This window comes from Anoplopoma fimbria, chromosome 2, assembly GCF_027596085.1.
Source record: "Anoplopoma fimbria isolate UVic2021 breed Golden Eagle Sablefish chromosome 2, Afim_UVic_2022, whole genome shotgun sequence".
NCBI lineage: Eukaryota > Metazoa > Chordata > Actinopteri > Perciformes > Anoplopomatidae > Anoplopoma > Anoplopoma fimbria.
In genome coordinates, this window is record NC_072450.1 from 19,499,766 (window position 1) to 19,620,472 (window position 120,707).

The 120,707-nt window shown below is 38.8% G+C and overlaps 3 protein-coding genes across 3 annotated transcripts; 2 read left to right on the forward strand and 1 right to left on the reverse strand.

Moving 5' to 3' along the window:
* Positions 1–15,695: 15,695 nt before the first annotated feature.
* On the forward strand, positions 15,696–40,451 carry lmo1 (LIM domain only 1). The gene is made up of 4 exons (XM_054615126.1): positions 15,696–16,025; positions 30,676–30,889; positions 38,291–38,416; positions 39,941–40,451. The coding sequence occupies exons 1-4, from the start codon at positions 16,004–16,006 to the stop codon at positions 40,044–40,046; spliced, it is 468 nt and encodes a 155-aa protein (XP_054471101.1). The 5' UTR covers positions 15,696–16,003; the 3' UTR covers positions 40,047–40,451.
* Positions 40,452–68,733: 28,282 nt separating this feature from the next.
* Positions 68,734–74,542, forward strand: ric3a (RIC3 acetylcholine receptor chaperone a). Its single transcript, XM_054617256.1, has 7 exons — positions 68,734–68,851; positions 70,707–70,949; positions 71,615–71,711; positions 72,247–72,404; positions 72,589–73,065; positions 73,141–73,203; positions 74,445–74,542. The coding sequence occupies exons 1-7, from the start codon at positions 68,734–68,736 to the stop codon at positions 74,540–74,542; spliced, it is 1,254 nt and encodes a 417-aa protein (XP_054473231.1).
* Positions 74,543–77,434: 2,892 nt separating this feature from the next.
* tub (TUB bipartite transcription factor) lies at positions 77,435–97,102 on the reverse strand. The gene is made up of 12 exons (XM_054619187.1): positions 97,065–97,102; positions 89,473–89,524; positions 87,570–87,732; positions 86,390–86,527; positions 84,354–84,509; positions 82,959–83,080; positions 81,304–81,495; positions 80,640–80,752; positions 78,513–78,627; positions 78,089–78,187; positions 77,794–77,965; positions 77,435–77,568 (listed from the first exon to the last, which is right to left on the reverse strand). Exons 1-12 carry the CDS (start codon positions 97,100–97,102, stop codon positions 77,435–77,437), a joined length of 1,494 nt encoding a protein of 497 aa, XP_054475162.1.
* Positions 97,103–120,707: the final 23,605 nt, after the last annotated feature.

A 120,707-nucleotide genomic window follows, 5' to 3' on the forward strand; every position in this document is an offset into this window, starting at 1 on the left:
GCCTCTCCAGACACCAGGCGACAAAGTCTAAGGGGATACAGCGTCCCAGAGATGGCATTGGAAGCTCCCACATAAATTAGTCTTTATTCCCCAATCTCTCCACCCTCTCTTCTCCCACTGCTGCTCCTCCCCTCTCCCCCTTATTTGTCCCATGGCTTCATCACATCACAGTTCATGCAAAGGAGAGAGTGAAATCCAACTTTTTCCCCATCTAATTACAATCTGTATTTACTTTCCTGGGGCTGCTGTGTGAGCGAGCATATCGGCTTTTTAAGTCTGGGAACCAATGTTTAATTCAGTATTAAACATATCCTTTAGAATAATACAACAACTGTGTAAAATAAAGTTCATGCCAAATCCAAACCCACAAAGATGTATTCCATACTTTATATTGGACAAAATGTATCATGTGTATAGAGTATACAATGAACTCTAAACGTATTTTCCATCAACCCTATTTCTCAATATTGTTGATTGGTTACATCCAAGCTGGCAGAGTTGTTGTGAACTTCCTTGCTCCGGTAACACAGTTATTCTTGTCTAACCAGATATCCCAACTTTGTTATAGGACCATTAGATGGGTGCACCCCCCCTAGCTGCATGTTGACAGCATACCTACAGAGGGATGACAAATTAAAAATAATAATAAATAAATAAATGAGTGGAACACCATTCACTAACACAAATATTCTATGCAGGACACAGGGTTACAGGGTTACTGAATGATTAAAAAAATTGTTGTGAATCATATCCTATAGCCTTTACAGGGATCGAACATCTATGAGAGATTTTGGACTGAAGAGTGGCACAGAGCTCTCCACCAGCATCATCAAAACACACAATGAGGAGTTCAGAGAGACGGCTCATGGTGGCCCAACTTCTTACTAAGGCTGTGGTTAAACTTGGTTTTTCAATTTGACTTTCGTCAAGGACACATTTACTGTCAAGGGTGTACGTTCTACAAACTGTTCTTGCCGCATTGCGATCCGATCAGCCAGATCAAATGCCAAGCTGGCCTGGCTGGCATTGAGTTTGGATCTTAAACGTGTCATCGAATTAGTGGAGCTTTGTAAGCACCTGTTCTCCAATAAAACAAACAGAAAGGCAGAGTAAGCAGCAAAAATAATGAAGAACTTATAGAAAATGAATGTGTTTTTCCCTTTCCCCATTGACCACTAAATACATATGATTACCAACCGATCAGGAAGGTCACACACAAGTGAGAACTGTGGACAAACATATATGGACACAGCTGAGTTCTGATCCCGCGCATCTGGTCACAAAAGTTACAAGTGTTACCACGGCGTAAGCCAATTTATGTTGGGTTTTCCCTTACATTTTTTACCCTGTATTTGTATGCTCAACATACCAAGCTAGCATCTTTTACAATAGTTGTATTATTTTATTAGAAGCTAGTAAGGTGCTGACAGTTGAGAGTCTTTAGAGCAGAGAGCGCTCCCTCCAATCTGTCCATCTAATGGGAAATGGGGAAGACAGAAGACCACTGTGGTGTTGACTCTTTCAAATGCCACCCCCACCCAATCCTTGCCTTTCCAGACCGTCACATTCTGCGTGGCACATCATTTGCTATTGCCGCAAAAGCGATCATTAATTTGCTATCCCCAGTGAAACTTCATATACCCATGACACATTTTTTTTCTTTGTCTAATTAAATCTAATTTTGAAGCTCTTTAAATCCAACTTCATCCAAACGCACAATCTAATTTTTCATTTGCTTTTGTACATGATATAAGACATCAAGTCAATAATTTATTAAATTACTTTTCCCATTCATTTTCTTCTATCTATAATTGATCTCTCCAGTTGAAATTCTGTTGTTCCTCTTACTCAGCCAGTCTACGGAGAGGCTTCGTGACATCACTGTGAACAGGGGCTTGTACTTACCCATAGCCCCACTGGAAGACACACACACACACACACACACACACACACACACACACACACACACACACACACACACACACACACACACACACACACACACACACACACACACACACACACACACACACACACACACACACACACACACACACACACACACACACATACACATACACACACGCACACACACGTTCCTTTCGGAGCTGCTTGGGACATTTTACAGTGTACATATACCGCAACACTTTCTAAACTATGTATTGTTGATTTATTTACATATTTAAAGCTGGTATCTGAAAACATGTTTATTAATTGAACTTATTATATGAGTACTGTAAAACACAATTAGCTATGATGGAAATGGTCTCCATACTTGTTTGACCATGCCTTTTGCACTTGTTTTCTGTCTACAGAGCCAACAGCAATAGTACAGAGCAGATGTGGTAAACTGGAAGCACATGTAGCCCAGTAGTATCATAATTTGCTAGTTGAAGCAGTTTCCAAGTTTTGCATTTTCTGCTATCCTTTAGATAGACACCACTGCAAGGCCACAAACAAATGAGAATATAGACATTGATGTGAATACTTTGATTGTTTGCATGCAATTTCTGGTAATTGTTGTTGACTTGGAAGCGACCTTTAATTGACAATAACAGTTAGATATTTTTCATTATACGCATAAATCAATCAAACATTTACAAATACACGCTGTTTTTTATTCCAAACAATGATTTTGTCATTTCTCTCTTCCACGTCCACCATTGTAATAGATGAAATGCAACGTCATGGGGTTGAAACATTTCCAGTAAACTTCTGGAAAAATTTCCAAGGGAAATTAAACTCTGGAACTTTTTAATTTTTGCACAATTTCAATTTATACCGCATACCTTTTATTAATTTATTTAGGGGGGGAAACACATAAAAAGCAAAACAAGATCTTCTGACATGTTATGGTTAAAAGCATGCCCATATTATTGAAATGCAACCATGCACCACATTAAGCACAGCCTGGTCTCCTGAAAATTGCATTCCTATTCAACAAAACTGCATTATGATGGTTTAGTTTAAATTGTTTAAAACTGCATAATCCGAATAAAATACGCATTCCAATTCTATTTACTTTCTGCTTCATTCTGATAGGATCTCCTCCCTTCTAGGGAGTCCACCTTGTTGTACCGCCATGTTGTCTACTGTAGCTTAGAGCAGACAAACCAAACACTGGCTCTAGAGAGGGTCTTTCATGTTTTTTACGTTACCCGAAGGCCCATGTAGTTCTCCAATGTTTGGTTTAGGGAGGAGTGAGTGGAAGGGTATTCGGTTGGATGCAATCTGCAACCTCACCACTAGATGCCACTAATTCCTACACACTGCTATTTTGATGAACTTGGTATTCCTAGCTAACCTGTCATTGGCAGTTAGCAAGAAACATTTACATAATTTCCAGTATTTATGTAGTTAAACATACAATTTTGAATATAAAAACATTAAAAAAAAGACTTTAGTGGTGTCAAAACAAAGTACTAAAAACACTTTTATAGTGGTCTGAAAAAAAAGGAACTTTGGCCTCAGTAAGATGAAAGGGGTCCTTCAACTAAATAAAGATGTGCATGGAATTGCCCGATTTAAAATTACGTTATCATGTCACACAGGAGGACATGGTTTTCAATGACAACATTTTATCAAGATCCAATGCTTTAAGAAATATATAATTTTTTAGCTTTTTCTTTTTACTTTATCTGATTTGAAATAACTTGAACCATGCTTTTGATAGTCACACCATAAGACACTTTTGAGATTTGGCCCAAATTTTTTTATGAATTCTAATAAAAAAGTAGTTTTTATCACAACAGGTCCATGTAAAACAAAGACATTTGAACCATTTACAGCATTTTAACTACTGATAATACTAATTATATAGTAATATATAATTGTAATTCCCACAAAAACAGGGCACAAACCCATTCTGGATTTCTATTCATTGAATGCTTGCAGAGCAGCTATGCTGCTACTAAAGCTGGCTCAGCCAGGTGGTTAACCACTATAGACTTGAAAGATGTTTATCTTTATGTTGCAGTGGTGCCTTGAGATGAAAAGTTCCTCTGTGTAGCTCTCAGGGAGAGCTTACATATACAGCTTTTCAGTTACTTTCTGGGTACCAAGGTTTCTGCCAAGGTACTAGAGTCTTCTTCTAACTAAACGACCTTAAGATTATTTTTGGCCTGGTCTCTAGAGTCAGCTATGTTCTACACAGTGCTGTTGTTGCTGCAACTCACCAGGTAAGGGAAAGCAGGAGAGCTCCCACTAGCCAATCAAGCAGATGCTTTATTTAGGAGTGGAACCGACTTCGGCCACACTTAATGCCAGACCCCCTTATATCCAGATGCACAACAATGACAGCTTTGATTCTCATGCATCTTTTAGGTTTACTGGCACCAGCTAACACAGCGATTCTCTTGGGTCTCCTGTATGTGAGGTGCATGCAGATATGTTTTGAGCATCACAGCCTAACCATTCCCCCAGCAGTGAGCCAAGTCTGGTCCACTGGAGAGATCCTTTGTTTTGGGGGAGTGCCACCTATGCATCTGTGTTCACAGACAGACTCCTGATGGAAAGGGATTGGGCTTGCATGACAGTTCTTCCATTTAGAGCAAAGTCTTTGAACACTCCGAAACCAAGGCTACAACTGATGGTACAGATCCAATGAAAGCTGCAACACAGCTTTGTGTTTTGATTCAGCATCAAACACCTTTGGCTGGCACATTCTGTGATGCATTAGTGGATTAGGGAAAGTTGTAATAATCCAAACTTTGCTGTGCAGAAATGTACACACTGCCTTGCAAATATTTGAAAGTGTCCAAGTTGTTATTAACAAGTCTCGGTCAGTCCAAGTCAGTGAAGCAGCCTATGAAGGCGGGTGGGCTCTCGTATGAGATCAAGCCTATATTGTTTGTGTGACCCTGCATGAGTGATGTTCCTCTGACTTGCTAAGTCATGCACTGTGTGAGTCAGCGGTGACTTGCAGGGTTAGCCTTTGCCTCTGAGTACTTGTTTGTGCTGTGATCATTTTGGTTCCTGGACTGGGATTCTTCCCTAGGTTCCCTGGTTAGGGTCAATCAAGCTTGGAGCATTGTATTTTGTCTTCCCATCCTCATGGATCGAAAAGGCACCTGCTCCTATGTAATCAGTTCATGTTGATTTCATGTCAAGGTGGTGTCACAGCAAAAGGAAGGTGTCAGTGTCATGTTTTCCCCTCTTAAGCCTATGAGCGAACCTGTTCATTGGAAATGTAGCTCTATGATGACAGGCAGGGTGTTTGCCTTTTCATATTGCCACTTCACAAATTGCTGATTCGGAGGGTGCCCAGTGGGGTCACACTACCCCTGATATCGGGTTAATAATAGGTGTGTCTATAATATAGGTGGGAAAAAACTTGATGTAGCAAGCAAGGGCTTGTACAGCCCTTGCTTGCTACCTATATTTTTCCCACATATATTAGGAGAGGTACTTTTACTTTTCTTCTACACAGCAGTAGTTGTGGACGAATCTACAGCAGGCTGAAAGAAGGACTGCTCTTTCAGTTGGCAAAAGCGGGTATAGTTTCTAAATGACCTTTTAATAAAACAAAGGGTTGCTTCAGAAAAATAAGAATTAAGAAAAATAAGAATAAAATATCATATTTAAGTGTTTTTCAGTGATCAGTCATCAAGTCAAAGGCAGAGTGAGATATATGAGATAATTATCCTGGTTGTGACAAAAATAATTGTCACACGTTTTTACTTGAACCCTTCAATAGCTCCGGTGACGAGAAAAGAGCAAGGGTCTGACAACAAGGACAGACAAGGAACAGTCTTGGAAGATTGGTCTATAATTAAATGTTTACATAATTCGATGGTTCATTTTGGTTCATTTTAAAATTCAAGTGCTTCCCTGAGACAATTTCCTCTCCCTAATTACAATTTCCGTCTAGACTGACATTTACAATGCAATCTTCTGATCTTTGAAAATGTGTTTTTGATTTATTTTTTCTGCTTTCATCAGAGTAGTTAGTGACAAGAAATGAGTTTATAAAATAAGAGCTCAAATTATCAGGGCCTTTGACTTTTACAGCTGACTCATTACCGTATGTCAAAGAGAAGCTGAACACTTTTGACAACCATGTACAGTGCGAGAAGATCAGAGGAAGAACTAGGTTGTTTCAATTTTCTCAAAATGCTTTTCTGCTATTGAAATGAACTGCAGGGACATCAAACATTCTTGGCTGCGTAGCTTTCAGAGGGAAGACAGACAAAATTATTTGATGCCATCTGAGGCTCACCAGTGCTGAGGATCACAATACAGCTAGTTGACACACTGGTGATTATTCATGGCACTCACGCTTATAATGCTGGAGAGACAGAACAACGGTTTTCTGTTGTGGGAAGTGAACAGTTAGAAGTTCTAACCTCTGCCAGAACAAGCGCCCTATGCATTTCTCTCAGCAGTGAAACAACGGAGGGCTGGAGGGATGCACACATCTCTGTCTCCCTTGGGTGTAATCTGACTTAGATAAATATTTGCCATGCAGTCTGAACATCACACAAAACCTTTGTGATGCTCTTGTGAAGCTTGCTGTGATTGCTTTACTCCACCGCAGGGATGGATTCCAGCCTGGAAGTGACTTTCGTGGCTTAAATATCTACAACCAGGCATGATATGCAGCTGAAAGTGGAACAAAGATCAATTTAAAAATCAATAAGAAACAAAGGAAAAACATCTAGAAAACATATAGAGGAATAAAGATAATTATTCTTGACAAGAAAAACTGTTTGACTCCAAAGTAATATGTAGAGGATTTTTTACTTTGTATGTTAGAGCCAACATAAGGCAGCAAACAGGTGGGTTGAGTATTGGCAGTGACACAAATGATATTGCTTTGTCTTTGAAGAGCTCCGGTAAAGCTATTCTCTGAATTTCTGCCCTCCCCTACAGCACGCTGGCCCATGTAGCTCGTGTTTTACCATCACACACATCCATCACTGAGTCAAGAATCATATCAATACTTGCCCATTTCCCCATTTGGAGTGAGCTGAGTAGATCAATTCATTTAAAAGGAACCACAGCCAGACATCCGTTTTAGAGATTAGAGCATATATTGGCTAGTCATCTGATGGAGGGTTTAAGGTTCATTAAGTCAATGGAATCCTTAATCAATAGGCTAACTTTAAGTCCAGGCTTTTATGGCAGAATTTCTACTGCATATCTGGATACACTGGTAGAGCACAAATGCTTAATAGCATTATTTTGAGAATGTTTAAATTGTATTACTTAACGTGTATTTTGTCTTATGTACAGCTAGCATGACAAAGTAGCTAACTAATTCTTAACAGGGAAATTCAAAAGGCTTCTGTTGTTTTTATAAAATTGTGAAATGCAGTCTCTGAGAAAAACAAATCTGTGTCATGACCTTGGTGTTGTGATGCGGCTATAAGGCAATACAAATGGGGAAAAACTGGTGAGAAATAAAGTCTCGTTCCATTCTCAAAGTCAAACAACTGGAATCTTATATAGTCAAAGACAAAGGATAACGACACATGTCAAGCATAAAATGCATGCTGCCATATCCTTACAGCGTTGTCCAAATGACAGGGTGGGTCCTCAATCACTTGGTTTATGTAAATCTCGCAACTCAAGTTTCTGTCTATAGTCCAGCGTATCCCTCTCCAGCTAAATCATGGGGCATACTCCGGCCGTGATTCTTAAGTGTCACTCGTGTCCACCTGAATTATTGTTTGTGTGTAATGCAGGGGAAGAACCAGCATGCAATGAGAAGTGGTTGTGCCCTCTGATTGATTGTTAAGTGTTGTCCAGGAGCCCATTGCCAGACTCCACTTAACAGCCTGCACAGCAGAAAGCAATCAGTGGCTGTTACTAAGGGTCTCGTGGGGACGGGTCCGGTCATGATTGATCTTCAGTGGATCTCTGAAGATGTCTCAGAGAACTGGGTTTCACCAGAGTCGCGTTCAGGTCAGAGAGAGTGCCCTCGGACCTGAATGTGTAGCATCATCTGAGAACTTTGGTTAGCGTAAAAACAAATAAAGCGGAAACACTTTTTTACTGATTTAACATTCCTTGTTTGGAGAACATGAGATGTGTTGGTGTGTCTAATCATAAGTCGACTTGCCCTGTGAGGCATTTTAATTGGCATGACAAATGGCGTGTTTTGCATACATCATTCATACGGTATGTTAACTGCAAATTACGCCATGAAGCAGTGCATTATAGCCAAATAGTTAATCCCAGTGGATATATTACATGTCTCCAGGCAATATTGTACCTGAGGAAGCACACGCACAAGCACACACACACACAGTCGCCTATGGTACCAGGCAGTAGAGCTGTCGGCTCTCCAGTGGTGTGTCAATGTGTTCAGTGACCACAACGCCTGGTGTTATTCTCATTACAGAGGGATCAAAGGGACATGAGCTTCATAGCAGCGGGGACTCTCTTCAGCCCCCTGAGAAGCAACTCCTCCTCTGATCTCAAAGGTCACATTTAGTCATTCAAATATAAAACAGCATCACATCTCTTGCACCCATGTGACCTGCTGGAGTCTTCTCCAGAGCAGAGTTTTCAGACGAAACTGATAAAAAAACGTATCCCATTAAAAAAAAATTGCCATATAAAATGGAAAAATGTAACATGTAAAACAAACAAGCAGTTTATCCTAGAGCCATAATTAGCCTCAAAGGTTCCCAAAATCACGGTGATGACCCTGCTGATATTTAATCTAGACTGGTAAGTAATGTTAATTAAATATTCAATTAATATTCTGCTGCCCCGAACCACACACAAACAATAATCCTCATTAAGAAGCTGAATGAGGGTTTGTCCTTGCAGTGTCATAATGACTGAAAATAACGGCCATGACTTGTGCAAACACTACATTCTGTGCCGTCTATTTCAACAAAGCTATAATGTCAGGGGTTAGGTGAGGGCATGGGATGTAAGTTTAAGATGAAACCTAACCTTTCTATTTCTTTTCATACATTTTCATGCTCACCTCCAAATAACATGTTAAATGTTATAGAGTACTAGCTACCGCAGAAAAAGGTACAAACACTGCAACATATACACAATGTTTACAATTAAAATCACACCAGTGATTTCTGTCATGGAATTTAGTTTTCATTCTTTAAATGACACAGTGAGTGGACAGTGATGGTGGCAGCTAATAACATTGCAGTGCCAACAGCAGTTCCTCGGGATCTGAGCAGCTGTTCTGCAGTCTATATTGGCCTGCTCTTAAAGTGGAGAAAAAAAAGAGCAACCTAGATGAGAATTTTGTGCTTCAGTGACTATTGAAAGATGAGGCAATAAACGGCTAAACTTGAGTAATCACACACTCCCTGAGGAATTTCTCAAATGGGGATGGTCAAAAACCTTGAAATTTGAGCCTGTCGCACGCGACCCAGGCTTTAACATTTGATGAGATTCATTATTGTAGGGAGCTGAATACAAGTGTCTTCTGATTACAGGGCGCACCATTAAGAGTTCCCACCAGTGTGCATTTCCATGGTGGAACGTCAATGGGATTAAAATCTCAATTCACTCTAGTCAATTCTCCAGTAACAAGATTTCATTAAAAGCAGGCAGGGAGGAAAATGGACTCAAACGCACTGAAACAGCTGGACTATAAATTATAAAAATGTGCTTTCTGCTAACTGAACACACCTTCAGCTTGCAGATGCATTATTATTTAATGTTCAGAGGAGCTGGTTTTATGTAAATTGGAGTCTTCTATTCTCTTCAGCCCCCTTCTCAATGCCAGGTACTTCCAAACCAAGCAATGGGAGAGATTATGCAAACCAATTAACATATGAAAATAACGTATTAATATACTGTCTCTGAACTGTATCCAATCAGTTCCTTTTCACTGGCGTGTGTACAAAACAATTAAAATTAAATTTATACTGCTCTTCCTTAACATATTCCGCAGCAAATGGAATCAGTGAGCAAATGCTGACAAAAGTTTTACAGGCCTGTGTTTTTCCTTAAAGGCACACTGACTTTAAGAATATTTATAAGAAGCCATGCTAATAAATTCCACTCTTTGTTTCTCCCTAATGATGTGTGCATCTGAGACAAAGCAGCGAAATCCATAGCGGTAGCCAGGTGCTAATGAATGGCTTACATTATGCTGTCCACTAATTACTACCGCACCATAAATAAAACACAAGACAATCAATTAGTGGTAGACGTGTGTTTGTTAGTCATGGGCAGCAAGTTCCTCCAGGCCAGGGCTTTGCAACAGACCTGCCTCTTCAGGGTGTAATTTCAAAATGGATAGGATGAGTTCAAATAAATCACATTTTCAATATTACCGTATGCACTTCAGGCATTCTATTTCTACGCTCGGAGATTACAAGTAAATTAATATCTCCACAGTTTCAACTGAGCGGTGAGTAAAATGTTAAAATGCACATGGAGCAGAAAGTCCTTTCCACTGAATTAGACAAAAGAAATCCAACAGGCGGCTATCATCTCTCTGCCTTTTAATGGAGCTTTGCAAAAAGGCTTTCTCCTCCACTTCATACAAAGCTCCTCCAGTTTCCCAGACACCAACTGGCTGACGTATCGCACTTGATTTGAACCAGAGCAGGGGAAATCAGAGTGCATTAACACTGCATGTAGAAGGCACTAACTGAATGATCCTAGCATTATGCGGCCTCTGGCCTGGCCTATCTGCGTAGTTTGATGCATAATTTGAGCATTAATGTAATTTACATTTTAACACAGTCCCAAAAGTAAACTGATTAGTTGATAGTTATCTGCTAATGTGCCAAGAGGACGCACATGTCACTAGGATGCAGGCAGAGGGACAGGATTACACATGACGAGGTTGGCCTTGCAGGAGCTGAGACAAAGAGACAATGCCTGCCAAAAGGACAGACACCAGAGAAAAGCAACACACACACACACAAACACACACTCAAAGTCTAACAAAAAATCTTGTGAGGTAAATGGTTGTCGTTCAGGTTTGCTAGTGTAGCATTTCTGTCGAACAGGATCTATCTTTCTTCTTTATTTTCAAGGACCTTTAAACAGATCATACCAAAAAGGAGGGAGAATCATGACAATAAATCTGGAGGATACAACAAAAGGTTCTCAGTTGTGTTTGCAGTCTTTAGGCCACTCGGTGACATCTACAAACGTGTGTTTGTGCAAAGTTTCAAGGGCAGTTCACTTACCAGGCATCGTATTAATCAATCTAAAATTCAAATTTGAAAACTTATTAAAAGTCTTTCTGGGCCATCAAATGTCTTTTATCTCCGTCCCGGCAGAGTTCCTTCTCTTTCATGGGACAAATTAGTGCCCCTGTAGATGACAGAGGCGCTTTAAGAAAGTGTAACAGAGTTGCAGTCCCATGATGCAAAGCTCCTTGTGGTTACATCTGCTCCATTCTTTCATCTTTCTCCATTGTTAGGTGGGAGCTGTCACATTAGGAGGAGAATCGTGGCTCCTTCCCACCCCCAAGTACCCCCTTTTTTCCCATTCCAGCAGTTGGCAGGGTGGCAGGCCCCATACAAAGGAGCGTGCACCAGGAGCGCAGAGGGGAGCACCGTTAGAGGAAAAACTGTTTGGGAATTAAGGTCATTAATTTTCCACTTTAAAGGGCTGCCACACAGACGGAGATAAAGTCAGCATAAATATTCCGCCGAAGTTTCTCCTGTTTTTCTCCTCTCCCCATTTTCATCGGCAGCCCATTTATCTCCATGCTGTCAATTAGAGGCAAAAGCAAAGAACTAATTAGGAACTGTGCAATTTTAATTAGCTGTTTTGATAATTAAACTAATTGGTTCCCTTGTGTTTCTGCAATGTGTGCTGAGAACTTTTTTGATATCTGGGCAGCAGATTTCCCATCCGCTGGTTAATTAGTCACTTTTGCATTAAAAAGGAGCCTTCCTTAATAGCCTTAATTTGCAGTTGAAAAGAGAATCTACCATCAATAATTTGTGTAATTGGTAACCGTTTGATTGTAATTTAGAGGCACGGCCGGACAGCTCGGCATGTCTAATTCCTAATGACTAGGATTAAAGTTGGATTAACTGTTTGGGAAAGGGATTCACTCTGGTCTCTTTCCTACCCACCAAATGACACCTTGTCTTCATTTGATTGGTCATGAAATTCAAATTGACTATGTGAACAGCAGGGCTTATACTATTCCTATTACCATCTATATGGTGAGCCTGTCAGGTTACATCAAAATTATTCCAATAGCTCCCTTTTTTCCCACATATCGGCTCAGATGCTCCAAGAGGAAGATAATAAAAAAGATGTTATAATTTATTATGTTATGTGTTTAACCTCTGCCATCAAACCCATTTGTGTACAAGGGGAAAACATGGCAGAGATCAGCCACTAGGAGGAGCAGAACCTTAAATCTCAGAGTAACAAAGTATAGTACATCTCACTGTTAAATAAGACTTCATTCAAGTAGTAGGCAATGCTTTTCTCTCTGAACATAACACTGCATATTAAACACTTTGTACATTCACAAATTGCAAATTAATGTCTGCCTATAGGTTACAGGCCTAAACTCAATGCAAAGATGGTGAAATAACATTAAATCATTTTGCACAAGTACTTACCAAACTGGTGTTTGCTACAATAGCAGAAATGTCAGGGGAAATAACACTGATGTTTACAGGTGTCAGCTTAATGCAGGGATGCATTTGAATATTGCTAGAAGCTGGGAAACCAGGACTAAAAGCATATCATTCAACATCTTAACTATCGGGCACCATCTCTATACTTTTACAACACAGAGCCCCGTCAGTAGTCTGATTAAAAAGCACCATTCATCCCACTTAGCCAGAATACAATTAAGGGACATGGCTTTAAAAGCCCAGCCCTGAAGCCTCTCCCCATCCCACATAAAAGGAGCACTCTCCACTGAGCCTTGCCTGTAAATATCATGTTTGATATGAGGTTTTAATCTGCTTAGCCATTCTGGACTATAGAACGGGCTCATCCTCTCTCTGAAACCTCTGTCCAATGGCTGTGTGCCTAAGGACGAATAGGAACACAACACTAGTGCGCTATCTGATTAGGTGGGGTTAATTACAGAGCACTGTTTTGTAGTGGCTGCATTTGAGAGCTGCCCATAAATAGATGGGCATGGCTAATGCATGCTCAGAAATGAATTTTAATTAACTGTGTATCAGAGAGGCCCACTCAGGGGCTTGTTTGTAGTATGTACTGACCTCGCTGTTGGATGTGGAGTGGGAAAGGATCTGCACCCAAGACACTGGGAGAGGGGCTGAAGAGTGCACCATGGCCTACATGAGCCACGTATCATAGACGCACAAAATGTTGTGTCTTTACCCAAAGGTGATGTGGGTAATTTTATTGATGAGAACTTTGATTGAGAGCCTCTCTGCAACCTGTCCATGCATTCACATTAGGAATATCTCAGTTGGACAGAGACACATGGTCTCTGCAGCTACTCCACTTGTCCATATGAGGATCAAATACCAGTGACGCTTAAATATACATGAAACTTCCTCACCTACATGATTTCTTACAACTTGTAGACTCCAAAACCTGAGGTACTGAGTGAGGTAATTGTGGTAAATTCACAGCTCCATCCGTTATTACCCACCCCACCATTTTCTCTTTTTCTCTCTCTCCCGTTCTCTCTCTCTCTCTGAACGGTCTTTATATTGAGTTTTTTTTCCACATTCAAATGTCAAATGGTTATTTGAAGTCAAGGCCCGATGATACTGAACCATTCTTTCCCATTTCATTTCCAGTTTTCTGTGTGATTGGATTAATTATGTGCCACTCACTTTGCTAGAGGTCAGCAAACATACATTCTCGGTCATAAGTCATCAATCTATGTGACCGTGGAGATGAAAAGTCAAGCATGTCAGCCAGGAAGCCGGACAGAGAGGGATCAGGCCATTGATTTCAGGGCCAACCCAATCTCACCACAGCCGGCTGCCCTGAGAACTGAAATTATCCCTATGGGCTATGTACAGTGAGCTTTATACCTTATATTGGTGGTGCATGCTCACATTAGTGGGGTCTATAGTAGTTCAAATGTGGGGCGGGATAATTATCAAATGGGAAAGCATGTGTAGTCCATATATTGTACTCCGATAACTGAATCTGTAAAAACAGTGCAACTTAGTTAAACTCAAAATTGATGCACTTTTATGTGGATGTGATTCTTTTCAGTTTTGTGTATATATTTTATTTATATTTGTATTATTTACCACCACCCCAGTTTATACAGATATTACTCTTGTCTTCACAGATGAGGTTTCACTGCACAAATCTTACTAACATGTGGTCGAATGCAGATCTTAAAGATGCTCTTCATCTGAAATAGTTTGAGAGTAATTATTACTACAATCATTTATTATTATTTTTATTATTTGATAATGTGCAGTGTTGGTGCAAAATGTAACAGAAGGCAAGGACAGACCGAGCAAGCTCACACCACAGACAGCCTGCTGGCTGCTGACGAACCAGCATTATTGTAGCTATACTCCACTCCACTCTCCTAAATGGCTAATCTTTGTTGGATCTCACCCTTAATTGGTTAACAGTCTCCGCAGGGCAAGTCAAAGTGGTGCTATTTAAGGCTCCACCATGAAACAGCAACACTTTCATCTTGGCAATAACAGGCAACAATTATATTACCAGATTCGAAACTGAACCTTCTATCTACCCACTAATCAAAAACGGAGCCCATCTGTTGTGCCGTCTCTTTTGAAACGACTGTTTATCTGCCTGTATGATAACTGTGTCTGGACACTAATTAACTGCTAAATAGACCACAATTACATGTTATTTCTATTAAATTCTGCAGGGAAAAATAGTAAAGGAAAGAAAAACAATAAGCGCATTTTGTGTTTACTCCAACTGTACCAGGCACCAATGGAGCAGCATCTCTCTCTGCCTCTCTCTCTCCCTCCCTCTCTCTCTCTCCCTCTCCCTCTCTCTCTCTCTGACACACGCGCACCCGCGTCCGTGCACACGTGCATCAATACAACCTGACGTGCATGCGCGCTCTCTCCTGCTTTATCGCGCACATTCAGACAGGCAGGCAGATCCGATGCGCGCGCGTGCGTACACACACACACTTACACACACACACACACACACACACACACACACACACACACACACACACACACACACACACACACACACACACACACACGGACACACACTTTCCCTTAGCTGTGCTTTTGTGTTTTGTCAGAATTAATGAGAAAAGTTCCCTTGCCCTAGGGGTAATTAGTGTCCTTGGAGTTAAATAAGCTAATACTTAGACACCTCTGGCACAAGCAATTATGTTTGTGTATTGAATAATTGATTCAAAGAGGGGGGAAGGGCTGCTAATCAGATCTGAGCATAATGAATTGATTTAATTAACAGGGGAATCCGAGGGTCTCTGGAAACTGCGCGCATTTATTCAGCAGCAGCCGAGGCGAGCGCGGCACATAAACTGGGAGAGAGGCGGCGTGAGTTTGCTTTTAGCAGTTGTCAGATTTGCAATTGGATTTGTTTGAATATAGTTGCCGTCTCGGAGCAAATGAGAACGACAAAGAGAGAATATTAACAGCGAGGCAGAGCTCAGCCGCTTCAGTCTGAGCGTCTGATCCGTCCGTGTGTGTGTGTGGTGTGTGTTCACACAGTTACAGAGAGGCGACACTAGATTTACATCGCTTTTCATTGTTTTTCCCCATTTTTTTTTTTTTTTTTTTTTTTTTTTATTCGCATGGAATTTATCAAGAGCAACCAACGCTGTTTGATCGCTGCTTATTTGCATTACAGTTCAGTCCGGATAGGGGGATCTCGCCGCGTATCTCGCCGTACTCCGCGTATGAATTATTATTGATAGGAGGAGGAGAGAGAAAAAAATATATATAACGTGCAGACGGGCAATTCATCTTTCCAGGGTTTTCGGTCCATCGAGGCGTAGTCTAGTCAACCGCGCGTTTCAAAGCCATTTCCATCCAGGAGAAGCTTTTTGAAGCGGACCGAGCGCTGCAGCCTGCTGGAGCCGAGGACGGATCGCCCGGGGAAGGACTCCTCGTTCCTCAGGACGATGGTGTTGGACAAGGAAGAGGGTGAGTAACCTCTCCGGCCGCAGGATGCTGGAACCTGGGGAGTAACACGGCCAAACTCCGGGGACAATGTTTTACACCTTAAGTGTTTTTTTCCCGCAGCCCTCCGCTTTATATTAGCTTTTTCAACCCCATTTAGTCACGACAGGCTCCGTGGTTTTTTATTTTTTTTATGGTTTTTTTTTTTTTTTTTGGGGGGTGGGGGGGGGGCGAAGAAAACCTGAATACTGTGGCTGCTTTCTGTACCACGAAGTTAAGGTTGCACTTACGCAAATAGCCAAACTGCAGTGTAGTTTTGAGAGAGTTGCATGTTTATTTAGAGCAGATTGTGTGTGTGTGTGTGTGTGTGTGTGTGTGTGTGTGTGTGTGTGTGTGCGTGGCGGCGTTTTGACGTGTAAGCCAGAGTTTGAGGATACTCCACAGACGCTGCAGTGCATGTGGCTCCTCTTTTCCTTTCCTCCTCTAAGTGCTTTTTGCGTCTGTGAAGTTAGCGAGGCAGCCTTTGACATCACCACGGGATGGGAGATGACAGCAGAGTGCTTTTAACTTGATTGCAAATTATGGATAGCACCGCGCAGCGTTCACTCACTTTCCATCCAAATAGGCCTGCTTGCATTACTTATCTATTTCAATGTATTTAGGTTAATGGGTGAGGCAATCTAATTAATTTAAATTTAAATCAAACTCCCCTCTAATGGTGTCCCATTTTGGATTAAGCTGATGTGCGGTGCATTTATCACGTTCAGGTCTAAACGGCTCAGTGTGTATGTATTTACATGTGTGTATACAACATGATAATATTTCATAATCAGCAGTGAAGGCTTCCTGTGGTCTGAAACAAAGTTATTTTCTGATATTTGTCTTTTTTTTTTTTTTAAAGAGTATTATGAGGGTTGCTTTGTTGACCACCTGCTGACATGCACAATGACAACATCCACTAACCTTATATTTGTGCGTTATCTCAAAGTACAGTAGCCCTTTGCACATATGAGTTTATCCAGGGCTCCTCCTCCTCCAAAACTAATGGATGCATTTGTAACCCATTATTTATATTTGAAAATGGATATTTCATATCTCTTAGCAGAGCATCCTTTCACTTACACATCTAAAAACCAATAAAAGGATTGCGGCAGAGACATAAATTGGTCTGTCTGGCTGAATCCATGTTGTGCGGCAAATGTACCCAAATTAACTCAACTGTAAATTGTCTCCTTTGGATGTCTGTCTAGCTAAGAGTTCCCTATATGATTCATGATTCAGATTGCTTTTAACAGTTATTGGCTAAGCAATATGGTAAATGTACAAGGTGATGCAAATGGCATTAGTGGGAAAGGATGCACAGGAGCATGTAATGCAGTCAATACTACATTAACTACTGATGCCCAATTACAGAACCAGGGAGAGTGGCTTTTAGGAGCATTAGGACTTGCAGAAAAGCTGAGATCACCTGCTGCTCATTGCCTAAAAGCTTCACCCTTTACTTGCTGGTCCTGACCAGCAGCTCCAGCATTTTGGCCAGGTTGTCAACAGAGCCGCTTGGATCTGGTCTCTTTCATTGTGGTGCCTCTTAGCGTTTATTGGCTCTAAAGTTATAGGCTTGTCAATTCAACCTTCTTGTCTAATGTACCCACTTAGTGCCTGCAAAAATAAATGTGTGCGTATGTGGAGCGGGAGGTGTGGGTCGGTGTTTGGGGTGGCCACATGGGTGTATGTGTAAGATTACTGCCTGTTTCTCTTGACTGAGTCACTATTATGCCTGTGTGTGTTTGTGCGTGCTGTTAAGTGTTCATATTTTAGTCCTTACGTGGCACATAAAACAAATCTTGTGTTTAAAGCCTGCCATCCTGGTTGGCAACACAGCTATGCTGCTGAGTGTTTTTGAACTCTGACTTCCTTCTGAAAAGTCTGCCACAATGTCTGCAACAAAAGCATTGACCAGAAGTGAACATAGGCTACGTGACCCCTTATATTAGCTCCAATGAGACAATCTGCCTAAACCATTTACCACTGCATCTATTAAGAGTCGAAAGTTTAACATTACATTTTAGACAGACAGCCGTTAATTGATTTAAATATTTCCTATTTTAGCTTTATGTTGCAAGTAGTTGTCCATATTATCGGTTGTGTCCATCACAAGTTACATGCACATTGTAAACTTATCACCCTACTCTCAGATGATGCAATCATTAACTTATAATATACACTTTCTGGCAAGGAACTGAGCCAGAAAGCACGGAGAAGGACTGTAAATGTAATACAGACACTGCACTGTGAAATAACCTAATATGCAGGGCATAGTTAGTAATGAATAGCAACACATGTACATATTCTATGTCAACATTATATTTCACCCTGTGATTTGAAGGTTGCAATTTGCGTCTAATTTGAGAGGAAAAAGCAACTCAGCCGTTTTTCTCCCCTTCTTCGTACAGTAGCAACTGCAGGAGAAGCAAGTGGGTCCACACTGAAGGCATACTTTTGCTGAACATTAACACAACAACAGTATACTCTCTGCAGACCTGAGCAGAAGAAAAATCCTCCAGCTACTGATGCATTTCTGGTAACCTTTGCTTGTTAATTTATGATCCTGTTATCATCCCGTCCAGTGAAATTTGTACATTCATAAAGCATGTGATAGAAAAGCAACGCTTCAGATGAATACAGACTGGTGATCTGTCGGCTGCTGTAATAAAACTTGGGCTTCGGGCTCCAATTTTTATTTTGAAATAATAAGAATTGCTTCATTCTTTACCAGTGTTACCATGGTAATACTGTCTCGTAGCGATGTTATATTGATTTAGAAAGTGGACAGTAATATTTCTTTTCTGTTATTTGGTTTCTGAGGGTTGATTTCTAATTTCCAGCTGGAGATTACTTTTATGTGTTCCTTAAGTCTTTTCACTTTTCCAAAGGAATGCAATTTGCTCCCCTGTATTTGCTATTTTCTCAGCTTATTGGTTTGCTCTTACTTCAAAATTAAACTTGCCCAATTCAAATATTGAAATAACGTCTGGGTTTTTTCGCTCTGGGCACCGAACAATATTACAAACACATTGCTTCGTTTGATATTTCTTAAGTCGCGACAGTTTCTTTTAAAAAGCTTTATTACAGGCACCTGCAATGCCTTTGCAGTACTTTTCCAATTTTGTCAGGGACATAGATTGTCAAAGGAGGCAGTTGTGGATTTTAAACAGTAACAACCTGTGCACAAATGAGCGCAGGAAAATATCCTTTTTTATTAGCAAACCCATAACAAAACACACCCAATGACACTGTACCTGATACAGATGTGATAACATTATCTATAGTACCCTGAATTGACATGCAACATGGTTTGCACCGTCAGTGTGTCTTGCTATAGCTATTCTCATTAATTACCACACAATCCCATTGATACCATTTTTAGCTGTGAGTGTTTAATAACATCTAATCTGTTTCTGATATTATAAATGCAGAATTCTTCACCAGAGATAATTTCTACTGTCACCACTAAACCTCTAGATCCGTATCTCCCCTGATCATTTCACATCTACGAGTGCGCGAGTTGTCTATCATTTTCTATAATCTTAGTGGAATACAAAGGTACTGAATTGAGACTTAAGAGACACGTGTTAGCGAGCGCGCCCACCTGCCTTTGATGTAAATGGCTGCACTCATCAGTGTGGCACACAAACTCAATTATGCACTTTTGAGCTGTAAGAGCATCCCTTTTAATATTGCCAGAGAGCCACAGCCATGTTATTACTCAAATAAGCAGACCAAGATCTGCATCACATGCATCACAGGGATCGGACAATCTCTGTTGTGTTGTCCGAAGTCGGACCCTTTTATTCGCCCCGATGTATTTCAATGTCATGAAGAATTTCTGGTGTATTGTAGAGTTGGGAGAACAGTAAAGGTTGCATAGATAGAGATGCCACATTGAACATTATATGAACAAATAAGAAACTCAGAGCGACAAGGGCATACACACATCAGTCCAAATGTTACAATGAAACCTTTTACAAAAGCCACGATTGTGCTGACAAGTTGAGATGAATCGTTACTTTAAACCACCTTTGAAACCACCTTGGAGAAACCCAGTGTCTTATCGCAAGCTCTGAGACAAATGCAGACATTCACAGAAGTAATGTTGATGTTGAACAGGTGCAAAGCTATTTTTGTGTGCAAAAAAAAGAATACCCCAATAACCTCTTGCATAGTTGAGTTGATGGATAAAGCTGTATTTATTAAGAAATATATAATCCAGCTTTAGTGAATATGATCCACCATACACATGTATATATATATTGTAAGTTATTCATCCGTTAGAACCTGTTGGGAGTTGGTGTTACAGCGCTTGTCACTGCAAAGCTAACTCTCTCAAGCTTTTGACTAAGCTTGTGTTGATGTGAGGGAAAAAACATTCATTGATGCCTAAAACAACACACTCTCTTTCCCACATAAAGTTACTTATTCACCTGTTTACCTATTACGGGCTCTCTGTTCTGACTTTGTTTTGGCATGCTGATGCACTCTGTAAAGCTTACTCTTTGCGCCCTGGAAAATAATTTCTCCTTTATTCTGTCACCAAAGGCTTGTTAAGAAGACAGGAAAGATGGGTAAGGGGAATGACATGAAGCAAAAGTTCTCGAGATGAGCAGATGTCAAAACTACAATGTCACCAGCTATATTTATTTGGCAGCTGAGTTAAGGTGTCAAAATAACCAGAAAATGTTACTGAAGAGCATCTTTTATATTCTACCCGCAGTGTTAAAATAACATATCAGCTGTAACACTCTAAGACAATGTAAGCACTTTGTACAGTTAAGCCTCACGGGAAATCAAACACATATGACATAAATGACTATTATAATATTTGAATGGATTTTAGACCCAGAAGAAACCTAAATGTTTCATTACTATGGCGCATTATTCATGTGTGAACTGGATCTCAAATCAGAAGTCTAGTTTAATCCCTCCTGAAACTGTCCGCTTTAAAGCCGATACCAATATCGATATTTGGGGAGTTTTAAAAATCAGATATATATATATATATATATATATATATATATATATATATATATATATATATATATATATATTCATATACACACAATTACATATATATATGGAATATATATATTCCATATTTTACAGATGACAAATACACTTGTCAAAACTTTTTGGTGAACAAACTACTGTATGTAATGAAGACACGGTGTCTATTTTTGATAGTTCTTGTTACGTATTATTGATATATTTGTAATGAGCGGTTAAGCAATTGTATAGGTCTAGCTGTAGTGTGTATGTGAGTGTTTGTTCTGATGGGAATAGGAAGCTGTAAACTGTGCTGTACTTTGGGGTGTGGACATGTGTAAAATGTGTTATGGTTATAATTATGGTGTTTCATCAGCTTTTCCTGGAATTTCCCAATTAAAGGCAAACATGTGGAGTGGTCAGAGTTGACAATTTTCACATTCAATCATGTGTTTGAGTTGATATATATTAAACAGGTGTTGATTGGATTGCACAGGTCCATGTACAATGTGGGGAGACACTTGCAGAAATACAATACAGTATTATTGTAAAGATATAGTTTAAGAGTTCAGCTATATGAACTAACCTGTGTTCTCTCTATAGTGCACACATCACAACGCCAGCAGGAATTCTTGCCGATTCAATATTTCCTATTTGACATAGCTCTGATCGTTGTTGCTGAGTATTTTTCATTAGTTTTGGCCCTGCCTGTGCGACTGTGTGGCTCTGAGGATGACAGCGTTGATTGGTCAGTAAAACACTTTGTTCTTGTAGGTGTAAGGAGCAGTACAGCCTCTAGGGGCTGCTAGTGGGGCTTTTACACTTTCAGTCTTGTTTCACTGTAAATATCTTTCACACACCAACCTTAGATTCTAATGCAGAAATCCGTTTTTGTCAAAAAGTAGCTTTGGTTAGAGCTGTCTGATATTTGTTGCATCTCAGACGGAGTTTTTTTTCCTCATTTCTGATCCATTTTCCTTTTTTACGTATTACAGGTTTCCAGTCATTGGATAAAAATGCCGTTTGTTGCAATGATATGTGAACTTTACAGCAGTTAAACCATAAGTTGTTTTAATGTTATTGGACAAGTGGTATTTAGTTGGCCTATTACTTGCAGTGCTTCTGTTTTCCTGCACTTTCACATACAATATGTAGTTCTAATCCAACTTAAAATGACCTTTAGTTGGATATTATTTTTGCAAAAACAAAATACCACATGCATTTATAAATGCCTCCTGGGAGCTTCCTTTTAGTATAAGATTCCAGAAAAATAAAGCAGGACAAAGGCTTCACACCTTAAGATATTACAGCTATTTTGTTGGTAAATAGAAATGCCTTGGGTGCCTTCTCTTAAATAAGAGCCAACTTGCTGAGAGCTAATCTCTTATTGGATGACCTTCAGTAAATAAAATCTTAAACAGCTAATTAAAGTCTGTGATTAAAGGGGGTAGTTCTTTCTCTCTTAAAGCTAGTAGATTAGGTTTTGGATATTGAGGTTGCTGATTTAATCAGTGCTTAACTACACTGATTGCAGCTACAAATACAGAGGCAATTGACAGCAGCCATCCAAAAACATTTCCACTGAACCCAACATTCATTGAAACTTGTTTCTTAGACCTTGGATCACATCTTTCCAATCACACCTCTATAATTTGATATCATTAGGCCAGTCGTCTTTAGTTGAATTACCATTTGATTTTAGCAAGTAACAAGAATTACTCCCTTAGGAGTAAGGCCTGGTTTTTATATTATGAGGTAATATGAAAGTGTTAAAAGGAATTCATTAAAAGCAAGCCGTCTTCATAATGAAACATCAAACGTCATCTACAATATTCCTCTCTTGGGAGATTTAGGCTGTGATACATAAGACATTTAGCTTACAATCCACCCAATCTTTATGAACTTCTCGCCCCCACCTGCAGCCTACCAACATCCCTCATTACTTACCCCATCAGGTGTGGGAGTAGGTGCTTGAATGACATTAGAGGCCAGTGCTGCCAAATAACTGCCCCCTGTGGGGAATTTGCATTATTCAAGATTAAAGAGCCTCACACAGCGCACCACAGTATGGTGTTCCTTCTTCCCTTCCATTTTCGACACACTGAGGACCCTGAATGGCACACCTGTCTCCTGGCATATCCTTTGAAATAATAAGTGTGCAGTAATTGCTGGGGAGTGGGGAGGATTTTGTACATCACTTCCTGACCTCATGAGTGACACAAACTTTAGAGGGCTACATTTATTCCTCCACAAATGCATTTTTAATGTGGACTAAAAGTGTTTGTGCATTATTCTGTTCCGGATGGCGGAAGGTGGCAGTGACAGGTCTAACGATTTGATTTTTCTTGTTTATTTTTTGTCAGGAATCACAAAGTGGCAGACAAGATTGCCTCTTGTATCAAAGTTTCAAGTATGTAGTTTGAGAATAGATGGTTTTTATTTTATTCAATCTCAGACTATTGGGGGGAAAAAAAGTAAGTTGATCTTGCTCCTACTGTATGAGGATTGAAAATGAAGATGCATTCCCCTTCTCAAATATTGACAGCTTGTACTTGAATGAAAAATGGTAAAATGGCAGGTTTGAAGAACTAAACACCTCGGAGCAACAGCCGACAACCCAAACACTACGCCAAAATTTTATTGGCTAGATCCAATACCAAATGTTCTCCTTGTTGTGTCAACACTCAGACAGTCCTCCCTCTTTAAGGGCTCTCATGGGTTTATTTGGGGTAACCCTGCATGATAAAAACCCTGTCTTTTCTCCTCCTCCTCATTCATCTTACTCCCTCGCTCTCATTTTCTAGCCCCATCGCTCCCTCTCTCACTCTGTCTCTGCTGTTGACAGCTTACCTTGCAGAGCTCTAATCTCACCCTACTACTGAGCAACCAAGTGTTGGAACAAGTCGCCTTCTGTAATAATTTGGAAACTCTGCCAGTTTCATGTCTTTAAAAAAAAAAAAAAGCTGCAATGAATTTAATTAGAAAGCTGTTGCATATCTCTGTGATACATTTCTTTTAATTAACCCCATGTGAATAAATTAAAAATAATAGGGGGCTGAAGAGTGTGGAAAAACACCCTAATGAAGTTTTCCGTTAATTGGGATGGAGTCTGGTGCCAAACCACAGTGAGTAGTGAGCACCAGGAGCTAACAATGCCTTCTGTAAGCCTCAGAAAAGAGCCCAGGGCCTTCGTGCTGACTTCAAGTGTAAGAAATGCACCTCTGACGTGATGGAAATGACCGTGGGCTGGGAGAAAAGGCAGTCCTGTTCCAGGCTGCTCTGCTGAGACTCCCCATGCCGCGCTTGAAGCTGGGCCAGTGTTATTGCAGCCCTAATGCGGCTGACTCATTTGGAGCGGATCAGGAGTAATTATGGTAGGGAAAGTGGCTGCCGACCGTGGGGGTCAGGACACTTGTAACATGTGAAAAGAGCAATTATTCCAGGAGACAAAACCCTCCCTTATCCTGGGCAGTGCCAGGGTCAATGCAAGGGACGGCTGGGCTCCGTTTCACCAGGGCTTATTAGCCACAGCAAGCTGCAAAGTTTGAGAGAGTGCATCTTGTTAATGAACAGTCCCCTCCTCATCCGCACCAGCCGTGTCTGCTCTCTCTCCCACTTACTGTGGGTGTTAATTATGTCATAATCATAGCATGCATACAGTCCCAGAAATCACCTCACAGACCCCAGCATTCATACACAACCATCTGGTAATGTAGCATGCCGTACAGTAACATAGAAGGCTCTTACAGCAAACTATGAGTAACAGACACAGTCGGTGTGAAATGTAATATTGACTTGGGCCTTGTAAGAAACTACCTAATTTGAGAGAAAGAGTGTGCCTCTCTCTGTGTGTGCATGTTCATGCATATCTTTTTTTTTTTTCTTCCTGCGTATGCTTCAAACTAAGGATAGATACATGGTTCACTCAATGAATCACTGATGTTTATTTTGTTAATCTTTTAGAATACACTCAGTCTGCTTTCAACTGGCATGTGTATTCCAGATGTACCATTAGCAGATGTCTTGTGTTTTGTCTTGGCAATAGGGAAACGTGTCTATGGGCTCAATTACGGCGATGACAGGAGCTGAATGAAAGAGGTCGATTCATACACACAATGGCACGATATCTGCACACGATCCCCATTAACCTTAGTGGCAGACGCCTTGGCCTATGGACAATTTTTATTTGGGATTGCCATGGTCAAGGCATTTACTGTGGTGGGTGAAAAGTAAAAGATTGAGGTTTGAATCAGCCCCTGCAGCTTCTGAACTGCAGATTTGCCAATCATTTTAAAAATACTGTGCCAACATAGTATTTTTGATTTTTCCACAGTCCTTTATTGCTCTTCCTGTAATTATTAATACAATTTAATTTAATTTAGATTCTAAGATGTATTAAGATGATTCATACAGTCATGCAGTGTTGACATTCAGTGGTTTGGTAACTCCTGTAGATTCATCAGAGGCCATTAATGTCTAGTTGTGCAGGAGTGCTTTGAATAAGTGATGATGATGATAATAATGATGATAATAACACTTGTTTCAGCTAAATGCATTAAATAAAAGTTATTATGATTTGGTAAGGTAGTATCTAATTTCCCTGAGCTTCCCAGTCTGTGTATGCACCATGCTGGTGGCTTATTCGCTGCAGCTGGGATTTGGAATTATAGGGGCCCCTGAGAGGAGGCCCACCCAGGGCCAGCTCCCACCTCCTTGAAAGAGCACCTCCCTCCCCATGTGTCAGGAAGGCTGAGTGTTTCTCATCAAGATCCTTTACCTCCCCATGAACCAGCAAAGTCTGCATCACACCATGGCATCGGTGCTTTAATTGATCGAAAGACATAACAAAACAAAGAATCAACTGTCCCTCAGCCATTAAGGATGAGTGCCTGTAAGAGCAGCTGTTTCACTGGGATCATGTGGTGTAGTTAAGGAGAACATAAATGTGAGTCAATTTTCTTATAATTTGAAGCATGCACTTGAAAGTTAACATACAAATCATTTGGCAAAGTAATTAATCAGTTCTTAAATTATTTTCTCAGTTTCATATACTTGTAAATTTAATATCTTTCGGTTTTGACTGTTGGTCAGACAAAACAAGCGATCCGAAGACGACACCTTACGTTGTTTGATATAATTTGACAGACCAGACCGGTGTACCACATTTTGCCACTGTCGTACTTGACTCAGCAGCCGCTACTGAGTTGAACATATTAAGACTGAGAGAGCCTATGAATGAGAGTATGGTGTCTCCAGTCAACATTACAGGATATTTTCACTTGTTTCCAAAGCAAATAATCAATGAACCCAGAAGATAATTGGCAGATTAATCAATAATTAAATAATTGCCAGTTGCAGCCCTACATACTGTAAAACAATGTAATAGGGGAGAGAGCAGAAATACAGAGACTGTAAGATCAGGGGACTGCTATTAGAGTTTTTTTGTACGAACTGAGATTCAGAAAGATGGGGCAAGACCATGTTGTGATTCAAAAGTAATGAGTTAATCCTGAAGTTAACTGGAATGCAGGGAGTCTAAAATGGGGGTTACGTGATCTATTTGGTTTGATCCAGTTATCATTGTGGCTGCAGGATTTTGTATACCTGAAAGAGTGAATATTTTTTACTGTTAAGAGTGAATTACAATAGTCAATTCTTCCAAACAGGCGCATGAATAACTCCCTCCAAGTCAGAGAAATTATCTAATATTTGAAACTCTTATAAATTGATCAAATCAGGCTTATTATTAACGTAATATTTCTTGGTTTCCGCAGTTGATGCAATAGTTGAAGGCAATAACCAATCTTCTTTTAGATGGCATGACACTACAGAATGGCTGGTGGCTCAGGGATTCATACATGTATACATTAATGTATGCAGCATGATCTGCAAGCATCAACTCACTTGTTAGCCACCAAACATTTAAGTAATGATGGAAGAAAAAGTGGGCAATCATCTTTCTTTTCACCTACTCTTGTCCAGTCTGAGGGCATGTGGTAATTTAATTTGTATAATTTCAAACATTTCCTTGGGTGCTCTAAACAACTTACTTTCTCTTAAATCTTTAAATATACATCAAAAAGGTTTGCGGACTGGGGCGATTCTTTGATAGCTGTAAAGACGGAAGTCTAAATGGGGTAACATAGAAATCGGATGTTATCTTTATAATAGAAAATACATGCTCTGACAGACTGCTTGGGATGAGAAAAACTAACTGTACATATCCTTGAAAGATACGATCTTAAAGAAAGTGGATGGTGGAAGGGAAAGATGACAGGCCTTTACACACAGTACTAATGGCAAATTAAATTCGCTCTCAGGAAGAATATTTGGCAGGGCAAGTGCTGTCTCTCCACTTTGAGGGGTAAAATGCATCCCTTGTTGGAGAATGAATTGTGATGTGGAGAGGCATGCTTTTGGTGACATCAAATGACACTGGAAGGTCAGTGGCACTTGTATCTGTTAAATGGATTGGATTAAGTGGAGGCTGCCTCCTAGTCTGCTGCTTCCTTTCATAATGCAGCTTTTCTTTCTGGGAGGTGGCGAGCATGGGAGGCTCTGTTCTTCTCCACAGTTTCACATGGCGCGGTGAGTGGTGACAGGTGCAAGAAAATGTCTCGTGGCATTAAGGGAATTGAAAAGACATTTACTTCACAAACTCAGTTTTTTTTTTCTGTCACTGCTCTTTGTTTAGAAGATTTGAGCTAGTGCTTGCTACACTACTATAAAAGCTGTTTTTCCAGAGGCATCTTTGGTGGAAGACATCAAACTTATGTTTCTTCCGTGCAATGGTTTCAAGAAAGACCAATTCTTGAATTCTTGAGTTGAATGTACATACTGATTTTCCCGGCAGACATTAGGCATTCCTCCATTGAGACATCTCTCTTACAGGCAGAAGGACTGAAGGACCAGGACGCATGCATGAAGATGTGAGAGTCAGACTCACTGCAAACAATGTTGTCACTTTGACGATACTGAGCAGGGTTTTAGACAAAGTGCGCATCCAATAGAGGGGGGTGAGCAGCATGCAGTAATTCCAGGATAGGTTAAGCTTTGGCCTTTTCAAACGTGATGTAAAACACACACGTGATATGTTTAAGGGATGTGTGGTGGGTGGTGGTCTCAACCAATTAGGAGTAGTTCTCTGGAGGTGGAGGAACGACCTTTTTGTATAATTAGTTCTCTTATTTAAAGCAAAGATTTTGAGTAGAATAACTAATTAGGTGTCATAAAAGGCAAATTAAAGAATTTTGTGATCCCCGAGAGAATTGCAGCAACTCCTTTCTTTATCTTTACACAAGCTCTGCACACACACACACACACACACACACACACACACACACACACACACACACACACACACACACACACACACACACACACACACACACACACACACACACACACACACACACACACACACACACACACACACACACACACACACACACACACATTTTCTCTCTCCTCATTAAGACTGTTTTTTTTGTTCTGTAGAAGTCTGTCAGGCATACCTGCAGAGAGCTCCCCTAACAAGCCATGAAATGCAGGTAGAAGAGTCCACTGTTAACCAGTGTGGCTTGAATTCGAAGCTTTTTAGCTTCATTTACACTGAACATTGGTATTTATAGCAGGTTTTGTGATCCTAATGCGCTGGCTTCAAGGGGTCTGTTTTGGAGAGGGAGGGAGGTGAGGTAGCTGGAGGGCAGGTAGAACACTAATTGATGGCTCCCATCACCAGCACCGGACCAATTAGCCTCTGCTTTCCACTTCTGATAAAGAAATAAGACAGCTCAACACCACCAGAGCACTTACTGACGTATAAACCAAAGCCATAAATTTGACTAACAAGCTCTCCTATTTCTTTCACCTAATTATATTACATTCATAGCATTATTGATGTGTGGATGGCCAAAGATTGCAGAGCAAATCTGGATCCAATAAGGTACTTTGTGAGTCCCTTTAAGTGTGCAGATGTGTGTGTGTGTGTGTGTGTGTGTGTGTGTGTGTGTGTGTGTGTGTGTGTGTGTGTGTGTGTGTGTGTGTGTGTGTGTGTGAGAGAGTGTGAGTCACAGAGAGAGAGACAGAAAGAGAGAGACAGAAAGAGAGAGAAAAAATATGCTTTCTATTCCAAAGAAGTCTTAAAAAGTGGTATACGATTTTTGTGAAAGAGAACCAACTTGACAGGTTCAGGAGAGAAAGACATAGCTGAGAGTGAAGCAGTCCCTTGTTACCAGATGAGGATGGTTCATCACTGAGCAAACCGCAGAAGTTACTGTAAAATGGCAACTCTAACTACAGAATGACCCCCATTCATACTTAACAACACTGTCGCAATTGTGCATACTTTCCTGCAAATCAAAAGAAAAAAAAAATCAAAATCTACCTGTGCAACAGTAAATCAGTGACATTTTATATAAAACCCAGTATAACATGTCTTTTAAAATGGGCCTTTATAGATACCCACACATACAAAAAGCTGGCCTAACCCCCTGTGATGCAGAGTGTCTGGTCTTTTTTTCTCAGAGAGAGAGAGAAATGTGTTTTGAAAGTAGAGTGGCAAGTGGCGTCCACTGTGTGTTCTTTTAGATGGATCAATAGCTCAGTGTGTGAGAGAGTGTCTTAAGAGCTGTTGTCTTGTGCTTTCAGCTGTGGCAGACCTGTTAGTGCTACAGAGGGGAGCTGCGAGCCCCTGACTCTGTACCAGCAGTGGCCTGAGGGGGGCTTTTAGTCCAAACACAAATGTCAACCACACATAGACTATTAGTGTTTAGTGCTGTTATTAAATGGACTTTATTTGTCCTTTAGGAGGCTAAAAGGCGCGCTTAAAGGGGACCTGCGTGACAGCAGGGCAATTTGCGAGTTTGGTAACTTAGGCTCGCTCGTTGCAGACACATGAGTACAGATAAGTGTAAAAGGAGGTAAGGCTGTAATGCTCTGAGTAGGGAACATTGAGTGTGTGTGTGTGTGTGTGTGTGTGTGTGTGTGTGTGTGTGTGTGTGTGTGTGTGTGTGTGTGTGTGTGTGTGTTGTGTGTGTGTGTGTTTGTGGTTTGTGTGTGCAAACGTTTGTGTGTGTATGTATGAAACACCGAGAGTGAGTGTATGCTAAAAGGCACTTAGGCCATAACATATCTCACTGGGGTCTGGTAGCAGCGTTTTTGTGGTCAGAGGCTTTTTAAAAGGTTAATGTTAATCTATACCAAACAAAGCCCATGAGGAGCTTTTACAGCTGTAGACAGTTGAGTGAAATGGGCTTTGATGAAATGGCAGGTAACTAACGTACTGCACAGCTCCCTGTAAATACCACAGTAAGCAAAATAAACATTGTGTCTCTTCAGAAGATATGCCCCTTCCTCCGAAACGAGTGACCGTGTAACTTTTGTAGTACAGCATGTTCTTGGTGGAACGAGTAAGTCAGGGCTTTGTAGTCCAATGTGACCTGTGCGCCTATCTACATGGAAGAATGTTTTCTTTAATGCATATGAAGCAGGTAGGCCGTGTGCTGTGGCCACGCGTAAGGCCAGGCTTAGACGCCTCGAGGAGCAGCCAGCTTATCAAATAGAGAACATGAAAAGTCACTCGTGTTCCCGGGCCGTAAATCACACATGGCTGTTTGTCTCCTTATCACTACAGGTGTGCCGATGCTCTCCGTCCAGCCCAAAGGGAAACAGAAGGGGTGTGCTGGCTGCAATCGCAAGATTAAAGACCGCTACCTGCTCAAGGCCCTGGACAAATACTGGCATGAGGACTGTCTCAAATGTGCCTGCTGTGACTGCCGCCTGGGGGAGGTGGGCTCCACCCTCTATACGAAAGCCAACCTCATCCTCTGTCGCAGGGACTACCTGAGGCAAGCAAGACACACAATCACCTCTCTCCACTCACAACAAACACAACTGCCATGCCATTCCAAGAGCTCTGTGACATGAAAGAATCACAAAGGGGGTTTATTTTTTGCCTCCTGGTACCGTTTGCTTTTGGTTTCTCAGTGTGTGTCCTTTGGCTTCCATTCACAGAAACACAGCTAAAATCTAAACCATGCAAAGATTCCTCGATGTTAAAACCACACCACAGCAAAACTTCAAATGTAGAGACTTTGTTGGAATTTTATTTTACAGCATGCATATGGCAGAGAGTAATGTTGTTTTCGGATGCTCCGGCGCAAGCATTATCCACAAACAAACATCGGGGCCATTTTAGGAGCTGTGCGTCACCTTTTTTTTTTTCAAACAAAATTCTAAATACTGTACAACTTTAAACAATTATTGTGCAACCATCATAGGATGAGTCGTGCTGCCATGACATTTCTGTATCATTGCATCCAGAATAACAAAATAATATAAAGTGAGCTGTGGCTTACACTTGGGTGACATTTACAATAGTTTGTTCTCATAGCATACTTATTTAACATCTGGAAATATCTGTTCTTGATGAATTTTGAAGACATGAGGAGCCACTGTGAAAAGGGGGATCAATTTACCTCATCAACAACATGTACAAAAAAGGGTTGAAATTCAGTCAAATTCTTATTTAATAACAACTGCACTATACATTCAAACCCAGTCAAACAGTCTCACTGCTACTGACAACATATGTCCATTTAGCTAAGTTAAGTTCATACCACAGCATGTTTGCTTTTTACTGTTTTTCATATTATCATCGTACATTTTTTCATCAACACTACTGTCATGCAGTAGACTTGCTGGCTCTTGTACCAGAGCTGTAGGCTGTGAGAATCCTGCAGGCTTGTTGCTTCATCAGTGTCATTGGCTCCGTATACCCCCCTTCAGATGCCCCTGCCATCTGCTTGTTAAATTAAACATGACCATTTCCTGGGCGTTAAGTCACATTCCCAATGAGATCTTACCATTTATCGGAGAGGGAATCCCCCAGGGGCCGACTTAGGGATGCCGGTGCCGTAGCCCCCCGCCCCCCCCTGTTAAAACTCCCTGTCCTGCGCTGCCCTCCCCCTTTCCCCATTTCCCTTTTCTTTCTGCTTACTTATCTTCTCACTCCCTCACTGATATCTCCAGTTTATTGCTACCCACAAGGTTTGTATCGGCCTATTATAGTAATTTACAAACATCCAAAACAACAGCTATCATCTTGTGTCAAATCCAAACCAAAGAGACCCTTAATCAACTTGGTTTTCTCCCTACCTCACTCATGGATCTCCATGACATTTTACTTACATCTCAGCTCCTCCTCTGACCCGGACGAAGCCCGCAGCCCACTTGAGAGGTGCTTAGGGACGTTACGTTGAGATAGGCCATTACCATCCATCAGTTCCCACCCACACTTAATGCTTTTAAGATGCAGTGAGAGGTCCACTCAGACCTGATGTTGCCCCCAGAAGGGGCAGATGGTGCAGATGAGGTAATAATAAATGGGCAAATGACCAAGAGAAGGCAAAAATGATGAAGCTCAGAGTTTCACTTGGTGGAATACATCTGCTGAAAGGACAGCAACCCCAACCCCCAAGCAATAAGTGCCTAACTGGCACTGTGAAGGGAGAAGGAAAAGCTTTCTCGCACATTAGAAGCAGCAAGATGTGGAGGTCAGAGACGGGGAGAAAAACTGAGAACGACATATGAAATCAAGAGTTAGGAATACTAAAATAAGAATAAAAAAGAAAGATGAGGAGAGAGCTTTCTGTGCTCCTCTGTTGCCCCGGATTGCCTAATGAAATCCATCCCACTCGCCTGCTCTTCAGCCTGCGACAAATGCAGAGCACTTAATGGCTAGAGATGCTTGAGATGAATTCTATTATGGAACAAATTAAAAACCTTGCCTTGCGTACAGAGAACAGGCAGTTTGAGAGACCAGAGTATTTGAAAGTAGGTGATGCAGTCTTCATCCGGCACTAGTTTCCTTTTCATTCCTTCTTTTCTGTGTAGTAAGACGAAGGCTCCACTCACCTGCTGTAATGAAGTTAAATCTGTGCACTGAATTAGCCTCCTGCACTTCATTAAAGACAAGCGGGTGGATCAAACACACTTTGGTTATTTCCCCGGGTTTGGATCCCTGCCATGCTCACATTAATTATTATAGGAGCTCCATCTGTGATTGTCCTTCAGTGGCATTAGCAGCTTATTGAATGCACTCACGCTTTCCTGAATCTTACACTTCAACACACACAAACCCTAAAATATATACATACCTTAAATGGTGTCCTCCCCTGCCCTCCAAACCACTGCACCAAAAAAAAAAAAGTTCAGTTTCTAATATCCCTGACTTTCACTTCCCGGTATCAAGAGTTTTTTTTTTATCAACTTGGCTACACTCTTTCATTATAAATGAGAATAATAGATTAATTAGGCGTTTCCTTTATGTCTAGGGCCCGGGATCGCACGACTTCACCAGAGGGTTGACAATCTAGTCATGGTGTGATCATCAGGACTTGAAGCCTGAAATCATTTAATCCTCTATTTCATATATTAGAGAGGACATAATAGTCATCCACTTATCAAAATGGGGTATAATTAACTGTAAGAGGAAAACGTTTTCAAGATAATGAACATTATAAGTTATCCACAAACCGGTGAAATAGCAGGGAGACGATGATAGCTCCATCTGGATGTGACTGTTTTTCAAATCTGTCCTCTCCTTACTACTATAGTATGTAAAACAATTGCTCTCCTCCCTTAACAGTTGCTCTTCCTCTCTGAGCAACAGATTTGAACAGAAAGGTTTACACGTTCAAAAAGACGCAACTGTTGGCGAAGGTCAGGACATGCGATGCATGCATTAACAGATTTCTCTTTTATGAAATCTGACTAACTGTGCAGGTTGGGAAGTCTCAAAGAGCTCAGTGAAGAGGTAGAAAACTTTAAGAGCCACAGCCCAATCTGAAGGAAGCAATACATAAAGGCAGATGATGCACTGTAGGAGCTTTAAGGGTTTGAAGTTGGCAAAGCAGCAAGTTGAAAGAACCTAAGACGGCCCTCTTTTCTCTATAGAGTGATTGTAATGACTCAATAACAGAAGCTTCTTTACATTCCTGCCATCCAACTCTGCTCCCAACAACCCACATCAGCACACAGAGACACATTTTTAAGCTGCTAAATAGTAGCTCCTTTAAGGAGTACAGAGTTTTGCAGTTCCACTGTGCTGTAGACTGTATGAAGCAGGGATTAGGAAGCGATACATGTTGTCATATGAATACAAAATGAATGATTTCTATTTTGTTTAGTTGGTAAGAACTTCATTATAAAAATGAAATGCAATTACAATGCACAACAAGACACTATGGATATAAAAAGATATAAGCTACAATAATGATGACTATGGTTCCCATTATTAAAGCCTGTAATCTAAAAGGGACTTTGTAATTCAAATTTGAATATATTATTAATTATTTCAATCATATCATTTTAAAACAGCTGTTATTATGATAATCAATGTCATTTTACAAGCTTTACTTATGTCATGTATGGTGGTAAACTGAATATCATGGACTGTTGGCCGATAAGACAAGACAACAGAAGTTGTCACCGGGGCTCTCTCATATTTTTTAACTATTCAACTAAAGTTACCATGTTGCCGCAAAGATGTTGATGTTTTAAAAGTTCCTTAAAATAAATAGTCAGCCTGCTTTCACTTTCACTTTTCATGCCGTTCAGAAATCCTTGCCAGAATGTCTTTTTGTGCTTCAAACTGTTGCAATGCGGATGATTGATCGATAAAACCCGATGGGCTCAGTGTATCATGAGAAGCACTGAACAATACTCTCGTATTTTCCAGAAACTCACCATTCATGCTCAGTTTAAATAGAAATCCTGAAAATTGATGTCAAATTCTTTTTTTCCCTTTCCTTTTGAGAATATTGATTTATTTAATCCAAATGACCAGGGAAATTGAAGTGCATGAGCCACTGCACTCCTACAATACAGGACATGTGTCGGAGAAATACGTGAGGATTCTACAGAAAATAGTCTATTCAAACAAAATAAAAACCATTGTTAATGAAATGAATGAATGTTTTTCAAAGGTAATCCTCAATTTATGAAGGCACTGTTTCAGTGCTGAGGAGCATATCTTGTTAAAATAGAAGAAAAATGGTTCTTGAGTGTATATTGTACTGTACCTACTGTACTGTATATGGTTTGTATAGATGACGCCATCTCCATGGATGCTTTAATCATTCTCGTATCTGACGGTTAATACCTTGTCCTTAACATTTTCATCTCAATCATGTTTTGGTATGAAACATTCATTGCTTGCTAAACCCAGCTCCACTTCAGCTGTTACTCATGAGACTGCTGCAGCAGTGGTTCAACTCCGGTTGCTTTTAGCTTCACAGGAGCATAAAGAGAAGAGCGTAATGTGTTTGAACAGTTCTCTCAGGCTGTAATCTCCTCTTACCACAAGGAGTCCAATTAAGCCATACGTTGATACAACGCTATAACCCAGAAACATCCATTGCTGGCTGAAGAACTCTGTGAATGGGACACTTTCTTACCCTCCAACTCTTCATGTTATGGTGAAGATGGAAGTGGTGCCAAATTTCTACTTGTGATTGTAAATAACAAAACAGATAAGGTCGTCGGGTTAGCATGGAAGAGGTTTATCAAAAGTACGACGGACTATTTATAAAGAGAACAGCCTCAGCACCAATTAAGGGCCAGATCTAATAAGAAATGGTGAGGAGTATGTAGAGGACAAGGTGGTGTTGATATGGATGTTAATACTGAGGTAGATAGTCTTAACAAAACAAATAAGTTTAGTTGCAGTTGGAAGTTATTTTACAGTTCATTGATGGTTCATTGAAGTTCACATTCAAGTTTGATGAACACAGACCACTATTCATTTGTGTTTCTAGTAATCAGGTTTTAGTCATACAAGCCTATATTTGATAAACGTTCGTTTCCACTTCGAGCTTCCTTGTGGCTCGTGAAAATTCCATCTGCGCTTTGTTTATGCCTCGCTATGGGGTGAACTACTTAGCGTGATGATGTCATCACTGTTCAAAGTATGCGTAGATTTAGAAAAAAATGGGTATTTACCAGCAAGGGGAAGGGGGAGGCTCTTTGTTATACATTTTCTCAGACTGCTCTCAAAAGCCATTTGTATATTTGGTAGATCGCCCCTTTAAAATGTTGCTACTTTTTTTTCAAAATCAAGGGAGGCTATGCAACTAATCAGATCTGTTTCTTCCTGCTGAAAGCCTTTAGTATATCTGCAGTCATTTCTCTCAATGGAAAAATATTATTTCTAGTATTTTAGTAGTAGTGTTTGTGTGACAGCAACATACAATACGTTTTTGTATTAAGTCAATCAAGATATCCAGTATTTTTGCGAGACTAGTAAAGTTAAAATGCAACATATCTACAGTGGCTGGGGCTGCATATGTAAACAGCAAACAATCCTTGCGTGTCATGATAAATGGGAAGAGAGGTTATACACACAGGATGTGGATCATTGGTTTGTAGAGACTATAAATGTGGCTGAAAGGTAAAAACTAGCCTCAGGTGTCGCACACTACTTTGACTGAAGGTAGAACTTAGTGTCGGCAGCAAGCTGGGCTACCCCACCAGGCATATTCACAACCTGTATGTATCATGTCTGCAGCCCAGCGGGGTGTGTAAGAGAAGGGTTAGAATAATCCTACGAGCTTTTACAGGTGTGTGCATGTCAGACTCTGTAAGTGGCCGAGGCTTTCTGGGCTCTTTTATAGCCTTGGTTCCCTGAGGGAGAGGAAAAAGACATCCCTGTGTGACCCCTTCAGTATAAAGTATAAAGCTCAGGTGTGGTGTGAAACCTGGAGCAGACCCTCTTGACTGTCATGATAACACAGGAGGTGTGAGGCAGTGGGTTATATATCTAATGGGGACAACTTTTTAAAGTGAACAACAGGGAAAAGAATTATCCTTAATTGTATTGTGTTGCAAAACCAAAGAAATCAAGGCTGCCAGAAAAACCTACATAGTGAAACAGAAACAAGGAGCACTGTAGCACTACAGATATTTGACCAATTTTGGGATCAATACTGAATGTGTTGGAATCTTCTAGACCTTTATGTCACTGTGGAAAAAAACGACTTTGTTTTGCAGAGTGCCCCGTAGGTGGCAGACTGTATAACATGCAGTGTTTTACTGAAACAGTAACCAGTTGTAACAATGTCTCTGTTTAACACCGTGTGAATCTCTCTCATGGAACATAACAGCCTTTCTCCCTCTGTTTCTGTCTCTCCTGCTCCTCCGGGGCAGTGGCCCCTAATTAGAAGCAGGGCTGCTGGATAGACGTTTCCTTTAACAAGGTGAAAGCAACTGAATGGGACTAGCGTAAACAAGGCAGAATATCAACACTGTGACTCCTCTATCTGAGCCCTACAAGTTTGGGGAAAAAGTGTTTAACATACTGTTGGAATGGCAATCTGCTGTTGGCTTATCCCCTCTTGCAAAGCTGCGAAACGGTTCTTCTCTTCCTGCAGAATATATAAATCTATCTGTGCTTCAGAATCTCCAAATTAAACATAGGGGCAGGCGCTTGGAAAATGAAAATGTAAATCAGACTGGGAAAAAGCATTTGAGGTTCCTTTGCTTTGAGGAGAAAAGAGATCTACACCAGTGCCTTTTTGCTCTGTTTTTGACCTTTATCATTTGGCTCCTATAAGCCTAAACAAGCAGCAGCGAGCTTTGAGCAACGAGTCTGTTCACTGTGAAACATTTAGTTAACTCTTCAAGGTTACATCTCCCATCACTTTTGCATGCTCCTCTCTGAATGAAAGAGGGAGATGGAGAAAGAGATTGAGCCTAAATCCTTGAAACAGAAATCTTTTGAACTTATGACTACATTATAGAACGTAGCCTCTTGTGAAAAACTCCAGCTGGCTTTGGTTGGAGAAAGGCCTCATTAGGTATTTTAGTTATGAAAGAAGACAACTTTCAACAATTCAAATGGTTTGCTTCAGACTTGTTTTCATGCTTATTGTAATGTGCAGGGGGGAGCGGGGGGAGTTTGGGGGAGTTCTTTGAAGAAGGAGATTAAAACCATGTGATCATTTTAATTAGATCATTAGCCAAGAATTAAGATCTATGTTTGTAACTCTCATTAACAAAAATACCAAGTGGGTGCCAAGAAAAGATTTGTGCATTACATTCGACGTATTTCGATTTTGCCCTCTTTTCCTTTCCTTTGCAGCATTTTTTCCCCTATTGTTCTTGCTGTCAGTAGGTTTTTGTTTACTCCTTTATTGCATCAAGGTAAGGGGAAGGTGGGTTAATCGCTGTCTGTGCTCTCTGTCTTTCAGGCTCTTTGGTACAACGGGGAACTGTGCAGCCTGCAGTAAACTGATCCCAGCTTTTGAAATGGTGATGAGAGCCAGAGATAATGTTTACCATTTGGACTGTTTTGCCTGTCAGCTTTGTAACCAGAGGTAAGAATAACTGCACAACATTGCCTTTAAAAAAAAACATGAACGGAGTGTTTAAATTGCCAAAGCTTTAATATTAGCTGTTAAAAAGCTTTTTGTCTTATTATTTTATTACAGATCACCTCACAAGTCTAGGGAATAAAACAAGTTGTTGATTGCTTCCTTTGTTGTAAAAATAAAGGTTGCTGCATTGCATTTGTAATGCCCTGCTAATTATTTCCGATTGTGACACACTGCCAGTAGTTTGTCCTTGTTTGTGGCTAAATCTGTAAATCTTTTAAGCCAGAGGGATGCAAAATTAGCTTTGGTCTTAAGTGTGCAAGGATGTATATGAGCTACAAAAATAAAGTCCTCCAGAGGTGTGTTGCTGCATAAGGGAGCTCGGACCTATACAGGTGTGAAATGGTGTTTCCTTGGCGATTTGATCTATTACGAAATTGGTGTGCGCACAAAGCCCATGGTATGATACACATAGAATATGACATACCCAAATATTGCTTTTTCCCATTAATATACTGTCGGTAATGGCACCACTCTGGGAGCAGAACGTCCTTTGCATGCTTGTCAGGGGTGCTGTGACCCTGTTCCTCCACACAGCACAAGCCCATTAACCTTCTGCAGGCCAGATTCAGTTACCATAGTGAACACCTGCTATAAGGGAATTATGACTGCAGTCTCTCTTCTCAGCTGGCAGACATGAAGCCAGGTCTCATCTGGCATCGTATTGCCACGGCCGTGACTGTTTTACCAGCCTGGCTCATTACTGAAGCTAAGCTATGCTTGGCTATATTCTTATCTTCACTCCCCTTCAGTCACATTATGGAGCTGTCTCCACCGTGTGTCACACAAACAAACGGCGGCACAGAAAAGAACATCACTAGGGCAGGCTGCTATGTGTTATTTTTCCGCCTCAATTGACTCTGAGACTTCAGAGGAAAAAACATTTTCAAGCACTGGAACCAAACTGGTGTGTGAAAAAGCTAACCCTATGGCAGAGGAAAGCTTGGAAACTCCCGTGGTGCCAGCGCCTTTTTTGCCAGGCCACGGAGAGTTGACCTGCCTTTTATCGGGTGCCAGTCCTCGTGTCTGCTTGCTTTGAAATGATAGGGTTTTAATCAACTTTTATTTGAAGCCACACATTTATGCTGACCATCAAAACGGGCTTTGAATCTGACGAGGCACAGTGTCGGGGTGCGTCAGGCAAAACAACCCGGACCAAATGTGTGCAAACAAACAGAATCATCATTACCTGCTGATCTTAAATGCAGCATTTTCACTGCCAGAGCAGAGTCAGCCTGTCAAAACACACACACACACACACACACACACACACACACACACACACACACACACACACACACACACACACACACACACACACACACACACACACACACACACACACACACACACACACACACACACACACACACACACACACACACCCTTCGTCATAATGCCAACAGTAAGCATCTTTGTGTTTTAACAACAGTTCTGCCTTTGTTTGTTTTTTTTCTCTGCCAACAGGTTTTGCGTGGGGGACAAGTTTTTCCTAAAAAACAACATGATTTTGTGTCAAATGGACTATGAGGAGGGCCAGCTGAATGGAAGCTTTGAGACACAGGTTCAATAGTTGGAACCTCGTGGCAGCAACAATCGGCTCCACACTTTACACACACAAGATGGATGTTCTGCTGCACTTGGAAAAAGACAAGCGTATGTCTGCTTGCCTGCAATACTTTTTAAGACCCCTTTATCAGTCCCTAAGGACTCTATTGTAAATGTTCAACTTTTCGCCCTTCCCACACCCCAACACTGAGCAGTTACAAATTTTGATGTACAGTTGTGCCTGCTTAGCTGAGCACTGTATTGCTTGTATGTTTTGTGAAATTTGTTTCCGGTTGGTTTCATTTTCCTTTTAGAAATGGTTCATTGGAGGGTATGTACAGTCTGTTTTCTCTGTATATATAAACTGGAACATTTATTTTATGAAATGTAATGCAATTTTATTACTAGTGTGAATTAAAGATTCTTAAATGTTCATAGTGAGTTTTTTTCTCTTGTACCAAAACCAAAGTTGTCGGAGGAAGTTGACCCATGTGTTGATATGTAATCATGTCTCCTAAATCGGCAATGCTAAAAAAAAAAAAAAAGCTTTGTGAGAGAAAATTTAGTTGAAGTATTTCTTTAAAACATGATGCAACAAAACAAGTTTTATTACATTTTACAGAGTTCTGAGAGAATTAGAAATGCTGTTTAAAATGGACTACATAAGATTTTATTTGGAATAAAAGAATGCTTCTCCAAACTGTGTTGTTGTGAGCGTGCAGGTGTCATGAAAGGGAGTGAGTTAAGCCGAGCTGCTCTCCGTGATTCATGCTTCATTAATTGCCATCTGATTATCAGGGTGAATTGGCCAGGAAATGAAATGCAACAGCAAATAAATTAGAGAGAAAATAAATGCTCATTAAGTTTGAGCTCATTCAAACTCGGCTGTATTAAAAAAGTACTTTCCCCAGAGGACTCTTGTTATTGGAGCTGTGTGACACTTTCTGTTTAATTGATGAGGTTATTTTGGATATACACACCAAAAGTCAACGATATACCAAGTCTTTTGGAGCTGTCAGATATTCAGCTGATCGTTCAAGTGATAATTTATGTCAATGACTTTGCTAATTACGTGTAGTTGTATGAATAAACACCTCAACTTGATCTCTAAATTATAAAAAAATAAAAATACTGGGTAAGAGAAGTTTGAAAATGATTTGCTGCAAATAAAACAATGAAGGTGATACCTATAATTTCTTCCAGAAATATCACACTATTTAAGATCTGATTAACTTAAATAGACTAAAATAATGCAAGAAAGGTTTATGACCACAGGGTGACAAAGTGTGCTGCATTCTTTATGAGACCAGTTTTGATTTGAATTATTCAGCTTATAATTTATATTGTAGTTTATTTTTGCATTGGGTGAAAAGAAGCCAAGCCATGTATACAATTAGTTTATAATGAGGCTGAAACTAACAGTTATTTATTTAATTATTGATCAATCTCCTGATTATATACTTAATTCCTCGATTTATTGTTTAGTGAACAAAATGTGAAAAAGTAAAAATAATTTCATGGAATAGTTGGAACCACTGACTGTTTGTCACTGTTTGAAAATATACATTTTCTGTTGACCAACTACACAATTAATACATTTTTCTGCTTCAGCTTATTAAATTAAGCTATTTCTACAGCCACTTTGGGTTGATTTGAATTAATTCTGCTACACTCAAATCTTCATACCATTATGTTATGTTATGTATAAGCAGAACTTTCAACTGCCAGGTTTCTTACATGGTGAGACAATGACATCTAATTAGAGATAACAAACATAATTTTTTATATAGAGAGAAAATAACCTAAGCAGACAGCAAGTGGGCACGGCTTGGAAAATAAACAGCTGTTAGATCATAACATCCATTCTATTTAAGTTAAAGTTTAGTAACAGGCAATATGCCATACATCAGTCTGGACGGAGGTCTATAGCCTTTAATTTCACTCATTAACATTTGACGTCAAATGCTACCAGACCTTACACGTTTGACCCTGAAATCCAAATCTTACATCCATATTTTTAGTTCAATGTGATGTTGTAAAGTGACCAGAAAACTGTATGACCCCCTATACCTATGCACCGTGTGTAATGCAGGCCTCAAAGATGAAATCACTTGTGGGGGTTCAGATCAAACCTGTGCTTAAAAAACACCCAGGTTGCACATCATGTCTACCTGTGTAAATGCTAATAAATAATACAGACTTGGAATGTATAGCATACTGAATGTGGGTCAGCTCAGGGGTATGAAAAAGTTATGTCATTATTCACCGTAGTATTCTTCATTTTGGTGAAAGCGGGCAAACTTCGGATTTCACCAGTAGGACACAGAACAGCAATATAATTTGCTAACACATAAATCAAATGCGCAAAAAACATTAATTAGAAATTCATTAAAAATTCAGACTCACCGGCAGGTGTGCAAATAAAGGATTAGGTAGACATCAATTATACTACATAAGAGAGCATTTTAATTGCAATTCCTGGATTGATTTACAGAGGGAAACAATCAGGCTCCGTGCAATGTGGCTGATTGCTCATTTTCCGGAAAAATAATGATGAAAACACCTAACCGGGTAACACTGTCCTCAGCAGTAAATCCATACACACATACAGATTCAGAGGCGTGCGTGTTTTGTGGTGCACAGATGCATGTAGCCTTATATATATGATTGTGCATGCCCACAAACACATTTTTAATACTAACCATATAATATAACACATGCCATAAAGAATAAGGTAGAAACAAAGAGACCTGCGCACACAGAATTATAAAACATGACACACACACACACACAGGGATCCACACACACATATACACATTCACTGCAGCTTGTCATTCCCATCTGCTTGTGTTAGTGGAGAAGTTCTTAAGCACCAAATGTTGTGCTGTTATGACTCAAGTTTGTGAATTCTCCAACCTCCTCTGTGTTCCTGATTACTGCATTATGGCATCTGCTTAATTAGCTTGGCTTGTGTCATATGTTGCACACGAGGGGGTGTTAAAAAGTGCCCTTCCCTCTTGCTCATTATCTGCCTCGATTCATGTGATGTATAATCTCTCTTGACAGACATTCATATTGACATAGGGACAGCTGTCAGCAGAGCATGGTCATAAAGGGTACACATAGAATAAAAACAACACAAGGAAGGCAGATAAGTGGAAAGGATGCCAAATTTTGTAAGTGAAAGTACTGATTTTGTGTTTCTCACTGGCTCCATCAACACTGCAACAGTTCTAATTATACAGAATGTAATTTTATGGATGAGTTTTTTGGGAGAAGGGACTGAAAGAAGGCCTTGCATTTTGATTACTACAGGTAATAAAGTTACCTCCTGCCGTTGTATTTTCTAAATTGGACTGGTGTCCAACTCTTGGCAAGGAATCAACCTCATTATTGCCATGTGGGAAATTCAAATCATTATCTGCATAACAGCTCTGGACAATCATTTCCATCCCACAATATGTAACTTTTTTGACGGGACAGAGTTTGTAGATTAGAAATGTTCCTTCTTTAGATGTCAAGTTCAAATCAGATCAATCAACTTGCATGCAAAGGTCCACCGGCTTCCACCTTCTGTTCCTCTCTCTGTCTCAAACTCACACAGCATCTCTGTAATTATCTAAGCCCCTAGTCCAAAAGGCAAAAAGTTATTGTAAAAAAAATTATAGATGTAATGATTTCCAAAATTTCCAATAATGTTTTTATCTAACAAAATGTTTTTATCTCAAATGTTTTTATCTAACTCAATCCATACTTGCTGGCATTTAGCGTTTCAAAGACAGCTATTTCACTGCGGTCAAAAACTGTTCACTATCCTGCACGCACCTGTATAAAGGGGAAGTCTAGAAGCAATGTAGCAGCGCCATAAATTACATTTATACAACAACAATAACACAAAATATGACATATGATAGTATTTTGTTTTTGTGATACACTAATGCAGTGATACTTAGAGAAAGCAAGCGAAAGAGAGAGACTGAATGTAGCGCAAAATTCATAACAGGCATTGCAACTGAATAACAATATGTTATCATGGAAATGTAAGGACCACTATCTTGGCCAACCAATACCGTGATAAACAATAAACTTGTCATATCACCAAAGCCTAGCCATTATACAACCCTATTGCCGGACAAATTTATAATTTTTTTAAGTGGATGTCCAATAAGTATGGATGGTAATGCAGTTGATTGAAATAATACATTCTTTAGTGCATTGCTACGCTGTATGGGGGTGTTGTGGGTAGCACTGTGGGGCAGCTGCAGCGGGGATGATATCGCTGGCGGGGACCCTCCAGAACCTAAGCTGCACCTACTGGTGCTGCCTTGGCTCTAAACCCAACAGGTAAATAATTATTCCACTGCAATGAATGTCAGCGTGGGCAGTTTTTGCTGGATGACTTCCCCAACCCAGAGAGTGTGTGTTACTATGCATGAAATTATCAAATGGACAGAGATGTGCTGGAGACCTTCCTTGGAGAGTGTATATGACCACCTTATGCTTTTGCAAGCTGTTATGTTGAAAATCAAGACCTGCATATTTGTTCAAACATATTACCTAGGATACTAGCAGCACAACAATATAAGGACCCATCAAGTTTCCTTTATTTTCAGGAAATAGGAATCAGTAAAAAATCAGTAACTAGACTAAAAGTCTACAGCCATGCTAGCTCTGGGATGCTGTACTTGAACCAAATGCTCATATTAGCATGCTACCATGCTTACAATGACAATGCTAGCATGCTGATGCTTAGCAGATATAGTCTTTACCGTGTTCACCACGTTGGTTAAGCATGTTAGTAAGCTAACATTGTCTTATTGTAAATCTGTATTAGTATTGTGCAAGATGAGAAGCCAGGAGATTAAAGTAATTTCAATTAATCCCATGGGGACCATGAATGTGGGCACCAAATTTCACAGCAAATGATCCCATACTCCAATAAAAAGGCATCATGGTGGCGCTAGTGGGAAAATCAAAGGATCACTTAAGTCAGTATGATAAATCCTGAAAACCATGAATAAATTGTTTTGTGCCAATACATCAAGTGGTTGTTGAAAGCTATCATAGCACAAGTGAGAACTTTAAACTGCCGGTGGCACGAGAAGAATTGTTGATGGATCCCCCCAATTGTTAGAATGTATCATAAAAGGTCAGATTAAATCAAGGAGAGTAGTATTCATCCTCTGGAGAACTTGAATGTCTATGTAACATTTCAAAGCAAAGGTATCTGGCTAATAATTGTTGAGATAATTCAGCCTATTGAATTTCTTTGTTCTTGAGGCTTATTTGTCCTTTGCCACTGAATAGAAAACAACTAGGGGAAATGTAATTTCTTCAGGACAGTTTTAGATATATTGCCATCATTAATTTGGTAGACATGGGATTTGGCCTTTTACTGTTTAAAAATGACTAAAATCAGATGGTCATCTAAAAAATAAGTCATGATGATGCCAATGTGGTTGGTTAATGTTCTTTTGTGTCGAATGTTTTCTAATCTATATTCTCTACACATGAAAAATTGTTGTCCTTCAAACAAACAGCTGTGACCTTGACAGAGACAAAGATACAGCATGTGTTTTTAAAATGTGCAGAATAGATTTATCTTAAATAAATGAAAATGTGAGCAAAGATGCTTACTGTGGTCAAGTGACTATTATTCTCCTTGAAAATAAACAGATTTTGACACCCACTCAAAAAATCCACCATATGTTCCATTGATGCCTAATGGGTCTGCTTGTGCTTTGAGCAAGAGACTGGAGAGGGCAATTAGTTGCATGTGGCTTTGATTAGCACTGATTCCACAACAGTGCTGGAAGGAATACATAAAATAAAATACTAAATTACTGCCGAAGCTCTTTTTGACAGAACGCAATGAAATGGAAGAAACTATTAAACTCCATGGTAATAACAGGTAAATGTAAACACGTTAACTATAGCATGCCCACGGCTAAGATTATGCATATTGTACCTACAAACAGCCTGTGCCAAGCAATGCATATAAAACTGAAATAAATGGCTACAGATGCATGAACTTGCCCTAAAAGAGGTTTGCTTACTCTGTGATCTCATTCTTAAATGAAACCAATTTGCCTAGAAATTGGTTCTAAGGCCTAATGCTGAACTCTGTACATCAGCTCCACCACACACATACACACACAGTTAGCTTTTTACAAACGCACTTTCACAGTCACACTGCTTCCACCCCTTCCACCCCTTCCCTCGCTGCAAATCATGTTTGACTTTGAAGTGCTAATTTTGGAAGTTTAGCCAATTTTTATTTGCTGCTTTGAAATGTATCCCCTAAGCTGCTGCACCAGCAATGAAATATACAGACCTTTACAATGAGGGATAAGTGACCAAAATGAGAAGCGCCTGGTTTTCTTCCCAACATTATATAACTGTGAATAATCCCCACATAGCATTTTCTCCTGTGCTACCAGTGCCTCAATTTATATTCAAAAATATTATGCAGACTTTTTACTTTTTGCTCAGTCCTCAATCCCTACCTTAAGTTGGAGCTAATTTAAGATATGTACAAAATACTAAAATATGTTCCACATTATTACTAAAACGAGGAGAGTAAAAGTGTAATCTGAGCAGATATTTTCACTTTGGCCATGTGTTGTTTACTAATAGGATACCTGATAAGTTCCTGACAACAGGAAAATTGTATCATTGGTATATTTCTCAGAGTGCAGGCCTTTTTATTTTGTATATCTATATACTATAGTGATCCTCTTTAATAACGTCTAAACCCTGACAACAGACCACAGCTTGACCGAGGACCATGTGGGCCTGTGGACGGATGTGTTTGAGTGAATTTAAATACATCCGCTGTAACATTTAAATTACATTACAGTTATGTCTATTGAGCTTTGTCCCTCTCGCGCACCAAACCCAAATACTGGAAAAAAAGGCCATGGTAATATACGTAGCAGCGTTTACCACCGTGATGGATGCAAGGATGACCTCAATCACAATCCTTTTTTAACTGCTTTCAGTGGGAGCTAGAGCATTATATAGTAAAATAAGTTGATCAGATTGGCTTCTCACAGAGCAGCCCAGCTAATAACGTGGAAAGCAAAGAGCTTGAGGGAGAGAAGATTTGGAATGTGGGTCCCTCCACTTTTCAGCACTGCTCTGCTTTAACACAGCCCTGGACTTGCCAATAAATTGCTTTGGTAATCAGCTTTTTGAAAAGCTTATTTACTGCTTGTTTTGTGTTTATTGTACTTCTCAGAATGAAATACAAAATTGGATTTTATTACATGTGCAATTTTCTCCTCTCGTAAAGAATAGAGAGAAAGAGAGAAAGAGAGAGAGAGAGAGAGAGAGAGAGAGAGAGAGAGAGAGAGAGAGAGAGAGAGAGAGAGAGAGAGAGAGCGCATCCCCTTGTTGAGTATAGATGATCCGGAGAGAATGTAAACTGCATATTATTTTTGATTATCTCTCTGTTTTGATACAGTCTCCTTATGCTACTAAAGAGGCACACTATGGGATTGGTTGGAAATATTTAATGTAAAAAAATGTCCCCAAAAAAGATCAAAAAGTCTGCTACTGTAGCAACACTGAAGTAAATATCTATATGTATTAGTGTGTGATTGAGTGATGGAGAGTGAGAGAGGAAAGTGGGGAGTAGCTTGTTTTGTATGTAAGCATTAAATGTATCAGTTTTGTATTCTGTTAGCAAGTAACTGCTCGTTCACTTTACAACTTGAATAAAATATTAATTTATCCACAACTCTACTTGGCAAATGCACAAACCATGTGCTCATGCTTGAAGAATCATAGCCCCAGTCGTACTTTTCACGGTTCCATCTTCAGCATGCAGCACACTGAGACAATGTGCTTTTGTAGATCATATACTATGAAGTTAACGGAGAACATGATAGTGTAGACTTGCCTTCACCAGTGGTTTTTTCAAGCTTTGAGGTCAGCTCCCAGAACCCCTTTTGAATTTCCCATCATCATATTTTATATTTTAGCTTTGTGTATGCATTTAACTACTTCATATCACTGAAAAACCAGGCACTCTGTTATTAAATCAAATAGTTTCATCAAATAAACATAAAAAAATTAAAATCCAAACACCACCATTTATTCATAAAAAAAACACTGTTATGAGCTATATTCTAAGAAAACTAACGTATAAATGTGCGATATCCTGACCGTCGAAAAAAAAAAATCTATTAAATGCTCACAAGCCAGTCAAATTTACCCACTAAGTAAAGCTTTTTGCAGTTATTAAAATCAATTTTATGATCACTTTTATTCCTTTTTTCTGCAACTCATTTAGTCTTTGTTTTGTTGTTTGGGCCTTCCTCTAGCCAATAAAAATTACATTTTTAATAACTTAATATAGAATATGCCTACTAAACTGTGTGAGGTAACTTTTAATTCTTCAGGGCAATCATATTCATCATATCAAGCCACATATGATATCCTGTTGATACTTCTGTGGGGGCTTGGATAATGTATCTGGTTGCTAATATCTTTACAATGACCTTAAAGCATCAGAGGTATTTGTATTTACAAGGTCCCTCATGGAGAGTCACAACACATTTAATTCAATGTGTTTAATATAACTTTATCATGTGACACATTCCATTGTATTCTGAAATTTTGTTGGGATACATTTCACGTCATTTAATTTCCCGTCAAAGACTTTTATTGCAAACATTTTATTAGTTTGGCTCTCACATTTGATCATAATATTCTGTTGTACATGCTGTCTGCCTCGATGCTAAACTTTGGGCCTACTGATATAAAGTCATTACGAGCATCTTTTGTTATTCATTATCTGTCATTGGCTTTCACTGATCATCTTCGATGGCCTGTAATGTTAATCAGATGACACCCTACTTTTTAGATCTACTTCACATCTTTCACTGTTTCAGCCATCAAAAGACACAGATTCCTGGTTAATTAACTGGCTGTGATCGTGGACAGACGCATAAAAAACATAACGAGTGGCAGCAAATTTGATTATGAGTTTTCATTCATCTAAAATAAGCATATTGCCTAAAACTAAATAAACAAAAATATTTCTAGATGTTAGGGTGCTTACACCCTGGGTCCTTATGTAAATCATAGCAATAAATGCTTCATTTGTGTGAGGAGAATTGTAGGTTAATTTAATGCTATAATAAAGAGGTTTAGACAGTTTCATTTTATGGTATGTATGATCGACTATTTGATATGTTTATAGTTACATGATGCATTGTTGAGACATATACACACCACTGATGATTTCAATGAAGTAGGAGGGTTGTCTAATACCTAATATATCTCTGTCTTCTGCTGGTGTGTCACTATTCAGCAAAACTTAAAATTCCTACTTATGTGTAGCCTCCTGTCCCTTCCCACTTTTTTTATCAGAGATTCAACAACCATTTTAAACTGTGATAAAATTTCTATTCAAAATTTAATACTGAAATTGATAGATCCATAAAACTTTTACACAACCTAATCAGTCGGCTTGGTGCGTGTAAGGTGAAATGCAGAAATGTCAAATTTGCATTGACTGTTTTTAGCTATTGTCAAAAGTTTATTAGTTGGAATCTCTTTCATTTCCTGTTTTGCTGATGAAGAGCAATCTGAAGGATACATTTCTGTTGTATTCACTTTCTTTCTCTGTTGAGAGTTGCTATTCTAGCAGAGCTGCATTCATCTTAGGCAAACTTGTGGCCAATTTTCATAAATGTAGCTAGGTAGCTAGCTAACTATGGAAATCTCCCTCAAAGCAAACATATCAGCAACATCTGTATTGTGTTACACTTATACGAGTCAAAGTATAATAATTGACCTTTACCATGTCACAATGAAGCAGTGGCAAAATACAAAGGGAGAGCAGTAGTTCAAATTCAGTACATTATGTCCAACATAGCTTTCAAAGCTAGTCCTATTCATATTCAGCAATTATTCTGGTGGCACATAGTTACAATGATATCCAAATGAGATCTCTGTAGCACTGACATACTTTCTGCTAGCAGGTACAGGATGCCTCATATATGATTAATTAATTGCTGCAGCCTGCCATCTGTGTTTTAACTGATTAAATAGCTCACAAAGTGGGATGCACCTTTTGATGTGAACCTTTGGGGAACTGGCTCTGCCTTTGTATTTCTACCTTGATTAAGCACAATACTCCCGCACTTCCTCCAGCCCTCTATTTCAAAGTCTCTTTAATTTGGGAGGAAAGGACACAAAGGCATTTTTGGGTGCTTTAAAATGTTGCCCATTTCCAGCAGTCAAGGAGCTCTCTCTCTCTCTCTTTTTGTTTTTTTATAAAGTGAATGTTTCACACAGGACTGGGCCGGTGAGCAAGCATCGAGTTTTCAGATAAAAATTGATTCCAGTAAATTCTCACCTGAGATCCATCACGGGGAAAGGCTTTAAAAGGTCACACATGTAATAAGTTCCTATGGTCTCAGTCCCTCCAATAATAGGCCTTTAGTCTGCCATGGAAGGCTGGTATATAGAAATAATTGAGTAATCCGTGGACCATTCAATTCAATTGGGGACTCAGTGACAGTGCAAGGCCTGCTGGGCCTCGAAGAGGTTGTTCAGGAGAGTCTTTCTGCTGGCAGGGAAATGTTTTGTGCCCTAAAGCCATGCACCTCTATCTTTGCAACGGCACAGTAGATCACTGACATTTTAGAGGCTCTTCCAGGCCTAAATTATATAGGATTGTGTCAGCATTTCAACTCAGATAGAGGAAGGAATATGACACGACAAAAATGCATGGCTGAGAGTACCAATTAAATTAAAAACTCTCCTGTATGTAAAGAACCACATTACTGAGTTTTTGAGACCTTGAAGCACCTTAAAGAACAAGTAAAATTATTTAACTAACAATAACATTAGCTCCTTCAATTGGTTGAAATGGTTGTCTCCTGCTGAAGTTTTAACGTTTTGAGCTGATGCATTCTAAAAATGAGAATCTTATATGGTGACTTTACTGGTCAATGATCCATGATAAACAGAAATAAAGAAACAACCTCATACTTGTATTGGAGAGTAGGGCTAGATAATTCTAGTATTTATATGATAGGGAAAAATAAAAGATTAGACTAATTTTTCCCTGATTTCATTCAGAAATGGCTTTTAGGATGAGGAATAATCAAACCGTTCGGTGAGCGTAACCCTAAAACTTCCCCAAATCTTTTCTTTTTTATACAAGATTATTTTCGCCACACAGGAATCTAATATAAAGCAGGACACTAATGCTATCCTACACATGAAATCCAGGACCAGCTTCCATACAGAGGAGGAATATTGTGCTTTCTGAATGTGGATCTTTTTTATGTAACCTGTAACCCCAAAAATTAGTGTGTGAAATGCCACAATACATTATTTGTACTCTTGGAAGTTCTCTTGGTTAGGCGACTACTGCATGTAGTATTATGTAGGTTGCAGCTAACATTGGAGCAGTCAAAACGCACAGTTTAGTCCAATCCTTACACTTTTACTCTTGTATTTTAGAAAGGCTACAAAAAGGACCCGCACTCCAAAATGTTTAAATACAGAGTATCTTCTTTACTAGAATACAAGCTCACTGCTTCAACATGTCCAAACAATGACCAAAGCCTGAAAGGCCTGCTCTGCCTAGTTACGGTTGCTAAGCTATAATTGCACAATCAATATTTGGGGGAGGGATTCAGAGAATTGTCAATTGTGTGCTACCATGCATAGTTGACCACATTGAGAGGCCTGGTTAAACATAAGAAGAAATGAAGAAAATAAGTAATTGACTATAAAGCAATGTCAAATCTCTAAGTTCTTTCTGATACTGTCTGACATTTGAATAATCTTTTCATATTGCAATTCAATACGAGGCTTCTTACACTACAGCCTTTGAGTGAACCATATCACTCCTCCATCTCTTTATCCGTACAACCACACCGCAGTCTCTTTCTCTCTGTCTTTATGCAGTATCTATGTATCTGTATCCTGAATCATAGAGAAAAAGGGGACAAACCTTGTGCTACATTGCGTTGTTCATTAAATGTGATAAGTGTCTTGTAATTAAATGTCCTTCAGAAGGATAATTTGTTGACTGCATGTAGATGTCAATATTGATGCCAGGCATCGTAAGATGGACCTTAGTCTTGACAAGTCTGTAAACTGCAACAGCATTTCAATGCTAGTCACAGATGTCATAATAGCCTTTACACATCATTTTATTTTCCGCAAAAACATTTGCACCCATCAAAGAAGTGTTCTCCACACATACACACACACACACACACACACGCACACACACACAACATGACAGATTTAGAAATATGACTTAAACCAGAACAGATGGCCCTTAAAAGTAAAACACAGTAATTCAATCTGGCTAATGGGAGGAAAGCCACAAACTGCTCCATTCTCATTTCTTTGACTGAGGAACTCGGCTGAATTGCTTCTCCAGCTTTGATGCTCAACCCCTCTATCATAGTGTGTTTCTGTGTTCCCCATGCATATTATAAGACATTTAAAAGGAAAACAGTGTATATTTACTAGACACGCCTCATCATGTGCACAGACAGGAGCTATTAGTGCCTAGACAGAGGGGGAAATGTATTGTAATTGATTGTTACAAAAGATTACCCTCCTCTAGAAGCATCAAGCTATTTCAGAACTGCATTTGACGCCTTAGAGCTCTGTGCAAAGAAGGCTCTTTCAGCGACACACATTCACGCTGACATGCAGTTTGCAAAACAATTACCATGCGCTGTTGTTTGATCTTTGTCCCCACTTTGGTTCTTTATAAGTGTGAGTATAACTCACTTGCCAGCCACGCGGGCAATCATGGCTTCTATCAAGCGATGTCAGCTATCAGCAAATGGAATGCATATTCCCCACATATGTCCAAAAACTGCAATAAGGAGTTCCTTTCACCACTAAAATGATGTAGTTAAAATGATAATGAATTGCTTTTGGAAAGTTGTATCCTCGTAGGTTCTAGCGGTTATGAGTTGCACAATGAGTCTCCACAATGTTGGTGAATGTCATTGCAAATGTTCTAAAACATACACTAGGTTTGGTGTGGAAAAGGATTACAGAAAAGCCAACTTAAGTGACAAGTCAGCCTTCAACTGCTGGATACAAAGTATTTTTCTGTGAGGTTGAGTGAACCGTAGTCTTAGCCCCATGAAGACAAAAACAATGCTGTGTCTGGAATTGATTTAATTTAACTCACTTTCTGCATGTTTATGAAAGAAAATCTCCAGTTACAGAGGGGCTGTATTCCCTCATGAGGTTTACCTAATTACCCACTGAATCAGACTGTTGATTTCAACTTTCCAGATAGAAGAACTCTACATTCTGTACAGAAATTATGACTTTAGTAATTACCTGATTTGATGGGAAATGTATCTGTGTCGATTAAAGACAAGTAATGTGTGTCAAGGGGTGGTGGTTAGTGAATCTGTAATTCCCAACCAGCAGAAAATTGGTTTCTGTACAGCAGCAATAGAGCTTGGACACTTTAAGTCAGTCTTTGGAGGAAATATATTAACCTGCTGGGCCACGCGCACAAACTTTCCAACCTTATTGTTGACAGGTTTTATGAGCGTAATGCACTTTGTGATGTATAGCATAATAACCCAGTCTATGACTGTAGGGCCTTACTCTTAATATTGGCTGCCGAGTGAATCCGGCAAAATTATTGTAATGAGACAAAATTTCCATACAACAGCAAAATGAGTTCATTACTCTGAGTTATATGGGTGAAGTAACCAAAAGAAATTGATGGTTTTATTAAGCTGGAATCGAATTTCAGCCATAAACAGAATTAGGCAAACATGCAGACAGCAAAATGTAATAATAATTACATTAGTGTTATCAAAAAGGTTATCAGAATGGCCCCTGCTGCTTCGATTCATCGCTTTCTAACTGTGTTCAGATCTAGCTCGTATTTCCTGGCCATAGTTAGGTGATTAAAATGTGTACAATCGCCTGTCCAAATGGATCATAACCTTGTACACGGGTGTAAAAATTCAGAAGGAAATCTAACACTGGTCATTTACTATCTTATGCTTATCCACCAGTATGTAGATCAGGGAGGCATGAACCAGGGTATCACACGTGTCATTTTCCTCACAGCTTGCTTTTGCTCTAACTGGGGGATCCCCGGGCAAATTTAGGAAAGCCAGGAGATTTAGTCCCTCCAGCACATCCTGGGTCGGCCCTGGGGTCTCTCTCAACGGGTTCCATTTCCTGTACGCATCCAGAGGAGAGGAGCGTATACTGCAGTAAGAACTCACTACTATAATATTCAGGATTATTTTATAATCAAGGCATCAAGACGATTTGTGTGCAAATAGTGGGGATTTTAAAAAATAAATAAAACTGATCTTGGATAGAATGATCACCGTGTTTTCAAGCTGGGGTAAACATTTTTATTTTTTATTTTTTTACAATCACACAATTAAGAACACAATCTACTTTAGGTGGATCCTGAGGCTGCAGTCCATAACTTATGTATCCATTAAACAAAGTATCAGTAGTCCTCCCAAGGTTACCATCTCTTTCAGTAGCTGGCTGTACTCTCCAGCTGTCCACTGAGGACTGCTTCAGTGCATCCTCTACATCAGCTGATTATGCTATCTATCAAGCCCAGCTGTCACTGCCCATTTAAACCTTTGTCAAGTCCTCCATGCAATGCAGCCTGCCGTAAACCAAGTAATTGCACTTTTGTAATCCAACACCTGAACATCACTTGCCCTGTATATTTCTAAAACAGATAAGCAAGATGGTGCATTTAAAAGAGTAAGATTTTGAGACCTATGTTCCATTTACGGAGGAATGGGAAGTAGTCTTGAAGACAAATACACTGGTATCGAAAAGACCATTTTCTTGTTGTTGTTGTTGTTGTTGTAGTAGTAACAGCAAGCTAAAGAAGGAGAAAAAAAAGATGCCAATTCTTTTTTCTTGTTGCCAAGTCACAAACAGGATGCTGGCAGCAACAAAGATTCAATTATAAAAAAGTACAGAAAATAATTAGAAAAAATAATAGCACTTGAAAAAAAATGCCCCTCCAGAAATTGCGCATAACAATAAATCCGTTAATTAGCTCATTAATATTCAATTGGGGTCAGTGGACTTAATGGAACCTTTTTCATGGGCCAAGGAAATGTTTAACACTCACTTTTCCTCTGCCTGTTCTCATTATCAACTATGCACAGGCGGGCCTTATCAGCCCTCCAGATGGTGAGGAACAATGCAGCACCATTATCGTCTTACAGCAGCGTGTGTGCCTTGTAACCAGTGTGTGCCTGGGACAGTGAAGTATAGATACTGAGGCATTTAGTGTAATTGATATGTGGTATATATCGTATTGTTTAGGCCTGTTTGTTTGCTCTGCTGGTATTCAAGGCGAGAGGAGAGGCGAAGATTGATTTTCACCGCAGCCATTTCCGCTCTCACCGCAGGTCACAGATAACTTGTCAACGCAGGTTTTGGGGCTGGTGTAAAATGCATCAAGGCTAAACTCTCTCAGGCATAGTGGAGGAGAGGGAGTTTCATCTCTGCAAACACAAGCCCTCTCATTGCCGTTACCTTGTGCATGAGACAGATGTTTTATTCAACAAGTACATGGGATGGAAAGATGTCCAAGCAAAAGGCCTTTATGCATCTTGTCCCTGGAAGATTCTTATTCTAAGTCATGTTTCTGCTTGGCAAAAAAAATGAAATGTCATTTACTGTATTGATAAATATAAGTTTATTTTTCCAACTGTACAATCTACGGATTTTTAAACTGTCTAGTATTGTTATTAACCTCAAAAATCCAGGCTATAGTTACTACTACTGTTAAAAGTTCCTATACTTTATAAGTACACTATATGTCCCAAAATACTGTCTTTGCAATCTCTCTTATGTTTCATTTGATGAATAAATTAAATCAATCAATCAGTCAATCTGATGCTCGTTTCTTCATTAAGAAACCTTGTTTGGTGGCACAGAAGATCTGCAAACGTACTAGGTCCTTGCCGCTTCATAAGCTTCTCAAAGATTCAGATAACTTCAAACTACTTTCACCAACATACAGCATAAACCTATCATCAGAAAGCAGACCAAGACAGAACCAATCATGCATAAACACAATTGGCCGAGAAATGACTGTGTGAAAGTCTATGGTAAAGCCAAGTTTAATTAATGTAAGTTGTCACTATTGGGCGTTTTAAACCAATCACATTTCCATTGCCTTTGTTGGGATCCATCACAGAAATCAAGCACACCAAGAAATAGGCTAGCAAGGATTTTACAGTTCTGTGATTTTCTGAGCAGAGTAAATAATGCAATCTGCTAAGAAATCTTCATTCACTGACAGTCAAAAGGGAAATTGATGCCACTTGTAACAAATATGCAGTACATTTATCTTTTTTATCAGCATTTTCCATAACACTGTGGATTAATGTGCCTCAATTCGGAAGATGAACCGTGACATCGTCAATTTCCATTAACGTGCTCCATCTCTTGTATCCATCATTAGATCTACAATAGCTTATGTCAACCTTTTTAAAGCCAACATTTTGGGTCTCATCCAGGGCTTTAAAAAAATAAGGAAAAACATGAAAGCACAGTTTGTTTTTTGTCTTTGTTTGAAGCAAAGGCTTTGGATTTTTACTGAGATAAAGGCTGTTGTATTTGTTCTTAACATGTCAGTTTATTGACACCATTCTCACAGCAAAGGGAGATTATTAGGAATGATATATTATTGCTTGAAATAAAACAACATTTTTGTATCAACTCAGTGGTGCAGAAAAATATAGGGTTGGACTGAATGACTTAAAGAAGATCTTCTTGACAACTAAGTGAAACTAAAGAAGGTAGCAAAGAGAATTGAATTCGCTTGGCTGAAACAATGTAGGAAGGAGGATTTAACAATGAAAGCATTTCTAAACAAATAACTGACAATGTCTCTCCGCTGTGAGAGCCAACAGAGCACAATGGCTTTGATTGAATGTGCTGAATGTGCTACGGCTATCCCACAAATAGAGGTGATCCTAAATCATGTGCTTAAAGGTTGCAGCTTGAGAGCCCAGGTGTCATGGATAATTCCTACTCAGATATCTATAGCCCTCACTATCTCACCCCATTCTCTCTCTCCTAGCTTAACTTCACCTCCGTCAAACAGGCAGGCTACCATCCTATTGATCCCCCCCAACCTCAAAACGCCCACCCCCCTCCTCAGGCCCAGGCGTAAGGGCAGTCACTAAACCTGTGGGCAAAGGGAAAGAGGACACTCCCCACTGAGTGCAATTGGGATTTGAGAAAGTTAAACACTTCTCAAGCACAAAATTTCAGCCTGGGCAGCAGAGAGGGGATTCTGTCCTAAGGCCTCCGCACGCTCACCTGATCAGAAGGTCAGCCCCATCACCATCGTCCTTCTTGCCCATCTTGCTCTCTCACCGTCTTTCAGGAGCTCCGTAAGAGCTCAGCTTTCTCATTTACTTCAAACACTGCTGTCAACAGTTTTTGCTGCTGTCCTTGACTCTTAAATGATACTGGGTTCATATTTTGAGAATGACACACTGCAGGGAGTGAAGGGCAAAAAATACAAAAGGGATGAAGAGGGTAAGCTCATTAAGTCTTACAGTTGAGGAAGAAACTTTGATCACTAACTTAAACTACCCCCATTTGGCCATTTAGTTTTTGAGAAAGGTAGTAGGTATTTCTATTTTCACTGATGCAAACCGCAACAGAGAAAAACTTTAAACAAAATTCCCAGATAACACTGTACTCAAAGAAAAACCCACAACTTCCATTACAACCCAAATGGAACCGGTCATCACGTGGCGTTTGCATTCAAAGCATATGACCGACCAACACATCTCAGAAAACTTAAGACATGTACCTTAAAAATGAATATTATCCAAACAAAGCTGTCTGAATTGATTGATTGATTTATTTATTTTTCCACAGCTCCTCACCATGCTCGCTTTTGAGTCTACATTGATACCACACTGGCCAGCTAACAAAAACGCCAATGAAAATGCTCTTATACCATTAATTAGAGCATTAATACGCAGAGGGTGTTGAAAGTTTCGCTTATTGAAACAGATGTATAGTAGATAAAATAAAGCTATCATATGAGCATGTATGTGCTAGTTGTTGTTTGTTGAGTCTAAGGAGATACAAACCAAATCAAGAGAGGCTTACAAAACTGCGTCCACTTCCTGTGTGGTGTTGCACTGCGCACACTCCTCAGTGTGCACTGTTTTGGGGAATTCTCATCTAAAATCTTTGTTTCTGTGTTCAACAAATGGGTCAGTGGCATAAATATTTACACGTTCAGGTCCTTACAATCATTCCCAGATTATACACTTATATACTGTAGATGGTTGAGAGAGTAGATCAAATGTTAAATCTTGTATCAAATATGAAATATATATTAATAGATTCTAATACATGATATTGTATATAATGATTGACAGTAAATTAAGATTAGTTATTAGTAAATTGTTCTGTCATGTCCCAACAATAAACCATCAATAAATGCTATCTCTAGATAGCTTTGTTGACAAGCCTGGACAATTGTCAAGGATCTGAGTTTTAATTTAATTAGTTTAATTTAATTTAGTTCATATTGTTTTTTAAATGTGAGAGTAATAATATTGTACCCGAACTTGAAGATGGATCCGTACTGAAGATGTAGCATTACTAGTGAATAATGGAAAGTGCCTTACAGCTTACACAAACCTGAATAAGACACAACTCAAAGGACAGATGGCAGGAGAGGACACAGCAGCCATTCAATATAAATATAAAGTCCTCCATAATACAGGATAAGACACTAAAGCACTCAGGACAAATACAGGACGGGACACACATTGGTCGAAAAACATCTAGATGTACTTTCCTCCTGTTCTTGGACTCAGTGGTTGTTTTGTAAGGAAACGGTTAAACAGATGAGACCAGGCGGGTCAACAGCAGGCTCCATGGATATAAACCCTGACTACAAGTGATTTGTTGGTCCCCACAGATACTCTTGAACATACAGTTGAAAGGTTTCCATTGTAGCTGACGCCCATGTTACCCCAGTGGCCTTTATCTATTCCGACCTGTGGGTCTCCTGTAAAAACAACCTGCAAGAGTGAAGGAGGGGCATTTAAGGCTGTATCGCCACTACAAAAAGAGCTGCATGTTAACAAGAACAAGACAAGCACATTACGTTCAAACAATGCAGCCCTGCCTCCAATCCTGTGCTCTCTTTCACTCACTACATCCCACCCCCTCGGGGTTAGCAGACCTTCCTTCATGTTCAAAGATTATCTGTTAATCCAAAATGTGCAGGAGCATGAGACGGCAGGAAAGGGACCAATACTCTGGGGGTAGGGAGGGGGGTTGCATGGCTTTATTTGTTTGTTGGCTTTCATATTAATCCATTGGAACACAGTGCATTTCCCCCCTCTTTTCTGGGCATGTGTTAATGTTTTAGAGCCATTAAATGGAAGATGAAATTTTCAATGGATAGCATGTGAAAGTATTAATTGTAAAGACCATTATTTGGTGTCCATGAGGCTGAATCAGCTTAGCCACTCCATTCCCCCATTTGCATACAAAATGCTTTATTTTGGCAATCAATGAAAGTGCTCCACTGTATGTGTGGCTTATCACATGCTTGCAGGAAATGGATTCCTTAGCCATCTCGTTAAATTCTGTTGATGCAGAACAATTTGAAACATGGCACAGGCAGCAATGACATTTAAAGATGCCTCGGCTTAATTATATTTTGCAAACATTTGGGCTGTTTGTCCTCGGGGATAAAGTGCCTCCACTACAAAGTTAACTTGTTAATAATTCAAAATGAATCTGGCTTTTTGTTGAGCACCAATCATTATCTCCTATTAGTGCTGGTTAAGGGCATTCTAGGTTCCCTAAAAACACACAAGGGGGAGACGTGCTGTTATTTAAAACTTAAAAATGAAGCGCACACATGCAGCACCACGAACCTGGTAATTTTCATCAAAACAAATCCAGATACTAAAGTTCCTGGAAAAATGTCAACCATTTAGGAGGAGAGGTGATGCTGAAGTGCACAAGATGAACTGATTGAATAAATTATCTTACTATAAAGGAAGGAATATCTGTCTGCCTGTTGGTGGGTATGTCCTTCGAATATCTCGAGAACCGTTCATCCGATCTACTTCACACTTGGATGGTAAACCCAAGGGAATGCTTTATTAAATTTGGTGCAATTTGGACACGTTAAATATTATCAAACTAACAGTGCTCTGTTCAGCAGTAGGGGAGGGGCTACGAGGCTCTGCACACTGAGTCCAGCATGTTGTCCGTCGCACTTTTCCCAGTGCCCTTTATCTACTGCAGTTCACTACAACTTTTCTTCACTTTCCTAGTAGTAAGACTATCAGATCGCCAACTGGAAGAAGAATGTTTTTTCTGCATTTCATCAAGACTGCATTTCCCCACTGTATGACTTGAAACTAACTTTTAACACTAATAACATTACTGCCAGCATATACCTCTGCATATTCAAAAACAAGACATTTGAGGATGGCACATTTGGCTTTAGGAAATTGTGATGGCCATTTTCACCATTTCAGGACATTTTAAAAGATCAAACAATTAATTGATTGATCGAGAAAATGAACAGCAGATTAATCAATAATAAAAGCAATCGTTAGTTTAAGCCCTAAATGTATATACTGCTAATGTTTAATTGTATTTTGTGAAAATGACAGGACAAAATATGAATTAAAAAAGTAACTGTTGCAAAAAATAAGGCAGCTCACTATACTGTATGTGCTTGAACTAAGACAACAAAAGGTGTTTTTTCATGCGATTAATTCGCACATTTTGTTCATGAATACTTTTCACACAGAAAGCGAATATTATTGTGATTTTGTTTCAAGGTCGATTTTGCTGAGCTTTCACAATGCATATAAAGGCATCAACCACATTGTGCAGAACGGGTTGAGTTGCGCCTAAACTTATAAAAACCACTACACAACTAAACCAAGACGGGAAAACTTTATAACTCCTTTCAACCTTGACATAAACAGCACATACCTGATACACAATATATCATTTTTGCAAGCAAGAATTTAGCATATTCGTGTTGTTTATCCGTCATGCCCCTGGTTTGTAAAGGTCTTAAGTCGGAGAAAAAAAAAGAGAAAAGAAACTGAAATTCTCTGCCAAAACAAATACAGGAAAAACATGTTTTTGAACATGCTGTATATGTGCATTTATTGGGAAGAGCTCACATTCAAACTCCATGCAGCAAGTAGTGTGCTTATTTCCCTCATGATGGCCCATAAAAGCAACACAAATTTAAATTGCATCCCTTGGTGTATGTCCTTCTGATACTGGTAAATTAAAGTGTGCAGACTGGCAACCATACAACTAAAAGACAGTCAAGGTTTGGCCTATATTGTAAAGCATGTTTCGACTCCATTAATCCACCTCATTCACTTTTCACAGCTGCTTCTACTCTATGAATATACAGGATTCACATTTGTGACAGTGTGTCCTTCATGAAACTCAAAGCCAGGTGCATCCCCATCAATATCAGCAAAAAGAGGAAAAAATTAAATCTCAAAATATACACCGTAGGAGTGCATTGATTTAATATACTGCCATAAGACCTTGTTCCTACACTCGACATGCAATTTGGAAATAAATTGACTGATTTAGATAGAGGCAGGGGGGGAGTGAAAAAAAAACCCAGATGTAAACCTGGTCCGCTACTATTGAGTAAGGTGACATTGCGCAACAAATCACTTGCATGAATAGAGAAAGAAAACGATTTATATTTCTAAAAAGTAATTTTGTTTGGGGAAGGTGTGTTGATTGCCATGTATGTGAATCTATTCCACACTCGACTCGAAGAGCATGAACATTTTATAAAAGTCAATGTTATATTTTGCTGTTAGCATAATAATCAGAAAGGCCAGACTTTCATCCAAAGAAAAACAGAATCTCATTTATTCCAAGTACATAATAGAAGGCCAACTGCAACAGCCTATCTCCTCTGTGCTTTGTATACTGCTGTGAGGGAGCAGAAATAGTTGACTTTTGCAGCAGCAGAGTCCATTGTGTTTTAATTGAGCCCAATGAAGAATAATTAAGTAATTAAAGGCTTGATAAGAGAGAGGTAAACAGATAAAAGACAAGTGCGGCTATTAACAATGAGGTACACTGCAGAGTGAATTGGACATACCTTCAGTAAGGGATCACTAAAGGAAGACTAGGCATCAAAGGCACCACCCAAAATGGGCCAACAGTCTGTATGTCATTTCTTAAAAGAGCTTGTGGTTGTGAATATGCACACAAAATGTAATACTTCCCAGCTGGATTTTGGGAATGGGAGTGCACTGTGATATTTTCAACACTCTGACATTAGCGGGTTTATTTTTTGAGTAATTGCACAGCTTGATGTGTACTCAGGGGTTTCCATGAGAACGATGAAAGTCTTATTTCAACAATGCTGCAATTATGGGGAAATATGGGAATACATTTTGAGCCAGTTCACAGTTGAGTTGACTGGAATAATAGGAATAGAAAACAGAAACATGGAGTAAGGGTGAAAGTGGCAATTCGAAACTCAACTGTTTTTGAAATATCAGCCGATTAAGAAAACAAATCCTTACAACTAAAATGTATAATACCCTCTATGTGTCAGATACTGCAGCACATCCATATTACTTTGAAGTTGTTCATGGTGCCAAAATTTCCCAAACAGTGGTATCTGCTTTATTCAACATACAGCAGCCATAATCTCTGTTGGCATCATATGCTGGTTGGCAGTGATAATCTATAATCCATTCATCCAGAGAGGGTACACAAATGCATATTTGTTTCCTAGGATTAAAAGCTTATAGAGGGTGTATGGCATGGCCAATAATGTTCATCCATGCCAGCTATGACAGAATTTTCGGCTGTATTGCAGATAAAGTGTTTTTTTTCAATTCACAAGGCAGTATACTAAGTATTTGAAAACAAAGTACTGACTAAAATGTCCCAATACTATTAGATAAGGATACCCAAGGTAATGCCATGACCATATGTCTTTTAATGATAATTTTACAATTCCACAGGTGCATGTTGGAAAGTAAACAGTTTTTGACCACAGTGAAAGTTTTGCTTATTTATTATATTTTGCTTAGAGATAGTGTTAGTAGGTTTAAAAAGTAATGATTCCCTCATCAATATCTATTTATATTGCTGTGAAAACCCTTCCTTCAAATAAGTGTATTCATAAAAAAACAAAACTGGATCTTACAATATTACATCATGATAGCGTTGGAATTTACCCTCGCCCAATACTCATTTTTACTGAATGATGCAAGAATGAATCATAATAACCACTGTTAATGTAAGCTATTAGCTACATTATAAGGACGAGCTGCAGCTGTCACTCGTTTTTTGGCTCAGTCGGTGTGTTCCTGTTAACGAGTTAACTTCTGGACTTCACTGTCAGTCCACTTGTCTATGTTTTCTTTCTTTTACTTCCCTATGAGCTATTTTCTATGTTTTTTGTTGGGTGTTTTATACATGGTTAACGCGTTTTTGACCGATCACCATACTCTTACGTCACTCAAAGTACCTTGTGAAAGGAGAGTAAATAATCTGACCTAAGAGCTAAAAAAAGTCCCTCAGACTGTGTTCTAAGAACTATGTTTTTCTTAAAGCATTACCATCAGTAGGAAAGTTTCCATATTGCCCAACCCTAACATCATTGTAAATTTAATTTTGTACAGACCGCTTCCCTTTTTTTGGCTAATGGAAACCATGGCCAAAGTAGTTAAGAGAGTAGTGTCATCAAAACAAGGCCTGGCAATGAAACCACAATTTCCAGTGCAACTTCTTATTAATTCAAAATTATGTTTTGGTAGTAGAGGACCAATAGGGACTCTCACAACCTACAACATTTTAAAGATAACAGACAGAGGTGCCCCATGTATCCTTCCTCTCACCTTGCAGGACAAGCCAGCTCCTCTCTCCACAGTGCGAAACACTAGATCTGTTAGATATGACTGCACAAAAGTGGTGTCATATTTAGACAGGTTATCCAGGCCAGCCTACTCCAGAAGTTCAGAGTTGCAGATTCCACTGGGCAACCAAGCAACAGACAGTAGGCCTCAGCCTCCAAAGCACCTCTAAATAACCATTTAATTACCAGATGAGTTCTTCACACTGTAAAGCATATCCTTATTGGACATCAGCAATTGCCGCCACAAATACGTCTAAGATGGGGAAACAAAACCTTTCTAAAGCACTTCCTCAAGAGGTGTGCCGGCTATATGGAACCTTTAATGCACTAAGAGCTTAAAATCAATCCTTAAGATAGCTGGTGAAGGGATCCAAGCATTCGACTGTTCGCTTTGCACTTAAAAAATGTATAGCTGATGCATCTCAAGAAGCAAGGGGAAATGGATTTTTTGCCAATTTCTGAATACAGAGCATTACAGCTCACTAAGCAGAATATGATAAATACATGGATACCAGGTTCCACATTTTACTGCATACCTTTTTAAACATGTGTATAGGAAGGGTTTCTGTATGAAAAAAATACAGATTTTCTGCAGCGAATGTATGAATTTGACATGACAAAGACAACTATTTCAGTTTAATATGCATCTACCTGCAGAAATAATTGAGCCATCCACTTCTGAACATTTATGATGACAGTCAAATACATGTGGGTTTGGAGAGTTGCATATTAAGTGGAGCTGCATATCATCTGCATAATCAAGAACACTGATGGGATATCTATACAATAGATGGTCTAAAAATGACAAATAAAAAGAGAACAAAACCGGACCTACATATGATCCCTGGGGAACTCCACAAACCATCCTACAGGAGAAGGACCTCAACATTAAAATTCCATTCTTAAACCTAAACATTATCAGGGTCCACAATCCATCCAATGCTTAGTAAGGATTGCATGATTCACTGTGCCAAACTGAGGTCAACAGTAAATCTGATCAAAAAGTTGGCATCAAAATGAAGGGATGTTAGACATTGACATTTTATCTTTATATGATCTATCTAAATATTGGACATTAGCTGCTGTACAAATAAAGGGTAGACATGGCACAAGTTAATTTAAATTATCTCAAAATGAATCAGCCTTCCACCAAAACAGTAAGAATGTCAAGACTGATTGAACAACAAAATAATACACATTAAAATATCACAATTCTGTCAGAACTTTGTAGGACCAGAGACAGAAAATATTGCTACTATGAATTGGGAGAGAGTGATGCCATGAAGAAAACAAACAAATAGTATCGAAAACCAATGACAACCTGCACAATTGACTATAATCCATACTGGGAAGTCAGTGATCTGTGGATGTTGAAACTCAGGTATGAAACATATAGATATGTATGTTAACCTCCGGGATGTTTCAAACAAAGCCCAAACACGTATAGGCGCATAGGTGAATGTTGTTGTTGTTGCATGCTTAGTTAACTATACACAGCTCCAAATATCTCTTCATGTTCCTCTCTTCAGCAGCCTATAAAAACCTTTGCCTAAATATCTATTAATCTGTTCATAAAATAGATAGCACAGCAGCTCATCCTCATTTAAGCAGTGTTTTCAATGTTTTTCTGCAGGGAGTAACCATGTTGAAATCAGTGTATAATGATGTACAGTAAACAAATATGTATGGTGAATTATTTTGCTTTTACAAGACATACACCTAAGGAACGTATACAATCAATGATATATCTGACTCTTGCATTTACTTGGGAATTTCTTTGCTTATTGCTTTAACACAGTAATCATGGTTTAAAAAAAAAAAACTTAAGCTTCGTAAAAATATATTCTATAAATATATATAAGATTAGAAAATATTATTCCTGCAGCACCTTTAAAATTGCAAAATAAAACAGGAATAATGGCACAAATGAAAAAATATACCTTTTCCGATTAATTATAGTTATTCAAGTGAGCCTTTCTTTTACCTCTTCTCCAAACTTGCATACATAAAAGGCTGAGGGAAGCAGGACAATCCCATACAACTAACACAGCAGAAAATAGGTCTATTACATCACAATATGTAATTACAATACTGAATGTATAGCATACTTATGCACCTTTCACTAACTAAATGTCCTTCATATTTTCTAATTATTTTGAAAAATGCATTTATGCCTCATGGTTCATTAATTTCCTCTTTTTAAAGTTACAATCTCAAATATCTCTGTGTCATTCTCTTTGGCGGCAACTGTGGCAAGAAGCTGTAATTGCAAGTAAGGATCTAACTCCCAGAGATGCCAACAGTGTTGGAAATGTTGCCACCAAATTCATAATACTGCAAATGAATGGGCCTTCATCAGCGATCCATAGACTTAATCACCATTGTGTTACCTGATTTGGGGATAGACACTGATTTAACAGACAGTTATTAAATGAAAATCTTCGAGATTATTATTTTAATATTTGTCCTTAATTAACCTTGTGTGTTTAGTTTTTAAGACAATTTTCCATTTTCAAGATTGTAGACAATAAAGTTTAACACAAACAAATTTTTACTAAATAACAACTAAATTATGATAAACATAATTATTTCAATGGGCCTAATATTGAGGCCAACACAGGTGTGCAAACGGTGATGGTGAAGTGCCTTATTAGAGCTGACTAAATGTGTTTACTAATATTGTAGCAACATGTGAGCGGTACCATCTGTAGTGAGCTAAAATATGCTAAAACTGCACATGGTTTAAATAAAACAAAAAATAAGCATTTGTTCGCTGTTATATTCTACAATTTTTTAGACAAATCTATTAATGAGGGCTCTTCACAACAGCATAAATTAGACTTGGCTGGCCCTGTTGGTACTCTGAGTAGGTGATCTGTTTTCCACATGCCATTCCTCTGTATGTGAGCCTGCACTGCCATCTGCTGCTCTCTTGTATGAATCGCACACCAGAGGGTTGACAGAAATGATGGGTTAAAAGGTCATGAGTTGCATTCAAGAGCTGATCGTAAATACCCAATTTATAAATGCATATTTTGTATTCAGGGCCATTGTTTGGGAATAATTATGAATAATCCTGTAGAGCATATTAATTTACTTTACTATTAATTAAAATGTTCTTTTGTTGGCTGTTGTCTGTTTAAGAAATCAAACAGCACAATGCTGGTTTGTCTTACAGCAAAGGGATGCACATATAGACTTGCCCATCAGGGGTGTAATCTCAAACTAATCTTTATTGTAAGTGATTCGCCTTCATAATGTAAGAACGTAGTCAATTGTAGAGGATGAACTAAAAGAGGCTTTTTTAGCAAGCTTAGTTTTAACATTTGGAAATATAATAAGTAAGTGGAAATCTATTTAATTTCTTGCTTTGAAAATAAAGTGCATCACTCCTCCTCACTTTTTTAATACATCTTCACGGTACACCCAAAAAATGACACTGATAATTCCACTGAGAATACCAGATAGTAAAGGGACCAAGTGTCTGCACATCCAGGCAAAGATACTCAGGTCCAAGGCAAAAAATGCAAACCAGCTAGTAAAAAATGACTGACCCAAATGTCAGCTTGCAAGAATAACAACACTTACCCAGACACATTCCAGCTTATCCCATTGTGGTTTTTTTTTCCTTTCTCTGAAAAATCATGAAGTAATGCACTTTCCAACCAATGTCATCAGTCTGCCACACAAACAATTCTCATGAAACCACCCATAACACACAGTAAAACAGTGAGCTGCCTTACCTGAAACCAGGTTTGTCTTCCTCCTCAATGTTTCAGCTTTGGCATGTTGCAGCAATGAACCTGAATCATTGAAAAATGAAAAATAGTAAATACATTTTGAAAGATCAACTTTTTAATCTTGTTGCGCCTCAAATGGGTAAAATTCCCCCTGATTTAGTGAAGTATGTACTTTTACATGTGCACCAACTTTGTAGACAATAATAACTTAAAAAACTACAACTTTGTGTTAACTGTGACATACATACAAACATGAAATTTGACTCCTGCATTTTCAGCAACCCAACCTAAGCATTTTAGGAACAATGGGTTATGGCAAAACTCCTCAGTTTCTCACTCAAGGATACTTCGACATGTGGACAGGAGTAGCTGGGGGTTTGAACCGCCAAACATGTGATTAAAGGACAACCCACTCATAGAGAACTAAATCCCTCGGCCCATCATAGTATTAACTAATGTTGTGAAGACTGAGTCAAAATTGAATGCTGCAGTTTTTATCTGACTTTGGGACAAAATATAAACAATGATGGGTACCTTCACTGAAAAGGGGTTGCAGATAAATTGCGTTCTAACCCAAGGAATCAAGGGAACGACGAGGGTTTGACTCCCATCCACTTGACCAAGTAAACGTGGTGAGTTGATGCTCATTATTCTTGTACCTTAGTAGAAGGTAGCCCCATATATCTGCAAGGTCTGGTTGCTGTATGTACTGTAGTTTCGAATATTGAGATATGTTTAGAGAATAATAATAATACTAATAACAACAATAATAATCAATCATAATAATAACAATACTTTTACTAATAAAAATAACAACAGCAAAAACAATGATACAAATAATGATGCATGCACTAGTCCAGTTGATTCCCTCTTTGGGGATTTGTAGTTAATATTTTGAACAGCACTTGAACGCAGCTGGTCTAATCCGGTCTAATCTGGGGAGCAACGTCACCAGATGAGAGATGACATCTGTGGATACTAGCTTCACTGTTCAACACATGGCTGTCATTTTGTGAGACAAAATGTCTATTACAACTTGCCAGAAGGTTACTCTTATATCATGCTCTGTTCTCTGTGTTTCTCTCTTCCTGCCCAGAATGCTTTTACCCAGAGGGAAAAAGGAGATGGGTCGCCCGGAGGGTAAGGCGGTTTATCAGATCATCATCTGTCCATCCATCCATCTCCATCCCGACCCATCTCCTATGTGTGTTTTTTATGCTGTTGTTGTTGTTGTTGCCAGCTGTTACTTTGACTATACAGAGAGCGCGAGGCCCAAGGCCCCATCATAGTGTGCATATGTTCGGCATAATGTTACACAATTGATAAGAAGAAAACTGAAAAACATGTATTTCACATATATTGAAGCAAATGTGTATGGGATGTGTTGTAAACATTTTTTTAAAGTACAGTATTTATAAATACACATTGCACATGTTCAAATATGTTTAGGCCTATCTATTCATATCTTGTGATACATGTCTACACTACATTTTAAAGTACTATCAAACCAAAATGTTTGTAGGGTTGTATTTATTTATGTATGTTATAATTATTATTTGATCCTTTCACGCCTCACGTCCTCAACACAAGTACTGACACTGATTAAGCTGTTGCGTCTGTTGATAAATCTGACCTGTAGATAGATGGTGGTGGAAACTTAATATGAATATTTAGAGATATTCTAATCACTCTGCTTAGACTCCACAGACACCGATCACATATCTGTAAATGTCTTGACAATTATTTGATACTTCACTTCTTTCACTTCATTCACCTGCTCCTTATGAGAATAATTTATTTCCTTTTTCTAGAGAGAAGATTATAGTTTTAATAGAAATGTTAACACAGGCTTGAAATAACTTAAGTTCATTGTGTAAAGGCTGATTCCACATGCTTGCTGCCCCACACTAATCAAGCAGTGCTTCAGACTCAATTTTCGAAAATTGAAATATAATATAATAGAAAGTATGATAACCTAAGCACCACAAACAGTTTTATGCTGAGATCAACCAGCAAACCAAGTTAACCACATCAAGTCCTGTCACACGCATGTACAACAACAGGTTTCTCTGATGTCACAATACAACAATAAATCCGTAAGAAACAAAGTATGTATTGCAATGTGTTACCTTTTGCATCCAAACAGGGACGATTGATCCAAATTTAAGGCAATAACGACTCTACTTTTGTACATTTGTTTGCAAATCAATTAACGTTACAGCCATTGTTGCAGAAATTGGCAGCATGCTGACATCATCAGCGTTGGACTGACGTCACCAGATGGAGCGTTTTGTCTTATAATTTCGAAGTTATTAGAAAGTGTTTGAGGTGTAGCTAGTCCCATTGTGACGAAGGATCTTCTTCGCTGATGGGCAAACTTAAGACGACCACATTCAACTTTTTTACAGTCTAGGTAGCTACAGACGGCACGTCATCACATAAACAAGAATCCGTGCACGTAACGCTACTCATGCTTGGAACGTTCCTGCTTTGCGGTGCGATCCGTTCTGCGCATGTGCGTACTTATTCCTGCCCGATGTGTACCTGTCTAGTCTACCTGCTTTATTAGAGCTGGGTTGCAATTGGTGGAACAGAATCGCGAGAGGACGGCTTAAGGACTTACAGGGATATATATATATATGTATGATTTATTTGTATTATTATATTCATATTTAGAATTGTCCGAGGATTTGCTTCATCTAACTAATTTCTCAATTCACTGATTGTTTGATCAAAAACACATTGTTCCTAAGCATTGAACTAGCAGTAAATATTAATTGCACTAAATGGTAAAATCTATTTTAATTTTGGGGAACTTGTAGTGCTGGCAACAAAAATAATTCCTCAACAGTCTAGGATGTAGGCCCAGCTGCTCTTACTAGTATGGTTAATCTTGAAGTAACATATACCTCTGGTTGAGAAATACATTTCTGTGAGACATTTGCAGGAAACATTCACTCTAATTATTGATAGATTGATTGATTTTTGTCTCCAGTTGGACCTGGGTTCTACCCTTCTGTGATGCACCAGCTGTCATTGCCAGAGGACCCAGAACTGTGGGGTGTGGACCCTTCATACTCCATGACACACATTGCTGAGGCCATGGCCAAAGTGAAAGGCATCGGACCAGGCAAAAAATACAATATGATGGCTCAAGTGATACCCATATATGGCTTTGGGATACTTCTTTACATCTTCTATATCATTTCTAAGGTAGTTACTATGACTGACCTGCTTGGTATGAATACAAAAAACTATATTCACTACCGTATATGAATATGAAGTGTTAATCATGCAGCTTTACACCACACTATGATAAACTGCACTATACTTTATGCCATACAAATACAGCCTAATGAGAGATACCATGGTGATCTCTGTGACAATAGTGACTCTGCTTTTACTTCCCATTTAGGCAATTTAATGTACAGGAGATTGTTTGAATTTACCGATGATTATTGTTATGATCTATGATGCAAAATATGTATGTGTTCACAGCTGACATGTAAGGGGCAGACTACTAAATCAGAAAACCACACTACAGTAACCAAAGCAAACATGGAGAAAAAGATTAGTAAGTACCTTCAGCAATTTATTGATTTGTTTCTGAGTTCCTGTGTAATTTCATTTTCAAATTTATGGACAATATGTTAACATTTGTGTTTTTTAATTACTGGCATACAGCTTTTCAGTCACATAAATATCACAATCAAAGTGCAGTGGCAAAAATACTTTTGTTATGTAAAGGGATTTGTGAATGGCCCTTTCGCCTATAGAATAAATCCACCACATATGTTTGCCTGTGTCTGTGCATGTGACACACTTATATAAAATTTGCACATTTATGTAAAAACGCATTATATTTTGACTTTAAAACAAAGTTTTCTCTTGTAAATCTTGTAGTACCCGATTATGAGCTTGTCAGGCTTCAGGAGAAGCTTCTGCGAACAGAAAAGATGATGGAGAGAATTGTCTCTGGAAAGAGTCGAGGTTCTGGGAGGTAAGACTTATTTTTCCTCTCAGCATCCAACATTTCACTGCCCATAGCACAGAAGAACCAGAGAAATCCCTTTTACTGGGATAAATCAGTACAGACCTGGCATGGAAATGAAAGGGCTTAAGATTAAAGGGGGAATTATTCAAAGGTGGAAAGGCCACTGGCATATTTTACTTAACAGCTACAGCTACTACTCTTTTTCAAAATCCTTAGGTCATATAATAGCATACATTAGAAATTGAATCAATGTAGAAAATATGACATTATCTTGTTGCTAGTTTGTTGGAACCTTTGGATATGCTAAATAATTCTTGTCAGAAAGCAAATAAAAACAGAGACTCACTGCTTATTAGTCAAATTCAAAACATCTTTATTCTATGCCTCATCACACTCATAAGAATCAGAAAACCAAGGCAAATGAAGTATGCATTGCAGCTATGGAGAGCGATTGAAATCATTTACTGAACCAGCACTATGTGATGTACCAACGCTTTGCCATCTTGCATGACTCTGCCTCATTATCTGTGCTGTTCTCTAGTGGCAGAAGGAGGAAGAGTAAAGGTTCTATATCAAAGAAGGAGGAGAAATTACTCAAGCAACTTAGACAGATCACACTGCTGATCCAAGAGGGCCGGTTGGAGGCAGCTTCCCCTGAGATGGAGGCTGAGGAGGTCCCCTACTGTGTCGACTGGGAAGGTACAAGCCTAAATTGGGATCTAAAAGCTCCTCACATCTTTTCACAAAATCCACATTCGTTGCAGTTAAAGTGGCGGTTTTCTCAAGGGAAATCAAATATATTTTCAATTACAAGAAGCTGTTTTATGTTACCAAAATCTCATACTGTATATCAAATGATGCATCGTTTTGTACACCATTGCAGGCTACCCAGAGGAGACCTACCCAGAGTATGATGAGCCCTGTAAAAGACGAGGATTTGACATCTTTACACTGGAGGAACCCCCCCACCAGCCCACTGCCGAGGCCCTGGCAGAGAGGATGGAGCAAGAGGAGGAAGAGATCTTGGCAAGGAAACTATCTATAGTGGAAGAGGTAGATGAAGATGTAGAGGAAGAGGTGGAGGACGATGATGATAAGGAGGAAGAAGTAGAGGAAGAGATAGAGGAGGAGGAAGAGATAGAAGAAGAGATGGAAGAGGAGGAGGAGGAGGAGGAGGAAGAGGAGGAGGAAGAGGAGGAGGAAGAGAAAGCAGAAAGAAGGCAGCTGCTCAGTCTTCCTGCAGATAGAAAGCAGGAGAGACTTGGTCTGGAGTTGAGCGAAGAGCTACAGTGTCTCAATGGAGGGAAGAAGCAAATTAGCTTTAGCGACCACAACGATGTGTTCCACTACCCTAAAGAGGGTATTTACGAAGAGGAGGAGGAGGAAGAGAGGGAAGATGAGGTGGAGGAAGATGATGAAGGGACAGAGATGGAAGAGGAGGAGGAGGAGGACGCGGATGAAGATGATCCAGTGATGGAGGCAGAGAGCCTGCAGTTCAGCTGTGAGGGTTGTCCCAACCCGGAAGAGGAAGCAGAGGAGGATAATGAAGAGTATTTGTTACTGTCGGAGGATGACGGTCCTTTCCATGCAGACATGCCCAAAGAAGTTGGAGCGAGTGGGCTGAGGATGCGGAACAGGAGGGAGACGTAGAGGACTTTTCTAATTACTGTACTGTACTTATTTACTAAGTTACAGTGAACTCCATGTTCCTGAAATTGTACTTTGTTTAACACTGATCCCTTATGTGTGTAAAATATAGAGCAAGAGCTAAATAGAGACGTGCAATGCTGCTCTAAAGTGGTACATTTGTAAAAATAATAGTCTCTGTTCACACCAACAATATGGTCAGAGCTTCTGATGTTTGATATTTTCATTTGCAGGCTGTTGTTTAAGGCCCTGCACCCCCATGGTCCACCCACACAGGTGTTTTCACTGATTTGCCTGATTAGACTTTCCCTCCCTCTCTATAGATGGACCTGATCATTTTCACTTCATCATTCTAATTGGTTGATTTCGTGGCACAGCCAAACGTCAATCAGTCTGGTTAATTTAAAACACCTGCGTGGGTGTGCCGAACCTTTAAAAGCTGAACATTATTATAAAGTTAGTGACTGCTCATTTGCTGTTATTTTTTAATCAAGAAAGGCTTTACAGTTTTAAAATGAAGTAGTGTTATGGACCAACAGAACATTTGCATTATTTATCATCTCCCCGGATTAGTTTTGCTACCTTATTGTTGATACTTTTTAATCAGAAAATGGGTCATTTGTTTTACAGAAGCCATGGGTGCTAACATCAGAAACAGATAATTATGGCTTTGCCAAAATAAATATGCAAAGTAGTTTTTACCTACTTTGACTACTTAGCCATGCATATCTGCCTCCACCTTGTGGTGTAATGTGGTTCTATTCTTGGGGGTGCTCCCTGTTGCAGTGATGCGGCATAACAGCTTAGAACACAAGGCGACATTATAAACAACATCCAGGGAGCATGACAAATAACCCCCAGAAAAAACATCATCATGGTAATATAACCCTTCAGGGTGCACACACACAGAGTATGGGCAGGTGGAGGCTGTGGATTGCAAATTGTTAGCAGTTGTAAATAGCAGTCAAGTAAATAGCAGGGAATGAAATGTTTCAATATTACTGCAAATAACTAAATATCACACCTGTCGCTTTAGACAAAAGTAATGACATTATAACAGACAGAACAGTCTCAATCTTTCAATAGAATTAGACGATGATGTTGAATGCTTGTTACAATCACCATATGGCAAAAAAAGCCAGACATTGTCACAGTTTCAGGTTGCTGTTTTTCTGTACACGACAGGATGAGAAAATGCTTAAATATTTGTCACTTAGTTTCGCTATCAGCATCTGTAGCATCAAACATCAAACACATCACTGACCAACAGACCTTTCTCACTGTGGACATTTTGACTAACAATAACAATGGCTGAAATCCATTTAGGTGTTGCAGTCCCAGAGCCCTGGCATTGTGCTCGTTATCTCACTTACACAATCAAAGCCATAAAAATATTATAGTTGCACCTGCACTTCTTCTGGTATGACAAGTCAAAATGGCAGCTGTATGAAAGGTTTACTGTAATAATTTTTATCTGGCATTTGTAAGAAACATTGCCTTTCTAAAATGATTTTGAACTACGTATCCTATTGTAGGACTTTTTAGTCTAAATATTTAGGTTTACAAATGTTACAAAACCGTGACATCTATTTTTCAACATGAGCAGGTGCTTTATGTTTCATCTATGACGTTTGGATGATCAAAGATAGACATACAGAGGGTGACTGAGTCTGAAGCTGAATCTCAGTCTTATAGAGTGATTGATGAGTGGATGTAACTGTAATATCGAGCAGCAGCCCCCGTGGCCCAATTTCACTCTCTGATCATACAAAAAAATGCTAAGCAGAACAAATTATGAGCAGAACAGAAAAGAAAGAAAAGCCACAACAAACAATGCAAATTGTAGCTTTAACCAGTCCAACATGATTTGACATCTCTGTAATGTTGGAACTGTGGCACTAAAACAATGGATTCTAAAGTATAAGCTTGTAGGTAAGGTTGTTCATGTTGTTGTAAAAATACCAGACATAAAGACAGCATTGCTTCTCAACTTTAAATAAAGTAGTTCTATGTACATTTTATATTTTTCGACTTCTTTCATGCATTATGTAGACTTATTACTCCACACCTTGATTTACATCTTGCCACTTGATTTCATCATTAATGAAAATGAAACATTAACTGGCCCGGTTAGGAACGACAACTATGTTGGAGCGAGGAACAAGGTGAGTGATATCAATTTTCTTGGACTGGACTTTATTGGTGATAAGAGATGGTATGGTCATTGTTACCGTGTTTTGACAGAGGAGCAAAGGTCAAAGACTGCATAAAATTCATGGACATGTCGGCATATTTTGACTCACTATTTTATTATTTTCCATGATCAAAGGACTGTGTCTATACCACCACAGTAAGTTGTACACCATTTATTGTACATTACAATGAGAGCACTAAAAACAGAAAGTGAAAGAACCTTTGGTTCCTGGACACATGTATGAAAAGCAGACTTTACAGCAATAGTATCAATAATTTTAAAATAGAAATTTAAAATAGTTAGAACACAGTTGAGTACAAGAATAGCACATTTGATAAAGATTTCCTCATAACCCACAGTAATGGTAGCCGTATCAGAGATTGTTCTTTGCCTTCATTCAGCATTTTTTAATGGCCATAAAAAACAAAATATTATATATTTGAGAAAGTATACTGCCCCATAAGGAGCCAGAAGAAGAATATTTTGAGTAAAAATGTGAACAGCAATAAACCACATGGTACAGAAATTTACTGCCAGTCAGATGAGGAATGTACCAAACTCCACCTCAGTGGAGCATAAAATTAATTAAAGATGTAAGGAGCAAGAGATGAAATATGCAATTGTTGAAGCTGCAGCAGATTTACACTGTTGCTGTGTGTTTGATATCAGTAAGTCAATCTGTGTTCGGTTCATTTTTTTCAAGGTAGGTGACATCAGAAGATATGAGCACAACCATAAGCCTAAGTGCCTTGGATTCTATATCTGCTGCCGGATTTACAGTACAATGTAAATAATTATTTACCTCTTTACTGAAATATGTTCTAGGCCCTAAATGTAATTTAAAAATATCTGGACAATCCCTAAAATGTTGTCCAATGATGTGCACTTTGGATTTTTATTTAGGTTTTGTAACTCCAGCTATTGATGCAGTCTAAACAAATTCTGCATTAGACAACTGAAGTCACTATAGCTACAGTGGATTACCTCTAATGCATGTGAGGCGGCAAGAATAGCAAAGACCAATTTGGGCTCAGCTCATTGAATGGCTGAAGCCTAACACTAGAATTAGTCTTCAAAGGCACAATAAAGTATGTACAGCTATATCTCAACCACTAAAGACTTCAACGTAAAGTGCACCATTGTCCTATACATTCACATACATGACACTGTGACACAATATTGTATATGGTACACAGCACACTGTAACATACCTTTGCCCTGTTCACATCCAATCGTTTTGTGTGGAAACAAGAGATATTCCTTCCTGTGATGCTAATTTATCTGCTTGCGGCTCCATGGAGCCAATACAGCTGAAATTGTTGCAAATGGTAACAGAACATGTAATAAATACATAAATAACAAAATAAATATATAGTGACGTGCATGTTATTTTAACTTCAGTGACTATATAAGCAGTGTTCATGCTAGAGGAAGAGTGTGACATTTTTGTGTGGCAGATTACATAAAATCCAGGCAACTTTTAAAACGTACAGATGTGTAATTGTTAGTTATAATTGACAGATAAAGAAATGTTAAATTTCTCTTACTACTACATAAAGGAAAAGTGTTTGTTTTTATAATGCCATTACAGTACAAAATTACTATAGTTATCAAAACAAATCAATTGGATTTTGAAAGTGGATTTCTCTTTGTGCTTGTTTTCCTCCACTGACCAAGACCATCCCGAGGTCGTCCCCCCACCCCACCCCCCACCCCACACACACACATACGTACACACAAAACTTGAGTCCCATAAAGCATTTTGGGATACGCAGGACTTCCAAGGTCCCGCGTGATTTGGAGAAGTCAAACCAGCCCCAAGGATACATCAACAGCCCTTGATGAGAGGACAGATGGACCAGTTCTCCACAGAACATCAGGCTGGGATCTATTCACAGGCTAACTTGCTGTCAAAGCTGGAGAGCGCAATGGCAAAGGCTTGCAGGGCACACATTGGGTAGTTATAGTCCATGGTGAAGACATCCTCTGCCACACGGCCAAACTGCATCACAATGTAGTCAGCTGCAGAGGAGAAGAATCAGGAAATACATTTATTTCTCTATTACTTTCTCTCATTATCTACACATTATTATTATTATTGTTCCACCCTTTGATATTAAAAGGAAAAAAAGTTTTACCGAGGGAGAGGTTTTCTAAATCATGACAACTTCACCAAAACATGTTAAATGTACTCTGTTAATTCTATTTAATATTAAACCTCTATCAGTTTAGAAGAAAATAACTCACGGTCATTGTCGTGAATGATTTGGAAATTCTTGACGGAGGCCTGAGTGACTCTGCCGTGGAAGTTGAGCACATAGGATTGTGTGTCATCATTCCACACAGGCGTCTTGTTGTGAAGTTCAATCACGCTCTCTGTGTTCTTGTTCTGCCACCTGGCAAGCAGTGACTCATGGTCCTGTAGTGAAGGATAAAATAGTGAAGCCTCTGACCTGGTCCTCAGATCAATTATATAAGTATGAGAAAAGATGAATTGCATCAGCACAGATAAAGCTATTGCGAAATTATGAGTGAAACATACATTTCGTGGGCGAATAGACACTCTCTCATGGTCCATGTTCATTCCAGGAATGATGACACTCATTTTGCGCGGTCCTTTGAATCCTAAAACATTGGTTTCCTATAATTGAAAAGATGATAAACTGTACTGTAAGCATGTTCATCCACTGGTAGCTACATCATTATTAAGCAAATGTTATGTTATTCCAGACTTTATAGTCATCTCTCACTGCAATGAAGGTTAAGGCCATTTATTCACAAATAGATGATGACTTCATTTTTCAACTGATTATGGCAATGCCCTGACTCCTCAGCTTTATACTATTGTATAAGTAAGACTCTAATTTTATATTTTCTCTTTTTAATATGTGATCAGACCAAATTATTATAGGTCTTATTGCCAACTCATTGCTCAACATATCTCTTGAAATGTATGACCAACTCACGTAGCAAATGGCTGCTAGCTCTTGACGCAGGTTGCTAGCTTCAAGGCTGGTTGTGCTCTTCATGGGGTTCAGGCCGCTGTCGTATACAGTGAACTTAGTTCCCATGAGGTTAGACCTGCAAAGAAAACATAAGAGACTGGGAAGGTCTGGATGTGTAGCTGCACATCTTGCTAATGTATCAATGGAGGAAACTACCAAACATTTCCTTTTAGTGCCAATTTATAATGCATAATAACAGTAGCAGCTATTGTAAAGAAAACGCCTCAAGTCACCCTGATAGTGAAACAGTAATAGAGTTGATGTGCTCTAATGGTGTTTGATATTGTGGGATTGGGGCCCAGCAGGGATCGATGGCCTGGCTTCCCAGCAGAAGAGGAGGAGTCAGATCCAGATCCTGGCAGTGGGTCACCAAACCACAGAGGGAGCCAGTGCTTTGCCTTTAAGTGGCTCCCTACTCTAAATGTTCATGGTCATTTACTAAGGAAATAAGAAAGCATACGTATGTTGTGAGATAGCATTTGTGTGTCTAAATGTTCTTCTGATCCTGTTACCATAATTCCCTGACTTAAAATGTGTCTAACTGCCTCTAGTGGGGAAAAAACTGCAGAGTAGCTCTGCTACTTTATGTACCATAAATGTTGCATTTAATAGTATCTTCCTAATTCTATGAAATATTGTAGTGCCGAGATGCTTTATGCACAGACGCTACCATCTTCGTTGTGAACCACTGTACATTTTTTCAGTCTTTACATTTGATGATGATTTTTCCATCCAGTGCTATGCAACAACATGTAATGGTCATGTTATATAATGCACAGTAGGCATTTGAAGTTTGCAGTCTTCACACAACTTATTCTCACATCATGACCTTTTGATCACATTATTTCCCAACAGTTTTGTTTGTTATTAGACTAGTACTTTGATTTGCAAAAATGGGAGATTTCCAAACCAGAATGACAGCTGATATGTGATCCGCTGGGTATATTTAATAACAACACAATGGCTTATAAAGTCCATTTGTCCAATATGAAATAATTCTTCTTATTTTGCTCTATTTGTGTTTCTCAGTTAAAGTCATATTAAGGCAGTGACTATGTGAACTCTGCCACTGTAGCTTTCATCCTCTGACATTTAAATACAAAGTCTTAAAAACACACCCAGAGGTTGACTGTAGTGTTGGATGTGTCCATCGTAGGTAAGGTGGGTTAGCTACAGCATCAATCAGCAGACTGTTTACGTCTTATGGTCGGTTCCTCATTTGGACCAGCCCCCTCAAGGACTCTTGAGAAGCGCTAAATGAAAGGTCACCATTTATTTAAATTTAGATCGCCATCATTCAAGCCTGATTGTGATTGGGTTAGAGCAGTGCATCGACCAATGGTCAGGCCAGCTCTGAAGATTAAAGGCTGCACAGAGCCATATTTGATTAAACCCCCAGGAGTTTCCATGGAGCCACTAAAGCAGCCTTGAAGCTGTCTCCAAAGATTATGTCTCTACTCACTGTCTACCTCTTACTGTGGCCCTAAACATTAAAATAATTTACATTACATACTTACATATTTTATTTATATTTGGGAGGAAGGCATAAAATAACAAGGCTTTCTTTGTTAGTGGTGAATCATAGAGGGTTCATACAAGAGTACAACAAAGACATTTTTCTAAATATACAATTTCATTGATGAGGCTAAAACAGTACAGAACATAAATTTCTTATGTGAATTAATAATAAAAAGATGCTATTCAAGTACTACTTGTTAACTATTCATATTAGCCGTTAGGTGATGTGTTCATCATTCATCCCTTAGTAGCTACAGTACAGAGTTTATTTTAACATTATCGTAAAATATTACCCCTACAGTTGTTGTTTTTTATAGGTCACATAAGAATGTATGAATGGATGAATGGGTATTGACTCTGCGTGTATTTCAATAATTCATATTTGGAAATGTTTCTTGTTATATTAAATATAATGATGTTTAAAAAAATACTATGGAATTAGACATTTTAAGGAAAACTCAAAAAAGCAGTGGAAGTAAAAAAAAAAGTAAAATAACACTTTTTTAGTGTATATAATTCCTGGGGTGTGCTACCAAAGCTTTTTATGTATCAAATCCACAGAGGACTTACCTCAGTTTACCGATGAAGCTCTCTCCGCCTCGAGACAGATCAGTTGGATCGATGGAGATGAGATAATTTGATGTTTTACTCTTTTTCCTTTTCCTGCCAGCCAACAGGAACACCTGTGACAAGCCAAGCCAGAAACCAAATGAGTATATGTATCTATTTGGACACACACAGCTTGAAACTGCAAAACAATCCCGGTAGCACTTTCTACACCCATGTCTATAATGCATTACAAAAATACTTATAATGCATCATAATCTGCTCATAGCACTGTAAAATGCATACATGATTATAATGCTGTATAACAATATTCATGACACATTAAAAAGCATTTTATAATGACTTATAATCGTAAAACAAATTTTTTTTGCAATATAATAATACAATACAATACAATACAATACAATACAATGTAATGTAATATAATAATAAATAATAATAATAAAGTGCTATAAGCAGATAACAATGCATTATAAGAATGTTTATAATGCATTATATATAAGCTTCATACAAAGTGCAACCAAAATTTGATAGCTAAGCTACATGAAATGTCTGTTTACCTTGTAGAAACTGTGCTACTTATTGTTACAAAATATTAGAATTTGTCAAGTTTCATAATGTTCAATAGGTAAAATGTTTACAGTTTCTGCAGCCTAGCCCTTCTCACCTTCTTGCCGTCCTCTCTCTCCAGGTGAAGGTAGTAGGTGGGATACATGCCTCTGTCCATGCCCTTCTTGTCTCTGGTGATTCTGCACTTCACTCTGACACCCTGAGGTGCAGGACGCAGAGAAAACTCTTCAAGGTCATCTACATCGATGGCAGGTTCATTGACTGTGGGAGTGGGTGCTGAGGCCACCTCCTGTAGGTGAAAAAAATCCCACACAGGACAATCCCCTTGTGAAATGGTGAGATGTGAGTTGACTTTCATTAGAACAGAGTAATGAGTCTGAGGATCAAATCGTCCACTGGGACTGAGAATGAGTACACTGTATCTAAAATGAGGACCTGGTGTAGAGATTAGAGGGGAATGAGGAGCAAAGAGAAATAATTGTTATCATGAGTACAATACCAGCTGGGGTTTCACTTTGAACAAAGTCTAGAGGCTGCAAATAGGATGTATTTTAAAGGGATGAGGTATTATCCATAGTCAATGTAATACTTAGAGTAGCTGTGCAAAACATAATTTTTGCCACATAAAACAAAGGCCAACCAAAAAAAAACCAATATCAGTGTAAGTGTACGTTTTATTTAGAATACTTTTGCCATGAGACAGCCATTTTTGAAGTTGAACTGAAATCGTTGTAGCCATCTATGCTTTCATCAAAGCTATCAGTGTTCCGTAACTCCTTCTGCATGGTAACATTTTTGTTTTTTTCAGTGGAGTCTGGGAGCTCTGGCATTAGCATAGGTAAAAACTTTAGTTCCCTATCGGAAACATAGACTGTATAGCTGTCTCACGGCAAGGTGAACTGGCAAATATATTCAAAATATAGCATACACTTAAATAGATTTTTTAGGTGGCTCTTTCTTTTAGGTGTCACTATGTCCCTGACCACAGCTTTACATAGCTTTGATACTGTGCTGGTACTCCTGTCCGCTTTTCCAACCTCGGGGCATGCTCACTGCTGTCCATGTAGCAAATACACTGACTATGGATAAGTACCTCAAACAACCCAACTTCAAAAGACGCAAACAATCATTGACATCTGACCTTAGTCCTCCATTATCATACCTGAGTGGAGAAAAAAAAACAATATTTCCTACGTGTAACCTCAAACATTTGATCCAACAGATCCAGAGCTGCATGACTTCAAGTGTTCAGGAGTATGTAAAATAACAACTAACAACACATATTTTCAAAATACTTAATAGTGTGACATACATTGCACATTAATGCTTACATTGGCCCACCTGGGCTGTTATGCAAGGCTCACCGACTAGACGCACATACAGTAAATTGTCTGTATGAGATCATTGGTCCATCACCTGCCCATCGTTTTTATCTTCACTTTTACATATATTGCAAAATGTAAAATAAATGGCAGGCCAGGAATAGCAAAAGCCCCAAATAATTCCAATATTAGAATAATTGAAAACAAAATGTAAAAAGGGCATCTGCACTTTATTTGTGTCACATTAAACCATAGTGGTCTATAACTGTACGGTTAGCCATGAAATTTAAATAGAGTTTTAAATAGAATCTGTCTGAGCACCAAATTTGAATCTCTTTTTTCCTGCATGTCATACAGGCACCTGTTTCATGGGCAAAATAAAGACTAATCTCTCATGCAGAGGTAACGAATGCTGTGAACTCCATTTTACCTTGCATGACTTCTTGCTAGTGGCAGAGCCTGGCCTCGTGTTGCTGTTGAGCTGTGAGGAACTGGAGCTAATTTCATCTTCATCGTCCTCTTCTTCATCAAAATTCATACTGCTGGATATACCTTCACAGACAGAGAAAACACAAAAAAGAAAGAAAGAGGTATTACAGATTTTTTCTCCTGCAGTTAATTGGTAACTTGAAATGCTGCAACAATTGTAGCCTTCAATAGGAACACATTCACACTTTATCCAGTATAACTTAAAATAGTTAAAATACAAGATAGTTTGAGGTTTGAATAGCATAACTTGTGCCCAATGTTTGTGAGTGCACATAGGTCGTAAGTTTCCATTAAATGATTAGAACAGGTGTCAAAACCCACTGGGTTTTTGTAAATTTAAGTTTATAGTCACTGTTATATTGTTGTCATCTACAGTACTTGCAGCCTTTCATTGCATGAAGTGTATTGTCATTCAGTATCCGACTGATGCATAGCCTATCATGGTAAAAACAGTTGATAAAATATAAAATATATGCTGTTAGTTTAGAGAAATACTAAAGGTTGAAGGCATTCAAAAACATCAGTTAAACAAACACTTATTAGTAACTGTTTCACAGAGGTCTTTGAGTTATACATGTTCAAGAGGTATATTGTTATTCATGTGTTACAAGCTGATCCACTTGAAGCTGTATTTGAACCTATTTGAAAACATGGGAAGGAACAAAATCTGCCTATCCGGTATAAAGTTACATATTCCAGCTCTGCCTAATAAGGTATAAAGTTACATATTCCAGCTCTGCCTAATAAGGTATAAGTTTTGCGCCAATAAATTACCAGAAAAATAAATCTTCATAAAAGAATGGAATAATAATCACTTGAAAGAGTAAACAGCTTTATAAAATAACAACACACTTTTGTGGCCAAAATGTCATTATAATTCTTCAGCTCAAAACCTAAAAAACAATACAAACTGCAGCTGTGTCTAAAATATTTAACGTACAATATATGTACTATATAGCGTCCTCAAAAAACACTGGACTAATCAGTGAGGGCACCAAAACATATGATTTTTGTGTCCAAAATCTAAATGAACAGCTCACTAGTAAACTACTGAGTGTTTACCATGTACGGAATAATAAACGAGTGTATTAGTAATCAGGGTGTACAGTCACTCTCTGCTTTTTAAGAAATAAAAAGACAGCATCATAAGTTACATCATTCACACACTGTGTCTTAAAATGGCATTTCTATTTGCAGTTCTAACACGAATCAGTGTGTTTCACCTTCCTACCAACACACCGCAGCAGTATACCAGAATGAAGTGGGTGTAAATGAGGACTCATGGTTGTGCTATTACAGATGCAGTGACAGAACCTTCCTTGAACACTGACAGTACCTTTTTTGAGCATTGTGACACGCAGATCCTGTTTGCTCTGCGACTGAGTGCAGCTCATGACAGGCTCTGCCTCGCCCTCCTCTGTGCTGGGGTGACCCACCGTCAGGATCTGGATCTGACCGTCGTCCTGCTGGGAGGCCAGGCCATCCAATGCTGCTGAGCCACAATCCAACAGGAGCAAACTGCATGAGAATAGAACTGTGCTACTGTTCGACAATCATTATCTCATGTTAACACACAGTAAATTACCAGATGAATCCCAGCAAAGTAAAACACAGGCAGTTGTAACCATCTTGCAATTAACACTTGCATAAGCAACATTTCCACATCTCTGCCTTGACTACTGAATGTGTGGGTGTACTGTGTTCTGTTCAAATGTCTTGTTTAAGTAATTGTTCACGTGTCACTGTTAAATTAGCTTCTAATGTTTAAGAGGTGAGAATGTCCGTGCTGCTCCAGGCATTCAGTACACAGCAATTTTAAAACAACTGACTTCTCTACTTGCCCTTTTTTACAAAGCAGAAGTGCAAAAGAACACAATAAAGATTTTTGGAAGGGTGAATTGCAGTTTTTCATTTTTTGGGGTTGTTTATTTTTTGGAAATGCCAAATTTCGTGCATTGTTGCTGTTTATATAGAATTTTTTTTTGTTATGTGTAATACAGTGGTTAGCTAGTCTAATCAGTTGGTTTCTCATGCCCTTTATTTCCTTCCCCTCAAAGGTATGCATGTAGAAATCCATTGTCTTATGAGACAGCGTGTTGCACATTCCTATTTGTATGTTCCATTCAGGAATTTTCTGCATGTAGAACTTTTTTGACATATTTCTGACAATATAAGTACAAACAACTTGTGATTATTATTCTGGATAGCCAGAGGTGTGATGAAGGATGCAAGTGTGCATTTTATATAGTTTTGTTTAGATTTGGTTTTTGTTTTTAATTACACTTATGTAACCAGTTTTGTGTTGGATATTTAGTTTCAGATGTAGATATCTTATTTATGGAGCAGCCTAACATACTCCATCTGAGTGAATTCATCAACCTGTACTCATCTATTCTGTAACCTTGATGCAGCTGATTGCATAGTAGCCTGGGAGCTCTCTTCAAACTGAGTTCCCGTGCTTGAGAAAATCAGAGAGCAAGACGGAGAGTGAGTGAGACAGGTCCATCATTGGTGAGATTGGTACGTCTGGCCTGATTAATCTTTTACCCTTGTGGAATCTCATTCACTTTTTTTCTTTTTTTTCTGGGACACAGTCATTCCAAAAATGAGCATCTTCTGTAATGTGCTAGATCAGATGACAAACAAATGTAATGTCACATTTGCATTTGCATGACGGATTGCTCTGTGTGTCAGTTCCTTATTTTTCTGTAGTGAATCTTTAAATTTCAAAAAAACTATAACACTCCATAGTGTCAGTTTGAAAAATACTATGAATAATGAAAAGCATAGAAGCAAAGGGAAACAATGTTTGCACTGTAGACATAGTTGGACTACACCATTTCCACCCTCAGGTTTTCCTCCTCCATCTGAAGACTAATTTATGTGTCAGCAGGCTGACAGCACTCAGACTGTCATACATCATCACACCATTGAGCTTTGACAAGCATGGCACCACAGCGTGGCTGTTTCACTGGCAGTGTTAGTTTCCAGATGTGACTTGAAAAATAAGCAGTCGAACCATTATGTGAGGTTTGCAAAGAGGGCCTGAAAAGACAGTTGCAGCTGTTTGACAATAAGGACTTTGACTCTTCGCGCTCATTCAGTGGACATCCTCTAACGACTTAAATCTGCTCTTTTGTAATTCAACATGAAAACATAAAAAACAAAGAACAATATGCTTGAAAACAATATCCTAATTTGGCTATCATACATAGAAACATGCTTTACTGTCAAATATCTGTCTATGTTGTCTTTTACCTTTTCTCACCACCTCCTCTCTGATTCAGCAGTGTGTCAGTCCAATTATCTATTTTCTATCTATTCTTCACTTCCACTACTGGGTACACTTAATAGGCTGGCTGGTAGGCTGACCTTTGTGCTTCCCCTTCCTCTCCTTCTTGTCGCTGCCTGTTTGTGGAGTGGAGCTGGCCGATGCTTTTCCCTTTTTGGCTGAGCGAGGCGGCTGTGTGTCCGCTATCACCTTCACCTCCTCCTGTTCAGCTTCTTGCACTACACACAGCGATGGAGATGAGCGGCAGCAGATGCAGGGTCATCAGAGCAGATGGACAGAAAGGGAGTGAAACAAAAAAGTTAAAGTTACACGGACAAAAATGAAATCAAAAAATATCATGTCTAGCAGATTATGAAAAAAGGTTATAACATATAAGAGTTAAAACATATCCGTGTTATTTATTCAGTCTTAGGCATGAATTACCAATATCAAAACGTGAGTACCTTAACATAAAGCCCAAAATGTACAAAGGCAAACATTTAAATTGTCTTTCTCTATAAAAAATAAGTTAAAAATCTTACAGAATGTATTTAATGATGTAGTAATACATTACAGATTTAGTTTAAAAAACTTATTTTTTCCTAGTGAGAAAGATTGTTATTGAGTTTGACAGATCCATTGTTTGCTTAAAATATACATAAGAGCAACATTTGGCTCCTGTTCACTGCCATGTCAACTCCCTGATTGTGAATAGAGCAATATAGAGCTAAACAGTGAATGCAAGCAAGTAGAGTTTCTCTCCCTTGTTTTGGGGGGAAATGATTAGGCTTTATTCCCCTTCTTTTATTTGAATATCAGCATAGTGCAGAGTAACATTTTGTCAATACAATGTCTCTTCTCTCAGCAGGAAATGTGACAGTTCATGGCCTTGAGCCCAGAAATTGGTCTTCAGAGCTGGGGATTAGTTGGCTGCTCTGTTCTCTGTGTGTAGATAAGAAGACCTAATCAAACCCAGTCTTAACCCCCTTTCTGTTCTAAGATTTGCAGCAGAGTGTAAGGGCCTGCAATTGATGGTACATTGGTATGTTGCAGTGGGTCTACCGGTGCTCTAATTCTAAACTGTAATATCAGCAACTGTTCTTTTTAATTATTCAACATTTTTTATAATTAGTTAAAAGAATAAATACTTCCTGTAAATCAAAACAGATTGATCAAACAAGCAGTCTGAGATCTTCATGCTTAATCCAGAGTGTTTCTTAAACCCTCCGGTTGAGCTTCCTGCATCAACAGAGTCCCAGAGGAGTGCCAGTCTTTACTCACCGTGGTAGATGGTGCTGCTGTTGCTGCTGAGGTAGGATTCCACCAGCGGCGCCTGTTCCTCGCTCTGTTTGGTCCGACGTGTGCGAGATCTCCCGTCCACAGTAGACTGGACCATCAGAGGCTCCTGCCTCTTCTTCTTCTGTTTCTGTTCAAGAAGCGCCCGCTGTTGTGAAGGTTTCACGTATGCGTGTAATTGCACATAAAACGTGTCCAGATAGAAAGAAAAATAATCAAGGCACAGTGTCAGCAAATGAGAAAAGCTACACCCCCCTTATTACACATCATTATACATCATTATATAGACAAAAATTAAAGTTGCAGTTAAAGTTAAAATAAAAATCACAGTGGCACAAGTAGGCACTAACTACTGCTATAAAGAACAACCTCTAATTTTTGTTGCCCATATTTAACCTGACAGTCACGAAAGATGTATAAGTCTTTCTACATACACTACAGCTTAAGATTCATTTCTAAACAAAATGGCCTCAGTAAGTGATATTTAATCAGCAAATTGTTTAAGATCACAAGAAATATAATCAGTAGTAAACCATGTCAACATATTCAAGTGATAAAGCTGTATTCTACCCTCCTGAGACATAATATACATAACAAAACAGTTTTCCATTTTAGTTCAGTTTGTTTGCAATAATCACTTAAGAGGCATCACAGATTTTGTTGTAAGCTGCCTTCATACTGTAGGCAGAGTGCTGTGTTTAAAAGTGTCTTGCAATAACACTGTCTCAGATAAATCTGTAAGGCCAGGGAAACAATCTGAAGATGTTTAAGAATGAGCTGCCTGAAACACTATGACCTGAGGCTGGATATAGCTATTCATCTGGACTAAGTGTCAGATGAACAGTCTTCAAACCAGAGCTCATCAAAAATTGAAGGTTTCTATTAGTGAGAAGTCAGGCTGCAGAGCATTAGAGTGCAAAAGTAGTTCCTGTAAAGCTGAAGACAGTGAAAGGCACACAGTGCATGGTTAAGGCACAGGTCTGTAGTGCACAGCTACTAGCAAGCTTCTCTCCCTCTGACTGAGAGGTTACTTATTAACAATGAGGAAGATGTTTTGATTTACATCGCACTGAACTTAAAAACTTGTCTTCAGAAATAACAGAAACCTATTGAGTGAAGAGGAACAACTAAGAAGTAGATTCATTCCTCAATAAATCATAATAACAAACAAACAAAAATGTTTTTTGCAAAAACACAATTTCTGAAATTAGAGCCCCTTTTGTCAAAACTCTACACACAAAAACCAAGAACATATCCAAAAAATAGCTTACATATCTTGGAAGAGCAAACACTTCCTACTAAATAAATATTTTTGGCATTTTCGTTTGTAGCATGTAAATATAGACTAGGAAACAAACAAATGTGTTTATTCTCATACTAAAACAGCCATAACAGTATGAGACACTCTGTACACTGTAAACGGAATACAGTATATTGCAATTACACTCCTCATACCCTCTCTCCAAAATCATCAGCCATTGTTGTGCACAAGTGATCTAATTGGTTACACAGGTTTTCACAGGTGCACTCCGGGTGCACCTGTGAAAACCGAAAAATAACTGAGTGTGTAATATTTCAGTAGCAATGTTTAGCAAACAACACACTCAGGCTTTTGGTTTTGAACGATGTCTCTAATGTAGGTAACAGTGTGTAGTTGGGTTGGGTTAATGCTGCTTGGCTTTAGGTTTTGTAAATTATATTTACTGGACTTATACCCACTCTCACATTAGAACGCGGCCCAGAGAGATAACAAGTCCTAACAGGCCATTTGTGGCCTTGTGATGGAGCAGTGGAAGTTTGTGTCATGATAAAAGTGCTGTGTTATCATTGATTTTGCCTCTGTGTTGCTATATTAACAGAGCTGCTTGGAAGAACAACAAACACTTACCTGTCTGTCCAGTTTCTGTTGTCGGAGGTTTGTGCCCTCATCATCTAAAGTGCTGCAAAGAAAAGAGAAAAAAAGTTCTGAAAGGTGCACCTCGGCTTTATATGTGTAAAATATAATAAAGACATTTTCCAAACTGCTTTAGTTAATTCAATCGCAACTGAAATTACAGCGGAAGGTTGAACACTTGCAGTATCTGACTATATATTAGCTTTATTGCCTTTAATATACTGTACATGGTAATGTAGCCTGTTGTAGACCGCAGGAAACAGAGCATTTGTTTATGCTGCAAGACATTTTGTTCTCACATTGACACCTAAATTACCCTTCATGGCTGTGATTATTATTGGCTCATTGTTCCCTGAAAAAGAAAATGATTGATTGTACAAAAGGTGCTTTTATAGCTTTGTGCATTCTTGTCTTTAACACAGTGAACTACAACAATATAGGACTACAGAAAAAATACTTTTATTTATTTTAATTTATTTTATTTTAAAAATACTAATATTTTGGTGTGAGTAACACGAAAGCCTTATCTTGAACTGTATGCACCCCATTCAAATACAACTGCCAGCCACACTTGAACCCTCCAGTTCCCTTATTTAGTTTATGTCCATATATTCAAATTCTGATCTATATATGTCTTAAAATGTAAATTTATAAAAAAAAAATAGCACACGATAAACAAAATATATAGGATAGTATGGACAACACACATTGGAGGATAAGTAGCCTACATTAAGTCCGACAATAAAAACGCACCGGTCAGTTGCAGAATAAATGTAAAAGAGGGCAAATAGTTTCTCTGATAAAGGAGTTTATATCATCTGGGTAGCTCATCGACTAGGCACTGAAACAGTTTAATTAGAGCATGTGTTCTTTGATAGATACAGCCCTTTAAAAACACCCCCTCAATAATTAGAGCCAGGGAGGCTGCTACAAAGCTGTCAGTTAGCCTCTTCTCGGTGAGTGCAACAGCAACAGAAATCAGAGGCATCACTTGAACTGATGCTTAGTGTGATGTCATAGTGTCCAGAAGAAAAACACACATAATGAAGCAGTCCCAGATTATTATGTATGAGAGCAGAGGAACGGTTTGAGAGATCCTTGAATCCTCTTTCCTGAGCTATCCCCTTTTACAAAACAAACTCCTCCTATTATTGAGACACTGCTTTATTTCCTCAAAACCAATAATTAGATTTTTCGGATGGTTTTCCACGCAGCAGCAGACGGATTATAGAATGTTAAATAGTCCATTACATGCTCTGTTGGTTAATTTGCACTTGCACAGCTTTAAAAAGAGTTGCAGCTGAGATGTTGTAGAAGTGACAAGAAGGCGTAAAAATAAGCCCAGAGTGACTGTGACTGGAGGAACATGTGCAGATCTGCTCTACAGAGATTACGACATAAAAGCAGCAAATAACATTGGCAGTGTTTTTCCTTGAATCAATAGCTCACATTTCAGAAACTGTACCAGTGAACATATGGACAGCAGCGTCTGTCACAAGAAAGGGATAGAAATGGAGGGTCTAATCATGGGGAGTCGTATGCTGTACAGATTGTAAAAGGCACATTTAGATTTGGGGCTAACTGAACAGCAGCTGTCCTTCACTTGCACACTTCACTTTCAAGAGAGACAATTTTAACGATGAAATAGACCTTGTGTAACCTGTATCACCTCAAACAAGGTCAATGGACATTGTTAGCTACAATAATCAACCCCTCAGTCCTACCAGTATAACTAACCTTTAGCAGGTTATCCAGTTGATGTTGCAGAGAAATGTGATAAATGGGACAGATGCTACTATTCATTTACATTTTTTATATCTCTCAAAAGCATCCTTGTGTCCTCTGCATTGGATGCAATACAGAGAGAAAGCAATGACAAAAGGAAATCACAGAGGATTCATTGTAAGAGAACCACCACGTCCCGGCAGCACAACACATAATAGACTGCACAACATGAAGCACACTCCTGATCTGAACATGATTCTCTGCTTCCCTGAGCAGATTGTTCTGAAACAACTGGGTATAGTATTTCTCTACAGGAACACCTTGAACATTATTTGATTTGTTGGTGCACTGCAGCCTGACAGATCGCCACTGGCCTAAGCAAATGCCTAAAGGTCAGTGTAGCACCAGCAATGCTGGTAATGGAAATTCTTAAATGATTTCACTGTTTCTCTCTCCCCAGAATGCTTTAAGTAGCCATGAAAGGGATCATATCATGAAGTTGTTTTTGTGGGCTGCCTCAATCAAAAAACCTGTGATTCAACAAGCCATTCAGATTTGGTTAACTTTCCTATGTGACATGCAGGCTCATTGGAATATACCCTTCTGAGTCTCTCCACCAACAGCATGAGAACTGCTATCAGAGCAGACTGGGCCTTTTCGGGAGGGAGGCTTAAAGAGACAGGCGCTAAAACAGAGCTGTTCAGACAGAGGGTGATTACAGGTATATTCAAACAGACCGTATAAGAAAAATAATGTGTTTCATTTAACATTGAAGCTTGTTAAAATGTTCTAGAAGAAATCCAAAATACAAGTATGAACCAGAAAATGAGTATGATATGTCCCCTTTAAAGTATATATAAACAGAGATAAAGGCCTTTTTTCAGTGCTGCCTTCTTAATATAATAATATATTATCAAACAAACATTAACTTAAAGGATGAACATCAGGAACTACAGTAACTGCAGACAGATAGAATCAAGGACATCACAATCGACCAGAGCCCAAAGTAACGCGTTGCTTTGTCCGACCATTTACATTGAAATGAAACAGGTCAGAGCAAGTCCTACATTTGATGTTATTTTAAAAGTATGCATTAATATAAGGATTAATCAAATATCATTATCAGCATTGATTAATATATCAGTGTGTGGAATGTCTGCCATCATTGCTTGATATCCAGAGAGAGGAAACTGTCGCTCCATGCTAGATTAAATAAGAGGACAAAGAGAGCTAAGAACAGAAGATTGATTGTGATTTCCTACTTCTTTGCTTTTATTGACCAAGTATATTATTTTTTATCAAACACAATTTAATTTAGAGGTCAAAAACAGATTCAGATTTTTGGTAGGCCATTCAATTATACCAATGTTGATTTGACTATAACATCAGCATTAACATAGCTATTAACTGTAACCTTCCTCTTCCAGTGTGCTCTGATTGAACAGCTTTTAACTCCAAATGAACCTCACTTATGACCCACTGGGGATTTGTTCATCCATCTGTTAATGCATGCAAGATTAAGTGAAACTAATCTAATTTAAACAACTACGTCGGGCAAAGCAAAAAGACATCAAATCCAAATATGAATGTTTTTTGTGACAACATCTCCTCCACAAACACAGTTATAGTTTGACAGATGCCAGTCTTTCTCTGTAACATTGTTAAACGTTGTGTCCATGCCGACCAAAGCACTCCATTTCAACATTAGACCTTTTGTTGGATTGTTGCTATTGTACAGAGTTTTTAGTACATTTTCTCTGTATTAGACCCAAACCATGTTTTGAGTCATACATTACTGACAATTCAGAAACTTCACCTTTATAAACAATAGTGGTTGGTGAACCTCACAGGTCAAACCCTACCAGAGTTTTACTGTGGCTTCCACTGAGCTCCCGTGTTGCACTGCTCTCCAAAAAATTCCATAAACTGCAGGAAATTACCATTCTCATTAACAAAGCAACAGGTAATTCATCCACCACAAGTGATTGACTGGTTGCTCTCTGTTTTCAGTTCTCCCTTTTCACTGGGCGTGTTTGGACGGGAATCTCTTTTCTAAAAAACAAACTCAACGGTTCCTTATTAGAGCGCAATTAGAGGTTTTCTCAGAAGAGTTAGAGAGAATTAGCCCCAGCAGAATAGGAAAGGATGAAAGATGAAGTAGGATGAAAAATGATGTGTTCTCCAGCACTCTTTAATAAGACTGAAATGTTGTAGTTTTAACGGCATTATGTCTTTACAGGCAAATGCAGAACGTGTTTCTTTACACTGCTGATGAGTTACATATGCAGCTTATGACATGGTCAACTCATGATGCATGTTCTAAAAGTCTCTCATTTTATTTTCCCTTACCTTCTGAGAAATATCTGTATGTTTAAAAGTCATATTTTAATCCAACAATTAAAAACCTTTCATGCATACTGCCTGAAGGTGTATGATAAATGTGACATTCAAATGATAAAAGGCCATAAGTAGGTTATTTATGTATTTGCATGATCATCATGATGCATCAATTTTGTTGATTCCGAAATGCTGACTAGTAATTGCAGGGTGGATAGTAACAACATAATTGAAAGCACAATGCATTTCCAACTACGTATTTGAGTATATATGTTTTATTTTTTACTTGTCAATTTGTTATCCCTAAGCTTTATTAATGTCAACTGTTAAACCTCTGTTTTTATTTCCCATAGAGCTTTACTGGTACGTGATAAATAAAGCTAACTTATATATTTTTTTACTCTTCATACCTCTGTCAAAAGCCTGAATGTTACCGTGATAGTTGATGGTCAGTTTTGCATTTGCAGTGTGTGAGATCAGTCAATGGATATTCAGTCTACCTGCACTACCAACTCCAGTTTTACGACAGAGGCAAAAGAGATGCAATAAAAACGTATTTACCTCCCACTCTCTCTCAGATATACAGACAAACAAAGCACTCCATGTCTGCAATCAGAGTAATCAAGAGTGTGAATAGGCATCAGACAGGAGGATAATGATTCAAACAGATCTGTTCCAGTGGAGGTCAAACAGCTTGTTATTGTTAAGTGGTCACTCTGTAGAACATCAATAGAGAGGTTTACAGGCAGCTTTATAATCTATTTAAGGAGCAACTCTAAGGTGCAAGAAGGTCAGCAATATCAAGCATTAAGAAGGAAGGGGCTGTACAATATTATTGATAAAGCCAAAATTTTGCTTTGTTTCTAGACCACCACCAGGACAAGGGAACGTAACCCTAACCCTAGTGGACGAAAGCTTGTATTTATCATTCAATACTTAAGTGTGCAAAGCCTTCTTTTTCCATTAAAACTGAGAATCTCAATTATATTTTGAAGCAATTGAACCATTTCATTGCTGTTAATCTGAAATGTTCAAATTCATTTTACATGTTTACTGCCTGAATGCTAATATTTAAAGTTAGTGTTTGTTTAAACATTATTCAAGCAGATAATAAAACTTTTAAATAGCTTACATTTTAGAATCAATGTATTGTTGTGCTGTAAGCAGACCTTAAAAACAGCTGTATAGGTTGTCTGTGCAAGTAGCTTATTATGACCCATATTTGCATTCATTGTTAGACGTCAACCTCTAGTGAGCAATGTAATTATGACAGGAGCAAATGAGGAAGTCAGGTGACATAGTATAAAGAGCGACAAAGTCCTCGTAGGATAGAGCTTGGGTTGGATGGATGGGTTAGAAAAACCCAGGACGTTAACCCATGACACCACTGTTAGTGTCCTGTGTGAAAACAAAAGTCAACGTTGACTTATTTGAACTTGCATACGTAGGTTAGTTAAAGTAACATAATTAACGTTAAGGTACAAGGCTTTGTTAACTGTAACATAAGCACTATATTTTCAATAAACTGTACCAAACACGTCAAGTTCCAGACAGGACTGTTCAAAGGGTGATGCTCTCAAATTCTGGACTGATAATGATTTCTCCTTATCAAAATAGCAATAAAATGCTGTTGTAAATATTACATTGTTCAACATTTAATTAACTCGGTCAGGCAAAAGTGAATATCACTCAGGGGAGGGAAGGAATTGACTGCTATCAGTCCCTCATAGACTGCTCTTCACACTTTTAAAATAGTTTCATATGCATCACAAGGTTTACTATGTGTGACCATCACTGGCTGATGATTCTGCAGCAGCACCTGGTAAAACTGGAGGACAATCCAACATTCACACAAAAGTCTGTTTAATTTTAATTTGCATGTTGCAATGCATGAAATTAGATTGTGAGAACATTAATGTGATGAGCACTTGTATCGACTCGAATTGACCTTGTCAGTAAAGCAAATAATAATTTCTATTTTGACACGATGTCACATTGCAAGAAAACAGATAAAGATCATGGCAGTAAATGTCCCATGCATTGCATTAAAGATACGATAAGATTTTCTGAAATAATTGTAAATGCCTTTTTGACATTATACAAATTTCACCATTTCTGTTGTGACAAGCTGACAAGTTCTGCTTGCCTCCCTGGGTTCCCATGTCAGAGAAAACCAGAAAGAACTAAAGCTTTGCACAAGTCTACTGCAGAAATGCTAATCTGGCTTCCCGCATAGAAGAGCTACTGAACAACTCGTTTCTTCGTCGAAGTGTGTGTTTGTGAGCAATTTTTCCTTCATTTTGTCAATTTCTGCGAATGTATGCACAGATTATCTCTTATGATATCAGAGAGCTACATAATACAGCTGTCTCCTCTAACTCTGCAGAGGCCCCATGCATTTTTCATGGAAGCTTTACTGGATGAGGAAAAACTGCTCATTGAGGAACCACCAATCTCTCTACCCCACTTACACTTAAATGGCATACTTTGAGAGATAACTTGGTTTATGTTTTGTATATATTAATTTCTTCCCATCAGTTTTTTGCAGATATTTTCTTGAACAAAAATTGAAGGGGAGATAAGGTTCAAAACACAGAATGACCTAAGTAGTTCTAATAGTTTGATCTTCCAGTACTGCATCAGTCCTGAATAATTCATTTTTGTTTGTTTAATGACTTTGTAAAATGCTTTTATATTAACCTTGTTATTTAATGTGGTACCTAAATATCAGTGTCTCTACAGTATTTTCCAGCTTCCTTTCCAGCCACCGTAACTTATAGCAACCGTGAGCCAATGGCATCAAAGTAAGCAGGGAAACCATGGCAATGGGTGTTCAATCAGAGGAAAGCGCCAGCAGCCTAAGTACTGCACTTGAAATTATGAAAGAATATATAGGTTTTACAGAAAGATACTTAAAGCTCATAAATCCTCATACTTTTGTTATTTACAAAAATACTTTGCTGCCAGCATCATACAGTACATACCATTCCCACTCAATCTGCTCAGTGATTTATTTAAGTGAAAACATGATTTGTGATTTTGATTTAAACTTCCAATTGAATTACTTTTTTTTGAAGCCAGTTAAACAGCACTACTTCTGAATCAAATAACAGGCAATTTCACACATGAACAATATGACAGTTGAAGAAAGACAGAATTTGTCTGCCTGTGACCCAAATTGAGATCTCAATAGTTTAGACAGCTGAAATGATGGGATTCACTTTTGCAATTTTATTATTTATTTAAATAGCCTCTCTCTAAAATATAAATACAAAGAAGCAACATTTGTCCACTGAACTTGTTCATATTAGCAAAAACAGGCATATTATGCCACCAAACAAAAAAAAATCAGTTTCCATCCACATTGTTTGCTCTTATCAATACAGTTACCGTTATCTGTTTGATCTCCTTGTCAGACACTCACGTGACTGAACACCAGCTCAGATACACAGACATGCACACACTGCTTCAAAAGATGAACATTGTGCCCTTTCTCCTGTGTTCTCACGCATGTGGTACAATACCTGTAGGGAATCCAGTCGGAGGAGTGCTTGGAGCTCATTCTGTATCAATCAACTGCTGCTGCCTAACTGCGAGGCTAAAGGCCTGCAACAGCACCAGTGTAAGTGGCTACGAGGTCTGAGGACAGCGATCACAGCCAGAGAGCCCACATCGCCTGTTCATCCTCTGCACACAGCCCAACGTTCCCCAGTCTGCCTATGTTTTCTTCGTACGTCCTCTAGCTGTGGGACAGCAGATAACTAACGATCCAGACAGACAAGCCGCACTCCTCAGTCGTGCATGCCGAGCACATGAAATAGCCGTTTTCTTCTCTACCATGTGTATGCTTCCAGTCAATGCCTCTCCTCTTCTCCTCTCCCATCCACCTCCTCTGCTCCTGCTCTGTGCTGGCTCTCTTCCCTCGCTCTCACTCTGTAGGCTCGTTCTAAATCTCCCTCCGTTTCTTGCCCTTTAAATCCCCCTCCCCTTCCCTTTTCCTTCCTCCCTGTCCAAATCTCACTCTGTGCCTCTCCGCCTGATATATCTCTTGTTATCTTTTGTGTAGCGTCACCTAACGCAGCATCAAGTGCAAAGCCTTAAGCACAAAAAAGGTTATAGAGAGTAGCCTTTGTCTTCCCTCTTTGATGTTCCTTATACGCTATTTCTGTGCAGTGCCCCCCCTCCTCCCCTCTCTATAATGCAACCACACGCACACACACTCTCTTTCTGACACTCTCTCTTTCCACACTGTCTTGTGTTGCATGAGGCATGCAAAGCAGGGTCTCAGATGTGTTTTCTGGACCATAATTTATTTTTTCTCTCAGAGTAAGAGACATTAGCATATGACTGTGCAGACTAGTGTTAACAGCCTTTAATTCAGCACTCTCTACGGCCAGACAAAGGCACCCAGTGATAGTGCCACAGCTCCGAAACCTCTCTCACACACATCTGCTTCCGCCCTCCGTCTGCAGCCCTTCACTGTCACCACACATACACACATCACTCACTGTGTTCCCAGGGTTATTCAGGAGTCCATCTATAGACAGTTAAACCCAGCGGCTTCCTTGTAACAAAACTGCTTCACAAGGAGTTGATTCATGTCAACTTCCTAACCAAATATCGCCGCTTTTAGTGCTTTTGTGCTAATTTTAAGAAAGTGAAATCATCTGAGCCACTCCTAACAATTACTTAGGGATGAAAATATATTGCTTGTGGGCATAATTGAGAGCATCCTTCATTCTACTGACTCACTGCAAAACGGCTTCAAGCTAAATCTTTTATTTGCTGTATTTCATCATCTATGTGTGTTGCACCAACATTCACATGTATTTAGGACAGTCAGTGCACCAAATCATTGGGATATAGTACGCAAATGCATTGAAGTGTGCACTCTCACACTCACACACACATACACACACACACACACTTAAGATCTTTGTGGCATTTGTAATGTGCTGAAGCTAACAGTATCTAGATCATTCTCCCAAGGTTAGAACTCATATCATGTACTGAACAGATTAGAGACATTGTGTCACATGGTAAAGCTCTAATGTAGCATTCAGTATTGCGTTAAAATTTTTATTTACGTCAGCAAAGACAAGTCAAACAGTGGAGTCACTAATAAGGGCATTCAAGCATCTTCCCTCAATTATTTATCGGGCGCTTTGAAAAAGAGCATCACTGATAGAGTTCAGTGGTAGACTGCCAAAGTAAATCATGCAGGAAATAAAACGGCACCGAAAGCCAACGGAGAAATAAAGACATTTCTGTTTATATGAAATCCATGACAGAAATTTTAAATGTGAGACTTATGACTTCAAAATGGCTTTCCACAATTCCAAAATTGGCAATTAAACTATAATGAAAACAGCCAAACAAATCACAAATCTGGATGGTCCATCAAAAAATAATAAAAAAATAGTATAATATATATATATATATATATTTTTTTTTATATTACATGGGAGACCTTGATTGTATTCTCCTCTATAAGTGACAGCATCAAAGCCAACTGCAACACTATTGCTGCAATACCAAAAACATAGTGAAACATTGATTGCATTCTCCAGTGGTATGGCCTTTCAAAAATGTCAAGTCACAAAGGTGTTTCTTTTTGACTCGAACAGAAGGAGTTGACAGAACCGACAACAATAAAATAAATCAGTTTTCATAAAATTCCAAACAGATCGATCCCTCACACAGTGTTTCTCCCACCACGTCAAAGACCATAAAACATGTTTGAATAAAAGGGAGGAATGGGGAGTGGCTCACGTTTTCTTTTCAAGGTTGAGAATATTATAGACAATCTGTTGGTAAATACATGTATGTGCACACTAGAAAGTTAGAGTAAAATATTACTGTATTAAATTACTGAGAAGCATGTTGACAGTTTGCATTTTACTAGAGTAGGCAGTATAGTGATATGTCCCTCCTACACAACTATGCTGCTGTTTCTTCTGGAATTACACAACAGCTCTCCCACTACACATGAAAAACCCTGGCCTATCCCATCAAACTGAGACAGACTAAAAGACATACGGTGTACTGTAACGACCCAGGAGACCCAGGCCATCCATTTGGCCCATGTTCTTATTGGGGTTTTGTAATTCATTCCATAATGCAATTATTGTGATGAGCAACTAAAGCATGGAAATTTGCTGAAGAAAAACAACCAGCATCATACATGGAAACTGAGGATGGGGCCCTAGAGCAAGGCACTGATTCCCTGCCCACTCTGACGCCAAATGAAATGGGGGCAAGAGAGAGTATGTTTCAATACAGAAATTCATCAGGTTTGGCCATTACAAATGGAAGTTACTTAGAGATAAATGTAGATGACTGTTGAAGAGCCTCTGTGGTCAATGTGGAATACCCTGCATATCAGCTGGTGTGATGAAAGTGGAAGTAAATAAAACAAGCCACTCCACAGAGGAACAGGTGTAAGCACAGCACCCTGCTTAATATTTCATGCTGAAGGGCGGACTTTGAAGTTTGGCCATGAGAGAGTTAGAAATGGGTTGGGTTTCATATTATTTAGTGAAGACCAAAGTATATTCTCCAACGAAACAGAGCTCTTTCTTGCTTTTCTACTCCTCCGGCCTAACAGCCATTACAGCATTAAACAGCAAATGATAAGATCCTCTCGACAAATTAGATTTTCCCAGTCCAGAATTTGTTCATAGTTTTCCCAGAGGCATTTACCGTTGGTAGCAGAGGGCAAGCAGTATCAGTAATTATAATAATGGCACTGGCACAGAAGGAACACACTGATGTGAAAATGGATCTCTGGCTTGTGTCTGCATGTCTTAGTAAGACTGGCCGAAACACAGCTGCAGAGCACACAGCCTTAATAATATAGCAGCCTGATCAGGCATGCAGGACATGTGCCAACTGATGAGAGACTTTAGCCTCTGTATTTGTATATTTTTATCACATGTAAATCAACCAAAAACCACGTTCACACAGAAGCCACTGCTTGTGAGTTCCTAGAATGTATAAACAAACTTTTGTGTCGATGACATACAGTGTAGTTCTTGTGTTTTATAGTAGGCACTACATAACAGTGGCTTCATGTCTTTCCAGCTGCTGTTGCCTCACTTTCATGATTCCTCCAATTGACTGCATTCACAGCAACTATATGCTGCCATGCATCCCAATGCAGGGGCTCTGCCTTCGAAGGAATAGGCCTGTGATGTTGCAGACTTTGGAGGATTGAAGGGTTGCTCCTCCTCCTCCTCCTCCTCCTCCTCCTCCTCCTCCTCCTCAAGTGCATACTTTCCATTCCTCACCCCTAGCCTCACACATATCACAACTAATGTTGTAAAAGTAACAGCAAATGAGTTGGTAAATACCAGTGACAATGTCCCTTAATATCTGAGATCATAGTAAAAGTTGTGACATATCATTTTAACATGGTGGACATTTGGAAAACATTTTACCAGGTTAATGGCAAATGTAGGCCCATGTGTCACAGTGTGGGAAGAATTGTTGGAAGAATGCTAACAAGAACAAACATATTTATGATAAATAAATCAGGTGACATTTCCCAATTTAGCAAGTTGGCAAGGACAGCCCGATCGCACCATTAACAACGACCACCATGCATTGGGTGAGTTATGCAAGTTGCAAATGATAAACCGTCTATGTTCTCCTGATTCAGGCAACCGAAAGCTGCATTTCGCTGTCGCATTTTGAGGAAGCCTCTGAATGTGTCCTCAAACTCTTATGACGTACGCGGCCTTGAAATGCAGACTTCGGAGGAGGCAATTAAAACACAGCTAGGGAGTGAGTCACTGACTGGATCCACATTACATCACACCACACAAAGAAGCGTGCTGCACTTCAGAGGGACTGGAGGAGAGCCAAGGGATCCTGTAAGCAGTAAATTGGTGTAAGCTTAAAAAAAAGCCTGTCTACATCAGGATTAAGAGGTGGATGGAGTTTAGTAATGTTAATTATGCCAAACAAAACGAACAAAAGAATAAGGTTCAGGGGAATGACCAGGTGACAGCAAAAAGCAGATGGAATATTTTGTGAATGACTGCGACTTGATGTTGCACAAAAATAAAGGATTTAGAAAGACATTTAATTAAAATAACTTATTTTGCAAGAGCTTTGAGAGTAAAAGGAAAACTGATTATTAAACTGAACATTTACACATGAAGGCATGATCATGATAGGGACATAGCCTGAAACAAAGTGATTTTTAGTGCACTGTAAATTATATTATTTAACTCAGGAAAGTGGCAAGAAACACAATTTGAATAGTAGATGCAGTTACAAACGTGTTTAAGCATTTTCAAAAACGTGATTAAATTGCATATTCAAACAAATTTTGACAGTCTACTTGAAATCTAAGTCGTTATCAGATAACATTTGATTGTTTTATTCATACTGGAGTGCCAGGCTACCGCACTGCTTTATAATGTTACAATAAATTAACTTCATAAAACACAATTTAGGAAAACTGATTACACATATGAACTGACTGATTAAAAAAATCCCACTTTCTGCCAGAAACAGCCCACTGAGGGGCACTATGAATCAGCAGCAGTATGACGTTCAATTTAAAGGATGTCATCATTTATAGATGAGGACCTCGAAAAATGTCCCCACAATTTATTTTCAAAGGAATCTATTTGAGAGTGATGGTGGGTTGCTTTGGACCAGAAAGCCAGCCTTTGAAGGTTTCTGTGAGGCACAAGCAGTGCCATCTTTATTTTAAGAGGAGTTATAAATCTTGAAGAAGAAAGAATGAGAGACAGGGAGATACAGAGAGAGAAAAAGAGAGAAAGAGAGACCATGTGTGTTTGTGAGTGAAAGGTAAATCTTTAGCTTCAGAGACAGAGGATGAGAGACTGTGTGTGGACTTATGCATGCAAAAGAATGAAAACTGAAAGAGCATATTGGCTTGTGTCTGGTATTGATTGAATCCAATGTGTGCCTTCTATTGATTCCCTCTAATGTGGCAAACGTGGTATTTGCTGGTAACAACAAATTGTGGAAATTTTGATTTTATAATCCAGTTCCATTTTCAGGAACCACTTCTTTTGTAATATAGCATCAAATCTGGTGCACCTGAGACTCCATGTATGTTCCTGTATTGAAGACTGTAGCACAACATATATGTTGAATCAGCAGATGGGTCACCGACACACACACACACACACACACACACACACACACACACACACACACACACACACACACACACACACACACACACACTCACAGACATCCACAGTCCTTGTATCAACAAAAATCCCTGTATCTCATCTCTCAGTACCCAACGGAGGGCATGCATAAAACATGATTTGGATTAGAAAATGTCACGCTGGATGAAACAGTGTCCCAGTGTCCCAGTGAGGCAACCAGATTGAGTGCTACAGTACACCAAAGTTCCTCTGCATCCTCCTTCTCATAGCACAGCTTTACCTGTGTATGGACAGTATTTACAGTGTACTACAGCCACCTGTATATCTAACGTAATCATTAGGAGAAGCCAACAATAAACATTAGCATTCTTTTCTGCATGTTGAATTTGATTCCATAAGGCAATTTTGTGACGAACAACTAAAACATTGAAATTGGCTTATACAGTAGCTTTAAACTGATATAAGGTCTAAAGATAACATTGAAAATCCATTCATAACAAGTGTATCTTACCCTAAACAGTTCCAAAGATTGCCCTTTTACGGATGATATTATAGATTCCGATAATATTTCATAAAACAAGCAAAACATTTTTTGAAATGTGTGAAGGCAAAAGACAAAAACTGCACTGACAAAAAATAGTGATTGTAAACTAAAGCTCAGAAACTGAAATATACGACTTTAAAAAGATAATTGCTAGACATTACATAAACACTGCCTGAATAACAGACAGAGGTCTGAATAAATCCTTCCGTGTGGAAACCTGATCAAAGATTATATGTCTTGAGTTCTGCTTTATTGTTGCCTATGGCAGGGTTTCCATTTGGAAACCACTTGTTTCCACGGGCGACAGACAAAGATGCACAGCTTAGTATAATAAGAGGCACACAATCCAATATGGACTTATGAATCACCTCCCACATTTTCCCTCTGTATAGACAGATGTGTTTATATTTCTAGACTGCCAAATTGTGCACTAAACTTGCAATGTCATTTTCCAGTGGTCAAAACTGCAATCTGTTTTATCCCAGCTGTTAGAAGTGTACTTACAGGTTTTGTTAAAGCATTATAGTACCCATGAATCAAACTTTCCTCAGCTGTGAACCGTGAAATGTAGAATTCGGTTTTATTAATTGCTACCAACATTATTTGAAGTGAAGAATATTGGCATTTACAATATTTATCAAAGCAGGCTGTCCTCATTCACCATTTGTTCTTATACCTAAAAGTAAAGCACTATCATAACTTACACAACCCGCATATTAATAAGAAAGGACATGCAGGGCTGCCTCTAAGGAAGTCAGCTGACAACGTATAAAGAGCGACAAAGTCTGCGTACAGAGGAAGTTGAGTTGGATGGATGGGTTACGCAAACGTTTGTGTCCTGCGTGAAACCAAAAGTCAACATTCTCTTATTTTAGATTACTTTCGATTACAGTTGTTTGCACAGGCGCACTGATTGCTTTGTAGGAGAACGTACAAAATATAAAACATTTTCTGTGAGATATCATACACAAAGAATCAAAGAAGATCAAAGAATCTGAGGCTTTCATAGATATTTGATGTTCACATACAGTTAACATATTAATTGTTATATGTTCCCAAATCTGCTGTCTATTTAAGATCTTTAAGCACAGGTTTATAGTGTTCAAGATTAAAGTAAGAACTACTTTTATAAAACTGTATTTAAAACTTTCACACTCCTTGACTCAATATGCATGCATACATATTGATATTATATTGCAAAACAGTCACAGTCCTTTGTTATATAATGCATTTTCATTATACTGTGTGGGCATTAACATACCGATGAAAAGTAAAAAATAAATTAAAAAAATGATGGTGATATAATTTGTTAATGACCTGTCTTTGGTTCAAACTGAGGATACGAACTACATCCCATAGTGACTGATGCGTCGTATTATCACACTGTGCTGACAAAAAGATGTGAAATCTCGTCAGGTGCTGTATAGCGTGCGAGTCCTGTATCTATCTTTAGATGATTATATGCATGTGACTCACTGTTTCCACTCATACCTATCTGTCCCCTTTATGTTTTGTGTGTCTGTGTGTACTTCAGTTCTCAAATTAGTTGTTGCAGCTCCACACATTCAGGGAAATACCTTTCCGTAAAAAAATGTAGCTGACCATGTTATTCTGACTTATTCTGGAGCAGTGCTAATGAACGTTATTAATTCAAGCAGAGAGCTGTGGTGTGAATGTGTTCAGCCTTTGCATCTTAACTCAGCATCTTTGCAAGGAAGCAGCGGCTGATGTCTTTCTCTGTATGTCACGCTGCCTCCTCTGGCACACGCTCCTCTCCCGGTTGGCTCCCGTGACCATAGCAACAGCGGAGACTAATTATCATTTAAAAGCTCACCGGTTGACCATAATATCTGCTTTAAGAAGGGACACATAGGCACAACACACAAACCAATTACCATCTCGTCTGTTGCCATAGCTGTGGTGAATCAACATCTGGATAAGCCAGCAGCGAGCAGCAACATCACTGTGTTGCTGCAGTAAGTCTGTGTTTATTTTTCTTGACCAACAGGGGGACACATTTAACAGTGAGGGAAATGTGTAGTGATCACTCATGGACACATGGAGGTGCTGTACAATAGCACAAGCTTTGCATTGCCGGCTACAATAACAGCTTCGCACTCTCTCTCTGAGGGAGGGGAATGAAGAGCTACTGGAAACGCACATCTTCTAAAAGAGCTAACAGCACTGACTGAGAATTAGTTCCTTTACACAGCATGCCAGTTACATTCATGTATTTGTCATAATAGTGTTTGTTGAGTATTATTTTACACATATGTACAAAGATGTCTTTACATTTAGGGTGATGGACTAAATGAAACCTGATGTGTTGGGTTGAAAATGAAAGTCATTAAGAGTCAAATACAAATCTACATACACAGTCTTTGGAGCTGATAAAAACCTCCTTGCTTATGCCTTTCTCTGTTGTATAAGCGATAGAAGTATTACAGGCTTTCTATCATCATGTATCTTTATTTGTCTACCTTATCCTTTTATTAGCTAAACATGCAACATAATTGCAGCAGAGATATCCATCATAGTCATAAAAACAGATTTGATGGACAAAAGATCAAGAAATATTATAAGGGTATGGCCAGGCCTACATATTATTAAAAAAAAATGTCCCACCTAGTCGTACCAGACAAAAAATCGTTAATTCCTCGAGTCATTACAGAACATTCTGTTCCGTATTTTTGGAGGTTGGATGGCCAAATGTATAAAGTGAGAAACTCATTAAATCTTCAGGAGTCAACAGAGGACAGACTGCTTGGAGGGAAATGATAGAGACACGGTGACACTCTGCACCCTGACTCTGCCCAACATGCTGTCTTTGTGTGCATGACGTGTTTGTTCTTGCTATCAATTAGGACGCCTTTTTAACCATTAAGATTATTTTACTTAAGAAACAAATGGGATTGAAACACTGCATTTGTATCTCCTATGAAAGGCAATGTCTTAATCTTATATCGATCTTCAGAGGGCCTTGATAGGCAAACAATATGACACATCTTGATATAACACAATGGACAACAGATGTGAGTGCATCTACATGAATGATGGCATCACAGAGATAAGTTAAATGGCTGGTGGCCAAACTGTTCCTAACAATGTCCCAGTGGCTTCTCAGCACCTGTTTAAGTCTTTAAGAAGGCCAGCTGCTCTCTACATGTTTAAATGACCTAAATAATCCCCCAACTATCTATTAATCACTTAGCAACATGGTTTATGCTCCCTCCAGTCCATCAGTTTTATTATTATCGGTATTATAATTGAGTAGTATTAATTACCAGTGTAAATTAAGACACCTTTCAAATTGCATGCCGAATCAGGGTTAGTGAGAATTGCCAATTATCAAAGTGATGATTTAAATATTAGCATATTTCAAGCAATACAATAATAATAATTACAATAATAATAATTGTATATACAATTATTGACTAACATTTATTATGTCATATAAATAAGGAAAACATTAACATGATTACAATTAGGATCATAAGTGTGTATTAACAAATTGGTTTTGAAACCTGTGTCCAGTGATACAGTATCAATCTGTGACAAGTTAATACACTATATTCAACATTGATAATCTCATCATGTATGGAGACAAAGTAACTTTTTAAATAGTTATATATGACATTGTTAATAATCAAGAGTAACAGGACATAGCAAGTTATGCGATTGGCTGTTGATTTGTTGTGGCATAATGAAAAAAAAATGTAATTGGGAAAAATAAAGTGTTGTGAATGAAAATCCCCAAAAGACATTTTGAAATAAAAACCTTCTGGAATAAAATAAAAATGACCTGCATGTAATAAACTCTGTTGCGTAAATAAGGTATAGGATAAAATAACTAAGATGACATAAGAATATATTGGATAATTTCACAATTTCATGATTTTTAACTGCTTAATGTATTTGTAAATCATTTAATTATTTATAAAATTGAATGATTGGGGTCTCCATAATAATGAAATTTGTGCCTAAATGCTTCTCACTATTACAATATATCGACATCATATATATATATATATATACTGTATATATATATATTATAGCCTGCATGTGTTTACACTTACAGTCTTCTTATTAATGGGGGATAAATAATTACAAACACACACTCACACACAGACACGCACACAAAGCTTAATTCCTAAACAAAACATCATTCCTCCAAAACTGGATGCTACTTCACTTCTCTACCATGATGTTTCACCATAGCAACCAGTTCCAGAGACATATCCCACACACATCCACCAGTGGTACAGAGCTATGGAGGATATAAAAGAATAGCAAGAGGGAGCAGAATTAACACATTTATATTTATGGGCCCTTAAAAAAGCAGTATTTTACATAATCTTGTAAGAATACAATAAATAATATAAAACCAATGAATTGAAAAAGGGTCCAATCCACAGTAAAAAAAAGAAGACAGTTTACCCGAGCCGGAAGAAACTAAGTGATTTGACAGAGAAAATCTCCAGCAGCCCTGCCGAGCATCGTTTGGTTCAACTGAGATTTTAAAACATTTCACCTGAAAAACTCAGGCTATGTATTTGCTCATAGAAACAAAGATCGGTCAAGTATAATGTATAGTAATGTGATATACTTAAATATGGTGGTCCAAAAGTAATACAGAAAGAGATGAAAGAGCTGAAAGAGTATTATGCAATGCTGATGACAGATTAGAGAGTAGAGTGGTTAAGAACAATGAAAGGGAACAAGAAGGGAATAGAACAGATGAGATGAGTTAATGAATAGCACCAACTGTCCAAAGGGACTCGACAGTGTCAGGCCTCTCTGGTCTGATTTCTCCTCATATTCATCCATCCATTTATTCATTAAATCATGTTTCAAAATCTGCTCATTTACTATAAAGAAGGCATTTATAGAATGAAGGCTAAAACTACAGTAATGCTTTTGAATGCAATTAGTTAGGTGGCCCAATGCCCAAATCCATCAGGGGCCATTCATCAAACTTAATCAGGTTGATTGTTAAATAACAATGGATATATTTTTTTTTACTATTTATTTTTTATATATATATATTTTTTAAATAACGTTTTCAAAAATGTTTTACATCCAAATAAAAAAATGCCAGAATGTATATTTGGGTTTTAACCACACAATTGATATATTTAGTAGACATGCAGCAACATACCTCCCTAGTTTTTTTATTATGTAAATGTTTGTTTATGTTTATGTTTATTGTGTAAATTATTATTTTATTTTATTTTACCGGCTGGGAACAGTGTTGATGAAAGTGATTCAAAAAGGGGCAAAGTTGTGAGTTGTGAGCTAAAAGATGCTTCATCAATTACTGCACCTTTAATGCTTTGCCTTAGTGTTTGCAAGTACTACATTTGTGTTCATATATGTGTGTATATGCATTAGTATGTATGTTCGTATGCTGAATATGTATCATAAATCAAAATGACTGTGTTTACATGTATGTGTCAGTACAAAATATATGACTTCCACCTTTACAGATATGCCTGTCACATTAGTCAATTTCAGATACACATGAAGGTGAAATAACGTAAGAATAAACATGAGCAAATACCGAACATACGGTTTAGCTACTTTAATCTTATAAAAGTGTTCGTTTATTCAAGGTACTACTAATGTAAAAAAGAAATACCATTCTTAAATATTTATCACTTCTTAATATTTTTTTATAAGCAGTGTATCTTGGCCAGTGGCACAGCTGGCTTGTCGTGCTGCTTCAGACTCTTGCTCCAAAGGAACACCTGCTGCCTAAAAGGTCATTCAACACAAATCCACTTTGATGTGAAGGAGAACCAACAGCCTCTCCTGTTTTAATACGACAGAAAAGGCATCAAAGTGAACGAGCTACAAACACCGTCACGCCACTTGTATAGTGATTTTGATTTATGGTATTCCATTGATGAAAATTAGGATTTGTTTTGGGCAGAAATGCCAAGCTGACAAAAGATTACCTTTAGTGATGGCATTTGGCAATCCTTCAAAAACAAAACCCTTGATTCTACTAGATAAAGAGCTTGAATATTAGTGCATAGGTTTCCATGAAGACTGACTGGCATTCCACATCATTAATGACTTTAAGTAAGCTATTTCCATTTCCTATTTATTATTATTAAAAACTAAATGTTAAATCACCCTAGCATTTTATCATTATTAATTCTTAACTGTATATAATTGCTGTATTTAACTTTCTTTCACATTTTATAACACCTAACCTTCAACTTGTATCTTTCTACTTTTCAATACGCTGTAACGATAAGTCATATGCATGTGTACAATGTACTCTAATTAAAGACAAAGTCCATTCAAAATTCAAGGCCCGTAAATTGAAAGAAGGTACAAAGATTCATGGCTGTTGTAAGTAATGTCTGCCTAGAAAGCTGGGAGCAAATTTGATATTTGGTGATTCAGAATAAGGTACTGTTATCCATTTCTTTTCAAACTGGATATGCATCACTGAGAAATTATTGAAGCCTTGGAAAATTGCACCACACAAACACCTCGACACCTCTAATCTGCATCTCCAGCACTCTGTCACACTTCACACATCATTTTTTCCATCTCTGCGCAGCAAAGATAATCATCAAGTCCCACTGGAGGACATTTAAGAGGCTCCAATCCTGGACTTTAGCTGATTGTCTTCTGTTCTCTGCATCTAAAATGTATAACGTTCATAAAGCAAGACGGAGATTAATAAAAACTAGTCTTTTCTCTGGCTTTACTTTCTGGATGCAGACAAAATATGATGGATCAATTAGGATTTTACAGTTCATAGAGTAAAGACAGTTATATAGTAACAAAATAATAATAAAATGTATGGAATCTGTAGTGTATGAACCATAGATTTTATTAAAACAATTTTTTTAAATACTACGAGAGCCAATTTTTTTTTTGTAACTTAATCAATTCCCATCAGGGGTTTAATCTCATTGACACAGTTGTGTAGGGATTCATTTTATGATTCATGATGATGCAAGAAATGTTTTTTAACACATGCTGATGTTTTGTTGTATTTTAATCACATATAATTGCGCATACAATGTTTCTGAATTCAAAGTTAGTAGGTTTTGGCATCCATCTTGATTGTTGGACGCACACACACACTATCTGCTATATTGTTGCATCCTAAAATATCAAGCCAAAATCAATACCATCATACCAAGTTAATGGGGATTTAATAAGGCGACAAGTTATAAGATTTGCAGGGCGTCCTGGGTTTGTCATCTAAAAGGCCATAAAAAAGGAATATATATGTTGTGGCGTTTAGAGCCTGCCTCCAAAGCTCATGGCCTGGCAGCATCGCAACCACAGCAACAAAATACAGAGGGAGATGTCAGAGAGGAAGCTTCTCCCCCTCATGTCGGATCCTACTTGTCAGCAAGATTATAAGAGGTGCAGCTTCAAACCACACCAGCAGGTCAGCTGGCTGGCTCCCCAGACAGTGCGGATGTTTTCCTTTTGAACCACAGAGGAAGGATTGGACTGACAGGTTGGCAGACTTTCTGCCATGGCATCCTCACAAACTCCCTCTGATCTCCACCTGAAAAACTTCTGAGCTTCACCTCAGTGGATGCTGTGGCACACGCACCATTTCCCTCCTTAACTCACATCTGCTCACGATACTCTCTTCTCTCCGCCCACTGTATTGTCCAGTTTTGTTTTAATTGGTTTTACGAATGAAACAGGTAACATATCAAAAACAGCTATGTGACCATATTTTAGGGCGATGCTAAGCAGCTATGATGATGTTTGTAAAATTAAAGTAATTATATGACATTAAGAGTCTTTTTCTTGTTTCTGCCACTTTGGATTTAATCCAATAAACACACTATTAAAACGCACATGCACCGTGCACTATCACATCTTTAGGTATGGGTGGTATTACAAGAGTGAACAAGGCTAGCGTATTAGCATGCTCATTTCAGTAGATATCTCTACTAACACAATACATAAACGTCTCTGACATAACGTCAACACTGTCACCTCTTCACATTCTGTTGATTTTGTTTTTGAATAATATAAACTCAGGGTAGATCTTACACATCACATTAAATAATACGGAATCTGGATTCGGTTGCAGTTCTGACCATATTGTTATTGTTAATATTTAAGAAAAATAAAGCAGTACAGGAGTTCTCATCATCAGGCAATAATTTCAAAATGATGTGGGGTTTTTTTTGCATTAAATGAAACTGTGACGGGTTTATGTGTACGTGACATTTGAAAATATGTGGACAGTAGATGTAAATGCCAACTCCTTCTTAGGTGCCACTAATGATTTTGTTAGAGATTTTTCAATCCATCAAGTTTAACATCACAAAATGTTATTTCACATTGGTTTTCAACAGTTAAGGCCACAGCTGCAAATCATCTCAGGCATTTGCTAAGTGCCTGAGAAAAAAAAAAGGAAAAAAAGACGATTTTTCTGTATCTGTATTTACTGCAGAAAAAGGTTGACCGTAACTAAGCTATGACCTGCATTAGAGGCAGAGGGGTTGTTGAGCTGAGCGTTAAGAGGTCTGACAAATAAGAAATGACAGGGCTCATCAACAGCAACAATGAGAGGTAGGGGACTGCATTCTTCATCCAGGGTTGCAATAAAGCCTGTCACAAAGTTGTTAAATATAAAGTTATAGTTGTTTTGTTTTTTTCACAGACTTTAACTTTTGAAAATGGTACAGTTTATCCACCTGTCATGCCAGAGGGCTGAATCCTCTCAAATATTATTGTGGTTTCTCAAACAGCAGGCAGAGCATTGTGACACTCTCTGGACACAGCTGTCACTTCAGCTGCTCTCCTGTACTGCAGCAGTCATATCCTGGTTTTCTAGACTCATCTCTCTTCAGAACTATAGGTACCTCTGCAATCCAAGCCCTAAATATTTCCACTTGCACAGGCACAGCACTAAAATAAAGTGATAATAACACACATTTCTGAAAACGGGGAAGAATCATAAGGGGTAGAGCCAAAATACAGTGCCTTGAATATCAAATATCCCAGTTCATTTTAAGACAGTAAAGGCTGAATAAATAAAAGTTTTAACAAGTATGTAGTCAGACAGTAAAGTGCTGAGCCTCTGTTTTCAAAACATGTCGAGAGGAGAAATCTTATTCTTAATCAGCAACTTGTGGATTATGAATTTTGTAGCCCTGGCTTATTTATAACATAACTTTGTTGGTAAAACAGTGCACACATTTAATGCAACTGTTTCCCCACAACTAACATTGCCCAAAGATGGTAATGTTTGCAGTTTCATCGATTCATCAGTTTGTGTCTAATGCAATATCTCTACAAAGTCCATCAGACTGTCATGACAACCACATTCAACTGTGTCTCTCCACTGGGCCTTCGGCCCACTCTCATATATGATGATTTTATTCTTTTGTCTATAAAAAATGTGTTTCTTTTATGATGGAGTAACACTCTTCTTGGATGGATGCCGATGAATCAATCTCAAACCTTTTTATTTGGTTGCAATTTCCAACTAAGGTACATGGTTCTTTTGTGACTCATTTTTAAAGCTACTCACAATGGCCCAAAAACACACGATGGATTCCCTCTTCAGGAGCTCACAGCAATTAGTGTGCATGACTTGGTGTTTAGCTGACCAACAGTGTTAGAAACACACTAGTGGAGGAGGATCTCTTTCAAATCTATTACTTTGCATTGGTTCACTTTTTAAATAGCAATATGGATATGGATTTTTCTGCATATCCTGCAAAATATTCACAACATACATTCTAGCAGGTTAGGGCTTCTGTAAGGCAGTAGAGAGTTCATACACATAGATGAGAACTGAATGTCAACAGCTCTTGCTTTAGTCAACACCTGCATCGCAAGCTGAACAGACATAGCACACCACATAGCAACCCATCAGATCGTATTTGAAACCAAATTTAATACTCTATGAAAGCACCTCACAAAAATTATTAATTGAAACTTCTTGCTGTGTGTCTTAATTCATTGTTAAATGTATTATTCAGGAGGTTATACAAAGTCTAGAAGCACTGAAGTAAATGCAATATGCATCCTCACTATGACTTGTATGTTTTTTGTCAAAATGTACATAGACACTAAAACATTACAACATTAGAAGAATTGTATAATCTGGTAAGAAGCAGGTCAGTCACTGCCTTGTTTGGCTCAGCAGGTTTAACCATCTGGGCTTCATATTCACCTAAAGCTCTGAACAGTGTTTAACCTCACTGCTTTCCAAAAGCTCAGTTTTTTCCTGTTCTTACTACAACAGGAAACTGTTTTTTGTTTTTTTTTATTCATCCACTTTGGAGAGTGTTTTACCTGCCTACTGTTTTAATAACCCTACTTCTCACTTGATTTATTACCTCAGTAAACATTGTACACATGAGTTTATGGTCTAAATTGGTAGTTTCAAGTATTGTTAAATACAGCATGATGTTCATTTAGTAAATTATTGTCCCATTTAGAGTCAAATAGAATATAAAATGGAGTGTGCTTTAGGACAGGGCTACATTGTGATTGACAGGTAGCTACCCTACCAGAGCCATATACGGCATCTCTACGTTACTCCTCCGCTGTCCAAATATTGTCACATCCACTGGTTGCAGAAAGACAACATGGCGACGGCTGTAATTCAAGATGGCGACTGCCAAAACGACAAACTGGAGGATTTAAAAACGGCAGTCTACAAACCAATGGGTGCGTCACGATGACTGCGTCCACTTCCTAGCCTTGAACCTTTGTGTTAAACCAACAATAGTGTTATCTAATCCAATAGAAAATGATATATATTTCCAAACACAAGAAAACAAAAGTATAGTGATTATGAATATTATTATAATTTTGAACATTTATTTCCAAGTACCAATTTAAAACAGCAAATCCTCTGCTTCGGCAGAGACATGCCAGGGTTGAAAACAAACAAAACCCTGGAGTGATTTCCATCTCTTTTATCATGAGATGTTTGGTAATTATCACTTGTTACAATCTCCACAGTTATTGCTTTCAAACGTTCACTTATCTCTTCAAATAATCATCAGGTACCCTTGAAGACAGATGAGAAATTAAGGAGAATCTTACAAGCTCGACTGCCTCCTCTTTTTCTCTATCTATATCTTGTCATCCCACCTTGCCCCTCCATCTCTAGGATACAGTGTTTACTCAGTGGGTGCCGGGACACAGTGGCATTGTACATACTGTATGGGTCCAAGTACGAACTGACTCCACCATGAATTACAAAGCCTGCAAAAACACATCCGTAAGGCATGGCTGAGTATGAGCAGGCATATTCAAGTATTTTGATTTCCTTTACACACAGATCAGACAGTGTAAATTAAACAGAAGAAACATATAGACAAAGCCAGAGCTTACTTTGATACAAATACGTACTACACACCCACGGTTTAGTTTTTTCCCGATTTGACACATTTCATTTGACAAATGAGAATTAAGAATCTCACTTAAAGGTAGGGGGAATTACAGACATGTGCCTGTCAGTATATATCAGCATGTATAAACTCATCCCCCAACTCAAGTGGCTCCCATGACAGCACATGCATAAGAGATGCCATATTTTCATTTTCACCTCTGCCTCTTAGAGAGCCTATGCCGCCACAAGCATGACATATGTCTCCTTAGTGTTACAAATTGTCTGCCAAAGGAGAAAGACAAGAGAAAAACAACATCCAGCAACACCTGCACAGATCTTACAGAGCTGGCCTTCAGCTTCATTGAGCTTCTAATCTTGAAAAAATTAAAATAAATTGAATTACTCAGTTTGCAACTTCATTGTATTTAGTAAGGAATCATAATTATTCATACACTAAGATATAGATGTGTACCTGCGACCTAAATTTGACCCATCATGCTAGTGTCTCGAGCCTGTAAGTAAGTGTCACATTAACGTCACAATTTGTTCTTGGTTGGATTGATTTTGGCCTCAAGAAAGACTTCACAATTCATTCAAATGGTCAGTTGTAAATCAAACTCCTGTAGTCACTCTGTTTAAGGCTGCTTACTAGTCTGTTTACCTATATTTAAGAAAAAAGTACTGGAAAGTCAATCCCTAAAATTTGAGCTTTTGGTTTTCTGGCATATAAAATTATAATACCATATTGCTGTAAAAGCAAACAACGCTCCTCCTGTAGTGCACAGACCGTTGCACTTTTACAGTCTAAAGCTGCTTGTACACAGTAGCTTAAACATGACTTCACAACACTGTGAGAAATCTAAAGTGGCCAAGAGACCACTGGCTCTGGCAGTAGTCTCTTGGGATGTCATGGCACAGATTCAGAATACCAATTATTGTACATTGTGTGAGCCAATGTACAGTGGGGGAAATAATTATTTGATCCCTTGCCGATTTTGTAAGTTTGCCCACTGACAAAGAAATGAACGATCTATAATTGTTATGGTAGGTTTATTTTAACATTGAGAGACAGAATATCAAAAAAAAATCCAGAAAATCACATTATATACAAGTTATAAATTGATTTGCATTTGATCGAGTGAAATAAGTATTTGATCCCCTAACAAAACATGACTCAGTACTTGGTGGAGAAACCGCTGTTGGCAAGCACAGAGGTCAGACGCTTCTTGTAGTTGGTCACCAGGTTTGCGCACATCTCAGGAGGGATTTTGGTCCACTCCTCTTTGCAGATTTTCTCCAAATCCTGAAGGTTTCGAGGCTGTCGCTTGGCAACTCTAAGCTTCAGCTCCCTCCACAGATTTTCTATGGGATTAAGGTCCGGAGACTGGCTAGGCCACTCCATGACCTTAATGTGCTTCTTCTTGAGCCACTCCTTTGTTGCCTTGGCCGTATGTTTTGGGTCATTGTCGTGCTGGAAGACCCATCCACGACCCATTTTCAGTGTCCTGGCTGAGGGAAGGAGGTTGTCGCCCAAGATTTCACGGTACATGGCCCCGTCCATCCTCCCCTCGATGCGGTGAAGTCGTCCTGTCCCTTAGCAGAGAAACACCCCCAAAGCATAATGTTTCCACCTCCATGCTTGATGGTGGGGATGGTGTTCTTGGGGTTATAATCAGCATTTCTCTTCCTCCAAACATGGCGAGTTGAGTTGATGCCAAATAGCTCGATTTTGGTCTCATCTGACCACATTACCTTCTCCCAAGCCTTCTCTGAATCATTCAGTTGTTCATTGGCAAACTTCAGATGGGCCTGTACATGTGCCTTCTTGAGCAGGGAGACCTTGCGGGGGCTGCAGGATTTTAATCCATTACGGCGTAGTGTGTTACCAATGGTTTTCTTGGTGACTGTGGTCCCAGCTGTCTTGAGATCATTAACAAGTTCCTCCCGTGTAGTTCTGGGCTGATCCCTACCCTTTCTCATGATCATCGATACCCCACGAGGCGAGATCTTGCGTGGAGCCCCAGACCGAGGGCGATTGATGGTCATTTTGTGTTTCTTCCATTTCCGAATAATCGCACCAACAGTTGTCTCCTTCTCACCAAGCTGCTTTCCGATGGTCTCGTAGCCCATTCCAGCCTTGTGCAGGTCTACAATATTTGCCCCGACGTCCTTAGACAGCTCTTTGGTCTTGCCCATGGTGGAGAAGTTGGAATCTGATTGATTGATTCTGTGGACAGGTGTCTTTTATACAGGTAATGAATTGAGACAGATGCCTTTCATACAGGTAACGAGTTGAGATTCAGAGTACTTTCTTAAAGTGAGAGGACTAATCTAACCGGTCTGTGGGAGCCAGATTTCTTGCTGGTTGGTAGGGGCTCAAATACCGTATTTTCTGCACTATAAGGCGCACTTAAAAGCCTTTAATTTTCTCAAAAAACGACAGTGCGCCTTATAATCCGGAGCGCCTTATATATGGATTAATTCTGGTTGTTCTTACTGACCTCGAAGCGGTTTTGTGTGGTACACGGCGCTCTGTCAAAATGTTTTAGTACGACTTTGGTAAACTACAAAGCCGCACCGCTTGCAGCATTACGGCTACCGTAGTCAGGAGCGTCGCGGAGTAATACATACTGTGCTTCACCATAATATTACAGTGTGTGTGTATAAGGACCCCAAAATGGCACCTGTCAAGAGACACGCTTACGACGCGGACTTCAAACTCAAGGCTGTCAGTCACGCAGTAGAACATGGGAATAGAGCAGCTCCGAGAGAATTCAACATTAATGAATCAATGGTACGGAAGTGGAGGAAGCAAGAAGATGACCAGCGCCAAGTAAAGAAGACCACACAGAGTTTCCGAGGGAACAAAGCGAGATGGCCACAGTTAGAGGACAAAATTGAACAGTGGGTTATTGAACATGATTTAGCGGTTTCATACTGTTTTTTTTACGTGTTACAACTGAACAGGGTTGGGAGTTATTGTGAATACGCTCATTAACGTTTGAACAATGTTGAGAGTTATTGTGAACACGTTTAATAAAGTTTGACTGACTGACTGTTTTGTTTCGCTTAATGCGCCTTATAGTCTGGTGCGCCTTATATATGAAAAAAGATCGAAAATAGACCATTCATTGACAGTGCGCCTTATAATCCAGTGCGCCCTATAGTGCGGAAAATACGGTACTTATTTCACAAATGCAAATCAATTTATAACTTTTATATAATGTGATTTTCTGGATTTTTTTTTTTTTATATTCTGTCTCTCACTGTTAAAATAAACCTACCATAACAATTATAGATCGTTAATTTCTTTGTCAGTGGGCAAACTTACAAAATCGGCAATTGATCAAATAATTATTTCCCCCACTGTATGTTGTCAGGGAAAACCATCATCTACTGACGGAGCCTCTGCTTATCGATGACTGAGGAGTAATTGGTCGGATAATTAGGAACTGGACGCTTTGGTGAGTGTTGGCCGGTATTCCTGGAGATATCCGCAACAATTGTGCGGAGCCAGTATGTGTGCATTGATAGATTAACATACTTACAGTGGGTTTTTATCCATTTTAGAGCCATTTTCACAAGTCATGACAATTCAAACTGACTCATTCACACTTAAGTCTGCCATCATGTTGATGACACACAAAATGGACATTTTGTTGTTTTCTTTGACGATACCCTTTCACGAATCACACCTCGGAAAAAGCAATCCTCCACTTGCTCCTATTTCTAATTCCTTCCAAAATAAATTGTATTCAAATATGCAGTTATTATCAAGCTGAGGACCGCCATGGCTCCGCATGTTTGTTTCATGCTCTCTGTGTTCATACTCCGCAAAGCCTGTTTGAATAATTACCAAAATGTGTGGTCCTGATCACACGTCACACCCCATGCTGAGACATAGCCTGCCAACTTCCTGACTATTAAGTATCCAGCTCAGTGATTGAAGCACTTCAGCTTGTATACACAGACAGTCTGATCCTTTTTAGTGTTACAGCAAATGAACATTGGCAGTTCTCAAACACAAACAAATGTAAGTATAATATCTATAACATCAATAGATTGATACAAAGTTAAATAAATAGATAGATAGATAGATAGATAGATAGATAGATAGATAGATAGATAGATACAAAGTTAAATAGATATATACAAAGTTAAATAGATAGATAGATAGATAGATAGATAGATAGATAGATAGATAGATAGATAGATAGAGTATTATGAAAATGAAAAAAAAACATGGACATACAGGTAGTGAAGTACACATCGAGTTTATCTTCCAGCAGACACAGTTTGATGCTTAGACTACTTAATACACTCACATTGCATCTTTCGTTTCCAAATCCTTTGCACCTGTCAACTAATTGCGCATGACTTGGGGGGGGTGGGGGGGTTCCACACCAACCTTATCAATACTGGCCTACCATGAAAATACAAACGAAACGCAAAAAAAAAAAAAAAAAAAATGAACTAAGCCTTTTTAAATCGCAGACTTGTCAATATGGTTGTAGCTCGCTTACCTGTCATAACTCCACCTACTGTAAGACATGCTCCTGTTGCTGCTGACTCCATCCATGTCGTACTGGACAGACCGGACCGGACCGGGGGGGGTGAGGGGGGTGAGACGGCGAAATCAAAAGCGTCTCTCCGTCCTCAATGAACCCTCGAGGCGAACACGAACTACAGAAAATAATAATCGGCGTTCAGTGAACGAGCAAGAAGAGGCTGTGCAGAGACGGACGCTCTCACACGGGCTGTACCACCGGAGAGGGGAGCGGAGATGCTCATGTGTTCCGTTCACGCTGACGTACCACGCTGATTCATTTCTTACCAATACTGACTGTGTCCTGCCTGTCAATAAAGCCATCGGACAGACCTAAGTTTAATTGATCGAGCGTATCAATGAATGAACATGTGATTTGTTTATCTCAAATGTGTCTCGTGCGCTGAACATTTCCACTCAGTTGCTGATTGGTTGAAAAGGACACAGATCTGTTCCTTTAATTTTTCAAACGCTTGAATTAAATCGTATGTGGATGTGTGCACTCTCAATTAGAACTTGGTCATGGATGCCATTCAGTGCAAATTGTGAGTAGGCCCAATTATTCATACTATTCACAGAATTATGCTCACTGCTTATTGGATGCAGGTTTAGTTACCCCTGCTACTCTGAGATCACTAATTGGATGTCTGCATAACTGTGATTATGTGCAAACATTGAGACACTCAATAAAACAACCGATCATAAAGGTGAACCAATCCAGAGAGGAATTAGTGCAAAGGGTGTGCAGGAAATCGTCTTGTGCTGCCATTGCAACTCCCTGTGAAGCACAGTATTCACTATCTAATAATGTGCTGTATCTCTTCCAGGGCTGTGGAGGTCCTTAAACCTTTCCATACTCACCTCATTTTCTCTTGTCGATATTCTATGCTGGAGGACGCATAAATTACACAAAGAAAATTTCTCTTCTTATGTCTACTATGGTTTCACTATTCTTGAAATACAAAAGCATAATGATGAGTGCATGGCCAGATGACACCTACAAGAAAAAAATCCCTAAAACAGGTTACACATACAGCTAGATTAAGACCCTAAGGCCCCTTTGTTGTTTCATCTTAAATATAGAGTCTCTCTTTGCACATGCAATTAATGGCTAGGAGGTTATATACTCTTGGGACACAAGACTGAAATTCAAAATTCTGTCACCGTCTGCAATTTTTGCAGTGCGGTATAATCACAGGCAATGTTTGAATGTGCAAAAAAAGTTGCAAATGCTAATGATCTTGTACACACAGCCCTTTCATAAACCCATCACAAAGGATTTAAAGCATAGCACAGCTCTTGAGAGGGATGAGGGACATACACAGAAACCCTATTTCACAAACAGAATTGAACACATATTGTTTAGGATAACTGTGGCATTGCTCCGAGCTACACTGTCCTACGTGATATGTTTACTGAACCGTTGGGGTGAGATTTTAGGATGCACATACTGTATAATGTTGATTCGAATCTTATATGGACTTCATATCATCAGATCTCAACTCGAGTGAACGCCTATGGGACATTTTGGATTGATGTCTAAGACAGTGCTCTCCATCACCATCTTTAAAA

Excerpts from the sequence above, each read along its gene's own strand:
- lmo1 (XM_054615126.1), top strand. The coding sequence starts at position 16,004 with ATGGTGTTGGACAAGGAAGAGG. Across the intron at positions 16,026-30,675 it reads GGTGTTGGACAAGGAAGAGG|GTGTGCCGATGCTCTCCGTC; the intron begins GTGAGTAACCTC and ends TTATCACTACAG. Across the intron at positions 38,417-39,940 it reads TGTCAGCTTTGTAACCAGAG|GTTTTGCGTGGGGGACAAGT; the intron begins GTAAGAATAACT and ends CTCTGCCAACAG.
- ric3a (XM_054617256.1), top strand. The coding sequence starts at position 68,734 with ATGTCTATTACAACTTGCCAGAAGGTTACTCTTATATCATGCTCTGTT. Across the intron at positions 73,066-73,140 it reads GTTCCACTACCCTAAAGAGG|AGGAGGAGGAGGAGGACGCG; the intron begins GTATTTACGAAG and ends CAGAGATGGAAG. Across the intron at positions 73,204-74,444 it reads GGCAGAGAGCCTGCAGTTCA|ACGATGATGTTGAATGCTTG; the intron begins GCTGTGAGGGTT and ends CAATAGAATTAG.
- tub (XM_054619187.1), bottom strand. The coding sequence starts at position 97,102 with ATGAGCTCCAAGCACTCCTCCGACTGGATTCCCTACAG. Across the intron at positions 83,081-84,353 it reads TGTCACAATGCTCAAAAAAG|GTATATCCAGCAGTATGAAT; the intron begins GTACTGTCAGTG and ends CTGTCTGTGAAG. Across the intron at positions 77,966-78,088 it reads TGTCTATTCGCCCACGAAAT|GACCATGAGTCACTGCTTGC; the intron begins GTATGTTTCACT and ends CCTTCACTACAG.